This window comes from Ambystoma mexicanum, chromosome 4p, assembly GCF_040938575.1.
Source record: "Ambystoma mexicanum isolate Mex_15411 chromosome 4p, UKY_AmexF1_1, whole genome shotgun sequence".
NCBI lineage: Eukaryota > Metazoa > Chordata > Amphibia > Caudata > Ambystomatidae > Ambystoma > Ambystoma mexicanum.
This window is the reverse complement of record NC_090927.1, coordinates 107,564,751-107,708,929: the sequence shown is the minus strand read 5'-3', so window position 1 is coordinate 107,708,929 and position 144,179 is coordinate 107,564,751. Positions and strand designations below refer to the sequence as shown.

At 46.5% G+C, this 144,179-nt stretch overlaps 1 protein-coding gene across 1 annotated transcript; it reads left to right on the top strand.

Annotated features, from left to right (window-relative positions):
- The first annotated feature begins 53,947 nt into the window (after nt 1-53,947).
- SLC30A3 (solute carrier family 30 member 3) lies at nt 53,948-139,425 on the top strand. The gene is made up of 7 exons (XM_069605128.1): nt 53,948-54,302; nt 81,988-82,134; nt 82,898-83,051; nt 98,100-98,319; nt 101,933-102,038; nt 130,779-130,913; nt 134,720-139,425. Exons 1-7 carry the CDS (start codon nt 53,948-53,950, stop codon nt 134,863-134,865), a joined length of 1,263 nt encoding a protein of 420 aa, XP_069461229.1. The 3' UTR covers nt 134,866-139,425.
- Nucleotides 139,426-144,179: the final 4,754 nt, after the last annotated feature.

Below are 144,179 nucleotides of genomic sequence, written 5' to 3'. Positions count from 1 at the left end.
AGGTGACACCTCTAGTGCCACCTACTACGGCTGTGATGCTAGTTCACTATCCTTCACTTTCACATGGGCTACCAGATTTGGTGCCTGTGTAGTTACATGTTTCTATTACCTTCCCTTTTGTTTACTTTTCTACAGTATTTTTTCCATGTTTATCATTTTTGTATATTCGTTTTTCTTTTATTCATTTTTCCTTTCTATCTCACCCGAGGGTTGATAATTGTATTTTTAGCTCCAAATATGCCCACAAATCTCATACACAGTCTCCTAATAGTACGTGCCGCATCGCGCTACTCTCCTGACGCGATGCGATCACGTGGGTATTTATAGCAGCGTTACCATTAGCAACGCTTGCTTACAGCGATGCAGAACGGCGTTCTGGCCGGCATTGACCCTGTATGTCTTCTAGGTAACCATTGAAGACGCCTCTTTCTAATCACAGCGCCACGGCGCTTCATTGACTCCACCTAAAACACACTTTTGCTTTTTACAGCTTTTTCGAATTGGCTGCATTCTGTACGCTGCTGTTACCGACAACAGTTCACATTTCTGCCTGTGACTGTAGTTTTTGTTTCTACGAGGCCAAACACTTCTCGTGAGTCCATTTACATTGTTTTTCTCTCCATTCACATGGTCTAATTCCCTCGCTACTTGCACTTATTAACTCTCGGTTTTGTCTACTTTATTTTATTACATGTTTTACTTTGACCTGAACCCTCATCTACTTTCTGGTATGTGATTTCTAATTTATTACCTTTTCTATTGTGATTTATGATTGCATATTGCGCTATTTTTTACGTTATTTCATATGTTATGCGATATACATTCTTATTCTATGTTATTAGATTAGACTCACCCTGATGAAGGAGCTATTTGCTCCGAAATGCATTGGTACACAAAGTCTATTTAAAATATGAGAAGTGGCAGCTGTATCCTCACTAAGACAGAATTAGTGACTTTTTCCTTTTCTTCAGTGTTCGAAATATATGTTTTTGATAAACATATTACTCTCACCACTACTTTCAATCAAGTGTCTCTTCTTTGAACTTATGCATAAGAAGAAAAGTACTTACATTTCAATCTAAGTTTAAACTATATCACCCGTACAGGGTATGTACGGAGAGCGGCTGTTTGACTAGATATGTTATCTAGCCTTTTTTGGTTCTTGCATTTACGAGTCAGGGTGTCTCCAGACTTATTGCAGCCAGCTCCTGTAAGCATCTATTTGAGCTTTGGTCCTATTTTTGACTCAATTCTTTTTGAGTGTCTAATATTAATATACAGATTTACTACAAGTGTGGTGCCCACTTTATTTTTTCATTTTTTCATATTAACACATGGAACCATTCGAAGTGAGAGTACTCAGTCTAGATTCTGTGTGATCTCTGGTTCTGTGGAGTCTTTAAAACATTGACTGGTTTCATGTCCCACCCTTGGTGTAAAACGACAGTGTTATTTTAGCAAATTTGCACATTACGATCACCCAGAGTAGAGGACCGTTTTTGAAAGGCTTGTTTAGCTGGTAGAATGATCTCATTCGTGAGAGCAATTGTGGGCTTTGGGAAAAGCGTGCACCTTGAAGATGTCGCTACTCTGGAATGAAAGCCCCTCCTGAATCGAAATTGCAATGAAAGAGAAGTGCAATATGACATGACTAATCGCCTGAAGAATTTTTCTCTTTTCTTTTTCTTTTTTTCTTTTCTTCTTTTTATAATATTGACTAATTATATAATGGTATGGATTAAACTTGCTAAGTTATTAATTGACTTTATGAAGAAAGATTTAAAGTCTTGTTTTAACTGTTTACATAAATTGTATGAATTGAATTGTTTTGTAATTGTATTTTAATGTGTACGAATGTCATTTTGTTAAAAGTTATTTGATTAACCATAAACGATAAAAAAATAACTGAATATGCCAACCCAGACCCAAGCAGGCTGCCTTGTCCAGAGACCTGCATTTGCTGACTTACAAATGGTATGCAGATTCTACATAGTACCAAGATGCTTGCATGTGGCAAGCAAGGACTGCAAGCAGGCGACTACTATCTCACAGGGTTCTCTGGGGTGTGCAGATTGATGGTAGTTTGGAGAAGACTCAGGTTGTGTGAGGTGAACTTAAAAGTCAGGATTGATATGTTGCATTCTTGGTATGGTATTGTTTATTTATATAGCGCCTATACACAGGCAAGTGTTTCAAGGCGCTCTTGTACACGTTGTCCTGCATTCACGTGCTGGCATGCGCATTAGCAGGCAGTACAGTCTCCTTGATGTATAGAAGGATGGACGTGATTATACCACGGTGAGAAATTACACTTACGAATTCGTAATGTGCGCCGCGGTATAATCAAACATTAGTTTACCCACATCCCCTTACCCGCTCCCCCCACGCCTACTTACCTTTTGGCGGGACACTGTGTGCCGCCGACTCCCCTGTCTCCCTGCAGCAACCGTTCCCTTCACTTATGTGGATGGGAACTGGCGCCCCAGGGTCCCGTTTTTTGTAATTTATTTTGAAATTTTAAAAATCTTTTTAATTTATAGAAAGCAGATGGCACCCCCGGAACCCCCAATCCCATTATAGCGAACAAGGAAACAGAGGAAGGAAGGATAGCGCAGGATTAGGATTCGAACATGTGTCGCTCTGCATTGTCTTGCTTCCAAGATCGCTCTGTGTTGTCTTGCTTCCAAGACAAAGCATTTGTCTTGGAAGCAAGACAACGCAGAGCGACACAGGTTCGAATCCTAATCCTGAGCTTAGAAACCACTTGTTGGTATTAAGTGCATTATAAGTGAACAATTATAACAAGGGTGCTGGTGACACCCTTCCTCCCCTTGTTTGCTGTAATGGCAACGTATGGTATAATTCCTAAACATTTTAGTGCAGCCTAAATTGGAACAATTACACCATACTGTTTTTTTTCTCAAAATGTTCTACGGATACTGTATAGGACACGTTTCCAGAGCCAGTATTCGGTTGCTTTCCTTTGGCATGCAGATTTATTCAGCACTGAGAACAACAGAGGTAAGTACACTTACACTTAACCCTAAACTGTTTGGGGCCCACATGAGTCGGCAGCAACCATACCAGGGGGTGTGTTTAAATCAGCATGACCAGTACTCACACCACAAAAAGTACCCCGTGTGTGAAGGTTGTCTGTTGTTGAGGGTAGTGTAACCTTTGTCAGAAATATGTTGGCTGGGCCTATACCACTTCAGTGTTGATGACATAAAACAAATAACTGCCACGGTGCAGCGCGCCTGTGGCTCGCGCTCACCTTGGTGACGATTATGTGTATATCGGCAGTAGATAGACTCCAGTTGCAAAACATTTGCCCCTAGCCCGCCTCCTGAGGAAACCGCCCCCCCAAAAACCGACTAAATCCCTAGATCCCAATCAGACCGCCAGTGCTAGAATGCTGGCGGTAAAAACCCCACCGCCAGCATTCGCTTTCAACCGCCATACAAGAGGGTAGGGGGTCATGCCTTTCAACGGCGGAAGGTGAGAGACGTGCAGAAGAGTGTTCGGGTTGTATCCCCCATTAAAAACAAGTGGGTTGCCCCGACAGCGTTTATACCACCACCTCCATTCTAAGTACGGCATTTTACGGGTAGTATAGCTTGTCCCGGGAGGATAGCTCAGCGGCAACATGCTCGCCTTGGAAACAAGACGACACGAAGCAGCACAAGTTCGATCCCCGGGGTCCGCGCTTAGAAACTTCTGGGTATTAAGCACATTATATATACACAACTAAGACATATTCCTGTAATAGCGCCTGGATACCCCCGGGCTGTGTGAGCACTTTCAAAATATAAATAAATCAAAATAAAATAGCTCAGTGGCAACGTGCTGCAGAGCAACATGGGGCCGAATCCTCTTCGGTATTAAGTGCGTTATAAAAAAAACAATTATAATTATATCCAAATAGAGCCACATTAAGCTGCTCTGGACCAGCGTCACTTACACAAGTTTCCATTGCAGTAATGATGCCTCATTGCAGTGGTCTTCAAACTGTGGGGCTGACCGCCCGGATGGCAAGACTCTCTCTTCAAAAAGGGAGTAAGGTGACTACTTTCAGGATCAGGGAGATCCAGTGTTTGGCCAAATGTTCTTTGATGAGCTGTGTCTTCATTTCTTTCGGAGGTTGCTGAACCTGATGTTGGTAGATGGACATGTATTCATGTATCTGTTTATTTCCAACCACGAGGGCAGCCGCTTTGCAGATGTTCCATAGTGCGGAGGCACAGCTGGAAGATGCTTGTTTTCACTTCTTCGTGTGGCTCTTTTTTGCATAGTGCTTTCGTACCTCCCCAGGGCATCTTGAGGGCACCTGGGAGTATTGTACATAGACAGAGGAGGCACAGCTTTGTTTGGCCATAGTCTGATGATTACATGGCAGTCTTAATGTTACTCTAGCTGACAAAGTCGCCAATGTTATCTCTTTGCTTTAGGGTAAATTATGCAGGCAGAACCGGACGTGGGTTTGATAAATATTTACTGGGTTTAAACTTCAGGTAAGTACATAAGGCAGTTAAGTAAAATACACAGGCAGGGAGAGACATCCACCGGCCCCCTTGTCCATTAATCATCCAGGTCCCAGCGGTTTTTCTCTGGAACACTCATGCACACTCCAGTCCAAACATTCCACACCAGCACTCTAAATATGACCCAAGCATACAAACCATGGACAGGGAGCAGATCCAAACCTAACATATTTCTTAATGCCCCAATCATTAATCGGTAATCCTCAGTACACGGAGCCCTAATCTTACTCGTCCCAGTCCTAGGCAAGGACAGTGATGAGGAAGATGGAGGATTTGTGGGGCTCTGGGCGGCAAAAGATGTGTGGGGGCCCCCCCTTTATTTTATCCAAGAAAAGGATTTCACAAAATGAGTCTTTAATATCCATGGGAATCCAAAAAATGGTTTCAGTATGTGAATTTTAACTGTTAATATTACGTATTTGGCAATATCAGGAGGGAGGCTTATTTTGGAGTAGTCAGCAGAGTGATCTGAATCATTTGTAAACACTTCTAATGTTGGCAGGTAGGCCTCAGTGAGATAAATTGATTTGCCCAGGAGCACACATTTTGTCCAGTGGCTAAGGAATGGATCGCCAGAAGGCAGGAGCGGCAGCACTCAGCAGAGGCAGAACGAGACAGATCTAAGCGCACCCAAATCTGGGTGTCGTCAGCATAAGAGAAACACTGAAAACCAAAAGAGCGAATCAGATGAGCAAGAGGCTGAATGTACAGATTAAAAAGAAGAGGAGAAAGAGTAGAACCTTGGGGGACACCGCATCTGAGAGGCTTAGCAGCAGAAGTGAAAGGAGGGGTGGAAAGAGATTGAGACTGACCAGTGAGAAATGAACCAAACCGGTCCAGGACCTGGCCCGAGAAACCGGCCAACACAAGTCTCTCCTGCAAAATAACATGGTCCACAGTGGAAAGATCCAACAGGATCAGGGCAGCAACACCACCCTGATCCAGAATCTGGGCCAGATCGCCGACCACCGCCATCAAGACCGACTCGGTCCCTTGACCAGTCCGGAATCCGGCCTGGAAAGGGTCAAGACACCAAGAATCCTCTAAGAAAGAACAAAGAAGAGGAGTAACCAAAGCTTCCAAGAGCTACATGTGGAATGTGGGGAGAGAAATAGGAAGGAAATTAGAAAGAGTGGAGGGGTCAAGGTTAGGTTTTTACGAAGAGGGAGAATAAGTGCATGCTTAAGCGGGCTAGGAATGTAAGCAGCTGAAAGAAGGTGCGAGTTTCTCGGGCAGATGACCTTGAGAATACTAAGCGGAATGGGATTGGTCGGGGAGGTAGATTTAAGAGCAAGCACAGCTGAGACCACAGCAGACTCAGTGAAGACCAGAAAGGAGGACCAGCTGTGTAAAGAAAGGCTGGAGGTGCCTGTGTCCACAAAGAGTGGAGGAGGGGGGCAGTATCAGAGATTTTCTGTCTGATGATAGAGATTTTGTCGTCAAAGCAAGTGACCAGGGAAATACACAGCCTTTGAGAGGGAGCTCAGGGCTTCGCTCGGGTGGATAACTTGAGCTGCCGGGCCGTTTAACCCCCGTGCCAGCCCTTGGAACGGGGACTTAATGCCATATTATTATTTTTCTCCTTTGATGGGCAGGCAGGTGTTTTTAAAGGTGGATGGGGTGTTTTCTTCCATAGGGGGACGTGAAGTCTCGGGAGATTGGAAATGGCAGGTGTTCTAGCCCCCATGGGAGAGAACAAAGGAAGCCTTGGAGAATCATTTGTTGATAAACATGGGCAACAGGGACCAGTCAGAGGAAGGTGCCATCAGGTCCCAATGGCCTGAAGTCTCCATCCTGAGCTGTAGTTACTCATCTGCGGGGCAGCCTCTTCCTGTTGCTGTCAGCCCTACATACCTGGACCAGGCTCCATGCATTCCCCAATGGATGTCTCCCAGTGAAAGGACAACTACAAACTTTAAAAAAAAGAGTTCTTTTGGAAACACCACCAACGAATGAGAAAAAACAAGAGTTAAGAGAGATTGCCAAACTGGAGGTATGCTGGGATTCCCTAACTGGGGGGGGGGGGTGACAAAATGATTACTGTTCTGCAGGAGAAAAGGGGTTAGTTGTGAATAAAACTCCTACTCCGTTCCACACTACCACTAAATCAACAGTGATGCCAACCGTAGAGGTGAAAGAGGCACAGCCTGGCGGGTATACCTCATTTGCCTATTCGGGTAGCTCAGGCCGAGGTCAGGCTGTACCCTTCCGGAGGGTTATTAGCTACCACAGAAGCAGCCCAAACTAAAATAGTACTGGCAAACCAAAAGAAAATCCAACAAAGTTCTATACAAGTTGGATGCTTTAAAATAAATATAGAAAGACACTAATCAAAAACACAAAACTGTATCCCACCCTCTAAGGGAAAACAGAGAATGCAGACGCGGTGATAAAAATGGGCACTCAGGGTTTGAAGACAGGGTTGCACAGGCAATATTTTCAGCGGCAATGTCAAAGTCACTGAAGATGTCTTTAAAAAAGGTAAACAGTGGGGTCTTAGTAACCACTATGCCCCTTTAAAGTAGGCATGGAGTGGATAGCCACTATCAGGACCTTTATTGTTGCTTTAAAGTCTTTTCGGTGTCCATTTGGGACACCTGGCACCCCCACACCGAGCCGGGGTTAAGTCAGAGAGTGGCCTTGATGGGACCCAACAATGTGGTGAAGTTCGACAGCTGTGACAGCTTGCAGGTCAAAGACAATGGGGGTACGGCCGGCATGTCGGATCAGCAGCACTAGAAACTCAGCAGTATCGCGTGCAGAGAAGTGAAGACTTGCCTTTGGCACTGAGTGGACTCAACTGGCTCAGCATGGCGTTGTGATACTGCAATGGCGACGCCTTGGGGTGTGGCTTTTACCCAGTGGCTCACGTGAAGCACAGATTTCGGCTGTCTGTAACGCAGGCTTTGGGAAACTCAAAATTCTGAGGAAGAACCTGCCTTTGTTACCCTCGGACAGTCGAACTATGATGGTCAAGTCAACCATAATATGATCGCTCGATAACTGCAATGGGATCTATCTGGCGCAACCTAAGTACCAGATAGAACGGTTGCAGGTACTTCAGAACTCGCAAGCTAGACTGGCACTCAATGCGCTTCGTCATGTCCTCCTCTGTAGTTTTGCTACATCGGCTCCACTGGCTCTCAGTTGCAGCACAGATTGAGTTTAAGATCCTCTGTGTCGCTCACCGGGATCTTCACTATTTAGGACCAGACTATCTGAAAAATAAGATAGAGCGTTACTATCCAACTAGGCAATTGCGCTCCTCTTCCCAGCTACACCTCAAGACACCAAGATATCAGCATGCCCAGTTGGGAGGCCACTCCTTTTCAGTAATGGCTCCTACACTCTGGAATTTACATCCACTATCACTGAGAGTCATTGAGGAGTATCTTCCCTTCTGTAGGACACTTAACGCCCATCTCTTATAACTAGTTAATGTACAAAATTGCAAAGGGCTTTTCTTAACTCTGTGCTGTCAACATTAGAGCCTAGACGCCTTTGGCCCTTAGTCTGCACTTTTGACATTGTTAAATAAATAAATAAATAAAGTAGGGCTCAAAGAGGCTGTTACCCAGACAGGTTATGTGGTGTTGGGAATGTTAGAAAATGTGGCAGGGCTCGAAAATGGAGAAAGTAGAGCGTCTGCGTTGACATCGAGTGGAACTTGGAGATGCGTGTAGCAGTCATGTGTTGATGTTGAAGGTAAACTCTGGCGTTACCCTTGCAACAACTTGGATCGTATTGAAGGTACTGAAGCCAGCGTCAAAGCAGTTCAGTGATGCAGGAAGAGCCACCAATCACTTCCTTGGTTCTTGGGTGATGGAGGCCCTGTCCCGGGTCTGAAAGGGTAACAGTATTTCTTGTGCTGGCCTTTGCACCCAGGAATGTTTCAGAGAGCACTTGTAGTGGCAGCTACCACCAGTGAGCAGGACTCTGGATAACTGTGTTCTAGTTGGAACCAAGCCTTGTCCAACAGCTGGTCACCCCAAATGTTCATCTGGGATAGTTAGTGGGACGAGCTTAGCGCTTGCTTGGAAATCTTGCTATGCACCTCTTTGGGGCAGACTGTGCTCCCAGCCAGATTCCAGGTGATTCCTTCTCCTTCCATAGTCCAGAGATGAATTAACTAACAGGAGGGTTTGCTTTCCCCTTCCCCTTAAATAGGATAAAGGCCACAGTGGATTGGGTCCCATCTAGCCTTCTGTAAGGGGTCCAATCATGACTGCTGTTTCAGAGATTTCTTGCCTGGTAATATCATACCCAGAGTGCTTTGTCTGCAGAAAATGGGAAGTGTGACAGGACATTTAAAAGCCCTTGGAAAGTGCAACTATGGCAGAACTCCTCCATAACTGCAAAGTCCTGTCCTGGGCTACTCTAAATCCGCCTCTTCCTCTGTCTGCCTTCACCAGAGGTTCTTTGTTAATGAAGAACGTAGTGTAGCTTTCTCAACGTTGCTCTCCGTACAGTCTTCAAGCTTCCCCACTTCCCCTCCATTTCCCTAGCCCGTCGTCGGTTAGGCTGGTTATCTAGGAGACAGAGGGCAAAGTTTAAACCAGTTCTCATCATCTTCAAAACAATACATGGACTTGCCCCACCTTACCTATCGGCCCATCTCACTCCCACAATCATCCTCAGCTCACCTCCTTGCCACCTCTCATGCCCTTCGTGCTCCATCTGGTTTATGCTCTCTTCCTCTCCTCACTCCCTTACTCTGGAATTCTCTTCCTCTACCTCTCTCTATTACTTCCACGCTATCTCTATTTACATCCAACCTCCTAGCTCTCCTTCTTTCTGAAGAACCACTTGTATGCCATTCTACACCACCACATCTCCCTGGTCTCCTCTCCCCCTACCTCTCTACGACAACCCCACAGCACTTTTCCCTCACCCCTTCATCCTAAAATGTAGCACTTCCTCCACAATCCTGGTCCTATATCATGCTCTACTGTCCTTTTCCATGGTTCATGTTTCTACCAACCCTGAATCATCTGGTCTTATTTCCACATCCTCTCACCCACTGTTAAGGACACTGGTCCTCCGCTCTGTAAATCAATGTTAACAAGTTGTATGCGCATTTATTTGCCAAAATGCATTGTTTTCCCTGTAATTTTCATTATAAAAAGAAAAAAAACTTGTCTTGGCCCGGCAGAGTCTATCCATACCCCCTGGGTGCAGTTCCTACCTTCCTGAAAGATGACAGCAACAACCCTGTTCCTCAGAGGAAAAAGGCTTTTGCTGGGACCAGGCCCAAATGGTTTTACTTGGGCAAAACTCAGTCCCAGGTGGTGACTACATCAGAGGCCCTGACCCTGAGGGCCACTAGAAAAATCTGAAAAGGTAATAATAAAATTAGATCAATAGGTTTTGGTCAATATAATTGTGCAGCCCCGAGATCACTATGTCATAACCACAAATGGCTTATATTTAGATATGTCAACAGCCACAAGATTCTGAGGCCTGCAATTATATAATTTTATTTAGGCTCAGGATTGACCCACTGAAAGGTAGATCCTGACATGCTAGACATTTGGATTCAACAGTTGCCGGCAGGAATACATATGTCCCTTTGTGTCTGCCATGTTGCCAAACCACAAGGCAGCTGCTGAGAGGTATCAGTAGACCAGCTCAGCAAAGTCTGATGTGTGCACTAAGATTTTCTAGCATAGAACATTATGAAAGAGGTGTCTGATTAGCAGATCCCACATTCAGAGGCAGAACTATCCACATCCGTTTACTACCAAAAATAAAAAAAAACTACAGGTTATGTTCTTTCTCAGGGAGAGTCAGGTAAACGAGGGATGCAATAAGATTATGTAAACAGGAAATACACTGAGTTTGCCAAACTGGGACTGTACTGGGTTTGTCAAACTGGCCATATCAGGAGGTTATCATACTGAGGATATACTCAGATTGTCAAACTGGCAACATACTCTATATGAGGATTTTCAACCTGTCAATATGCTCGTGTTTGAAGAACTAGGTGCGCGGGTTCAAGTCCAAGTTGGTTTCTTTGGCATGGCTGCATACTTTTTGCTTTGTCCTATCTGATTCACTGACCCTTTTTCCTGATGCGCTATCGTCTGAAGCCTTATCTGGGCAGTTCATAGTCTTTACATCGGAAAAAAAGCATCGAAATACCAAAGCATCGAAAACAATGCATCGTCTGCCAAAGCATCGACAGGCTATCTAATACATGTAAAAGTGCTTTTCCATCGAAACCAGTCCATTGAAAATATAAATGGACTGGTTTCAATGTAAATGCACTTTTACATGTAAAAGGTAGCATTTCAATGCATTTTTGGTAACTTTAAAACGTTACATGGAGCTGTCCAGTGCTGAATTTTCGGCACTGGCCAGCTCCTTGTAACGTTTTAATCTGTTTTTGTATGTTAGGGGAGGTTCCCCCAACCCCCATGCCCACCCCCCAACCCTAACCCTAATGTCACCCTTAATTTAACCCTAGTCCCAATCCTAACCCCCAACCCTAACCCTAATATAACCCTTAATCTAATTTTAGCCCTAACCCTAACCCCAACCCTAGCCCTAACGTAACCCTTAATCTAACCCTAACCCTAGCCCCAACCCTAACGCTAACCCTAATGTAACCCATAATCTAACCTTAACCCCTAGCCCCAACCCTAACCCCAGCCCCAACCCTAACCCTAATGTAACCCTTAATCTAACCCTAACCCTAGCCCCAACCCTATCCCTTACCCTAATCTAACCCCTAATCTAACCCTCGCCCCTAACCCTAACCCCAGTTTCGATTATACCATCGAATTATAGTCAAAGGAAAGGCATTTCGATGCCTATAATTCGATGGTATGGCATTCGATGCTATGGTTTTAGATGAATTGACTAGATACTCATCTGGGCATGCCTTTGTGAAGTGGCTCTAGGAGACCATTGGCCTCTCTGAGTTAGGGTGTCCCGAAAGCACCTTCCGTCCCTATGAAAGTCTTTGCGCACAGTAAGTTGAATCGTATTGGCGGCAGAGCAGCCTCGAGGAGGCTACTGTGTGTTCAAAGTTTCACAACTACGCCTTGATCCCTTTTATGTGAAAGTAATCGAATGGAACCATATCTGGTCATGGCTTCTGCATGCCCCAAATGGGCGAGGACAGGACAGCCCAAGACCAGAGCTTGTTGAATGCTTGGTGGTGCCTGGGATACCCGATCACAATACACACGCTAAGCAGCCTGGGCCTGTTTGAATATGATGGCCACTAGTGATTGGACTTCTTGGTTCAATGGATTGACACTCCTGCTTGTAAGATGAGTTTGCCCTCAATACGCAATATTCCTGTATAACCTGCGGTACTGCTGCTTTGCTTTGGCTAGCCCTTGTATGAATTCTGAAGCATGAGAAGTCACCACCAACCAAAAGAATTCTGTGAGGAAGCGTCCTTCCAACACCAGCCTGGCTGTGATGTTCTGCCAGTGTCTGAGGGCATTGAATTTCTCAAGAGACCAGGAGGAACCACCTGATCAGAGCTTTATTACCCAACCATATGATTGCTGGAAGAAGCCTTCATCTGGTAGGACCTAGAAACAGGCCTTTTTCAAAAAGCACATTTGTGCCGTAAATCGGCTCCAACAATTTAACCATTCGTTTTGTTCGATATCTTCTCCATTGGGCTAGTCGTCGTCATGCTTTCCTAATGCACCTTGTTGCCACCACTGTAACCATTGATGAAGAATTGTTGGCCATCACTTCTCCAACTTCCAAAGTTTCGGCTGCCAGTGTTTGGGTACCGTTAGAGCTTGCCTACCGTGAATATTAGACTATGCGATGAGGTCCTCTCGTTAAAATAAGGCCTGGTTTTAGCATTGTGGGAACCACAGCATCAGGGCCAATGCCCCGCTCCTTTGCACGAGTAGCTCCCGGCTGAGCAAATACAGGTCCTGTTGTCCCCCCTGAGGCACCTACAGCCAACCTTGGTACCCAAAGAACATGCCTGACCTTTGGACATTGTCATGACTTTATGCGGTAGGGTAACAACCTTGTAACACTAAAAGACTCTTCCTGTTACAGCTCACTTAATTTTAACCTGCCACCAGGATACTTAACTTCCCAAAAGTTAGATTATATTTTTATAACAGCTTTGCGTGGGCAATCTCCTATTCAATGTCCTAAGTGTGTTGTACTGTACCCTGTCAATGCATTGCTAACCTAAGAGTTCTCACTACCTAGTCGTCCACATTTACCACTAGGTGAGCCAGGGAAAGCTTGCCGGAAGCCCCTGTTGCCTAACGGTCAGTCAGTCTCTCCTACCCTTTAAACCGAGAAGAGAAACTGGGGTAGTATACTTGGAAAACCAACCTTGTTGTTTACTGAGATTATCAAATTGGAGGTTTACCGTGACTATACTGGGTTTGTAAGAAATACAAGTGTCTAGATAGCTGAGAATGCAGAAGGTTCCACCACTCTTAGTCCTACTTTTTTATTTTTTATTTTTTTATTAATCTTGTGTTTAACCATTTAAGATTTTTACAAGTCTCCTTGTGGAGTCACAGTTAGTGTTTTGTACTTCGTCACCACTTATTTAGAAGAAGGATAAAAAAAGAAGAAAGCACTCTTTGTCAATAGTAGTCGAGCCTGGTATAATCAGGCTATGAAAAAGAAGTCGTAATCTAATGACAAAGTAAAGATTACATACCATGTTGAGTCTGGTAGTGCCATTGGGAGTTTGGTCTTTTTAAGAGCTGAATCCAAGAGTTTTGCAGACGCCATAGTCCATCTAGCAGACTCCCCAGCCATTAGCCGGCTCCAGACAATTTCTTCGTCTATAGCAGATGGATATGGTATAAGTGGTGACAAGTACGCCTCTCTCTCCTTGCTCATTTGGGGGCAGGTCATGAGCAGGTGCCATATGGTTCCTGGTTGATCGTGGTTTTGACATAGTCGACAGGCGTTTGAGGGCGCCTTAGTCCTATTAACTGGCGCAGGTGCCTCTGATCGCCCTAAGTAGGCATAGGTGCAATATTCAGACAGGAGATGAAAGGTGTGGGATACCCAGGGGATTGACTGGCATATGTGGCAGTCCGCACTTCTGATAGTTCACCGGTCTGTGACACATGGAACAGGTGTATGAAACTGCAAGCAGGCTGATTGGCAGAAACCTCTCAGACACTCAGATTGTTTGAATCCTTTCCGCCAATGAGATCACTTGCTCTTTCCCTGGACTGTTTTCTTTCTTCCATCTTGTGTTCTGCTACTGGTTGCAGTGGAAAAGCCTGGCGAATGCCCTTGAATTCCACCTCAGAGTAGCTTGGGCAATCTGCCCACTCCCTGTTCCAAAGCAGTAGACGTAGCATCCAACCGTCATGGTGCCCCTTTACAGGACGCCATCTGGGAATTAAGCATTTTCAGTTGACATGGGCCACGGGATTCAGTGGTGGCCACCCAGAAGCTGTGCCCATGACGGCAGTCTTATTTATTTATAATTCTTACAAAGCAAAATACTTTTTTAATTCAGTGCATTAAACGTCGCTTTGCAGCTTGCACGTTACAGGCTGCCTTTGCTGGCTTCCTCGGCAGCACCCCTTCAGGCCTTGCAGTTTGCAGAAATGTTCTTAACACTTTGTTGCCTTGTGTTTCCGGCTTCAATAGCATTAGCACATGGCAAACAAAGAGCAAATAACAGGTTTTGAGTGGACGTTTGGAGGTCATTTTCAAATGAGTGAACTGCAAAATAAAGGCATAAAGGCAAGGTGTATTGCTTTAGCGTGTCCATTGTGTGCTCCAGCTCAATTCCATGCTCTTCCAAGGCGTAGGAGAGGCATAAAACCAAGCCTGCATCTCTGTTTTGCTTTCCTCCTCCGTCTTATACGAGCCTGTGTGACATTTTCCGGCAGGCGTAAAACCGATAGATTCTTATGGAATGCCTCTCGCATTTGCACCTGCTAAATAATCCTTTAATGATGCCACCTCTAGGGCATAATATGCTGCCAGCATTTATTTATTTGCAAAACAGAGCATAAAAGTCAAGAATAAAGCCAATTTCGCCTTCTTTTACTCTTCACAATTACATTCTACCTTGGAAATAATTTAGATTGCTTGCAGGGCAGACAGCAGCATGCAAGCACTAACATTTCCAGTCACACATATGCCATTTGCATTTTAATTAAAATAACCTTAGTGTTTTGAGCTTTTCACTGACTTCCTGTCCCGTGATAATCTGCAGCTATTAACCCCCGTGGTGCATTCCTTTATGTCTCCATTGCACCCCCCATGAGTGCCTCTTACTGCTTTTTCCAGCTGCAGGCCATGTAAACCACAAACCTCATGATGAAAACTTGGCCAACACAAGCCTTGGCACGCCTTCAGCTGGCCCCGCCGCTTAACGTGCACCGGACTCTCGCTTGATTGTGCACATGTCATGCAAAAGAGGCACGGCTGTGGCCTTGACGATAAAAAGGAAACAGAAGAGAAATAGATCCTCCTGTGTGTAAATTACTAGATCGAGTAGCAAGGATCCACTGAGAGCTGAACCACCAGTCCCCCACGTGCACCTTGCCGGTGGATCAAATGTTGCACGGATCCAATTGGGTCAGATATCTTAACTAAGTGACACACCTGCCTCCATTTGCACTCTTACCCACACATCTCTCTGTGCAGCGACTACTGCCCGCCTGACACAGAAGGAGCATCCGGGCGGATCACTGGTCAAGTCATCCCCCATCATCCAGTATCCCCATGGGACCCCAATAGAGATCCGATAACCTGGACGACGTCCATCTACAACCAGGAGTCTACCACCTTTGGCTTTCCAGATGTTATGGACCACAACTCCCATCAGCGCCTCCTCAGCACAGTCAGTGGTGAGGGGTCATGTGATCAGTAGCCCTATGACGTCTGGTGACCCACAGGCGGCAGACGCTTAGGATAGGCCCTCATAGCTAAAGTAGGTACAGAAAGACACTATACATTTGTTGCCAGTATGCCATGATGTAGGTGGCACTGGATCCCAGGTCCAGCCATCCTTGCTCATGGCCCACAGAGATCTGGTGAGAGTATAGACTGTACACACACACACACACACACACACACACACACACAATCCTAGCTCTTCCCAGGCGCCTGGTGTGCATCTGAGCTTGTAACCCTTCCTCGGGACCACAAGAGCCCACCCCCTGCTTTCCATGAAAATAAACATGGCAGAGTGCAGAGGCGTTGCTGGGGGGGGTTTACGGGGCTATAGCCCTGGGTCTTTTGGTTGTGCCGCACGTCCCTGCAGTGGCCCCTTTTATTAACACACATGACGCAGTCGTGACACGCGTCTCATCGCGATTAAACACGCCCACATTTAAAGGGGACACCACATTCCATTCCTCCTTTATTATAACGAAACAAAACAGAACAAACGTTAAGGATGGCTCTAAAGCCGCCGGCAACTTTGGTGCATTCAATTCCACACCGCTACTAACCTACAGTAACTCACAACAAACATTTTGGCACCCCTGACATGAGTGCTTCCTTCCCGGCGGCTGCTTACTGTATTCATGGGGCATACTGTCCAGCCTGGAAGGGTCCGTTCCAGGCAGACATCCTTCACCGGGGCTGTCCTTGGTTGTAAGTCCTGCCACACGATAGGAGGAACACATCCTCTTCATCCTCCTCGTCCTCGAGCATCTATTGCTGCCTCTGATTCTCAGCTATTTGGACCACTTCGCCTCTGGTCGACTTCCTCCCCGACGTTTGTCCTTGTGTCCCTTCCTCCTTGGATACTGGCCTCCCTGCGATGGCCGGTGCCGGTGCGAGGCACACCCTTGCGAAGTGCCCATCTGTTCTGCACCTGCCACACGTGTTCCCTTTTGCCGGACACTCATTGGCATGCAGCAGGTCCCATCCGCACTGGGTACACATGTTGCCCGTCTCCTTCCGTGGCCATTCCCCTCTTCTGGCTGTTTTGCCGCCTTGCCATCTGCCCACGCCACACACCTCCTCCAGCTTCACCCGTTGTAAGGGTTCTTCGAGCTTGATGAACTCCCTCGAGCTGTCCATTACTGAAGCACGCACTTCTGCCAGGTCTTGGGCCCAGCTCCAGGATTCTGTCCAGGCTCAGCCCTGGTTGCCTGAGAACCTGCCTACGCAGTTTGGTGGAGCTGCATCTGTGCATTATTTGTGCTCTCACCTCGTCCTCCTCACACTTTCCCAGGGCACAAGATGCCCCGAAGCCTCTCATGGAACGAGTCCAGGTTCTCCCCTTCTACTTGTCTCGTGCTGCGCATCCTAATCTCTTATAGTCCCTATTTACCATGGGCATGAAGTACGTATTTAGTGCGTCAATGGCTGCTGCATATGTTAGGTCCTTGGGCCACAGTGTTTTAAACAGTCTCTGGACCGCGGGGCCGGCCGAGTACAGGAGGGTTGGTCGTTTTGCTCTTTCCTTTACTTCCACAGCCTCAAAGTACAATTCCAGGTTTTCGACCCACACCATCCAACAAGGCCCCAGACTAGCTGGTGCTCACACCACGTCAAAGATATGCAGGGGTGCTAGCTGCCCACTTTGCCTCTGTGCTCCTTGGGCTCCATCTTCTTCATCGGCCATGATGGATGCAGCCCAGTTTGCTCTTGCCACAGGCGGGTACCCGGCACCGCTTGGCTAGTCTGACAGGGTGCACAAGCACTCCCTGGAGAGCCGCTACCCTTCCGGGACTGTTGGTTTCCCCACCCAATGCTCTGGGTGAAACACAAAGAGGGGGGTGCTCTGCTGCCCAGAACCTTACCGCTGCACACAAGTTTTCTTCCTTCCTCTTGGTAAATGTGCTGGTGTGCTCAGTCCCCCACTGATGATCGAAGGCTACCCGTGCTACCGTGTGGCCTACACGTGTGCACTCACTGTGGGATGCAGGCTCTGCACCCTGCACACCACTGCCATTTATGGATTCCACCCCGGTGCTTCTGGCCACCTCTGCCCCAGCACACAGGTTCCTCAGGGATTAATTATTATTCTGTATTTTTATTTTCTTTCGCGCTCCCCGCCCACTGTTGTGATGTTATTGGGGGGCACTTGACACTGTGACCCCTCCTCGCTACCACCCGTGCCTCACCCGCACTTTCTCGGCAGGCTGGGTTAATGTGGCTCTTCCCCGCACTCGATGCATCCCTCGGTCCAGGGACTTGCTTCACCCCATCTGGGCTGCCGCACACACGTGGCCTCGCCCGCTTCATTCGGCTGCTTGGAGCGGCCGTGCGCCGGCACGCAGCTCCTAGCTGCACCTCCGCTGGTTCTGTAGCCTGCACACCGGCACGCTGCAAGCCCAGCGTAAGCCTGGAAGTGTTTTTGTGCTGGGGAGTGGCATGCGGGTGAGGGGTGTCATGGATGACAAGTGTGACATGACAGGCAATACAGTAATGACAGTTGCAGGAATGAGGAGACTGAAAACCAGGATGTGAGGTGGAAAAAACTTTGGCCACAAGCTTTATTTTAGTACCAGCCATGGTGCAAAAGAAAAACCAGCCATAACATCACATAAGGATAACAATACTATATTTTGGGGACAGAGGGAACAGGTGAGCGGGGGGCCCTAATCCCAATTAGGGGCCGCTCGAGGCTGATTCCCGCCGCCACCCTGAGGGGATGCTGACCGGCGTCTCCCAGGTCCCCCCAAAATAGGAGATTATGAATTAAGTACAGCCTCTGGCTGCCAGGGTCCAGAAAATATTCCTGGTGAAGATGTCCATGCCTTGAATGGACAGGTGAACCCCGTCACTGCAGAACATGGCCTGGTTGTGTACCGAGATCCCATGTTTAATAAATTTGAGGCCTGAGAAAAGGCAGAACTTGGCCACAGCTTTGTTCAGTTTGCGCCTAGAAATCTCCATGGCTTTGTTGCACTCTGCCCCATGCCAATGTTGGCGCGGGATGATTTCTGTCATCATCACTTCTGTTCGAAGTCTTAGCATGTGGGCCAGGGATCTGAGGGAGGTGCAAATTTCAGCCAGCTGAGGTAAGTCATTGCCCCCGAGGTGGATGATGAGATACTCAGGGGGGGGGGAGCAGGCCCCCAGTAGGCCAGCCAATTTGTCGTGTAGGTCTCCCCAGCGCATGCCCGGCTTGCCCCACCAGTAGGTGATGGTGTCCTGGAAATGCATGCCATCCTGGGTTTCCTCCAGCCATCTGCTGTCCCTGGTGATGAAAGAGTGACCCACGATCCACGCCGTCTGAGACGGGGGGTAGCCTGTGGTTAGAAGAAATGGGGGGGGGGGATACTATTAGATCAAGTCTTTCCTGATGTATCTTTTGTAAGCCCCCGATTTCCAACCCCCAATCCCTTTTATGGCTTTCTCTTGCAGCCCCCCCATCCAGGCTGAAGTGGCTGCTCCTATCCTGAAGGAGTGGGATCCAAACTCAGTAGGATACTTTTGTACTTTTCCATGGATGGAGGCGTTTTAGCCTCTTGGTCTACTCTTTGGAGATGAATTTGGCACTTTCTACACACATGATCCACTTGAGTTTTTGAAGCACCCACGCTCCGTTTGTGGGCTATTTGTTTCCTCGGGGGTGGGTTCTAGGAGCCTTACTAGGGTCTTCCCTGCTCTTGATCCACTTGTGCTATGAGACCCCTTCCGCGCATTAGGCTGCTTGATTTTACAGCCGGGGTGGGTTCAAAGAGCCTTACTGGGTTTTTACCCCGCTCCCGATCCACTTGCGTTGTGAGACCCCCTCAGCGCTTAGAGCTGCTTGTTTTTACAGCCGGGGTGGGTTCAAAGAGCCTTACTAGGTTTTTACCCTGCCCCCGATCCACTTGCGTTGTGAGACCCCCTCAGTGCTTAAAGCTGCCTGTTTTTACAGCTGGAGTGGGTTCAAAGCGCCTTACTAGGTTTTTACCCTGCCCCACAATCCACTTGCGTTGTGAGACCCCCTCAGCGCTTAAGGCTGCTTGTTTTTACAGCCGGGGTGGGTTCAAAGAGCCTTACTAGGTTTTTACCCTGCCCCCGATCCACTTGCATTGTGAGACCCCCTCACCACTTAAAGCTGCTTGTTTTTACAGCCGGGGTGAGTTCAAAGAGCCTTACTAGGTTTTTACCCTGCCCCCGATCCACTTGCGTTGTGAGACCCCCTCAGCGCTTAAGGCTGCCTGTTTTTACAGCTGGAATGGGTTCAAAAAGAGAGCCTTACTAGAATTTTTCCTGCTCCCGCTCCACTTGTGTTGTGAAACCCCTTCAGTGCTTGTGTTGTACTATTTCGTTGCTGGGGTGGGTTCTAAGGGCTTAGCTGGGAACTTCCCCTGCCCACGATCCACTTGCGTACCCCAGTGTGCTTATCTTGGATAAAAGATGCAAGGGGGTGGGTTCCGGAGCCTTACTAAGAACTTACCCTGCTCCTGATCGACTTGTGGTGAGACCCCCCCTTCGGCATGCCTGGAGGTGGATACTTGAGGCTTACTAGTATATGTTTCTGCTCAAGTTCCTCTCTCCTTTTCAGCTTTGTAATACCCCTAGAGCTCCCACCTGTATTGATGTTCTCTGGTGGATTCTGAGCGCCTGGGTCTTCTATAACTGTATTTTCCTAGAAGATTAACTAATAGACAAAAGACCACCCGGTATTTTTTAAAGCCCTTCTTGGAGTTGAATTTTTATGTTTATTTTTAAAGTGAGGCGTTTTAGCCTCCCCTAATATTATGATTGTGCTCCATATTGTACCTGGCCCTCGCTATAGCTTTCCTTACAGTTATTTGCAGGGTGGGAGGGATGGCTTTTTAGACCTGCAGCCGTCCTGCTGCTGTTCGTGGCTGACGGGGAGGAAGCATGAGAAGGGCCACCTTGTCCCCGCCAGATAAAGGCAAAATTCGGCCTGGGGGCAAGGCGGCCCTTTCTTTGAACTTCAAAAGGCCCCCGCCCTGCATCCGACAGGATGGGAAGGGGGGGCCTTTGAAGTATGGAGGGCAAGGTGACAGGGGCCGTGACTACCGGTTGTCACCTGCCCCTCTCACCTCACCCTCCTGTGCGGGAGACGCGCTGTCTGGGTTCTCGGCAGCCCGCGCCAGAATTCAGCACGGGAGCCTAGGGCTGTGCACCTCCTCGTCGCCAATGTTGCATCCCACTTCCGGGGCATCAGAGTGGGACGTTAGGTCCAGGATCACCTGGATAGACTGCGCGCACGCAGTCCATTGTAACAGAGGGGGCACCCTCTGTCAGATGGATTACCAGCTGAATCACCAGCACTGGGGGCACCCAGTACACTTGTGCCTCGGCCTTGTGGGCTCACGGACCGAGGCAGGAGTCACGGCCGTGGTCACACGGCACAAGTATGCAGCAAAAGACCACAGTACACAGGAGTTGCTGCTAACTGGGTCGCCACTGCAGTGCCGCACGTGCCTGCAGTGGCCCCCTTTATTAACATACATGACGCGGTCGTGACACGCGTCTCGTCACGATTAAACACGCCCACATTTAAAGGGGGCACCGCATTCAGCCCTGTTTCTTGGCCCAGGCTGAAAGGGCTACGGCCCGGGACGCAGAGCTAAAGAGCTCAGGAGAGGGCGCAGTAAGAGGCCACCCAGAAAGGTGTTTCCAACCTTGCTGGACAACAGATGAAGCACCCTGCTGTGCCGGTGTGTGCTCCTGTGTGATGTGCGGCTGGCTGCTCTCTGCCGTCTGCCATGCGTTGGAATATGCAAACAAAGGAATGCATATTCCAAACGCAGCATGTGAGATTCTCTGGAGTCACACACCCTGTGCCCCTCATTCTTTGTGCTGTTGGGCAATTTATAAGTGATGGCTCACTTAACGAGTCATTGTTTTTACAAAGTGTGCACTCCACATTTAAGTGTTAAGAACTGAATGCGGGCCATTTTTTTTTATTGACCAGGCCTGCACAAGCCTATGCTTTCTTCAAAGAGAATTAAAATGCCACAGGGGAACATTTTAAAACTATTTTCTTTATTTTCATGTCTTTTTATTTGACACACTAACACTTTTTTTTGTATATGACTTTTTAGTTACATATGGCACACGCCTGGGAAGGTTAACTGTCATTCTCTTGCTTAAGTATTCTAGTGGCTGCTTTGGGACATGGACTAAATGCATCCGCTCAGCATCAAAGGTCTTTCCATTGTCTAAACAAGCCACTGCCTAGCGAGCACACCAGATGGCACCGCAATGTCACTTGGTACCTCAATTAGGAAAGCAGGGTTCATTGTATTATTATTTTTTTATTTATTTGCTATTTTATAGCGCTCACACAGCCCGGGGGCATCGAGGCGCTGTTACAGGAATATGTCTTAGTTGCGTATTTATAATGTGCTTAATACCCAAAGGTTTCTAAGCGTGGACCCGGGGATTGAACCTGTGTTGCTTCCTGTCGTTTTGTTTCCAAGGCGAGCATGTTGCCGCTGAGTTATCCTCCTGGGACTTGTGTCACTGTGCAGACCATAGACCGTGGCAAATCAATGCTGTGATACGTTTGCAGCAATGATTTGTGGGCTACACAAGTCGCCACCCTGTTTGTTAACGGTGTCTATGTGGTGCTCTGTTATGTAACAGAACATATACCCGTTGTTGTCTGATGTACCCAATGTCCATACAAGAGCACACTGGGATGTTTTGTGTATGTGGCTCTGGCGAGCATGCCATAATGTGCCCAGACTTAAACACACAAAGCAATCAAAAAAGTTGCCTCAAATTACATCCACGAGGCCAAACGCCCTTTCTACACTGCCACACCATGATGGTCACTAGCTGCAGGCCAGCACTAATGAGAGATGCTTATGCCAGCTCTGTTAGATAAAGCTGGGGCCTGCTCTTGTTTGCAGAAATAACCCCTGAGGCCTGCGTAATAGTGAGGAGGTAGTGGCTGAGGAACTGCGTACCCTTTACCATGCTTTAGAAGCCGGTTTTGTTTAAAACACTTCATCAGCTTATTACTGGTCAGGCTCAAGTTTGTAAAAGGTACAAGCCTTTCTGTGTAGCCTTTCTGTGCATTGTTTATTGGGTCTCTCTTGTGCGGTATATCCTGTCCTGTCTGTAGATATAATCCCCTAAAGCTGTTTCTGTATTGGGGTTGGGCATGCCCACAGTGAGACCCAGCCCTTCCTCACCTAAAATTCTTCAGAAACAAGAAGCAAAAGAGCCATTGTACCCCATTTGAGTGGCTGATGTTGCAGCCATTCAATACTCGCATCCAAAAATGTAAGCTGTCCAAATGAGCTTGCATGGTTCATGATTACAACAATTTTAATGTTCGGGTGAGTATTGTGAACCGTGATGTGAGCACCAAGCCATGCATCGGTTATGCATTTAGAGAGTCACACATACAATCCTTTTATCACAGACTTGTTTATCAAATATAGAGATCTCTGATCGCTATTATACTCCTGAAATGCTCTGTGATTTAATGCAAAACATACAGGAATCCTCATTGGTGCTATTTGTCCCCTTCCCCACTCTCAGGGAGGTATTTTGAAAGAGCACAATAAGAGTGTACCAGACTGTCCATCTTGGAATGATAACCTTCGACCAGAAAATAATTCATATGGTTAGTCTAGTATTGCCCCTTGCCAAATACAAGTGAGGTCGCATGAACAGAACACCTGTAACACAGGGCCAGTGGTCAGTGAGCCTTCAGACCTTGGCAGGCTGTTCACACCGCGGTGTGCCAGTGCGGACAGTTTGAAACAGCATTCAGGCAAGGCCTTCCCTCAGAGCAGGTGACAGAAGTACCATGTACTTGGGCAGCACAGCTCTGTTTTCACATTAGAATTCTTCTGTAAGGCACTTGAATTACAATGTAATGAAACTATCTTCATCTATATAGCACTGATTTATTGATATTGAGGGGGGGTTTTGTCACACGACAGAGGTGTAGTTTGGGTGTGACGTGAGCCAGTTGGGGGGTGGGGTGCGCTTTCTGATGTTTCCCCTGGGCACCAAGTTGGCTAGAAACTCCCCTGACCGCATTACAATGGCGGCAGTAACGAGAGGTGGCGTGGTGACTGACCAGAAAACTCTGTGATCCTTCCCGCTCCTTGGCTTCTTACAAATCATCAGCCTCGGGTGCCTAGTTCAATGTGTTCAACTGAAATTAAGCCAGACTACATCTCCCAGAATGCGCTAGTATATTCAGGGAAGCGAGAACTGGGTTATGGGAGGGTAGGGGTTGCTGGAGAACGCCAGGGAGGAAGGTGGGGAGGTGGGAGGGAGAGAAAGGGCTGCTGGCATGGGAGAGCGGGCGGTGAAAGGGAGGCTAGACTCCTGGCACGTTACACGTTGTATCAGGCCAATATTAGCTTCTCTCTAGAAAACGGAGTCGTTTCAAGGGCAGTGAGCCGTGAAATAAGTAAAAGCCGAGCGGGGAAGAGGGTGTGGGAAGGGGGGAGGGGTGATGGGGGACAAGTGGTGAGAATAAAACAGAGCGGGGAGCTCAGGCCTGGAGTGCACTGCACGAAGACAGCTCAGAGCTTGCTGCATTAGGGTAATTAGGGGCGCTGCAAGCGAAAATCAGAGTCTCACTGCATACATATAGCTCCCGGTGTGCAGGAGGGTGAAGCATGGCGTCCACGTGGGGGGTTTCTTTTAACACACTCTTAATTGAGTGCGTGAGGGGGGTGGGGGGGCGGAGCCTACAATCATTCCTCATGGGAATTCAGGGCGTCAATGACGCACTTAAGGGGGAGACCCCATCCTTGTTTTGGGAAGGGAAATATGTCAGTTGCATCAGTGTAGGATACTGGAAAATAATGCAGTGTTACATGTCAAAGGGCACATCTTCACATTTTTTCATAATTTACCGCTACTTTTATGGTGGAATTTGGAATTCATACTCCTAGCCATTCGCTATTTACCGCTTTCTGTATTTCCCTGGAAATACCATATGCGGTATTTGCAATTCGGCCTGTTTTCAGTGTTACCAGCATACTCAAATGGGGGGCCTGGGGGTTCCTGCTCTGTGTTTGGTTTTACACCATGATTATTTTCAAGCCTTTCTCCCCGAGGTCTTTTCAGATCTGGTTGAGCACCTAAACCAACGCACCCCTTTCAAAATTGAAACAGAGTCCGCCTGCCCTTCCACCCCTCCCATTGGTCACGGCCAAGCCGGTAATGATTAAAGTGCCAAAACCGGACACCCAAGATCCCTTCTGGGACATCTTCAACAAGATTAGCGCCCGTCACCTATACGGGGCACGGACTGGTCCCCACGAGTCTCTAACACCACCAGATCCCTGAGTCCAGAGACAGCCCTCAGACTGAAGAAAGGATGGTCCAAGACCAAAGTGGCAAGTTCATGGCTCATCCGTGACCTAGCAGTAACGGAGAGAACGGTCCAGAGGCTGGAGAACCCGAACCTGTGCCCAAAAAGAACTGCAGAATGTCTCCACGACCATCGAAGCACCCTCCCCCTGGACCATGCCCTACTCTACTTCATCCATGTGAAGACCTCGAAGATCCGCAACCCTATCCAGGCCAACCTAGAATCCTGCCCGTCGTGAGCGCCCTTCCCAGGAGACTGATCTGAAATCGTTCCACCCGATGATCCAAACCCAAGTTCTCCAAAAGTGCAATTTCAAAGGTACGCGGATGACACAAATCTCCACTTCCACTGGTTTTTTACAGGGCCTTGGCCCCTGCCTCACGTGTAATGGGACTCAGATGTGGTAGATGAGATGGGGATTGGCTGCTCGGCCCAGCCCAGTGTGGGACCTGCGTTTGACTCATTCCTCACCCTGGGTGATCCCACTTCTGCCTAACAAAGCCCCGGCACTGCCTTCCAACCTCTCACAGGGTTCAGGGACTTCACATGTGCAGGTTTGCTAGAGGGGACTTGAGAGTCTTAGTTCTGGGGTCCTGGATGTGTCCCTGGTTTCTGCTGAACTTCAGCCTAAGAACCATATCGGCCATCTTGGTGTTCCCAACTCCCCCATCCTTTTTTAGGTCGCTGGCATAGGGTCTGGCTGGTGGGTCTGACCATTGAGCATAGATTCCAGCTTTGAGGTGGAACTTGAGGCTGGCTAGTCCCTCTGATGAGCGGCCCTCTGGCAGGTTGTCACACTCTGGTCCTGCACTTTGGGTGGTCTCGAATGGCCTATCCATTCGCAGATCTAGGAGTGAGCACCAGACTAGTTGACTTCCCCCTAGGATTCTCTGGCCTTGCTCGGGTCCCTCTCTTTCTCAGAGTGGATGAGGGGTTTCTGTGCCCTCACTAGAGGAGTTGAGCAGCAGGCAGCTTCTGCCCCCTGATTCTCTTAAAGGGGGAAAAGCATCTATGATATGATATGATAGGTTATTTATAACACGCTTAATAGCCAGAGGTTTCTAAGCGCGGACCCTGGGATCGAACCTGTGGTGCTCCGTGTCATTTTGCTTCCAAGGCGAGCACGTTGCCCCTGAGCTATCCTCCCGAGACAAATGGTTACACAGTGATGAGCCCCTGCCTGTCGGGCATGGCATGGTGGGAGTAGGCAGGCCATCATGCCCATGCCACTCCCATCCCAGCATCACATTACCTATGGGTCCCTTGTAGACATTCACCATCCACCAACGCGACTAGGCAGCGGACATGGTCCCAACACATAGCGCTCTTACCAACACCTTCATTAAGGAGACGGATCTAGAGCAGGCGAGTCCTAAATGAGCACCCCCTCCTAATTAACCATAAGGTGGACCTCACCAGAGCCTTGATCCTGCCCCGCTTGGATCACTGATTGACTCGCATCCACAAAACGCAAAATAAGAAACTGCAAAAAGTCAAGAATCGGCAACCAGGCTTTGTTTAAATGCGAGAAAAACACAAACACACAATTCCTGCTGGTGGCTCCCAGAGGAGAATAGATACATTTTGTGGCTCCCAGAGGAGAATAGATACATTTTATGTATGTACAAAACCTTAGGGATTAGAGCCTGGAGAGTGGTTTGGGTCTATTGGACCTACAACATTTGACCTAATCACATTTGATCGAATTTATTTGACCTTTTTTTGGTCTAAAATGCGGGTGGAGACCCCTGCACTCCCCCCACTTCCCCTCAACCTAATCTATACCCTTACCCACCCCCATATATATATTTAATTACATTTGAGCGAAAAAAAAGGTCAAAATAATTAAATCAAATGTTTTAAGTCAAATGTTTTTAGGTCAATCATGCTAATACCCGGAGGGCACATCGAAGGGACCCCTCACTAGCCTCCCAGATCGAGCAAACCCCATTCATGTAACTCCTACGTCACCTGCAGCCAAACACTTAAGAGGACCACTCAAGATGGAGAATGTACGGTATTGGGTGATTACTGCGCGTCCGAATTGGTCGTTGGAGAATTGGTCGCAATTTTGATGTGCATTTTGCAGCATATATATGTGGGGGGTGGGTTTAGGGATATCATTAATGTAAGAGGGCTGGTGGGGGGGCATATGTATGCGGCAAAATGTACCTGCAAAAAAGGAAAAATTCAGCCAATTGGATGACGACCAATTGGATTCGATGTGATCAACCCAAACCAGAATGGCCACCTACAGAACCCTCAGGAATCCATCGTTTAAGCAACCTCCATCCCCCCCCCCATCCCCCAACATGCATGAAGCACTTAAAAGCAGCACTGCTCAAGGGGTCCTTTCCTACCTGAGCTGCGCTCACCAGCCCGGCAGACAATTCCATCCCACTCCCTCATTTCTATGGACAAAGGATCCTACACGCCTATGCTGGCTCTCTCCTGGTAGTGTAACATTTCTGTCTCTTTCATGTTTCACCGGAACCCCCAGCAACAACCACCACTATTGCTCCGCTACTCAGCCAACACAACAGCTCTAGGGAGAGCTGTAATGTTAAGGCATTTGGGTCTGCTTAAGGAAAGCTTTAGCTCTCTCACGGAAATGTGGTTGCTAAGAAAATACAGGGGACCCTGTGGAATGCAGTTGGGAGGAGAACGCTGCTCCAGTGCTGTGGCAAACGAGGAGGGTACATGAACCCATGGCCCCTCGCAATGTTTCCCCAGCACAAGAGCCTCCCTTCAGGTGATCTGCGGCGTTGTGGACTCTGCCCCGGAGGAACAGCAACATTTCCCACAGCTGGCTGGCTGCACCTCCCCTGTGTTGCCTGGAAACACAGGTTTCCTCTCTGCCCACGTGAAATGGTCATCTCAGTGGAAGACCTGCTCCTTGCACTAGGCATGGCCTCTGCAGCAGAGGACTGCGAGTAGCAGTTTTTACTTTGCCTTCTGTTAAGAGCTAGAACATTGGCACCGTATGTCCTCAAGAGTAACCTTCTGTACCAAGCAGGTGAAAAATCATCTAATTTGTCATTTGTTTTACATAGCGCTTTTATCACATGAGAAGGCCTCAGGGCACTGTATGAGCTGATAAGCAGTGAAATGTGTTGGAGGGGAATCTCCATTATGTATCAGTTTTTTGAAAAGGCAGGTGCCCAATTTTCTGAAAGTGCATAATGTTAAGCTCACCTCTCAACCAGACCGGCCGAGAGCTCCAATTCCTTGCCGCTGGAGACGAGAATACACAAGCTTCTACCCTGGCCTTCCTAATCCTAGACGCCGTCACCAGTGGCCTGTTAGGCTGGTAGTGAGTTAAATAGTGTGCAACGATGGTTGGTTTCTGACCATGATTGGCTGTGCCTCTGTGCACCAAACACATTCACCCTAATTACAAGTTGGCCGGTGCGGAATTAACGTGCCAGTATTAACGTATACTGGCGCATTTCCACACCGTACAACTACATGTTTGCCGGTGGAGAAGAGCTGTAAGCAATCCCGCCACCCGAACGGCAAAAATCACCGGTATTACATGCGCTGGTAATATCAGCGCCTGTAATATCGGCAAAGTCCCCAATGGAGCCCTATTGGACTCAATAGATTGACAACTAACGCTGCATAACGGCACTTGTAATCCAGTGGTAATACCGACAGACCGAGGGCCAGTAACGGTAATTCCATTTGCCAATATCCTGGCTGATTGCAGTTGTGGTTGTAATGAGCCACACTGTCGTAACTACCACCCTCTGGTTGCCGGGCAACTGGTGTAGTGATAGTAGGCCGCGTGTGATATGCGTATGTTTGATTGTGAGTAAGATTCTAGCTGCAGTGCTTTGAAGTCGCTCTGAGTCCCAGGATTGTCCAACTCCAGGCCTCGAGGGCCAGAAACCTGATGGGTTTTCAAGATATCCCTCATGAATATTCATGCAAAAATATTTGCTTACATTTAGAATCATTGTATGCAAATTTATAGCATGAATATTCATGAGGGGTATCCTGATAATCGAACATGGATCCGGCCCTCAAGGCCTGGAGTTGGACAACCACCGAATGGTAAGTTTCTCTGGATGTCCTAGATCAGGGATCTGCAATCTTTAACGCTCCAGAGGTTTGGCACTACGATTCCCATGATCCCTCACCATTCACTATGCTGGCTAGGGCTGATGGGAGCTGTAGTCCAAACACCAGGAGAGCCAAATGTTGCACAGGGCTCTACTAGATATACGCTGTTTCTTATGTCAAGACATGCTGACACAAAAGGATTCATTGCTGGTACCTTGTCGGGAGAAGATAAGAAAGTGAGTATGCGCTCTGACATGCTTAGCCATCTTTACAACCCGCAAGACCGGAGTCTCAGGAGTAAGACAGGAAGCCAGGAAGCCATTGAATTACCTCAGTTGCTCACAACAGGTGAGGACACCATCATGTACCAAAGTTAGCAGCCAAAGAGCAGAGCACCATGGATGTAGGGTGGGTCGCTAGCAGCCATGACCTTCCTTTTCAGAAAGTGATGAATTGGAGTCCATCCCGCTCTTTATGTCCACCAGACATTCCCCCATAACTCAAGCGATGACATTTCCCTATCGCCAGAGGACTTTACAAGGATTTGCGCGTCGTCAGTGTCATTTCAAAAGTAACAACCGGTTTTGGCCAACTCAAGAAGTGAACATGTATGGGGGTGAAACAAAGGCGCAACCATGACTGCCCCTGGGGAGTCCTGCATGTTTATAGCCTAGTTTCCGATGAGAAAGGCCCCAGCTGAGTGGACTGTACGTAGGAGAGCAGTCATTTGTGAACAGTACCCACTAGTCCCGACAGTGCTTTAAATGGGCCTGTCCGTACCTGCACGTTCTTATTTGTGAGCATTTGAGTACCTGCACTTCTCAACGCCTGAAACAGAGTACCAGTGCTCAACTATATGGTGAGGTGAAAATGCATGCTTTTCAATTCACTTTATCCAGACTTAAAGGAGTAAGCTTCTGCAGCCTTTGCTGGGGAAAGCAGCGCCAGTGGGTGTGCCTAATAGGGACCTGGTTTTTAAGCATTGTGGGATATATACTGGGATATACTGGGATATATAACTCGGAGTATACTACGATTGTGCAAACTAGGGGTGTGGATTTGTATAATTGCGAGTAACCCCCCTTTAGAGCACCAAGAGCAAGAGAGGTGGGAGGTCAGGCAAGAGGAGAGGTGGGGATGCACGGTTACAATAGCATTAACAAAGGATTGGAGGTGAATGGGGCTGGGCGGAGGAAGGAGAGAGGGCACCAATTATAGCTACACCAAGGAGCCCGGGCAAAGGAAGAGGCAGGGGCACCAATTATAGCTACACCAAGAAGGCTAGGCAAATGAAGAGGCAGGGGCACCAATCATACCTACACCAAGGAGGCTGGGCAAAGGAAGGGGCAGGGGCACCAATCATACCTACACCAAGGAGGCCGGGCGAAGGAAGAGGCAGGGGGACCAATCATACCTACACCAAGGAGGCCGGGCAAAGGAAGAGGCAGGGGCACCAATCATACCTACACCAAGGAGGCCGGGCAAAGGAAGAGGCAGGGGCACCATACCTACACCAAGGAGGCCGGGCAAAGGAAGAGGCAGGGGCACCAATCATACCTACACCAAGGAGGCCGGGCAAAGGAAGAGGCAGTGGCACCAATCATACCTACACCAAGGAGGCCGGGCAAAGGAAGAGGCAGTGGCACCAATCATACCTACACCAAGGAGGCCGGGCAAAGGAAGAGGCAGGGGCACCAATCATACCTACACCAAGGAGGCCGGGCAAAGGAGGAGGCAGTGGCACCAATCATACCTACACCAAGGAGGCCGGGCAAAGGAAGAGGCAGTGGCACCAATCATACCTACACCAAGGAGGCCGGGCAAAGGAAGAGGCAGTGGCACCAATCATACCTACACCAAGGAGGATGGGCAAATGAAGAGGCAGTGGCACCAATCACACCTACACCAAGGAGGCCGGGCAAAGGAAGAGGCAGTGGCACCAATCACACCTACACCAAGGAGGCCGGGAAAAGGAAGAGGCAGGGGCACCAATCCGGGGAAAGGAAGAGGCGGTGGCACCAATCATACCTACACCAAGGAGGCTGGGCAAAGGAAGGGGCGGTGGCACCAATCATACTAACACCAAGGAGGCTGGGCAAAGGAAGGGGCGAGGCAGGGGCACCAATCATACCTACACCAAGGAGGCTGGGCAAAGGAAGGGGCAGGGGCACCAATCATACCTACACCAAGGAGGCTGGGCAAAGGAAGAGGCAGGGGCACCAATCATACCTACACCAAGGAGGCTGGGCAAAGGAAGGGGCAGGGGCACCAATCATACCTACACCAAGGAGGCCGGGCAAAGGAAGAGGCAGGGGCACCAATCATACCTACACCAAGGAGGCCGGGCAAAGGAGGAGGCAGTGGCACCAATCATACCTACACCAAGGAGGCTGGGCAAAGGAAGAGGCAGGGGCACCAATCATACCTACACCAAGGAGGCTGGGCAAAGGAAGGGGCAGGGGCACCAATCATACCTACACCAAGGAGGCCGGGCAAAGGAAGAGGCAGGGGCACCAATCATACCTACACCAAGGAGGCCGGGCAAAGGAGGAGGCAGTGGCACCAATCATACCTACACCAAGGAGGCCGGGCAAAGGAAGGAGCAGGGGTACCAATCATACCTACACCAAGGAGGCTGGGCAGAGGAAGAGGGAGGGGGACACCGATTACAGCTGCATCAATGGGGCTGGGGGGAGGAAGGGGAGGGGACACCAATCACAGCTACACCAATGGGGCTGTACAAAGGAAGGAGAGGGTGGTACCAACTGCAGCTACACCAATGGGGCTGGGCAGAGGAAGGAGAGGAGGGGAACCAATCACAGCTGCACAAAAGGGGCTGGGCGGAGGAAGGAGGGGGTGGCACCCATCACCCCTACACCAATAGGGCTGGGTGGAGGAAGGAGAGAGGGGTACCAATCACAGCTGCACAATGGGGCTGTACGGAGGAATGAGTGGGAGACACCAATCACAGCTAAACCAATGGGTCTTAGCGGAGCATTTGGCCAGGTTTTCACAAGACCAAGAACTTTATGGTGGGTTTAAAAAGGTTTGAAAAAAACCCTTTCACCTGAAATGTAAAAATAGGAAAGTCAAGGTTTTTTTTCAAACCTTTTTAAACCCACCATAACTTTCTTGGTGTTATATGTATATATATATATATACTATGAAATTCAATGGAAAAACATTGTTATGGCGACGTTATGGTTACAGGTAAAACTAAAAAACCTCAGAAATTTGCCAGTTATGGCACCATAACTAGCGCCACCCCCGTGCACTGCTAAGACTAACACCCAGGACATCAAAGATTGCATCATAAATGTCATCAATGACATCACTGATGACATCACATGTGAAATTAATGTTGATGAAAAGTCCCTACCTACAAGCCGTTGTTTTTATTATGTTGGTAACAAGATGTCAGGGGTGATTGTGTAATGTTAAACATGCAATAACTAGCTAACAATTCAAGACTTACTACACACTTTTGCTAGTACAAACAATACATATGAAGACCCACAATGCACACAAATCAGAGGCACATACAGGGAAACTAAAGTAAGGAAGAAGGAAACAGCATCATCAGAAAATGTTAATAGCATTAACGTTTATCTTCCTGTATACAAATGAATTGTGAGTTTGAGGCCTGCTAATTTCCCCATGTATGTGCATCATGAGCTGAGACCAAACCCTAAGGAAAGTACTTTAAGAACATACGACAAGGTTAACGTTTTGATATACAGCACCTTTTGAATTTTAATATTCTGATTGTCAGTGAATAAAACCAGCTGGCCTAGATTTTTCAGTGAACCAAAATAAGTGAGCCAGATATGCAATGTCATCAGTGATGCCATCAATGACATTTGTGATGTCATCTTTGATGTCCTGGGTGTTAGTCTTAGCAGTGCACCGCAGTGGCGCGAGTTATGGTTGCTTAGCTTACCATAACTGGCAAATTTCTGAGGTTTTTCGGTTTTACCTGTAACCATAACGTCCCTGTAACAATGTTTTTCCATTGACTTTCATAAGTTTTTATTAGTGCAACTTAACCATAACGTCCCCTTAACTAAGTTTTTTCATTGGATTTCATAGGTTTTTAATAGTGCAACTTAACCATAAAGTCCCTTTAACAACGTTTTTTTCAGTGAATTTCATGGGTTTTTACCAGTTCATGTTATTTTCCTACAACTTACTAATATCATACTCAGCCAATAAGCAATATTCTTGTCCAATTTACAAAGTGTCACCTTAAAACTCTGCAATTTCCCACCATGTAGCATCATTTTTAACACGTCTATACACTTTTTGCAAAAAATTTTTAAAATAATTTTGCATCCGTAGATGTCCGGGAACGACTGACTTCATCGCAGACCTTCTGGACAGTGGCACGTGACCATACGCTTGCACGTGGCATGGTGATGTGTTCACGAAGGCGTCTGCACTTCGTGATCGGATCTTTGTTTCAAAGACAGTTCGGAACTGCATTTTCTACTGATCTAGGAACTTTCAACTTGAAAATTAGCCTTACACACCTCCTAGACCTTTTCGTACTCATTTTCCATTACCAATCTAGTGCACAGTACATACTTGGAAGAATGTTATCAAAACTGCTATTTATCTTAAAAATGGCATCAGTTATTGCCATCCCTCCTCCCCAAGAGCCACCACCAGCTGGAGGAACGTCACAACAAAAAAGCGCACTACTTTCAAAGACAATGAAGAGGACCAAGAAGATGAGGTAGAGGAAGTGCCTACTTCTAGCACCGAGATCGAATCATGGGTGTGCCAGTTCTTTGCTACTGTTGGAAGTGTACCAAAGCCGGTCAAGTGGCACAGCGAGTAGAGCTCTCGCTTAGACATCCGTGCAGAGCCTGCTGATGCAGGTTCGAATCCCGGCAGGGGCAAACTCAGCCTTTCATCCTTCCGAGGTCGATAAATGAGCACCACACACCGTGGGTAATAATAAGCAGCGCTCAGATATCTGAGGGTTTGTAGCGCTATATAAATGCAAAATTATTATTAATTATTATTAAAGCTACCAAAGTGAAATGCACTGAGTGCAATTTTGTACTCAGTCGCAGACTACCTAAATAGTACTCCTACAGGACCACCTCCATGCGCCGCCACACCAAATCCAATGACCGCAATGCTCTCAGAAAGGTTGTTCCTTTCTCAGCAAGTAGTAAACTGTCTTCCTCCACCTCATCTTCCTCAACAAATACTGTAACCACACAGCCTGATGTCTCGGGCTTTGGCGCGTTATAAATAAATAAATAAATATGGAGGGCTACGGACCATTATCGTCCATTGCAGCCCCTGAAATGGGGGATAAAGGCCATTAGCACCTCTGGTTCCCAAAGCGGGAACCCAGGGTGCTAAAACATAGATTTTTCTTCCTGCCTGTGGCGACCCGCTGTAGGAAGGAAAATCCTTTTCCAAGACAGCCAACATGGAAAGAGAAGGCGGGGCTCCATACACAGCCCCTCTTCCCTTACCATGGCAGCCTGTAGGACCCTATGAACATATTACCACAAGCACTTTTTTCCCTTTCAAACCTAACCAACCTTCAAATAACTTTACCACATACCCAGTCCCAGGTAGACATAGCCACTTTAACACCATTTGTCATCCGTAGCGGCCATGGCCAGTAGCCAGATTGTCCACTTCATGACCTTATGCCATGACCCAGACATCTGGCTACTGCCCACGGCCACAGGCTATACCTCAGTCACCAAAGGTATATGACTATTTTTTGTACCTACATTATGATACTTGACAAAAAATAAAACAGGGGCACATTTGCATGCTATCAGGTCCTTGCCAATGCTCCTCACTAGTTTGCTCGAAATACGCCCATGTTTTATTTTTTAAAAAGTGTCAAAATGTATGTACATACAATAGTCATATAACTTAGCCCCCGCTTGACAAAATCCATTCAGTCTTTACACAAACATTGAAGGTTGGCTCTTTAATCTTTCTCAAAACGTTTGTCCACATTAGTCAAATAGCAACAAAGTTATAAGCCATCTAAAAATGTTGAGACCCCCCCTCTAATTTCGCCCCCTCTTGAGAAAAACCCACCAAACTTTAGAAAACCATTTATATCTAGATCCAAAATCGTTTTGTCAAATGTTGTGCAGATTTGTCAAATGACACCACATTTATATGCCTTTACAATATTTTGGGACACCCCCTCTAATTTTGACCCCCTTCTCACTTTCCCCTCTCTCTCCTCCTGATAGCAACAGCCTGCCGAGAGCCACTCTGCTGCTTCCAGTGGTGTGCGGCTTAGTTGCTCAAGTTGCTTGCCAAGTTGCCACCTAAGTTAACTTGAGATTTGAGTTGTGTTTGGGGCCAGCTTGCCCCTAGCCCACCGTCTGCCACGTTGTGCCTCGTCGACGGGTTTGTACTGTCGTGTGTGTGTGTAGTGTGGTGGTCTCAGGACCCCCCTATATTTCCCTCATTACTCCCACACACCTGTGCATCCCTCAGAGGTCACAGCACCCCCTGGCCCCTATATTATGCTACTTAATGTTTTTGGCACTGCTTCAGGAGCAAATTAATCTTTAAAAAAAGGATGACTCGTTTTTAAATTGCATTTGACACAAGGCCTAGTAGTAAGATTGTTTGTTTTGTCCTCTCTGTCTTCCCTCCAGTCCTTTGTCTTGTTGTGCCTAGAAACTAGTCAAAACAACTTTATTCGGCCTATATGATATGATATGACATGATATGATATGATATGGCATTTATAACGCGCCTATACAAAAAGTGTTTCAAGGCGCAACGAGGCATGGGAGGGGAAACAGAGGGAAGACAGAGACAGCGATCCTACTAGGCCAGGTGACATTGAGATTGCGCCAGTGCTGGGGGGAAGGGGAAAAGTGCAGGGGGAAAGGGAAGGGGGAAGCGCTATAAAGGATGACAGTGAAATAAATAGAGAAAAATAAATAGAATAAATAGGAGTGCAGCCAGCTGGTGGCAAGGGTAGGTGCAGACATCAGGTGTCAAGTGCTAGTAGGGGCTGTAGGGATACAGAAACAGTACCAGAGTGCAATGGTTGCCAGGGGGGCAGTGCAGGTGTGCAACTGGCGGGTGGGACCTGAGCCCGAGATCAGAAGGGTAGCCAGGTAAACCAGTGCAGTTTCAGATTCAGCCAGGAGATCAGCAGGGGGGATGAGGAGAGAAAGCAGAAGCAAAGAGGAAGATCTTGAGGTGCTTCCGGAACCAGAGATGGTTCTCCTCAAGTTTCAGAGAGGCAGGGAGGCTGTTCCAGAGGGAGGCCCCAGCAGAGGAAAGAGATTACCACCAACTCGCTGCTTGGAGAAGTGACTAATCCTGAGGGAGTTGGAGGCGTATGAGCAAAGAGCTTGAGAAGGAAGATATTTAGGAAGAGAGAGTTGAAGGTATTGAGGTCCAAGGCCACAGAAGGCCTTGTGGACAATGCAGAGAGTTTTGAATTTAATCCTCGCTGCCATTGGGAGCCAGTGCCGAGATTTCAGTCCTGGGGAGATGCGATCCCTGGGCTTGAGGCCAAGAACATGTCTGGCAGTCCTGTTTTGGATGAGTTGCAGAGGGCGGAGAGAAGAGGCAGGCCGATTTAGAAAGAGGCTGTTTGCAGTAGTCCAGCCTAGAGAGAACCAGAGCTCTGGAGACAGTGAGCTTCTGGGGGAAGGAGAGGAAAGGAAGAATACCTCTGAGGAGGTGCAGCTGGTAGTGTGACTTCTTAGAGACGTCTGAGATGTGAGGAGAGAAGGGAAGTGTGGAGTCGAAGATGATCCCAAGGTTTTTAGCCTCACAGGTGGGAGCAGGAAGAAGGTCAAGAGAGGTTGGCCAGAGAGTGACAGGAAAGGAGGGAGCAGGTGTGCCGATGAGGAGAATCTCGGTCTTACTGGCATTAAGGCAAAGATCATTGGCGGCACACCACTTCTGGATGGCTGACAAACATTCAGAGATGAGAGAAGGAGAAGAGGTGGCTGGAGGGAGCCTGAAAATGAGCTGAGTGTCATCCGCATAGCACTGAATGTTGCGGCAGAGAACGGTTATGCGGTGGGCAAGAAGTGCCAGGTATTGGTTAAACAGCCAGGGAGAGAGGTTAGACCCCTGGGGAACACCACAGGTTGAGAAAGAGATAGAGGACAGGAAGGACACAAGTTGGACCTTAGAGGGTCGATTGGAGAGGAAGGAGGTCAGCCAAGCCAAAGCCTGATCGGTGAAACCCAGGTTATCACGGAGACGGTTGAGCAGGATGGTATGGTTGACTGTGTCAAAGGCAGAAGAGAGATGAGGACACAGGGGGTGTTGGAATTGAAATTGGAGAGCAGGTCTTCACGGATGTTCAGGAGAGCAGTTTCCATGCTTCTGGCAGCTCTGAAGCCAGACTGATGGTCATGAAGACAGCCAATAGATTCAGACCGAAGATTAAGCTGGGAGATGGCCAGCTTTTCCAGGAGTATGCCCAGGAAAGGAGTGATGGAGATTGGATGACAGGTAGGGTCGGCAGAGGGTTTCTTAAGAAGAGGGTGCACAAGGGAGTGCTTCAGGGGGAGGGGAAGTCTCCAGTGGCAAAGGAGTGGTTGCAGAAATCAGCCAGAGCAGGAGCCAGGGTATCAATGTGGTCCTTGATGACCTGTTTTGACAAGACTTTCATACATCGAACTTGTCTAGAGACCTCGTCTGAGGAGAACAGGGGAAAGGCAAAGAAGGAGTGATGAGAGGTGGCTGAAGAAGGGCCAGAGGAAGAGCAGGGTGAAGACGGAGGAGAGGAAGAGAGAGAGGACAGGATGTCCTGAGTTTTAGAGATGAAATGAGAAGCCAGGGCTGTGCAGAGGGCCTGGGAGGGGACAGTAGAGGTAGATACTGCAGCAGGATTGTCCAGCTCCTTGTAGATTTTAAAGAGTTCGGCCGAGTTGTTAGATGCCGCGGCGACTCAGGCTTGGATGTGGGCTCTCTTCTTGGTGCGGACAGAGAGCCGGTATTGCCTTTGGAGCAGGCGGCAGGCCAGTTTGTCAGAGGATGTACCGGAAGCCCGCCATCTTCTCTCAGCCACCCTGCACCTGCGTTTAAGGGTGACGAGGTCTGAGTCGTACTAAGAGTTGCACTTGGCTTTTGGCTTCAAGCGGATCCTCATTGCAGGGGCAAGAACATAAAGAGTATCAGATATAGTAGAGTTGAGCATGGAAAGGGCTGTGTCAGGGTGTGAGTCAGCAAAGAGGATGGGGGTGAGAACATGGCGGCGAAAGCCTCAACTGACATACGCTTCATGGTTCAGATAACCGAGAAGGTAGGTGGCATTGCTGGAGTTGGCTTGGCCTGAGGGGTAGAGAGGGTGAGCTGGGAGGAAAGGAGAAAGTGATCACTCCAGGAGAGAGGAGTGGTCCGAGGGCGAAAGGGGAAGGTCTGGAGAGATCAGAACATCCAGAGTGTGCCCTGCAGAGTGAGTCGGGCCAGAGGGGAGAATAGAGAGTGATGGTGAATCGCAAAGGTCACAAAAGAGTCCAGGTGGATGTTGAAGTCTCCAAGTAGGAGGAGTTGAGTGGTCGAGACCAGGAGGGAAGAGAAGAGGTCCGCCCACTCAAGGCAATCAAAGTACATCCTAGTAATACATTTCTGATACATTATTACAGCAAACACAAAACATGAAGAACAAAACAATGGAAATGGCGGCACCCTCCTTGAGTGTCACCGGGCAGATCTTTAGCCAAAAAATCAAAAACCACCATTCCCATGCCTCTTTTAACTCCCGTAACATCTCGGGTCCAAGGGACTAAGATTCGCCCCAGAAAGTGGTCTGTAACTAATGTGATCACCAAAAAGGGAGCCACGGTCAAAGTAATCCCACTTCTTTGGGTCCGCCTGTGGTGATTATATATTTCCAGGACATCCCTTGCCATGTGATCGTCCCTAAAGACCAGTTTAACAAAGTCAGTTTTGGCAGGCAGTTTAGACAATGTGGTGCACTCCAACATAGAGCCCTTAGACACAAACCCACAGCCCCCTACAGACCGGATCCAGTGAAGGCATTTATTGGAAAGGGCCTACGCGGTACCTTGGTTCTCTTCTATCAGAGGATAATTTTGGGACCACATGGAGGAACACTGTAGAACTTCTACGTCCTTCATGTACATGGTGCCTATGTGGAGACCTCCCATGACAGGGGATTGAGGCATTAACCACCCTCCTCACTGGGTGCATGTTACCCGGGACCCTCAGAGCAAGGTTCCGCAATGGTGGTGGCTCATTGCCTAAGGTTGTGCTCTTAATAGGCTCTCTCAGAAGGATTGGTAATGTGGGTTGGACCGCTCTGGTTGACTCTTCGTAATTGGGGGAATCAGGGCTCCAAAGGCAAGGGGAGACAAGGGCACAGATGTTAAGTCTCCGTGTCAGTAGCTGGACCCAGGCCAGCCCCTGATGAGCCCTCTCCACCCCTCCCCGTACCTCCCTCCCTACCCCCAGACCCCATCACCCCCTTAATCAAAACCAATAGTAGATTTTAATTGTCAGCCAGCTCAGAAAGCAAATGTTGACAGGAACAACTTGACATATTGGTGGGTGCTGTTGGAGATAAAAATGGCGGGCAATGATTTCCTTGGGAGGGGTTTTGGGAACCCAGACTGGGCTAAGACGTAGGAAGGAGCTGGCTCCCAAGAGAACTTCTGACGTGGGCTCGCGCCAAGTACTGCAGGGAGGGCTAAACTGCTTTCCCTCGCCCGATCCATCTAAGCCCAGGTCCATTGGATCCACAGCCGGGGGGGGGGGGGGGGAGAAAACGGAGGATGGGCTTCAGCACCAATGCTGTCTGCGGGTCTAAAGACAGACAGACAGATAGAAGCAGGGCCAGGCTTTGGGCCGGAAGGTAGATAAGGTGGGGCCAGAGATGGAGCCAGTCAGTTTTGCTATACCCATGGAAATCCTCTCACAGCCGTTGCCCAGGATATCAAGAAGGTTAGCAGAAGTCATACAGTCAAGCCCCCCTCCAGGGGTTAACAAGTTAACAGCGGGTATAGGTTCTTCAAGGAAAGAGCTGGCCTGACCAGAAGCAAGGAGTGGGTCCAAAACAGGTCCACGGGTAATCCCACAACCCCCACCTGACGGCTATGGGTGCTGAGTGACTTGGGTGCAGGCTCCCCATTGTCCCCCCGCCCCCAGATCACAAGCAATGTCTGTAGGCAGTTGGGTGGGTGCTCTATCCAGGTTAGAGCACCCAAAGCAGACTCCACTTCCCAGCGTATCCCCCTTGGCACTTTGCATATCAGCGTCCCCCCACCCCCCCACCGTTCTTCGGCCCACAATTAATTTCTGGTACGCCAATGAGACCGGGGGTGGGGGGGAGCCTTCTAGGTTCGATAGGACAGATTTGGTAAGGAAGAGAGGGGGGGGAGGAAGGTTCCATGGCAGCACCCCCAGGGAGGCTAACCATCATGCATACTGAGTCAAATGAGTCAAATGAGGCCGTGGGGTTCAATTCCAGATGTTCGTCTCATCTCACCTCACAAAGGTCGCTCTGTGCACTACTGTCCTCTTGCACCTAGTGGGACCCCCTCTCCACCGGTGGGGCGCGAACACCCGGGCGGGAGCAAACACCTGCGCACGTTATAAATGCCTCATCACGTGACTCTGCAAATGGAGTCACCCCTCATGGCCGGTTTTATGCTGGCCCCACTCAACGTTGCTCCTCATCCCTTTTCTCTGGTTGAAGGTTCGAGCCGCCCGCGCTTGAACACAGTCCATTGAAGTATCGGTGGAGCGCTGAGAGGCGTCGGGGTTGTTAATGAGTAATCATAATACTATTATGTTCTGATATAGTGCTTGTGGCGCGTGACCTCTCCAGCTTCGAAGCACTATATTAGCCGTTCTTATTTTTGCCAAAGCTTTAGCGCCCTTAAAACAGGCCTTATTATGACCGTATTGTGAAGGTTACTTGATGTATCGACCTCACAGGGGTGACAGGGTAAGGCCCTGCAACTAAATTCGACTAGCGAAGGGGTGCAAAGAAGAACGCGTAGCAGAGAATAGCACTTTAGGTGGGGGCTACTGGCTAGCAGGCACTTTTTACTTTTGTATTCTGAATGACATTGACAGATAGGACGACATAGAAATTGCGATACTGGAGAGTAAAACATGGCTGGGGCACAGTGATCGAAGTGAGTAGGAACGGTTGGGAGCGGTGTTCCACTACTTTTATTTTTTTCTGTTTACCATTCTTCTACTTTTTATGACCATGTTCACCATTCTATGTAGAGGATTTGCCCATTCATGTCCCTGTGCAAGTGTAAAGTTGTAATAGGAGCCTTAGTTACTAGTCACTCAGACTGTTGCCATGCCGGCCGCAACACTGAGTCACGTGTTGCACTATGCTTTCGCCTACACCCTCCCCTGCCGAGACCACGGTGCCACTACTTTGTTTGGTACACTTCTACCACTGCTGGGGCAAAAAGGAGAATTTACAGACGAGGTTGCGTAAAAACTGAAAGAAAAAAAAGAGGGAAACGAGGACAAGTTGCACAACCCGACCAAGACAAACAAAAACAGAAAGAAAAACTGAGTGAAAAGGGGGAAAGTAATGGAGAAAGGCAAAGAGCAACGAGAAAGAACAAAACGGTAGTGAAGAAATAGGGACATTTTAAACAGGTGTTCTGAGTGAGATCCAATGATTTATGTTCAGAGAAAAGAGAGGCTGAAAAACGCAAAGCGCGCGTGTGAAAGTGCCACGCAGGGCCCCGCAGGGACAGGGGAAGAGGCGTGGGGGACACACCACGCACAGAAAGAAGCATGCAGCCAGGGACACGTAAAGAGACCTGTAATATGCATGTGCAGCCCGAAGGGGGGAGGAGGGGCACTGTTGTGGGCTGCCTCCGGTCCCCGGGGCAGCCCACCAATACAGTCGGGATCACCCGACAAGACAGACACGCCGGTGGGCAACCGGCAAATCGGAGGTAGGGGTACACCCTACGGCGCCCGGATCACCGGGCGCAGTCTTCACAGTGTGGGGGGGTTCACCCCCAGTTACCCGCAGCTGCGGCTCCGAGGACACTCGGGCCGCGCTGCACACAAGGCCACGACCATGTGGCAATCACCACAGACCAACAGACACAGACACAAGTTGCCACTTCCTGGGGCTCTGCTGCTCTGCCCTCGCAGCGCCAGCAGAGCCCCTTTTATTAAGTGAGCGTCATGACACAGTCATGACGCTCACGTCAGCAAAACACTAGACCGCCACACAACATCCCTCCTTTATTATAAACAAACAAAATCAAAAACCCACCGCAAACATCAACCACTCTATTGGGTTCAACTTGGTGCCTTCTAGTCCATGCACCACCGGTGCCCCTACATCATCACAGCAAACATTGGGTGCATTCCATTCCGCGCACCACATAAGAGCTTCTGAAAACTCAAACATTTTAACACTGCAAAACAAACATTTGTGTTCCAGTCCTCACACCACGGGGCCCGATGACGGGCTCCTCCGACTCAGAAGATCCCGGGATCAAACTGGCCACCGGCGCCGCTGCAGGACAAGAAGAATATATTCTCTTCATATTCCTCCTCCCCCATATCATACAGCACTTCTCGGGTCCCTTCCGCCACCTGGACCGCCGCCACCTTGGGGGTCCTTCTCCCCTTTTCCACGTTCCCCCCGATGTCCCCACCATGCTGGCTGGGGCTGGGGCTAGGCACACCCGTGCGAAGTGGTCTCCTTTCCCACACCTTCCACAGATCTGTCCTATCGCCGGGCAGTCCTGCGGGTGTGGAACATCCCACCCACACTGATTGCATATTGTGGCATTGGGGTCTCTCCTCGGCCAGTCTCCCCTCCTCATCACTCTTCCTCCTGGCCACCTGCCGACAGCGGCCACCTCCTCAACCTTCACTCGCTGCATGGGGACCTCCATCTTGAGGTGGTGCCTAGAGGAGTCCATGACCGAGGCCCGCACCTCCGCCAGTTCCTGGGCGCTGCCAAGCTCTAATATTCAATCGAGGGTCAGTGCTGGGTCCCTCAGAACCTGCTTGCGCAGTTTGGTGGAGCTACAGCCGTAGATGATCTGCGCCTGGATCTCGTCCTCCTCGAAATTCCCCCGGGCACATGACAGTGCAATTTCGCGCAGCTTCCCGTGGAATGCATCAAGGCTTTCCCCTTCCTCCTCCCTCGCACACCTCATCCTGAACCGTTCATAGTCTCTGTTGACCATGGGTCTGAAATTCTCGTTCAGGGCTGCGATGGCTGCATCGTAAGACTGATTTCTGGGCCTTAATGTCTTGAATAGCCTCTGGACGGTCAGCCCGGCCGAGTACAGGAGTGTCAGGCATTTTGCTGCATCTTTGATTTCCATCGCCTCAAAGTACAGCTCCAGGTTTTCCACCCAGGCTGTCCACCGGGGTCCCGGAATGGCAGGCGAGCCCATGGTGTCAAAGTGGGGCAGTGGCGCAAGCTGTCCGCGACATATGCCCTCATTGTCTTCCTCCGTCATGGTGACTGCTGGTCGGGCACCCTCTGCGGCCACAGGAGGTAGGTCTTGGAGTGCCTATCCGTTTATGACTATATTGGAGGGCGCACGAGCGCTCTGTGGGGAGCCGCTACCCTTGTGGTGTTGTTTATGCGGGTGGTGCACCCCTTATTCCTTGGCTTTCATATGCCGGGATCCCAGAGGGCGCACGAGCACTCCGGGTGGAGCCGCTACCCCGGGTCTGGGCAGGTGCTGAACTCAGGAGGGGTTTGATGACACCCCTCTTCCTTATCTGGGCTTCCAATGTTGATGCCAGACCGCTCTTCTTCCCCTACCGGCCCCAAGATCCACTTTTCTTTTCCTTTTTTTTTCCGGCTGGGATATTGATGGGCCTTTCTTCCCTGGTGGCCAGGCTGTTCACCGCTGCGGCCCGGGTGTTGCTGGAGTCTGCCTACCCTCCTCTGCGGGGGAGGCAGAGAGATGGCCCCGCCCCTCTCTTTGTCCTGGGGTTTGCTGAGGCCGCTCCCCCTTCTTTGTCAGCCCGCCGCTGGGGCTACGTCCCTCTTCCACGTCGGCCCGCTGTTGGGACTGCTGGGGCCACGCCCCTTTCCTTCTTGCGGCCTCCGAGCCCCGGCCGTGTCCCTTTGTTGCGCACCGCCGGGGCCGGGCGCCTCAGGTCCCTGATGACACCGGGGTTCGTGCGTGCACACGATGCACTGCCTGCCGCCCCTCCACACACGGCCAATGCAGCAACACGGGCTGCCACCGGACTACTCACGCCACGAGCACCAGGCGCGGAGCACGCCCTGGGCAGTCCCCAGCCAGACATGCCGTCTCACCGGCAGTTCTCTGTTCGGCGGCCTGCGCCGCAGTTAGATACTCCCCTTGAGGGGTGGAGGCGAATGGTATCGGCCCCGGGCGCAGGCTGTTGGATGTGCGTCCAGGGTCCCCGGCCGCCGAGTGCGATCGCACACATGGCCTCTTTGCTCCGCCCCCTTTTCACGAGGACAACGGAGGAGCGTCGTCTCCTGCGGCGCTTCCCTCAGCGGGCCCGCAAGGGGGTGGGTGAAGATCCTCGTCGCCAGTGTTGTGGGCTGCCTCCGGTCCCCGGGATAGCCCTTGGATACAGTCGGGATCACCCGACAAGACAGACACGCCGGTGGGCAACGGGCGAATCGAAGGTAGGGGTAAACCCTATGGCGCACCGGATCACCGGGCGCGGTCTTCACAGTTTGGGGGGGTTCACCCCCAGTTACCCGCAGCCGCGGCTCCGAGGACACTCGGGCTGCGCTGCACACAAGGCCACGACCACGTGGCAATCACCACAGACCCACAGACACGAGTTGCCACGTCCTGGGGCTCTGCTGCTCTGCCCTCGCAGCGCCAGCAGAGCCCCTTTTATTAAGTGAGCGTCATGACACAGTCATGATGCTCATGTCAGCAAAACACTAGACTTCCCCACAACAGGCACCCCCTTCTGCCATGCCTCACCCCTGCGGCTTTCAAAGGAGGGAGAGCAGAGCATGCCAGCCTCAAGCACTCCACCACAGGACCATGAGCGGCCGAGTGCTTAAGACGTGGGTTACTCCTTGTTTCGCCTATTCTGAAGTTGTAGTGCTCCCACGTGACCCGTTTACGCTGCCACGCGTGTACCGTGGTTCTATTAGCACAGTCCAATTCAGCGGCACTCATTGTATTGGAATTCTTGAACCCTCCATCATTTTCACATTTTGGCAGCAGGTGCATAGCCCACTGAGCTATAGTGCTGACGGTCTCTGCGTCAGGACACGAGGAAGGCATAGACAGGGAGGTTGAGTGTTGTGTGTGCTGGGTTGGCACAGGTGTCATCAGCACAGTGTTGGACACGAGCACGCGGACACCGTGGCCAGCAGGGTCCGGGCACAGCTCCATTCCCCTGGCTGCCGCCTCAGACATGCCTTGAGTCTGGCTCTGCAAAATAAGTATTTAGCTATGAAAAAGAACAAAAGGAATGTTTTCACAAAACATAACATGCAACAAACACATGAACCCTCCAAAAGTAGCATTTTCTGTAAAGTGGTGAATTGACGCGATTCACGGATGATGGTTTGAGGGGCACTTTTTTTGAGGAGAGGGACGGGCCCCTAGTTTTTTAGTGTCAGAGCCTATTTCTTGTCCGAGCCCGACCCTGGATGTGACCATGATAGATGAAGTGCTGGAGTGGAGGCAGTAACAATTGAGGGACAGAGGCAGGGTTAGATAGAAGGCAGATCAGAGGTAGGTTAAGAGGATAACTCGAAGGCGAGGACGCAGGCTTTTTGTTTGGTTTTGAACAAATGGGTGTGGACTGGTTCTCAGATGTCCAGGTGAAGAAAATTCTATGCAAGTGGAGCAAGAAGCGAGAACGAGCGGAAGCGAGAGGAAGCACAGGGAGGGTGAGGTGCCACAAGGGTGGTTGATTTGTAAACTAGGAGTAGAAATTGAAATCGGGCACTGTTTTGCATCAACAGCCATCCAGCCTGGTGATGATACGAGGAAGTAAGTGTGAAGTGAGGAAGTTCAAAGAGAGTCCTGGTAGTAAAGTTAATGATCTTGTCGAGAGGACAGAAAGCATTGTTGGGGAGACCAGAGAGGATGCTGGCACAGTAGTCCAGTTTAGAGAATACAAGAGTGGTTGAGAGATGCTTGGCGGTGTTGAAAGGAAGGCCTGATTCTTCTGATATTTAGGAAGTTGTGGGGAACCACCATTGCAGTTTTGGAGATGAAAGTAGAGAAGGTGTGAGAAGGGTCATAGATGACGCTGAGGTTTCTAGCTGAAGAAGAGTAGGAGAGAGTTTTAGGTGGGAACTGCATAGGCAGGTGGTGGAGATATGAGAGAGTATTTGGCAGGGAAGCAGCACACCTCTGTTTTGGTTCAGTTTATCATCAGAGAGTGCAAGGCCATTAAATATTTAATGGCAGAGAGCCAGTTTGAAATTTTGATAGATAGATCAGTGGAGAGTTCAGGAAAAGAGAAGATGATTTGGGTGTCGTCCACGAAGAGTTTGTACCAGCATCCAAAGGAAAAGATTAGATTACATGACATCACTGATTGCGTCACTGATTGCATCACTAATATATATATTATATATAGTGGAGACTTTGTTAATGTTATCAGCAACTATATGTCACACTTCCAAATATAACTCCTGGACACATCACAGTTCGGCTCCTCACCCCATCTGATGGCCATGAAGCGCATGAGAAATACCTACAAAATAACACCCCTGGGCATGCTTCCTCCGAAAAACTGGATAACGCAGTGTGAGGGACGGAGGTTGGCCGGGTCGCAGACAGGAATCAGTGGAAGCATTAGGGCAAGCTGAAGTGAGTCCAGGTGGCTGGGAGGTGGACTTTGTGCATAACACAGCTGGGAAAGGGGCACAGTGGGATCTGCAACCAAACTCTTTTTCTACAGAGCCTGCTCCCTGCCGTGTTGCTGTTGGAGGGTGATTAGAGGTGTTGATGACCGAGAGAGTGGACACTAGCCTGGTGGCACCAGCATGTTAAGACCTACCTTTGAATGTATTTGATCTAAGGCATGGTAGGTGAAAACGTATGCACTCTACTGGAAAGGGGGTGATAACAGGCCCCCCTCAAGAGTGAGAGGTCTGGGGCACTTTGTCCCCCCCTTCCCCACACTCAATTATATGATCTTGCCACAAGCCTGCCTCTTGCAGGTATTACTGGATTATTTGTCCTTTGTCCTTATATGCCTATCAGAACCTCGAGGCAATAATAAGATGGCCGCCGCCGCCTTATTCCATTGACTGTGCAAGCTTGCTGGTTGCAAGCTAAATCCATCATGTGTTTCAATTGGTCTGCTGGGTGATTTTGGGACCAATTGGGGACAGGCAGGCTTTGGCCGGCCCCCCTCACCATGGCCCACAGCTCCCTGTGATTTCATCTATCTCAGCTTCCTCGATCGCGAGGTCTACCATCCCTCCATCCCCTGCCAGCTGTCTTTTTTTGCAACGAGCAGATCTCGTGCAGGGCCATGTTGCTGTATGTCACCGGGGAGGTGCATTTCACAGAATAATTGCACCTCCACAGCAATAATGAAGATGATCGCATGTTGTTTTGCAAAGTTTCGGAAACTGGTTTAAAACACCCTGCATTACCGCTGAATCGCGCATCACCAGCGCGCTTTGTTTTGCAATTATTTGATCTTGCCACAAGCCTGCCTCTTGAAGGTATTACTGGATTAATTGTGCTTTGCCCTTATTTGCCTATCAGAACCTGGAGGCAATAATAAAATGGCCGCTGCCTTATTCCATTGACTGTGGAAGCTTGCTGGTTGCAAGCCAAATCCATCCTGTGTTTCAGTTGGTCTGCTGGGTGTTTTTTTGGGCCAATTGGGGACCGTCAGGCTTTGGCCGGCACCCCTCCCCAAAGTCCCACTTCTAAGGCCCCTGTCCGCTACATGAAGCTACTACCGCAACCTGACCCTCCCTCGGGCTGCCAGCTCACTCAGCTATGAAATTGGACTACTTAGACTCTCTTACTTCTCTCTCCATGGGTTAGTTCCCTCCTTCTGCCTACCCTTTCTTTTTCCCTTCATGGACCTTCACTCTCCTTTCCGCCTGTTCCAACTGGTCTCCCTGTATGCTCTCTAATGCTCTTGTTTCAGCACTCACCTCTAACCCATACCTAATTTCTTCTACCTATGGTGCTTTAGCATTTGACTTTGAAAGTCAAATTTGGGTGTGATTTTGAAAGTCAAATGCGGGTGTGTTTTTGTCAATCAAATTTGGGTGTGTTTTTGAAAGTCAAATTTGGGTGTGTTTTTGTAAATCAAATTTGGGTGTGTTTTTGTTTGGTGTGTTTTTGTAAATCAGATTTGGGTGTGTTTTTGTAAATCAAATTTGGGTGTGTTTTTGTAAATCAAATTTGGGTGTGTTTTTCACTTTACTTTGGTCCTCAATTGTAACCTGCTAGCCCAGTGACTGCTCCATACTGCTGTTCCTGCATTTTTCTCCTACTGCCTCCTCTATCTACCTTTTCATGGTGTTACCTTTTTCTCCTATCACTCCTACTGCTTCTCTATCAACTATCTTTCCCTTCTCACTAAGTCTAGTAAGAAGACATTTAAAAAGGATATCTTGGCTTCCAACACCGGTCTCCCCATCGCTGATACCTATTCCAGCGCCTCTGCCAGACAAACCCTCACTGACATCCTCTTTTTCGTTCCTTCGCCAGATCCTTGGACCCTTCATATGATCTCTGTGCTCTGCCTGTCTCCTTCTCTCCCATTAATGGTGGCACCCGCTGGGAAGTCCTTATGGATTTCTTTGACTCCTCCAGCGTCATCATTAATGTCTACCTAAACGGCACCGTCATGGTGCAAGGCCCTCAGGCTAATCTCCTCTTTGATAGGTGGGTCCCTCGCCTCATCAACTTCCTCTCTTCTCCAGCTGTCCCCTACTCTCCTCCCTTGGCCACCTTGCCCTCCTTTCCTTCCCCCTCTGCCCCATCTGAAGCTCCCTCCACACCTCTGCAGGGTGTACCTCTGATTTGTACCTCTCCCCGGAAGGTCTTTAAGGCTGGCAACCTTCTTCATCTTACCACTCTCAGCTCTCGCTCGGCTGTCAAACACTCCTCTGACATCTGCCACCTCCTCGAAGAACTTGACCTTAATGTCCTCTGTCTTACTGAGACGTGGTTCATGGCCAGCTCTGTCACAAGTTTTGACACTCTCCTCCCTGACGGCTACAAGATCCTCTCCGCCCCCAGATCCAACCAGCCCGGAGGGGGTGCAGCCCTGATCTTGCCCGAGTGGATTCCTGCTTCTATCATCCCCACTCAGACTTTCCATTCTCTCCCCTCAAGCCAAGTCTACCCCAAGATTGCCACCCACCTTCTCGGACATTGGGCCCATGAAGTGCCAACTTCTCACCCCCTTCCCACCCCCTTCTCCACCCCAGGCTGACTCACACCCTGACACAGCCCTGTCCCTGCTCTACTCCTCTATTTCTGCTACTCTTGATGCTCTTGCCACCGTCATGAGGACCCGCTTGAAGTCCAAAGCCAAGTGCAATTCTTGGTATGACTCTGACCTAGCTACACTTAAACGGAAGTGTAGGGCGGCGGAGAGGAAATGGAGGGCTTCTTGCTCATCCTCTGACAAACTGGCCTGCCGCCTGCTCCAAAAGCAATACCGACTCGCTAACCGCACCAAAGAGAGTCCACATTCAAGCCCACGTGTCTGTGGCCTCTAACAACTCGGCTGAACTCTTTCAAATCTGCATGGAGCTGGCCGACCCTGCTGCAGTCTCCACCCCTACTCTCGCCTCCTAGGCTCTTTGCAATGCCTTTGCCTCTCACTTCATTTCTAAAAACGATGACATCTTGTCCCCCCTCTCCTCCGCTCCCCCTCCTCTGCCCTCTCCTTTTTTTGGCCTGTTGACCCTCCCTCAGCTACCCCTCCACCCTCTTTCACCTCCTTTCCTCTTTTTTCCCCTGATGAGGTCGCTAGACAAGTCCGATCTATGAAAGCCTTATCAAAATAGGTCCATCCCTGTTCCTCTAAAACCATTAAGGACCACATCGATATCCTTGCTCCGGCCCATGCCAATTTCTGCAACCTCTCCTTTGCCTATGGATCTTTCCCCTCCCCTCTGAAGCACTCCCTTGTGCATCCTCTCCTCAAGAAACCCACAGCTGATCCCTCTTGTCCGGCTAACTATTGCCTAATTTCCATTACTGCCTTTTTGGGTAAGCTCCTTGAAAAGCTGGCTATCGCTCAGCTTAACCTTCATTCGGACTCTGTTGGCTCCCTCCATGAACACCAATCTGGTTTCAGAGCTGCCAGAAGCATGGAAACTGCTCTCCTGAACATCTGTGAAGACCTGCTCTCCAACCTTGACTCTAACATTCCCTCTGTCCTCATCCTACTTGAACTCTCCTCTGCTTTCGACATGGTCAACCATACCACCCTGCTCAATCATCTCCATGACAACCTGGGTATCACCGATCAGGCTCTGGCCTGGCTGACCTCTTTCCTTTCTGATCGACCCTCCCAGGTACAACTTGGGTCCTTTCTATCTTCCATCTCCCTCTCTAGCTGTGGTGTTCCCCAGGGGTCTAACTTCTCACCCTGGCTTTTCAACCAATACCTGCCAACTCTCACCTACTGCATTTACATTTTCTGCTCACACTTCCAGTGCTATGCTGATGACACCCAACTCATTTTCAGGCTTCCTTCGGCCACCTCCTCTCCTTCCCTCATCTCTGATTGCCTAATCACCATTCAAAATTGGTGTGCCGCCAACGATCTTTGTCTAAATGCCAACAAGACTCAGATCCTACTCATTGGTACACCTTCACCATCCTTTCCCCTCACTCTCTGGCCGGCCTTCCTTGGCCCTACTCCTACCCCTACCTGCGAGGCTAAGAACCTCTGGGTCATCTTTGACTCCACACTTTCCTTCTCCGCACACATCTCTGACATCTCTAAAAAGTCAAACTTTTTACTGTACCTCCTTAGAGATACTCTGCCTTTCCTCTCCTTCCCCCAGAAGCTCACTGTCTCCCAAGCTCTGGTTCTCTCTAGGTTGGACTACTGTAACAGCCTCTTTCTAAATCTACCTGCCTCCACTCTCCACCCTTTACAACTAATCCAGAGCTGGACTTCAAGACTTGTCCTTGGCCTCAAGCCCTGGGATCATATCCCTCCAGCTCCGAAATCCCTTCATTGGCTCCCAGTGGACGCAAGGATTAAATTTAAAACCTGTTGCATTGTCCACAAGGCTTTCTGGGGCCTGGGTCCAAAATACCTTCAACTATCCCACAGTAAATACCTTCCCTCTCGAGCCCTTTGCACCTCTACTTCTATCTCCCTCAGGGTTAGTCAATTTTCAAAGAAACGAGCTGGGGGCAGATCTCTGTCTTCGGTGGGTGCCTCCCTTTGGAACGTGCACCTGGCCACCCTCTGTCTTTCCGGCCCAGGTACCTGCTCACCCTGCCACCCTCCTGCACTGCCTCCGAGTCACCCCTTGCACTGGGGTCTGTATCTGTACCCATAAAGTCCCCCTCCCACTTTTCTTCTGCACTTATCAGATATACCCTATCTGACTATAGCACTTGCCACTTGCTGGCTGCACTGCCACTGTTTATCACCTTTATTTATTTATTTATTTATTTTACTTATTATTTATTCTGTTCTCTCCTCTGTTCCGCATTTTCTACCGCTCACCCCTTCTATGCACTTTACCCCTTCCCTCTCCCATGCACTTGCGCGTTCTCAATGTCACTGGACCTAGTAAGATTGTTGTTTTGGTTCTCCCTTGTTCCCCTCCCTTGCCTTGTCGCGCTCTGAAACTCTTGTGTACGAGTGCGATACAAATAAAATATCATTTCATTTCATGACGGCCCTACAGAGGCAACTATAATTCTTGGATCCATTTATTTCAGACATTGGCAGACCACAAAGCATTGCAAGTAGCCCCATAGTGCCTGCCAAGAAGAGCTGAAAGGGGAAGAATGTTTGAGAGAAGTCATTTCTTCAGGAAAAGAGAACTCAAGGGTGTTAGAGTCCAAATCAATATCAGGAGGCCTGAGTTCGAACTAGCAATACATGGCTAAAGTAAAGATTGGGTACATTGACAAGCCTCGAGTCGTGGTATCCAGTAACTTGAATGATCTTTAAAATCCGATTTTAAGAAAAAGGTTGACCCTCATAAGTCGAGTTGGCATTTTTAGGATCAGATAGCAGACAGTAGGAAAGAAGGTGAATAGCGAGGTTATAGGAAGTTAGAGGGGAGATAAAGGGGTAAAGGGGTAAAGGGGGGTCTGCAAGCCGCAGAAGGGCGAAGGGAGGGTCTATCCGGGGAAAGATAATTGGGGGACTTTTTAAGGTTGGTGAATAAGGTTGGGATTCAGGTTGTCATCACTATGGCTACACGGAAATCTAGTCAGGATTATTCTTTGTCCTCATTTCTCTATGACGAGAAATGGTCTGGTAATGATTATTCAAAATAACACTCTTGAGCTGAAATCTACATATCCGGCATATCGTACGCAGACCTAGCACGCGCTCTTGTTATAAAGTCTGTTGGTGATTAATAAAGCTGGCACTCACACACAGACCTGCTGTGGAGTCAGTAGCTGTTCCAGGTGGCTTTATTTTACAGATGTACAGTATGTACATCAATCCTGTTACTCTTCAGCTATACACAAGACGTGACGTACAGAACAGGGACAAGGGGTATTGGACCAACATACTTAGGAGAGAAACCCACCGGCCATCCATCTATTCCAGCTCAGGCCCCCAAGTGACACTCTCAGAACATTCACTCACAGATCCACACAACATTCTCCTGAACTGCATTCATGCACCAACATTCTAACAGCAAGCACTCCAGGCCAGTGACATCATATGACAAGTCTACATTACAACACCTCTCTTTCTCCCTCTCACTCTCTCTGTTCTACAAGGTCTACAACTGCATTTGTGACTTTCTTGTTTTTGGTTTTTTTTTTTATTTTGCATACTGTAACACATGAACGGTAGCAGCACTACCAAGCAATCAGTGGCCAGCACACAAAGTTAAACATTGATGTGCTGCTCACTAAAGAAAAATCTTATTGGTTTTAGTCTGAGCTCGACTCTTTTAAAAAATGGAGGACATTATGAGAGAGAAAATGGCGTGTATTCTCGTCAAAAGAATCTATTAAAAAAGAGTCAACTATTTAATTGAGCTAGCGTTGTAAACTATCTATTTTTAAAATGTGTATACTTTTCACTGTGAATGATCCCTTTCAGTATATTTTGTAGTCATAAAAAAGAAAGTTACAGATGTCTGAGCCAAGCACAATATTAAAACCTAGAATAACAATATAAATTATTTCTGATAAAAAGTGTATCATTCCAGAATTGACTATCTGTAACATTCCTGTGTACTCTTTTGAAATAGCCCTATGACAAAGGAGAAGGGGACAAATAGCACCAATGAGGAATCCAGGATAATTTGCATAAAATCAAAGGGCATTTTGGGAACATAGGAATGACCACAGATCTATATATTTGCCAAATATGTGTGGTATAAAAGAGCTGTATACTTGAATCACTATGTTCATAATCAACGCTGGGCTTGTGGCACATTTCATTCTTGACAATACTTAGCGTAACATTATGGTGTGTGTAACCATGAAACATACATACTTATTTGGTAAACCTCAGAATTTGGCTGTGAGGATCATTTCTGGAGATAGTTTTCCCTATCGAAGTCGGGCGGCTTGTAGAATTTTAGAAAAATAGGGCCTGAGAGGAGAAGCCAGGTCTCGGGGTAAGGATGGCTGTGTGCATGCCCAGTTGCCAATGCACAGACATCCGTAGCAAATTTATATAAATAGGAATTATATATACAGGATAACATCAAGTTATGGCAACATTTCTTCCATAATTCATTTCAGAAACGTGTTTTTCTTTTTGTGTTCAGTTTGTTAGCCACAGATTCTTTTAGGGCTATACATTGTAACCCTAGTGTAGGAAAATTTGGAGGAAAGTGATGAACACAGAGCTATTGACTTTCTTTTTTAAAATCAGTTTTTAAACTAGAGGTTACATTTATTACCATTCAAAATTATAATTATTTTTTTTTTTTATTTACTTGATTGAATCGGATTAGCAATTTGTACAAGTTTTTGTTATTGGTTTAAATGATTCATATTACGTTATCCCCATGAGGCCGGTACAAGATGGGGAGAAGGATCTAGCACGTTGCACTGCCATTATAATTATCATTGTTATTTCTTTTGTCCTGATTGCCCAGTGCCTCATTTCACCTATGAACCTTGACATTAATCCGCTGTTGCCATTCTGTGCCAGTCTTTTCACAGGTTCAAAGGATTCCTTTCCCAGCATCCCCTTGGAGAACGGCGGCGTCTCCACGCCCATCGAGTTGGAGCGGCACATAGCCCAGCACTGCCACGGCATTTCCTCGCCAACCACGGAGGGCCACAACAAGCTGCTGGCCCGGAACAAGCTCTTCTTCGCCTGCGTGGTGTGCTTCATCTTCATGATCGGCGAGGTCGTAGGTAACGCCAAGCAAACGTTCAAAGTTCAAGCCAAACTGGCATCGAGCCAATGTTATGGGCCTTAGGGCGTATGGGCCTTAGGGCGTGCCGGGGCCTCGCTCGCACACACACACACACGCATACATGCAGGCATGCAGGGAGTGGACGCCGGAGACGTGTGTCTGCTCCGGTCGCCGGCGCGAACTGCCGGCGCACCGCATTTAATAGCCTCCGCGCATGCGCGAGCCTCGATGTGGCTCGCGCATGCGTATACAATTGAAATTGCTACGCAACATCCAATGTAAACAAAGCTGGCACATGACACTGTTAGGAATCAGCCATGTTTTTAAAAGGTTTCCTGAAAAGTTAGATGATGACTAATGACTCTGATTTTGCCAATTACTGTACTTTTAAAATGTTTTATTTATTAGTGCAGTTGGCTAATCATAACCTTAGGCACATACACATCATAACATACACATTGATAAGAACAATCATTTAAAAAAATACATCCTTCTTTAAAAAAAAAACATGAAAGCCCACAATACAAAACATCAATACGAATTCCTCGTACATTTTCTTAAAAATTTCAAAATATCTAACGCTAATAGACTTCATAAAAAAGACATTAAAACTCAATTAGTGCAATGCAAGTAGAGATAAAAACTCACACCATAGATAAAATGCAGCAGCAGTAATGACTAATGACTCTGCAGAATATATAGAGCTCCAAAATTGGTCGGACAAGTCAATATTAACCAACAAGTCTCGATATCCTTTAACATAGTAATTTTGTAAGCAGGGGCATGGCGAGGAGTTGCCGCTGCAGCATTGCATAGCGTACAGCGCCTCTCTTCAGCATGTCTGAAATGGTATCTGTTCATATTTTCAAATGCAATTTTCTCGAAAACATTTTGTTGAAATTTTTCTAGTTGAATGTATTATTTTTAGTTTGATATTTTTTTATATTTTTTGGGGGGGTTTTCGTAAGTAAAAAAAAATGTTTAAAAAAAACAGGGGTTTGGGGGGAACCCCCCCATTTTAAACATAAAATAAAAAAAAAAATCACAATTTTTTTTCCCGGCACTATTGATTCGAGAAAATGGCATTCCAAAAAATTACATTCGAAATAGTCACTATAAACTGTCTGAAATATAAAGGTTGAACAGCAGGGGGCGTCAGAACGCAGCCCTGCTTCAATACTCGATTCATGGCCATCTGCTTAGAAAGGATTCCCTCTTGATTTAAACGGACAGTGACCTTCCTATCACTATATAGTGGCTAAATGAACTACAAAGCATAGGATCCAGTCCCCATATTCTAAGCTGATGCCACAGAAGTGGGCGATCAAATAATGTAGGGCATACAAATTATTAATCGCACTGTGCCCCTTCCTGCCACCAGTTTGATACTTAGTAAGCAAATGGTTTTCTTCAGCCCACTGTGTCAGCTGCTTTAGTGATAGCGATGTGAATATCTTTCTGCTGGAGACGAGCATGGCGAGGAGTCTATAGTTGGAGCGCTCCACCCTGTCGCCCTTCTTGTGGACCGGCACCACTCACCACAACTCGTTGGAATACCTGATTTAAGATACAAGCCCAAAATTCAGGATTCGCCTACAGAACCACATTCACAACAGTGTCAGGACCGGGGTCTGGATGACTTCAGTTTATACATCAATTCTAGAATGTCATCCACGTCCCAGTTAGGCGGGATCTCCTCACAATATTCTTGTGATGACTGATTCGTTTATTGTACAGTATCATCCCAATATCAAGAAGTTTTATGGTCCAACCATGACTCTTCTGGTACTGCATTAATTTCCAGGGCATTATCATTGGAAATGTACGGTCTGTATAGTATGCCCAACATGTCATGGCATCATTAGTATCTTTACTTCTGAAGTTGTCGCTCCTCCCATCCTACTGTTATCTCTCCCCATTCACCTCCCCACTCGTTATCTTCCTTCACCCCTGTTTCTGACCTCAATACATCTGCCCTTCTATCCAACTGCTTCCCCTTCTGACCCTCGCCCCTCTCCACTCATTCCACAAATCTATCCTCATCTTATCCCTTATCTCAGGTCCCTTATCAACTCTTCTCTTGATCATTCCTGCACTTCAACCCTTTTCAAACATGCACTTATTCTTCCCATCTTAGAAACCTCTGGGTATTAAGCGCATAATAAATAACCAATTACAATTACAATCTTGAAAAAACCTTCCCTTAATCCTTCTTTACCGGCCTATATCTCTTCTACCTTTTCTGTCTAAACTCCGAGAGCGTGCTCTATACTCGCACGTCTCTACATAGCTTAACTTTCACTCCCTTCTGCCACCACTTCTATCTGGTTTCCGTCCCTCGCCCTCCACTGAGATTGCCCTTCTGCATGTTTCCAACTCTCGTCTCAGCTCTCAGCCCTCTAAGCGTTCCCTTTTTCTTATTCTCCTTGATATTTCTACAGCATTTGAAACCGTTGATCACTCACTTCTCTTTCCACCCTCCCTTCTCTCCGTCTTTCTGGATCTGTTCTCAAGTGGTTCCACTCCTATCTCTCCAACCGTTTTTACTCTGTTACCTGGGCTGGCCAAACCTCTACATCTTGTCCCCTCCTCTTTGGGTCCCTCAAGGATCTGTTTTAGGTCCTTTACTTTTTTCCCTCTACATCATCCCACTTTCTGCCCTCATTTTTTCTTCTAACCTCCCTTTCCTTCTTTATGACGACGACATGCAATTCTTCTTCTTTTCCTCTTTCTCTAGTACATTACACTCTACTGTCTCTAACTGTCTCTCTGCAGTCAATCTTGGATGCCGTCCCATTTCCTTCATCTTAATCCCACAAAAACAGAGGTTCTTTGGGCTTAGTGCACAAAAATACCCAGAATCACTTGGTGGTAGAAAAGGTCGCTTTAATGTGACAGGCCACAGCTCACAAAGAAACGCTAACCTGGCCGGTGGCCTTACAGACTAACATATCTGTTTTAACAAATTGCCAAACAATTTAATAATTAAACAATTTTCATTCCCCCACAATTAAATAATGAAAGCATTTCAAATTCCTCCCTACCTATCCCTCGCTCCCTTCCGTCTCCTTAAAATATTCTCAAACCTTCCTTCCCGCTTTCTCCCATCTTCTCCCCCGAGGCAACGCCCCTTCTTCTTCACTAACTGTTCCCCCTCTTTGTACCATCGGGGTAGCCCGTTCATGCAAACAGCACCAACCCTTCCTTTACCGCGCGAGTACCCCCCCTCCTCCAAAGGGCCATGTCCCTGGCACCAGAAAAACCCTCCCATGAGGTGTTCTTTCTACCAGCACTTGCACTCCCACCAAAGTACAACATTTCCCCATCTCCCTGTTATTATTCTACCTTGTTCTATCAACTGCCCCTTCATTCACGCCCCCCTCCAGACTCTCCTCGGCAGTAACTTTGTCCAAGCCAAACTTACATTGGGCCATATCTCCCGCAACCATGCAAGGTCCCTTTTCATTTTCCTTAACAGAGCCACACCTGTGTCTCATACCAAGTCATTCTCCCCCGCGTGTACTATTATCCCCCCGGGACCCCTTGCTGCTCCTTCAATCCCGCTAACATGGGCAGCAGTGATCCCACCTATGCCCCCCTATCCCTGGCCATCTCACTAGCACCACGTTGTAACTGCAACCTAGTTGTGTACCAAAAATCCTTTTTTCGCCTCCTTCCCTACCCATTTTACTATTGAATGTCCACAAATACATATCTGCGGCAGCTCACCCCTCCTCCGAGCCGCATCTGCAAAAGAAAAATGAGTTGTGAGTCTCTTCTCAGTGACCTCCAACCCCCCATCCTCACCCCACTCCCAGCGCTAGTCACACCCTTAACCTGACCCTTTTCCAAAATCCCTGACATACCCTTTGTACTTTCCCGACCTCCACCGACACAGGCTTTTAACCTTATTCTCCGGTAGCCCCAACCTGCTCCCTTCCGATGCCACCCCATCCTGAAAGAATGAGTTCCATAGGCCTCTGCTTTTTCTCCCACGGCCACCAAGGCTTCCTCATAATTCCCAGCACCTGTGCTGCCAATACTGCTGCCCCATCCTCATGCTGAAAGACCAACCCTTCTCTTCCCCAGATGTCTCCTTCCACGATAAACCTATCAACGGGCACAGCTCCTTACAACTCAACCTAGAAGCACCAAACATCCCTTTCCTTTCTGATCTGTCTCTGATCTCCTAAGTTTAATATCCACTCCCAACTCCGAGAAATAAATATCCCCGCACTGCAGACCTCCTTCCCCTCTCCCCCCCCCCCCACCAGCTTGGACACCCTAAATGGCCCGAAAAATAACCAAGTGAAACATGTTGAAAACATATTCCCCTCCCAAGCTGACCAGCACACCCCATCTAAAACCTTACATAACCTAACCATCAATGTCACAGAGATCGGCCTCCTGCTATCCTTTTCCCTCTTATTCTGCCTCGCCCAACCTTCTAGCATTCTGCTTGCCATCTCCCGCCACTTGGTTGAAAACCCGAGAAGCATTTCCCATAGAAGGCAATGCCTGCCAGCTTAGCCGATATCGTTGTGTTTGACCATCCCTTGTCCATAAACTCCAGTAGGAAGTTAATCACATCATCCCTGCTCCTCTCCTCCGCATCCTCCCTGCCCTTCCAGCTGCGCGCTCCTCCTGTACAAACTCTGTCCATGCCCTTATGTATGCTGTCCTAGATGCCGGTGCTAGTGAAACCTCCACTAAGGACAGCGCTCTCATTTTCCTATTCTCCACAGCTCCTCCAGGATCCGATACCCGCTCTTATCTGCTCCTGGTGCCATCTCACGGAATCTCTGCCACTGAAAATGAGATAATGCATCAGCGATGCCATTATCCTTCCCTGGCACGTGCGTTGCTCTAAACACCACATTCCATTTCATACAATGCAGTACAAACTCTCTCATCAGTCTCACCACCCTCCGGTCTTTTGCCGACTGCCTGTTAACCACTTTAACCACTGCCTCGTTTTCGATATTGAAATTTACTTTCTTGTTCTTCAATTCTCCTCCCACAACTCCTTTGCTACCAACAAAGGGAAACATTCCAAAAAAGGCTATGCTTCTTCCTCCTCTCTGCCACTGCTCTGGCCACCTTGCCGCGCACCCCCCAACCCCCTTAGAAAACTCCAAATCCGCCTGCGCCTGCTGCATCTGAAAATATTTGCACTTCCGATGAGACTGGGTCATTCTGGAGCCACATGGACACCCCGTTGAACCCCTCCACAAATCGCAGCCAAATCCTGCACTCCTTCCTAACCTCTACCGACAACATTACCCTGTTATGTGGGCACTTAGATCTCGCCATAAACCGCGCCATGCTCCTACAGAAAGTGTGCCCGTGGGCCACTACCCTACATGCAAAATTGAGATGCCCCACTAACCTCTGTATGTCCACCAGTGTCATTGTACGCGCTACTATTGCCTTCTCCAGCAAACCTACCACCCTGCTCACATTGTCGTGCGGCAAGCGTTAGGTCATGGCCACCAAACCCACTTCTATCCCTAAAAATGTCAACACCACTGCCAGTCCCTCAGTTTTGTCCTCCACCAATGGCACTCCCAACTCCTGCATCAGTGTCTGAAAGTTCCCTAACATCCTCCGACATTCTTATTGTTTACCCACTTCGCTAATGAATAAAACTTCATTGAGGTAATGTAACACACCCTCCGATCCTGAACTATATGTAAAAACCCACTGTAGAAAGGAACTAAAATGCTCAAACAAGGCACATGAAATTGCAAGGCAAAGCTTTGTCTATATAAATGTGTTCTTCAAACTGCATCCCCAGCAGCCAAAAATCCTCTGGATGCACCAGTAGCAGTCGAAATGCTGCCTTGATGTCGCACTTGGCCATGAACGCCCTACAACCTGCCTTCCTCACCAGCCCAATCGCCTGGTCCGCACTCTCATATGACATCCCACAATCCTCCGGAGCAATAAAAGCATTGACTGACATGCCCTCGGGCGAAGATAAATAGTGTATTAATCTACATTCCCCAGGCACCTTCTTGGGCAAGGCCCCCAATGGGGACACTAACAAGTCTGAAAAATGGCCCTTCTACTCTCTCTACTGCCACCCCTTCCTCAATTTTGCCATTACCACTTGAACATTCTCCCTCGCTGACTTCAAATTCTCCACCCACCGATGCAAACGTGGACCCTGATAACCCAAACTAAAACCCTCACGAAAGCCCTCCCCCAAAATCTTGGCCCCTTTCCTGTCATGGTAAAATCTGAGCCACTTCTCCAAAACCTCCACTCTAACTGGAGTATATGCCTTTTTCCATAATGCCCCGCCCTGCGTCCTCTCCCCCTGTCCCTTGCTTGGAAACATTGCGTAATCGGGTGCCGTCCCACACATCTGCTCCACTCGTGGTTGAACCTGGATGCTGCCCTTGTGCAGCCTCTTTTGTTGAAGGCCCAACATGCTGCTGAGGGCGGAACCCTGCCTCCTGCCCCCGCCCCCTCCGGGCGACCACGAAAGGGCCGTTAAGGCACAGGCAAACCACTCGCCGTACGCAACGTTGGTGCTGGCTTCATAGGCTCCATCCATTGCAGCCAGAGATCCATATCGATCTCACCCCACACCGCCTTGCTATCCTCTGCCCTCCTCGCCCTAAACTCCTCATCATATCTCACCCATGCGAAGCCCCCAAATACCCGTGAACACCTTCCTTATAACATCCATGTATTTCAACAGCGCTACGCACCTTTCTGGAACCTTCTCACAGTAAACGCTCGCGTAAATAATAAAAGCTGACGTCCAATTTTGACCGGCACCTTTCGACGCAAGGCCAATTCCCTCTCCTCTTCTTTAGACCCCCCCTTCGCTCTCACTTCCCTGTGCAGGAGCTTAAAAACGTCCACAAATTCCCCAGCCCATATCTTATCCTTTGTTGCCCCATCAAATGCGTGCTCAATGGCTTCGTAATGCCCATATAGGGCATATTTTTGTCCTTTCCGGTACCTTCCGCAGCCTTCTCCTTTGGGGCCTGTATTACTTCCGGAGCCACAGGCTCATCCACCTTGTCCGTCTGCACCTCCACAGAGAATATCCTCCTTTCCATTTCCACGGCCCCCGTGGCCCGTAAGCCCTTTTCTCCCCCTGTCCCCTGTGCCCCAACCCCATCCTTTCCTGACCCCACCTCGTGCCCGACCTGTGCCAAGCTGCTGACCACTCCCCTTCCTGCTCACCTCTTTCTGCACTGCCATCACCCAGCCGCAGCCTGGCCTCCCCTCCGATACTCCTCATCTCTTTTCTCACCAGGCTCCTGCTGCAGGGACAAAAAACATCAGCAGTCTCCCCTAACCAATTACCTTGCCTTCCTCTTGCACTCCTGCCCCCCATTCCTGACCTTCCCCTTCCCATCTTAAACCCCCTCTAACCCTTTCCCTCCCCCTTACACCACTGTGCCCCTCGTCCTCCCACTGTCCCACGTACTCCTCCTCCCCTTCATTATCCTGGAAGTAATACCATGGTTGTTGCAAGTGCATGCTCTGGCCGGGCAGCTCCTCCTCCGGTGAGCCCAGGGCATCCGCCCCGCTGCTCCATAAACGTCCTCTCGATGGGGCCGTACAAACCACTGCCTGCTCCTCCCTTCTCCGGCGAGGGATCCTCTCCTCCACCCTTTGGTCCTCCGTGCTAGGGACCGTGCTGCGTCCTCTAGTCTGTCCTCGTACGTCCTCCAGAGGGGCCAGTCTCAAGCCCTCTCCTGCCACCTCCTCAGGAACCGTGGGAGCCATACTATGCCCTCTGCCCGAAGTCCTCCTAGGCGGGGAGGCCGTTCTGCACCTCTCCCTTTCCTCACTACTCGACGGGGACCACTCCCGCCTCCTCCCACCTGCACCCTTTTGCAGGTATTTTCCCTCTCTGCCCCTCCGCACCACCGCCCCCCTCTGTTCCGCGAGGCCTAACCCCTGACCTACTTTGTGCCCACTATTGGCCCCAAACCTTTAGAGACCTCCAACATATCTTTGGCTCTCAACCCGCTACCCAGTCCTTCACCTACCTCCCCCTGCTCCTGGACGCCCTCCTGGGTACCTCCCTCCTGCTCCTTCTGACCCCTTTGTCCAATACACCCCCCCTACCTGCTGCCGGGCTGCAAGCTACCACTGCAGCGAGGGCCCCATCTGCCACCACTCTGCGCTGTGGCCTATTCTCTCCCGCCCCTTTTTTCCCGGCAGCTTCCCCCACTGCCCCCTCTAGTTGTGCTTTCGTTGCCCTACTAATGATACTCAGGGCCTCCCTCAATGCTTGAGCATCCACCAAGCTCTTACTTCCTGTTCCCCTTCCAGCCATCTTTATTGTAAAATGAATTCCACTTAATGCTACCACCTCTTGCCACCTACCCCAGAAGGTGGGACCCCCGAGCCTTTCTGTTAAATCCCTGCGCAGCCTGCCTGGAAATATCTGATAAAGCAATACAAGGCTTCCTCCTTAAACTGCTTTACTCTCCAGGCGCAACGAAAATCCCAGGCCTGTGACACTGGCCCCAAAAGGATACTGATCTTAAGGCAAGGAGAGGCGTAGTAACTTATCCCCCCACACCTTATATAAAAATCCCTGCCCACGGAAATTTAAATAGAAAATATTATTTTTCTTTTTTTATATCTAGCCCCACCCTCCTACAACTAAGACATAAAGGGGTAAAATAAACTGTACCCTAATATGTAACCGTGCGGCCCCTTTAAGGGCTCAGCACTGCCCCCTGGTGGCCACGAGACAGCACCGCGCTAAAGCGCACAGAAACTACCGGCCGCCGGACGAAAAGCAGGCTGCCTGGAGTCCTGCGCAACCCAAACAATACTTCCTCACACAGGGCAGAATTATGCCCAACCCTTCTCCCCAACTCCACATCCGCACAGCGACCACCCAGCCCCCAAAGCCACAGAGCCTGCTGGCACCGCACAGCAAACCGAAGACCCGGCTCCTGCACGAATGCGCGGCAACAAAACGTGAAGCCGCACCTTCAATGCGGTAAGGGGGGAGTACTTTATCTACAGTACTCCCCAAATGTAAATCTGTGAAATGTTGTTGAATCCCTAACTCGAGGTCTACCTGCCCACCACTAATAAAGCCTAAGCACCACAACCCTACCTCACCGTCTCTAACACCTGCTGAAATTGACAGGCCCACTACAGGGAATGCTCGGGAGTAGCGACCTGAGACAAACGCTCTTCCCCAACCGCCGCTTGCTCCTGAACCTTACCTGCCCCCCTTTATGCCCCTAGAGAGGCGCGCTATGCGCAGGTCACCTCACTGGCCTGTGCAGCACCCAAAATCACCCCCATTTCTTCACTGCTACCTCTATTCCCCCCCTCCCTGCTCCCTTTTCCCCATAACCTTGGTGTCATTGTTTACCCCTCCCTCTCGTTTTCCCTTTACATTTCTTCTATTGCTCGCTCCTGCCACTGTGCTCTCTTCAACATCTGACGTGCCCGTCCTTACCTCTGCTTCGACGCTACTGAGCTAATACTCTTCGGTTTGATATTTTCTCGCATTAACTACTATTCTGCTCTTCTTCCTGACCTCCATGCTTCTCACCGTACCTCTCTTCGATCTGTGTATAGCTCATCTGTTCGTCTTCTTTTTCCCTTCCTTGTCATTCTTCTATCGCTGCCTCTCTACGTTCCTTATCTTCTCTTCCATTTTCTCTCTATTCTTTTTAAGTGTATCCATGGTCTCGCCCCTCTCTACCTCTCTTCATTAATCACTCTCTACTCCCCTTCTCTTGCTTTGCGCTCCCAGCACTAATTCCTCCTTTCTGTCCCCAAACCTCTCTGCACTTCTTCACACTTTCGGTCCTTCGCATTTCTTGCCCCTAAGCATTGGAACGCCCTCCCTCTATCTATTTGTTCCTCTACCTCTCTCTGCATCTTTCAAGCTAATCTGAAGATCTACCTCCTATCACAACTTCCCAATTAACTGCTATGTTTTCACAATTTTTTCATGATATGATACATGATATGGCATTTATAAAGCTCCTATACACAAGTGTTTCAAGGCGCGATGCAGCAGGGAGTGGGAACAGAGGGAAGACAGAGACAACGATCCTACTAGGCTGAGTGTCATTCAGATTGCGCAAGTGTAGGGTAAGGGGGAAGAGGAAAAGTGCAGAGTGGGAGGTGGGAAAGGGACAGTGCAGTGCATGGGGAAAAAGAATAAATAACAGTAAGAGAAGGGCCAGCTGGTGGCAAGTGCAAGGGTAAGTGCAGACATCATGAGGTGTCAAGTGCTGGTGGGAGACTGTAGGGATACAGAAAACAGTCCCCAAGTGCGGGAGTTGTCAGGGAGGCAGTGCAGGTGTGTGACTGGTGGAGGAGGGGACCTGGGCCCGAGATCAGAGGGTGGGCAGGTCCCCAGTACAGTTTTGGCCAGAATTTCAGCAGGGTAGAGGAGGAGAGAAAGCAGAAGCAAAGAGGAAGGTTTTGTGGTGCTTCCGGAACCAGAGATGGTTCTCCTCAAGTTTCAGGGAGGCAGGGAGGCTGTTCCAGAGGGAGGCCCCAGCCGAGGAAAGATATCTATCATTAGCTCGTTGCTTAGAGAAGCGACTGACCCTGAGGGAGTTGGAGGCGGATGAGTGAAGAGCTTGAGAGGGAAGATATTTAGGAAGAGTGAATTGAAGGTATTGAGGTCCCAGACCCTGGAAGGCCTTGTGAACAATGCAGGGGATTTTGAACTGAATCCTCGCCGCCACTGGGAGCCAGTGCAGAGATATCAGTCCTGGAGAGCTTCTGGGGGAAGGAGAGGAAGGGAAGAATACCTCTAAGGAGGTGCAGCTGGTAGTGAGACTAATCCTGGAATGTATTACTCATTTCTTTGGTGTAACATTTTTTCTTTTATTCTGTTCAGCACTTTGCCATAAAGCGCTATAGAAATAAATACATAAAAATACAAATACAATGGCTGTCCCTGAATTAAGGGGTTTCAAAAAAATGTTTTTTTTAATTTCATTGTTATTTTGTCACGTACTTTGCGAGCAAGCCGATTCAAAGCGCAAAAGGTTAGGGGTTGGAAATGAAGGCACTCAAACAAAATCACGTTGAACTGTTTTCTTTTTGTAATTTTTTTTATTGATTTCGTAAAACAAAAAATAATGAAACAAACGAAAAAAGGAACCTTTAACATACGATATGGTTCAGTTGGTGACTCTCGCCTCTTGACTACCCTTCACTTCACGGCTGATCGAAAGCTTCTCGTTCCCTCCCCTCCGCCCCCCCTAAGCCACCTGCCCTTAGGGTCCTCAACCCTCCACCATATTTTACACCCTGCCCCGTGAGGCCCAATTCTGTGTGATTTCATACTGTGTCGAGCCAACTTCCCCATATTTTGGGCCTCATTACGACCCAGGTGGTAAGTTACCGCCTGGGCCGTGACTTTACCACCATGGCGTAAACTATGTTTACGCCATGGTGGTTGGCGGACTTACCGCCCCATTCCGACCTTGGCGGGGCGGTAAGTCCCCAATCCCCATTTACCCTTCCCCATTCCCATTTTTGCCCCATAGGGCATAATGGGAGTGGGGAAGGCGTTAACTACGCCACCGTAAATTACGGTGGCGTAATTAACTCCATGGTCCCTTAGCGCCATGGATTTTAACACCTGCTAAAAGCAGGTGTTAAATCCGCCATGGCGCTAAGGGACCTCGTACTCAGGCGGTAAGGGTCGGCGCTGTTTACGCTGCCGTAAACCCCTTACCGCCTGGGTCGTAATGAGGCCCATTGAGATGTTTCTGGGGACAGCCCCTGTCCCTGAGTATTCTTCCTTCCAGTTCTCAACACATGTTGAACTGTTTTGTGTTTCTAAGACAATGCCCTTTTGAGTTAGTCTCTGAAAACAGTACTATTCCTGTGTTATGCTTTGGGAGGCAAAGGAGCAGGGTACATATAAGCAGATGGGAATGAGGAGACAAGTGCCACAGGCAAAAGGTTGGTGAGATGAAGGGCCGGGTGCAATGTTTTTTCATAGCATGATTGCATATAAGGCCTATTAGGTGGACCATAGAATTCAGGATGTAGAAAAGATGGCGTTATTCCAATGCATATGTGATTAATTGGAGTGTGTTACTAGGCAGATGTGAACAATGGGAAAATAGACCTCATTACGAGTTAGGCGATATCCCAGCGGTAATACTGCCGGGATACCGCCGGGGCTACTAGCGTTAGCACCAAAAACCCTGGCACTATTAGCACCTGATCACAGGTTTGAACGGTAATTCCCCATTCCCCATTGGGCCTAATGGGGAATTTTCAGCGCTACTACTGTCGGCGGTATTAGCACATGGTAATAGCACCATAACTCGGCAAAATCGTGGCTTATAGCTGGGGGTAAATCATGCCAAACCAGTGATTTGGCGGACCCTTAAATGCAACGTAATAGCGTTACTGCCACATTTAAGGGTTACCACCAAACTCGTGATGAGGCACATAAGTCTACCACACCACAGGGCTGATTTAGAATTAAAATCCATTGGTTTTGTACAAACCTGCGGTAATGACTCTATTTTAAGTTTGTACTCCACTGGCTTTCCACCAGGAATCTGCTGGCAGAAAGCTGGTGGAAAACTCACCGGTCCCCAGGCATGGTAATGTAGACGAGTGGATTTTTCACCAGTAGATTTGTGGTGTAAAACCAGTCTTTGGGTTGTGGAAAGCACTTCTGTGGAGTGCTTAGGTATCCCCTATAGTCTTCCACCTATAGAATATGTAGTTTACTCCCCACCATCTTGTCCAGGTTTCCCATCTGACCAAGGTGAGTCTTAGTTTCAACATTTCTAAGATGGGTTGGTTAACTTTGCCTGGGGATATGATTTTAGGTAGCACAGCTGCCCTTGAGGACCTGAGGATGTCAATCTCAGGTCCCTATAACGATGACCACAAGGGCCCCTCACCACAATGCACTTCCTCTCCTCAAATGCCTCTTGGCTCTGTCTGGCCCACCTTAATCGATTTGGTTGAGAAGCTCTTTGTAGGTCCGTCAAGGTTCCCACAATACTGGAGATCTGGAGGGTTGGTGCGTGAATGTTAAAATATATCCCTTTTGGAAGGCACATCATTCTTTCTTGTTGGGGAGGAACATTATTTCATTGATCATTGCTAGAGCGTAGGTGTTAAAGCTTGAGATTCTGTGCACCTTCCAAAATTCAGAAAAGAGCAACCAGCTCCTGTCTGGTGTCCCACTAGTACAAACTGTCTTGCCCAATGTCCTTGTGAGAGCTTAATGACCTTCAAGTCTGACATCTTCTGGACTCATCTTACATGATATTTTATCAGGCTTCAGGTAAGCGATATGGCCTGAGGCAAGTTGACTTCCCTTGAGGGGTATGGATATGAAGGAAACATTATTTCATCCTTCGACGCCCACGTGGTCAAGGAAATCACAGAAATCACTGGACTGGTGGGGCTTCCATCACTCATGTACCGGGACCTGATCCATTGGCATAAAGGACTTGGAGGGTATGTTCACTCCTCTATGACCTACCATGACTAGATCACCTGGGTCATTCCATCCTTTCAACTAGTTGGCATGCAAAGCATGGCACGGCTTTCCCCAGTCTGTTTGAAGCACTTAGTATCTGGGATAGCTTAAAGCTTCCATAATAAAAATAGGGTCCACGACTTGTTATCAGATGTCGGCAGCAGTACGAAGACTTGGTCTCCCATCATGAATTTCCACAGATGTCGGTCAGAGAGCTTTTTGTTTGTTTGTCCCTGCCTTCCTTCATGTGTTGGCTCGGCAGCTCTCATACCAGGGCTATCCTCGCTCTGGTCTTTTGTACAACCTGCCTTGAGTTCAAGGTGATGTCTTCTAGATTTGACCAGATCTTCTTCATCTCATCATCATCATGAAATGTTTTTTTGGCAATTGCCATAACTCATCGGCAGTAGCACACAGCTGCTATTGCACAAATGGCAGATTGCATAGACATTTTAAAAGATTGTATCAAGCTTGTAAGTTATCATGTAGTCATAAATGAAATCAACTAATGTCATAATTCAAGATCATAAGTTAAAGTGCATGTGCCTAATAGAGAAAGTATAGGGCAATCCCCTATTTACGTGGTCTCAAAGGTAACCCGTACGAAAGCCAGGAGAAAAAGTGCAATATATTACGTAATCATACAATAAATAATATTCAAATGTCGATTAACAGCACTTTAGGACAAATGGGTTCATTAACATCCCTGAAAATTAGGGCCATGTCCAAAAAACAATGGTTAAAGTGCAAAATAAATGTGGTAAACCCTTCCATAGTAACTACATTGCCAAACGCTGTCGCACCATTTATAGCCAAGATATACCAGGCCCTGTGACAGGGAGCAGACACATCTATTGGCTTTTGGTCTGGTGCTATCTTTTATTATTTACTTCACACTTAATTTAATTTCCACTCCCAAGACTCCCCCCCCCCCCAGTAGCAGTTCCCAGGGGGTTTGATAGAGCTGCGTTTCCCTCTTCCAAAACCTTTTTCATCTTAAGCCTTCAGGCTTTACCTAGATAAGCCATTACCTGAGTAATAGGTTTTAGTTGGTCGATCGATTTGCACAGTCTTTCGGCTTTGGATAGAGTTCTTACTTTGATGTCAGGCCACTCCTATGAATAAGTATATTCACCGGACAAAGGAACATGAAGTGTTGTAGGGATTCAAGCGTGTCCGGACAGAAGCAGCAAAACGGTGATTTGTTATTATCCCATCTGTTTAAATTTGTTCCCAGTGGTAAGATTCCCAGGCTCAATTTCAAAAAGAGAGATTTCTGCATGTTCTATATATATATAAAACACTTAGGTATGTTTCCATACTCAGCTGAGGCAATGTATCAGTGTTAGGTTGCCCTCTGCTGTCCAAATGGCAAAGTGCACCTCTGTGTGCCCTTCTCCTTCAACAACAGCTATCAATTTAACAAACAGAATGAGCACGGTTCTACGTGTTTACCTTCACCTTCCATTATCGCAAACATTCAGAATAATTTCAAGTTATTTTTTTCCACCCCCACTTCTCTTCACACAGGGCATGGCGGTTCCAGTGCCAATGAACAGTTAATTACTGGCTCAACGTTTCAGTCTCTAAAGAGAGACGCGCTGTAGGACGAATGCCTCCTCATGAGCCAAAACTGAAAGTAGGTGCTGTAATTATGCTACCACGCAATCTTATGCCATCACAGGGATTCTGCCATAGACAATTACACGTCTACAAAGACACATCATAAAAACACGTGTAATTGATGGATTCAATTTAGATACTGTTCTTATAACGCGCATACCTCTTTTTCGATCTGATACAAATATGCCTTTCAAATTCAAAAGAAGATAGTTTCCTATACGTTTAGCCTTTTCAATGACCATTAATAAGTCACAGGGACCTAAAAGCGATCCTGGAAGCGATTCCCGGTAATTCCGACATATAAGAAGGGGGACAGAAGTAACCCTATGAAATACTGACCGATATTGACATTTAAGATATGCTACAATGGTGTTTGTTACGCTGGGAACCGCTAGTTGAATGTATTTGATCAAGGTAAGACTTGTAGCCCCCTGTGGAATTTACTGCCAGATATGGTTGACCATTCTCGCTGCTTGAGGCTTTCATTACATACTCCTCACAGCTTTTCAACTTATTGGCCTCCTTAATGAGATCAGTTGCCCCTTTCACAATAGTTTCTGGCTTGCGGCAAAGAATAGGGAGGCCTAAACAGCTGGCTATCTGCTTTTCATGTTTGGCCCATTGAAAAGAGCTGGCAGCTTCGGAGCTAAGAATATCCAACAGCTCCTCTCGATATGGTTGTAATGATGGATTAGTCCACAATCGAATCCAATATAGTAGGGGCGCCATTCTGATCCTCACACCGATGTCTATAAGATTTAACTAAAGCTGTATTATTGGGCTGGACACACTCTTTCGGAGCCCTAGCCATCTCCTTAAGAAAATGTTTTCCACCCTTACTAACTTCTCACTACAGCTACATCACCACCATTCTGCCCTGTATACTACCCCCGGTACATCTTTTTTGCTGTATACCCCAATTGCTGCAGTAGTTGATCTCTTCCCCAAGATGTCACTGAATTTGGCCACTGTTTGCGATGCTCTGGCCACTAATAGAGCACTCTTTTCTTTTTGGCCATTCCATTTGCCGCTCTTTAACAACATCTTTTTTTGTTCCTTTCAGCTAAAGATCTACTTTTTACACATGTTTATTTTTAGGGCGGCATACCGTCAATTTAGTTTCAGCCATTCATTTTCAGCCCCTTTTTCACAGGAACTAGAGAGCAACGCTAGCTACTTTTCAGGCCACAAGGGGTATTAGAGATGAAGCTGGCATTGTCCGCATATAAAAATACGCCAATTTTCTTCTTGTTTAAGCTGGGTGCTTCTGCCTCTAGACTGCTGATTCCAATGGCCAATTCATGAATAAATAATTGGTTGGTGCTAATGTACTCCCTTGCTGGACGCCTCTCTTGGTGGGGAAAGGGTCTGTGCATACCCTGTTTTGATTCATTCTGGCTCTTGCTTTACTGCCATCGTAAAGATGGAGGATACTATCCAGCAGCCAATGGGGGCTACCCAAAGAAAGAAGGCAGTTGCACAATTCATTTCTGGGTACACTGTCGAAAGCTGCCTTCAAATCGATATAAATGATTAACATCAGCTTCTATACCTGCTCAGTGCAGCTGGCCCCGTTTGCGCATGTCCAACACAGCTCTCGGTTCCTGTCCATGCACCATTTCAAATGGGGAAAATCCGGTGGATGCATGCACAGTCTTCCAGGCAACGAAGTGGCTCCACGCAATCAGGCTATCCCGCTTCTTTCAAGCTTCGTAGACCAACTTCCGCAAGGGGTTCTGTAGGGTTGGCTAAGAATGCTTTACTGAGCTATATGCTTGCAGCCTGTAGATGATGTTACGGAGGGTTTGTATGCTAAGAAGGTTCTTGACATCATCTATTAAAAGTGACATGAATGTGGTACCTTGGTCCCTTAGGACCTTTTCATGGAAGGCCTACGCTGGAAAAGAACAATTCTAGGTGCTTAGAATCTTCCGGGTCATGCTTTGAGTGCTGAGTGGCATTATTGCCCAAGAGTAATATATATCTGATGCCTGCCTTTCAAGGGTCTAACTGTCTGTAACAAAACATTACAAATTATGGGTTCACAATACGTTCTGGTTAAGATGTGAGAGGATGGTTGTCGGTCATATTGGGATTGAAGGCTCTTGACCTTCTGAGACAGTTTCTATCGGCCTCTCGTCGTCTCCCTGGGTAACAGCCCAGGTGACTCTTCTGATCCGTCTTCTCACTGAGCGAATGGCAGCCCTGTTCCCTGACCAGCACCCTGCAGGTCAGTTCCTCTTTGCTTTTATCTTCTCTCTGAGTAAGGTTCAGGTCATTCCACTGGTCCTTCTCTGGGCTAGGGCATCGCTCCCTTGTCAGGGTGGTCTTCTGCTCTGGTCAGGTGTTTGGACTCTTCCTTGCTTCCCTCGTCTATGACTGGGGTCTTGGATTCTACTCTTCATTCCATTTCCTTGACCTTATCTTCTTCTCTATTATGTTTCCTCTTCCCCTCTGTCATTGTGAATGCACCTTACGCTCCCTGGTATCTTCTTGACTAGGTCCCCCTTTGCCCTTCAGAGGTCATTCCCTTTGAGCCCCATATCCTCTATGGGCATCATCTGTTCCTTCTCCACCTCCTCTTCTCACCACTTCTCCTTAGTTCTTCCAATTTCCTTTTGTCTTCTCTTCTCCCCTCTTTGTGGTTTTCTCAACCACTTTTTTCTATTTATCGATGTCTCTCTATTTGCCCATTCTCTTATCACTGTGCTGCTCTTTCTACGTTTCAACTCCTTGAATCCTTTCTCCTGATCTTTGTCTACTCTTGCTGTGTTTCTCTCCTCTTTTTCCTTCTCTGGTGTTCACTTTACTAAGTCTTCTCTCCTCTAAATCCCTTGCTTCTCTGTGTTTCTCGCATCTTTCCCCATCTCTGTGGTGCTTTTTAAAATGTCTTCCTCGCTCATCAAGCCCTCTTTCCTCTTCATGTACCCTCTTTGCTGTTCTCTCTATCACCCACTCAATATTCCTCTCGTTCACCTTCTCTCAATCCTCTCCCTTTGCTTTTCTTCCCCTCTTGCCTAAGCATCTTTGTAACTTCCCCATGTTTTTTTTGCTTTGCTTCCTCTTCTTGCAACTTTCCTTCTACTTGGTCTGTGTGACAAAGTCCCCTGCCTGACTTTGGGACCAGTGGGCCTCCCAAGATTGGCCAGGGCCCACCCAAACTAGTGAATGTTGGACCTGGAGGAGAGATGCAGGAGATCCTCAGACTGACCTAACTAGGTACCCACACTCAGTCATGGGATGGTCACAGGAGAATACACTTTATCTGCAACCCTATAGACAGCTGTGATTACCTAGATGGCAGTCAATAAGGGCCTGCACATCCTCTCATACCCTACAGACACCCATGACCTCCTAGGGTGGCAGTGACAGGAATGTTTGCAGCATCGCCATCTCTGCAAACACCAGGGTCACCTGGAAGTTAGTCACCAGGACCTTTAAACCACACACTTTTCACAATGATTACCAGGAACCCCGGCGGATAGTTAGTTCACCTCCCCCCACTTATGCTGATATAGGGGACTACAACGGGGGTAGTTTATTGGAATGCTCTCCCCATACCACGCCTACAGGTATGTAGGATCACCAAGGAGGTAATAACTGGGGCATCTATGCCCTCACTGCTTATACTAATATGCAGGGCCACAAAAGGGGGTAATGATGGGGGTCCCTCACACCCTCACCATCCCTACCCCTATCAGTGCCCACACCAGGGAGGGAGAATAGCCCTAACCTTTAGGGAGACTGCTATAAGGTGAACACACATAGAGAGCCATCCAAGATCCCTAGCCAGACCCAAATAACTGGCGTAGAAATGGAAGCCTATCCCTTTAAGCGAACAACGTTGCCATGTTTCAAAGTCTCCCACGAGCGAGGACATACATTATTTCCTTTGGCAATGATGCCGGAGGAACTATTTCCCAAAGTGATTCACACTCAGGAAATCTGCGCCAGCACCAGTGTTACAAACCTGCACTCAAACAGGGATTAAGTGATTTGTGTAGAACACACAGATAAAGAAACAGACAACCCTGATTCTCCCAGCATCGCAGGGACTCCAAACGTTCACATTCCCTGTGACAAAGGCAGTTTAAGTGTAGCAGACAGGTTCCCAGGCTTAACATCGGGCTTCCTAGCACCGATTCCCAGGCTAGGAGAGTAGAGGGAGCAAGACTAATACCACCAATGACCAAATTCTCTACAGGAAGAATAAAGGATATTTCACATCTGCCCAGGCCCTTTGGAATCCAAGATGGCGGACAGCGTAACCACAGGCCACTCCCTTTCCAAGGCACATGACCATGCGCCCATGGTCCAATCACAAACCAGCAAAGACCTCAGTACACAGGTGCTCTCAATATCATTAAACCCCGCCCAAGGAGAGGTGCAGTCCTGCTATAAATAGCAGCCAGTTCATTGTGGCAGTGTAGGGTGTTCAAGTAGAAGTTGGAGGAAAGAGTTTGGTGTAGAGGGGGTGAAAGAGACGAGTACTGAGAGGGGAGTAAAAGGAGAGAGATGGAGGCTGGGCAGAGGTTGGAGGATGAAAGAGCTACCATCAGAGGAATGGGAAGTGTGGGAGAGTGGAGAAGAAAGGGAGTTGGGATACGGTTGAAGGGTAAGTCCCCAGGTGGACCCCCAAAGAACCACGCAGCACAGCAAGGAAGACTCGGGACACCAAACTGACAGATAAACCATGGTTTCTTATTGGAAATAATAGAACAGCAAATACAGCGTCAGCAGAATTATAGAATGACAAGTGCTAATCAGTTGCCAGACGGAGCGCTCTGAGGGCGTTAGCTCAGAGCACATCTTATATAAAAGGGCATAAGCATTATCAGTAATATGTTCTTGCAATTTAATAATGGAAGGTGTTAGTTTCCATGACGTTTGTAGACATTTTGTAATAACAGAAAGCAGATTGTTGTGATCAAGCCTTGCGGTTACGTGCAGGGTATATTGCGAAGTAACAGCAGTATGCAGCTTTGGCGTAAACAATGCTTATATTCCTTTTAGGGTGATATTGTGCAGAGCTATAGCAAGGCCCTGGCAGCCGATGGCCTGTGTGTCCCTGAGGGCAGCATTGGGACACGGTCTGCTGACTGAAGGGGAAGGTGGGACGTGGGCACATTAGAAGGCTCGAGTGCAGCACGAGTTCTTGGGCTCCGGCATGATGGGGACTCTACGGGCTAAAACATATGTGAGAGCATCAGCGTGTTATGTTTACAGGACAATCCTGCCACATCAAGGTTGTAGGAAGTAAGCCAAAGAAGTTGGGGGAGACACGTACATCACGAGAAGAGGTTGTTCTCATACGTAGAAGAGTTGTGAGGGGGGTGAAAGGGAATTCATGCCATATAGAGAGGGAGTGTAGGGTAGTCTGAGAAGTACCATCAGGAGATTAAATGTCAAGGAGCGGGATGGAGGTTAAAGCCTTTTACATTAGTGGCAGAGAGGAGAGATACCATTACTATACCCGAGTAGGTAGGAGTAGAAGAGGTGCCCAAGATCAGGGACGTTCTGGCGGGCCTGTGCAGTCCAGGGCGGAATCCACAATCTGTGGGAAGAGTTACAAGATGCTGCAATCTCTCCGGGGAGGGTGTGAGCATAAAACAGGCAGGGTCTGAGGGGGTGTGCCTCTGGGACCAAGACCAAACAGCAGGGAACTTCCATGCGGTTGTGGGACTCCCTGAGCCAGTCTCTGAGAGCTGTGTTGAAGAGTTCAGGCTATCTGCTCAACTCCTAGGTGGAGTTCCTTAGGCTTTTTCCAAGACAGATACGTGTTAGCCACGGAGGTCCTGATCCTCTCTCCTAACTGGCAAGGGTTCAGGAAACCTGTGTAACTTGAAAGCACAGTGCATGGTCCTCAAATGGACAATCAAGTGAATCCAGGACAAGGCCAGCCCCTGACATCTTGTAAGACAATCTTGGTGCGTATGGCTTGGCTTTGCAGAAGGAATGTTGTAATGTCATGTCGAGTGTTTATGCCTGAGTGATGGAATGCATGGGTGAATGTTCTAACCTGGTCAGTTGGTGAGCCCTCTGCCTGGGTGATGGGCTGCCAGTGTTTTATGTCCTTTATGTAACTTGAAAGTAACTTAAGAAACCGCTTGTAAGATACCTATGAAGCTGGTAATAAACTTAGCATGTCAACCCAAGAAGGCTGGGAGCCGCTTCGTTACAAATCTGTGCTGTATTTGATCTTTTCCTGAGAGACGATACATGAAGAGTCAAGATTATAAGTGTCTTTTCTGTCATACACAACCCCCTTTGGAATCTTTATTCCTCTTCTCATGAAAAAAAGGCTTTCATAATTGAGGGTTTCAGGTCAGAAGACACGAGAGGCCTCAGAAGTGGATTCATGTCGAAGCAAGCTGTTGTTCTTTAATGTGTTTATTGATCCTCCCCTCACTTTGAGTTATCCTTTGACTGTATTACATCATGTCCTGTAAAACTTTAATACAATCCTTAGTTTGACACTGGCTTTGGGCTTCTCATGTGTCCTCCAGTTGGCACACACTGTGACATTTTTCTCGTTCTCTTGCATCCGGGTTCTCTCCCTCCTTAATTCCTCTGTCTGGTAGATCTTCCTGACTTTCTTCTCTTTGTCTGTTCCACATTTCCCTCTCCTTTTCCACCTGTCCTCCATGATGCTGAGCTTCTCCCCCTTTTCTCATGTTTCAACATCCTTCGGCTTCTTGAATTCTCTTCACCTCCTCAAATCTCTCTTCAAGCTCTTTATTTTCTTGGCTTGTATCTCCTTTTCCTGTTCACCCTTCTCCTCGCTACTCTATCCCACCACCACTCCTGTGCCAGCCTTTCTTTGTGTTCTTCTGTCTGTGGCATGCTTCCTCTTCCCTGAGCTGCCTTCACTCCCACACCTTTCTTCTGTCGGATCTGGACCACCCCTGAGCCACCCTCACCTTCCAGTACCACACTCTTGTCCTGGCTCCAGCTCCCTGGCCCATAGCCAGAGGTGTATGCAGTTTTGGTGGGTTGGACCATTACTCCAATGGCTTCCTTCAGTTTCATTCCCCCAGATACGATGTGCAGGTCCGTGGTTCTGCAGAGTTGGAGCCCCAGATGACGCTGCGTCCATGTCGGTGCAACTTTCATCCCTACGTCTGTCAATCTTCAATTCTATCTAGGATCTACTTGGGAAAAAGCATTGCTGTGGCCTCCCCTTCCTGTGTTGCCCAAGACTGTTTTTGCTCTGCTTCTCCAGCAGCTCATGTGTTTCTGGGGAGGTTCACTCCAGGCCAACCCGCTCTTCTTCCTGCTCTTTACTTCTCTTCCATCCCATCCTCCACTTCACTATTTATCCTCCATCCCCTTTCATGTGTTTCCTCTCCTCTCTCCCTCAATGATCCACAACACAGTAATCTGTCTCTTTCCCTTTCCCTCTTTTCTCCACGTTTCCTTTGCTCCTCCCTTTGCTTCTCCACCACCTCCCTTCTCCTCTGCTCTTCTTTCCCCCTCCTCTTTTCTCAGCACATCATTCACTTCTTCTCCTACCCGTTGATGTTCTCGCCTCCTCCCCCTCTGCTCTTTGAGGGTCGTCGTCCACCTCCGTCTCCTAATATTGATGTTCTCTCCTCCTTCTCCTCCCCTCTTCTCAGTTTTTCTTCCTCTTCCTCCTCCTTCCCTTCTCAGCTCCTCTCTCACTTCCTACTCTCTGCTTCATCTCCTCCACTCCTCTACTCACTCCACGGCGCTCTCTTCCTCTTCTCGAACGCGCTGCTGTGCACTCTCACACGGCTGGTGATTTTCTGCCCCCTTTATAGTTAACCGAGCTGGCCCATTGACTGGATAATTGACTTACTTTCTAAGTAATTGACTAAGCTCACGGTTGGTTGTCCTGAGCCCCTAGCCGCCCCAATCTCTTTTGGTTGTATTGATTAGCACTGGTCCACTGCCGGGGCCTTCATTAAGGACAACATCTTGAAATTGAAAGCTACTCTTCACACCAGTGGAATCTTGTGCTCCTTCGCTCAAGTGGTGAACATCCTGAAGTCCTTAGGATCTAGTTAAACCTTTTTTGTGCCCCTTCCCCCGCTACATGTTCATGGACTGGGGTATGTGAAAGTGGGGTCCGCAAATGTGTTTTCCTTCTTGCCTGGTCATATTGAAGGTCTTTGAGTCACTGCTGTCCTTGGGGTGGACTCATAGTTTGAAGAAACCAGAGAGCCATGTTGAAAAAACAAAAACCATAGTTCTCTATTTACCGCTTTCAGCTACTTTTCCCTTCAACAGCTACTGAACTGGGGGTCACTGCCATACTCAGGGGGTTTCTATCTTTATTACTAGGATCCCGCCCTTCAGGTTGTCCAACTCCAGGCCTCGAGGTCCGAATCCATGCTGGGTTTTCAGGATATCCCTCATTAATATTCATGAGATAAATTTGCATACAATGATTCTAAATGTATGCTCATTTTTCCTCATGAATATTAATGAGGGATATCCTAAAAACCCATCAGGATTCGGGCCCGGAGTTGGACAACTCTGCCCTGTTAGTGGGTAGGAGCCACATGCAAAACTGGCAAAGAGAAGTCTCAAGGCAGATAGAGGTTAGGGTACGTAAGGCTGAGGATGGGCTGAGGAGCCTGAGATTTCACCCTTTACCTCCTCCTGGACCTTCTCCATGGAGTAGATGGTCTCCAGTCATGTCCTCTAGCCTATGACATGGACAATATGCATATTTGGGGAATGTGTGTGTTTTGTATGGCACAATCGACAGGCATGTATTTGTTGACAATGTGTAACCTACCGGGCAGGTCTGAATTATAGATCAATTTCTGTATTTTGAAAAAGAGAATATCTTGAGTTTTGCGCCTGCTGGAAATCCCGAAATTGAATTAGACGATTTTGAGATATCCATCCCGAAATGCACCATTTTTTGAAACCGTGGAAAGCCCAATGCACTTTTTATTCAACATGAAAATAACCATAGATGTTCACCAAATGAGGTATGTGTGTTCGGATGTGGCCACGCCAGGTTTTTCTGCCAAATCCAGTGACCTTACATGGACAAGGCCAAAGGTTACAGAGGAAAACATTGGGCCTCATTACGAGTTTGGTGGTGCAGGAAAAAAAGTGGAGGTCATTTAGTTACCTCCATTTTTTCTGCACCGCCAAATTACAAGTTTTGGGGGAGTTACGACTGGTGGAATTACTGAGAGGTAATTCCGCTGATGTTTGGAGGAAAAGTGGAGGATGTACCTGCAGCATCGAGCTGGGGATAAATCCTCCACTTTCCCTCCAAAACCTGGTGGAATTAGCACTCAGTAATTCCACCAGTGGTAGCTCTGCCAAAAATCCCCAATGGAGTCCTATGGTCTCCAGAAAATGGGGATTTACACTGCCTACCACCACTTGTAATCCTGTGGTAATTCCACAGGGCCAACTGGTGGTAAAGCTCTCACTGCCACTTTCCCGTGCAATGGCAAACCCTAATGAGGTCCAAAATGTGAATGGAACACAAAGGTGCAGCAGTAACTACATGAGACAGTTGGAAAGTGCTGGCTTTGGGGGTGTGCGGAAGTCCGAAAGCGACACATCAAAACTAATTAGAAGTCAAAAGGGGCCATTTTAATTCAAAGTTAGCGTTGAGCGTGAATCACCATGATGGTGAAATTAGCTGCCAGAATAATCAGGTGTGTGTGCCTCATATCTTGGGGAGCAATAGGTTGGTGACCCCCAATTATTTCAGGCAAGGTTCACAAAATGATAGGGGAGGCGAGGGGGCTTTAGCCAAACGGAGAAAAGATTAGCAACATGGAGGGACACCCAACCAATAATTTTTTATTTATTCATGTTTATTAAAGAACAGGGTTTCATTTCAAACAGATATAACTTACAAGTAAGGATCCAGGTTTCATGGTATTTATTTTTGTATACATTGTAGTCTCTATTTATCCATATTTATTTTCTTGTCATTTCATCTGTACTTATCGGCATACATTTTTTCTCTGCAAAGTAAATGCGTTGAACCTAACATTTGTCCACATGTCTTCAAATGAAAAATCGTCATAGCGTTCAATTGCAAGTTATGCGACCGAGAGATGATATGGCATTTGTAACACGCCTATAGACAAGTGTTTCAGGGCGCGAGGCAAAGGGGGAACAGATGTAGGACAGAGACATCGATCTTACTAGGCCACGTGACCATGGGAGGGGGGAGGACAAAAGTGCCAGGGGAAAGGGGAGGGGGCAGTGCTGTACATGGGATCAAAACAATAACAAGAAGTGCGGCCAGCAGGTGGCAGGTACAAGGGATAAGGGGGGCAGCATTCAGCAGATTGGTGCACGTAGTGAAATGAGCAAAAGTGGGAGGTGGCACAGGGGGGGGGCGTAGGAGCTAATAGGTTGTGAAGAGACGAGGAGGGAGAGTTTGAGTGGGAGAATACCGTGAGCTGCGTTCAGTGAGGTAGTGGAGGGCGTGACTATGGACAGATTTATAGACCGGAATTTATATGGCGGGATTTTGCATGGAGAGCCATTCAGCGTGGTGATGGTCGGTAGTGGTGGCGGAGTATCTGGGTGGGTTGATCATTCAGCTCAGGCTTCAACAAAGATGGCCGGCGAGGCATTCTGACTTCCAGAAGTAAACATGGTGCCAGAGGCAGTGCATGTGCTCAATTGGTATGTTTACCGCCGCAGAATATTTGTATTTGTATTTTGTTTATTTGTAACGCGCACCATCCAGCCCAGGGGCATCAGGGCGCAACTTAGGTTTATATACATACAGGTAGTATACATACATAGTTATATACATAATATACATACATGATTATATACAAATAAATGTGCAAACATGAGTATATACAAACTAACAATAGAAGTTAGCAGATAGGCCTAGAGGCAGAGGTGCCTTAGTTCTGATCAAAAAGCCAAAATGTTGTTTTTGCTTGAAGGTGTTAAGAGAGTTTTCAGATCTGATGGTGACAGGGAGGGTGTTCCACAGCTTGGAGGCAAGGACAGGGAAGCTCGTACCCCCGCTTTTTGCAGTTTTAACCTAGGGATAGACAGGCTATGGAGCTGAGCAGTTCTTTGCGGTCGGGTGGAAGAATGGAAGGAGAGCCGGTTGCAGAGGTAAAGGGGGGCGTTGTTGGTTAGGCATTTGTGCGTGAGATGCAAGTGTTTTCAGTGCAATTCTTTGCTCGACAGGTAGCCAGTGTAGGTTGGATCTAGATTCGGAGATGTGGTGGTTTCTGGGAATGTTTAAGGCTGCCCTAATGGCATTGTTCTGGGTGATTTGAAGTTTATTCAGATTCCCTTGGCTGGTGCCTAGATATAGGGCACTACAATAGTCAATCTTAGACATAATGAGCATTCTGGCTAAGGTGACACTGTTCGGGGTGGTCAGGAACAGGTATGCAAGCTGCAATGAGTTTACACGTGTAAGCCAACGCTGATCTGACAGCATTGGTTTGTCGGGTCAGGGAGAGGGTGGCGTCCAAGTAAAAACCTAATGTTTTAGTGTCTTTGGAGACTTTGATGGTATTACCATCTATGATGAATGACTGGTAGGAGGGATCTAGCTTGCCAAGACGTTGCGGTGAGCCCAGGGTGAGGAGCTCCGTCTTGTCGTCATTGAGACATAATTCATGTTGGGCCATCCAGCCCTGGATGACCAGATAAACGTCATTCAGGGCCTTAGTGTCAACTAGGTAGTCGCCAGTGATGGGGATGAGTATCTGGGTGTCGTGAGCATAGTTAGTTTATGAGACACCCAGATAATCAAGTACATCAAAGAGCGGCTTAGTGAAAACATTGTAAAGTGTGGGTGACACACAAGACCCTTGTGGAACGCCACAGTGAATTGGAGCAGGGTCAGCGGCTGCAGATGGTGAGAAGACCCTCATGGATCTGTTACTCAGGAAGGATTTGATCCAAGCCGAGGCGGAGTCCAAGAAATGGGCAGCAGAGTGGAGGTGCAGGCATAGGATTTGGTGATTGACCAAATCAAAAGTGGCAGAGAGGTCTACGAGAAGAAGCATGGCTAGTTTTCCATTATCTTTCAAGATCTCAATTTGGGTTTTTAAATCTATCAAGGCCGTTCGTTTCTGTCCCATGTCTGGGGTGGAATCCAGATTGCCGTAAACCGAGGAGATTATTAGAATATAGAATATAGAATATAGAATATGACCAGTGATGGAGTCGCCAGCCAGCAACGGCCAAAACATTGCTGCAAATTATCCAAACCGACGGCTCGTTGGCACAAAAACACTGCAATATGTACACATTGTGATGACAACTACTCAGCAAATGTTGGTTTGTGGGATTTCGAATTTCAATTATTGCTATCTTCAATGCATTACTTCACATCCACTGCAGGGGTATTCATGTTTGTAGATGTATGGATGACATATGTGACCCGGAATATCACTCTAAAGAACCTAAGAATCTCTGACCTGGAATATCACTCTAAAGAACTTAAGAATCTCTGATGTTTTCTGAACTGGCTAGGACTCTGGGTGAACCTTAACTATATGAAGGCATTTGATAGGCATATTTGAGGTTGGTTCGCTATGTAAATGTAGTGTTGGCATTCATATGGGTTCTCTGTGTTTTACAGGGGGGTACCTGGCTCACAGCTTGGCCATCATGACGGACGCTGCTCATCTGTTGACGGACTTGGGCAGCATGTGTGTCAGTTTGTTTTCGCTCTGGGTCTCCACTCGTCCTCCGACCAAGACAATGAACTTCGGCTGGCATCGATCCGGTAGGAAACTCGATCGAGTTGTCATTGAGATCAGTTCCTATTTAGAAGAAAAAAATCAATGTCAATTTCCAATTAAGGGTGGGAGTTAAGCTACAGAACAGGACCACGCTAGTAGCGAGAAGTCCCGGCCAATTGGTGCTTCCATCTGAAATTCCGCTGGGTTAGCAACAGTAATATGGTTGCCTCTTCTGTTGTGAAGTAGTTGTTGCCTAGCCTTTTTGTGATCTACTGGTGACCTATTCTTTCGGAGAAGCTCCAAGATACTATATTTTACACACTTGTGAAAGCGAAGATATTGGCACAAGAGTTGTCTCTTTCGATAGGTCATTCCTCAGTGGATAGCGCGACATATTGCCCAATTCTCCATATTTTCTTATCCTCAAACATTCTTTCTCTGGCTTCTAGCAATTGCTCACATATCTGCCGCACTTGGTCATCCTCTATAATTTCGATCCGTTTTTGTCCTAGAAATTGGCTACAGTGTGGAAGCTCCACTTAGACAAAGTTTAAGAGTATAAGCCCGATGGGTACATTAAGTAATTAACATGTTCTATAAAGGAGATAACCAATTTTCAACCTTCCTCCCACTTTTTATTTCAACTATATCAATTAGACTGAAATGTAACAAATTAAACTGCTTTTCTAAAATACTAAAAATGTACATAAGGCTTATTACAGTCTGGCCCATTCAAAGAAGCTGAGAAATAAATGGAGGACTTCTCTCACACTTGTACATTTCTCTTTTTTGGGTGATGTCTCGAAGAGATTCTTGGCGCCCTCGCATCGGTGCTTTCTATTTGGATCGTGACTGGCATTCTGGTGTACCTCGCCACGGTACGGATCATCAATAACGACTTTGAGATCGATGGACACGTCATGCTCATCACGTCCGGCTGTGCCGTAGGAGTCAACTTCATGTGAGTCCATTTTTCTTGTAGTTAGAAGAATCGGGAATTGGGTGAGCATTCCTTACCAGCACTGAATTTGTTGAGCCAACACAAATGAGAATCATTTGGGGTTCTCAAAATGACAAAGAAATATGCAAATAATCTCATTTGGAATCTGATATATGTAAATGACTGATACATATTCATGTAGGGAAAATCATATTGGATTTTAATGATCAGTGGGTAGATGATCATCCCATCTCTCAGATAGTGTTTCAAGATTTCAGCATCACATAGGCACCTTCCCCCAAGTCAGCAGGCCTGGCTTGGGATCTGTGCATCGCCTGTGGACGCAGAGAGGGACCACTAGGCACTGAACCGGAACTAACCTGGATCTCGGGACCTGCAGCCAGAGCCTGAAATTCTATCAGTGGAACAGGAGACGGGTCAGAGCTGAGACTGAAAAGCTACACCTGGATCCTTGGGCCTTGTGGTGGGCCTGGTGACCCAGAGCCAAGTCTGAGCTGGTACTCATCCAGGTCTGTCTTATCTAAGCAGCATCTGGGGACCCACAGACACCATACACATGGTCTGATCATTGTCTCGGGGGCACGGGCAAAGATAATTCCTAGTGTGCACATTGGGTGTCTGGGAGGTGCCAGGGACATGGCTGAAGGGGTACTGCAGGAAATGCCCAGTGGGTGCCTTGGAGGTGGCCAGGACATGGCCGCAGGCCATTCACTGGGCTAAATTATCAGAACGCATGGCAGCAGGCCATGTTCAGTGGGCACCCTTGGGTTCCTCGAGAAGTCCACGAGATGGGCACAGTAGGTTTGTTGCAACTCTCTTGGAGGTGCCTTGGGCCTGGCTGAGGACCATGCCTCAGGCGAAGTGGCCACTGGGAATATATCATAAAAAGGTTTAAGCACAGTTATAGTTAAGCTTCTGTAGTAAATCCGTAGAAATTCACTTATAACACCCGAAAGGCTGTAAACATCAACATAATACAAATGTCCCATTCATGGTTCCAAAAGCAGCCATAACTGGGTCACCACCATGCACTGGCCATTACACCGCACATGGCATTGCAAATAGTCTGCATGCACCCACAGTTCCTAAAGGTTCAGGAAGAAAAGGATATGGAAAAACAGCGGCTCCCTGGGCTGCTTATGTGGACCTTGACATTTGTTTCAATGGCCAAAACAAAAGAAAGCGCACATTCTCCCTAACCATTATTTTCAGGAGGCTGTTTTCCTTGTAAATTAAATCAACACGTGCCGTCATGGGGAGTGCATGGCAGTGGCTGAGTTATGGTTGCTTGAGGAACCTTTACTGGTGAATATCGGTCGCTTCGATATTTTGTGCTGCAGCCATAGTGTTTCTCCAACTGCGGTGCTTTTAATAACCATATAATGTACCTCAACATATGCATCTCTCTACCTCTCTATCTATATCTATATTCACTGAAAAAACTTTGTTACAGGGACGTTATGGTTAAGTTGCACTAATAAAAACCTTTTAAAGTTAATGAAAAAACTTTGTTAAAGGGACGTTATGGTTAAGTTGCACTAATAAAAACCTTTTACATTTAATGAAAAAACTTTGTTAAAGGGACGTTATGGTTAAGTTGCACTAATAAAAACCTTTTAAATTTAATGAAAAAACTTTGTTAAAGGTACGTTATGGTTAAGTTGCACTAATAAAAACCTTTTAAATTTAATGAAAAAACTTTGTTAAAGGAACGTTATGGTTAAGTTGCAGTAATAAAAACCTTTTAAATTTAATGAAAAAACTTTGTTAAATGGACGTTATGGTTAAGTTGCACTAATAAAAACCTTTTAAAATTAATGAAAAAACTTTGTTAAAGGGACGTTATGGTTACAAGTAAAACCTCCACATGCCACTGCCAAAATAATTTAAGTAGGGGGTGAGGGTTTAAAAAAAAGAAATGGAACAGAGGGTGGGGGGGCAGATGGGAGTGGGAAACACTGGCCGTCAGGCGGCTTGCAACAGGGGCTTTTACCAGCGGTTCAAGCCCATGTTCCTAGCCACCTGATTGGCTGGCTCCCCCGGCCATGGTGCTAATGGACAATTGGATACTAGAGAACAATATAAAAGGACAGAAACAATTTTCTGTCCCAAATACTTTTCTCTAGCATACAATAAGGACCATAAGTGATGGACCTTTATAACTATCCACAGTCTCCACAGTCCCTTTTCGAGGCCATGGATCATTAAAAGACCTGTATGGCACGTGGGCACAGTCACACAGGGCAGACCTTCTACCCTTTTTAGTTTTATATTTGTAACACTCCCTCAATGCCTGCTTTCAGACAGTCACACATTGTCTCGGGAGGATAGCTGAGGGGCAACATGCTCGCCTTGGAAGCAAGGGGACACGGAGCAACACAGGTATGATCCCCGGATCAGCGCTTAGAAATCTCTGGGTATTAAGTGAATTATAAATAACCAATCATATCATATCATATCCATCCGCCAATCACTTCCAAAAACTGTACATATAACCCTATGACCACATTAAGCTTCCACACAACAACTGTCACTTAATCTTCAAAAAACCTTTTGCATCTACATTTTGGATGCCAAGGTGGGATGCCACTGGCTAACTACCGGAGGAGAGAAGTCCCAATGGTGGGATGCATCTTAACTTTAACATCCCTTTAACAAAGTTTTTTACTGTCAATTTTATAGGTTTTTATAAGTGAAAATGTTTCATGGTGTTACATCACTGTATATAAGTTATTAATAATTTCTCTTTTCATATATATGAAAGAACTATAAACCTCCTTTTAAGAAACATATTTTTTTCAACACCTATTTATATCTGTCGTTATCAGCAGCGCATGCTGGGGATGTAATTCATTGTTCAATTGCCTACGGCATAACGCTCCACCACGATCCCATCCAAAGCAAACCACACCTATTATTCACTGCACCTACCCTGCATCCTAGCTCAGTGTCCACAATACCCTAATAATGTAACCAATGGCCATCGCTCATGGCTTGCAGCCATGGCCAATATCCCAAATCCATGGGGCATGGGCTTCGGCCATGCCTCATTCCCCAATAAGCAAATCATAGTCCACATTTGCGTTTGCCGAGGGCTAAGGTCCACAACCCAGACAAAAAATGTATATCACAAATTTTTATGCTTACATTCTTACACTTTGGAAAAATAAAACACAAAACATATTTCCAAAAACATGCTTTTAGGTCCTTGCTAACGCTCGTCGCGCAAGATTGTTGTAATCTAGTCCACCACTGCAGAAAGTAAACGCAAGCAGAATAGTTTTTCCCATTCAAACCTACCGCTTTGTCCATGCTGCATGCTCCAATAAGCAAATTACAGTACACATTTCTCCTTGCTGACAGCCGGGCCCATTGCCCAGGCACCAATATTATATCACTGTTTTGTGTACTTACATTTTCACACTTTCCAACAAATGAAATACAGGACATATTTGCAAAACCATGCTTTGAAGTTCTTGCTTACCCTCCCCGTGCATATTTGCTGCAGTACCATCCAGCATTTCAACCTGTACCCACAAGCAGAATTTATTTTTCCCATTCAAACCTATCCCAATTTCGAAAGACTTTACCACATAGTCGGTCCCTGGTGGCCATGCCCACTTTAACCCCATTGCTAGTTCCTCGTGGTCATGGGCAGTAGCGAGATTGTCCAGGTCATCGCCTTAGGCCATGACCTGGACAATCTGGCCACTGCCCATGGACACAGGTTATATACCTCAGTCACCAAAGGTATATCACTTTTTTTTTTGTTCCTACATTATGACACTTTAAAAAAAATAACACACGGACACATTTGCAAAACCATGCTTTCAGGCCTTTGGCAATGCTCCTTTCACAAGTTTGCTGCAAATCCATCCATGTTTTATTTTTTGAAAAGTGTTAAAATGTACATACATACAATAGTCATATAACTTAGCCCCCACTTGACAAAATCCATTCAGACTGTGCACAAACATTCAAGGTTGGGTCTATAATCTGTTTCCAAATTTGTCAAACGGCAACAAAGTTATAAGCCATCTAAAAATGTTGAGACCCTCCTCTAATTTAGCCCCCTCTTGACAAATCTCCACCAAACTTTGCATAATCATTTATATCTAGATCAAAAATCTATTTGCAAACCTTTGTGCAGATTCGTCAAATGGCACTACATTTGTAAGCCTTTACAATATTTTGAGATCACCCCTCTAATTTTGCCCCTCTTAACAAAATCCCACCAAACTTTCCAGAACCATTCAGAATCAGGTCTAAAATGACATTCCAAGGTTTCATGCAGTTTCATTGAGTGGCGCTAAAGTTATAAGCCATCCAAGAACTGCTTTTCACCAACGCTGTAATGCACAAACAAGCATAGAGGCCCCCAAACATCTCAGATGTTCGCGAACATCTCAGGACTGCTCCGGACTGTTCGCGGACATCAGAGAAGAAACACGCCATTCTTTGGCTTTTTAAGGCCATATCCCATCGCATCCTCATCACCCCTCACCACCCCAGTGATTGTTTGATAAGTTTGACAAGTGCAATGTTGTGATTGTTAACATGTTTTTACCGCGATGTTCGCGGACAATGGGCGATGTCCACGAATCCAACACGGCTAGCGTTTCCAATCGGACACACCTCACTTTTTTTATTGACCAATCAGCAGGGGCGTCTGATGTCCGCAGACCCCATGCTGCCCTAAGGGCCAATCGGAGGCCCGTCAGTGGACCGAACAGGGAGGTGAGCCTGCGGACCGAACCCAGATAGCACTCTTTTTTTTTACCTACTTTTTGGTCATTTAAAATAAAATGACTGGACGGATTTACACCAAATATACAAAAGTATGCTTTCGGGACCAAGCCGCCTCTCCAGCTGCAAATTTGGTGAAAATCGGTTCAGCGGTTTGGGCTGTAGATGTGAGCAAATGTTTTTCTATTGCGTCTATGGGAAAATCCACACATTTTGGGACCCCCTATAACTCTCCCCCCCGCCTTGACGAAAGCTCACCAAACATTGCAGGATCGATCTGACGGGGACATATACTTTTTTTGCAACATTTCATGAGGTTTTGTCTAGGGGGGAGGGCGAAGTTATGAGCCGCCCAAAAAGTGCTCTTCCTATGGGTTGAGCAATTTAACTATAACGACAGGGCTGCTACTGCAGGCCCCACAATATTATCTGTGATAGAAAGTTGATCCAAAAGAAAACAAGTCAATAACCTTAATTAAGGTAACTAAGTCATTTATTTTGCTTATTTCCCCACGTCCTCAGGCAGGGATGGAATGAAGTTTTTGAAGAACCTTACAGCATTACAGTTTAAATAGCCCCTCCTGGAAGGAGTCAGTTATCTGAGCCTGTCTGCGCACCGGATTTGTAGTTTTGCTCAGTGAGGAGTGCATTAGGCGTTGAACCCCCATGCATTGCAATGTTCATGGTCTAAATGAGGCACTGTGTTACGTGGGGCAGGGGTCAGTGGATGACTAGTTCCCCCTACACAGTTCCCCGCCCGGGACATTTCATGCACTTAATCAAGTGATCAATATTGCTGGATGCACATGTTATAACCCCTCTTCAATTTGTAGTCCTGCCACGTGTGCGGTATGTTGCTTGTGTCCAAAATGTTGGTATGTGGGCAGGTTAGGCATCATTTGTTTCTGCAAGGCACGGTTCCACAATCTGTGCTATTTGTGTGTAGTTTGCTTCTGACCATCATCCCTTCAGATTGGCTGGCAAGGAGTGGCATCTCGGGGAAAACCTTTCTAGGAACTACACCGGTGCTAAGGATGTGTATATCTGATGGAAAAAGGAGAAAGCATACCTTGAGGTGCAGCACTCTGCTCCATTTTTCGGAGTCTGTTTTCTGTGTTGATGACCGTGACGTCATCAACAAGGAAACAGACTCTGAAAATGGAATGCAGCGCCACTCCACGAGGCACGTTTTCCCTTTTGTTTAAAGTTTAACACACCCTTAGCACCCGCATATGAACTACATGGATGATGAGGGGAAACGGGGAAGGGAAGGTGCCGCGGGGAAGGGAAGAGTGTGCTAGCCAGCAGCAGTCAGGCTGCTCAAAACGTGGGTTCATATCAGAGAATTCAGCCAGCACCCCTTTCCAGGGTGCTAATTGTGTGTGAAAATGTTCTATGTAAAGTGCTTTGGCAAAGTGCTATATAAATAACAAATTATTATTGACATCGAAATGGCAGTATAGATGGGTGCTGCATAAAATCCTGCAAAGGCCTTGTGCTGGAGACTGGCATGCAAGCGCTTTTTAGCTTTAGCTGTTAGATTGCGCTGAAGTGCCACCAATAGGCTGAAACTATTGGATTGCATTACAGCGAGGAGAGAGATGTGAGGACGGACACAAAGCTTGTGGGTGGAGTTTGGTTATTTACCCACCCACTGACTGCCCATGGCTATTCCCACCCACTACCTGCCCTTCTCCGTCCAAACCACATCCTCCTGGAATCTCTTTGAGCTAGCTCTATCAAGCAGCAACATCAAACTGTTCTTCTAGTGCTATCTCTGAGGAGTCTGCAATTGCTGCTGCAGATGCACTTCGGATGCAATAAAAATGTCTTAACCAAGTAAGGCATCAACCACTATTTATATCTGTTCCTTGCATTGAATCATGTTTAAAAAATCAATCATTGGCAAAGCCAGCCTTTTTTTTGTATATGTGCCAGTATTAGGTAGGGTTTTACCAGGCGCACGCCCAGATAATCACACCATTTTGCAGCTGTTTTAATCCCATGGCCTGGTAAAACCATTGTGGAAATAGCAGGCAAATATCTATCTCACAAAACACAAGTGTTGGCTCTGCCAATGCTTGTTTTAGACAGCATTTAAACGTAATGTCGTGTTGCTTGCCAGTGGTGTCAAACAGTGAGAGGGAAATAATTGCGTGTAAGACCTTCCCTTCCAATATTTCAAATATGAAAGAAAAGTATATTTTGGTTCAGAAATAAGGACAAACACAATCACCCTGTTGAAATGATCGATTTTTTAAGAAACATATAATTTACTGCTACCAATCTTGGGAAAACTCATATTTTAATTAATTGGAACAATCTTTTTCTAGAAAAAGAAAAGACTGAGAAAATGGGATGTACCGACTTCTTTCAGGGTGGTGATTTTTCTAAAGCATGCATCTGTCATTCCTATAAACATGTTTTTTCTCTAATTGACCGTTGGCAGTGACTTCCTCTTTCTGTAGAAACACATTTCTACATTAACCTGAATTTATTTCCAGAGTCTGTAAACTTGACTTCAAGGAGACCAAGTTCGAAAACGTCGAAAAATACATAATTATTTGAACTCTCAATATTTTCATGTATTTTACCTTTCGGTCACATTGGGGCAAAGTGCTGAACGTGATCAAAAAACGTATTAGAAATGGACGTGCCTCCAAGAAACTCTTTCTGCAAAGTTCCGCCTCCCGCCCAAGCAAAGGCAGTTGATAGAACGTTCCAGAAACGCACCATAGAGCAGTCTTCGTGACGGTGTCGGAATGCCGAGCAGGTAGATGGCCAACAGGCTCCATCTACGACCGAGGGGGTGCAGAAATGGTGAACTAGTCATGCCATGGAGAAAATGACAGCTGCAGTTGAGGAAAGAGAGTCTGATTGCATGGCAGGCTGGCTCCATATCATGCAAAATGCATGAATTTGTTGCAATCCCTGGGCGCTCTGCTTTTCAGGTGGATTTAAGGGTAATCATTGTGGGGATTTTGAGATTACATTTCTGAAATGTTGAACTTGCCCGGGAAGGGAAAAAGGGGGCAGTGTTATAAGGGAATTCACACCAAAAACAGTACCACCAACCAAGTACCTGTCCTTGCCAGGATACTTTCTTTATGGGCTAAAAAACAATGAAGTAGAAGTTGCCTGGCGCAATGCCTGTGGTTATGATTAATTTAAAGCTTTCCATTCATCACTTTTTGTTGTATATTAGAGTTCTGTGACCAAGCCATCGGCCAGACTCTCGGGGTGGGGTGCCTACCGGAGCTGGGGGCAGGGGAGAGGGGTAGAGTACAGGGAGAACCTCCATGCCTTCCCAACTCACAGTACATCTAAATAAAAGGACCAAAGAGGTCTGAACAATCCTCAGGGTTGCTGCTATCACAAAGTAACCATGCATCAGACACACGAGTTAAAAAAAAACGGAAATGCACCAAAATGTCGACCACGAACTGCAAATATGCAGTGGCAACTTGGTGCTTTTCCTTTTACCGACTCCAATTAGAGGTTCTAAGGGTTTCCCCCGGTCTCCTTGGGCGCAGTAACAGGAGTCGGGGGTTGCGGCAGTGTCCCAGCTTACCATTGTGGTAAGCCGGGGACAAGAACATTAAAAAAAAAAAGAAAAATTCCCTGCGGCGTCAGCTTCGACCCACGTAAGTGGGAGAAACTGGCGCCACAGGGATAGCAGAGAGTCGACTGCACACACAGGTACTGTGAGCTCATGTCGGATCCCGAAAAAGGGCGTCCAACTTCTCCTGTGCTGCTGTGGTGCGATGTACTACTGCAGAAAGGAAGTTCCTCCATCCACCTGAATGGTGTGTTTCGTGCGTTGTAGGCAAGCATCTGTCAGTGTTTCTTCTGCTATTTCTTGTAATGTCATCGCTCCTTGCTCTTGCACAGTCTATCACCTGATACACGTGTTCTTCTGTTTCAATGGCGTGTTCTTTCTCTTGTGTGGTGGCCAGGCGGGGGTGGTGAGACAGGTAATCCATGGGGCTGTCCGCACCGGCTCTGTCCGATACCTCGATATTGAAAGATTGCAGCTGCAGCATCCACTTCTCCAAGCATGCTGGGGGGGAGGGACGGGGTGATTGAGGAGCCGAGCCTTTAAAAATGGGTGTTAGGGGCTTATGATCTGTGAATACTTTCACCGGTTGGCCCAGGAGGTAGACTTCTTGGAAATGTCGACATCCCCACAGTATTGCTAAGACATCTTTTCTATGTGTTCATAGGTCTGTTCCATTTTGGTAAAGGCTCGGCTGGCAAAAGTGACTGGGTACACAGTGCCTTCGTGGTCGATTTCAGTCAGCCGGCCCCTAGTCCTACCAGACTGGCATCTAATACTAGCTCTGAGGTACGGTTAGTGTCGAAGAACGCCATCTTGGTGGTGCTGGATGGGGAGACCTTGGTTTGCTGGAAGGCATGTTGGTGGTGTTCGGACCATTCCCTCAGTGTTTCCTTTTGGGTCAGCCTTCTCCGGGGTGTTGCAATGGTTGCTAGGTCTGGGATAAACCTGGCGAAAGTATTCACAGATCACAAGCCCCTTGGCTCGACTCTTCTATAGGTCTTGATTTCTAGAGGACCTCGACCTGAGCAGGATCTTATGTTTGGCTCGATCGGTGCACAAGCCCTCGTTGGCTTTCCCACCACTTTGGATTGATGAAGATTCATTCTAAAATGGCGGCCCATCATGCACGTCCAATTGAATACTCGCTTGGGTGATCATTTACATATGAACATATAGGGCCTCATCAGAGCATTGGCGGTATCCCGGCGGTAAATCTGCCGAGATGTTGCCAAAGCAAATAGTGTTACAGCAACTCAGTCCGGCGCTATAAGCGCCGGATCCCGAGTTGCAGTAAGGCTGTACACTATGTTTTGCTTAACTAATACACTAACCCTTTTAAAGTCGAGAATGAGCTAATAATATGCTTGTAAATCAGTCAATGTATTTCTTTATGTTTCGTTTGTGTTTTTTCCTGTTATACCTTTGAATTATTATCTATTTATCTGGCAGTAACTTTACCAAGTTAATTTTTACACCACCCCTTTGTGTGGAACACCAGGGTGAAGTGTGTTTGAGCATGATTAGTCACATGCCTGACCGGTCCATGTCTACCTCCTTCCTCATGGATTCAAAACTGTAAATAATAATCTAGTGCTATTTAGCCTCGTATATATCATATAATTGAAATACATATTTAGGTGTCTGTTTAGGGCTTACTAGTCCCCATCTACCAAGAGATATACCTATCAAGTAGAGTCCTTTTCTCTCTCACAAGTGGTATCTTTTTTTGAAACAAGGCACGTCACAACAACGAGCATTCGTTCCTATTTACCAAATGAAACACCTATTTTTGTAAAGTTTTTTCTCTAAATACGGCATTTTCTTTTTTGACAATGAGGAGCGCGATCTCATTTTCTGACGCGCACCCACAGGTACTAATTATAAATGATTCCTTGGCTTGGACACGCCTAAATCATATAATTTTGCTTCAAGATATTTTCTATTTGCCTCGCTAAAACAATGAGCACATGAGTTAAACCCATAAGGTTTATCTCATCATATTTGGTCTATGGAAACCCATTCAATCATGGCGTGCACATTAACATCCTTTCTCAATTGCATCCTTGCGGTCACGCTCATGTGACCGCAACGTCACGGCTTTCATTCTCCTTTCTTTCACTTCCGGGTCATTCCCGACAGTGTCCACAGTACGAACGCTCGGTAATTTAACCGGAGATCACATTCAAACTGCTACCATTTATACCAAGGTAAGAAGCCTCACCCCATAGTTTTTGCTAATCGGCACTAACTGTACTGTGTACCTCACAGTGCTCGCATTTCAGAGCCTAATCATGTCTGTTATATACGTGATTAATACTGACACTGCATTCGTATATTGTTTCTATTTAGGGTCTTTCTTACGAACAGCTTTTCTTAACTTCAATATTTGATAACCAGATCTACCCACACTAGTCAAGTGAAACGGGCCACTCAAGTAAGTGCTTTTTTGTATATATCTAGAGATCGTTTTTTTCAAAAATAATAACCCCTACACACCCACCCATTTGTTTAAATATTTCTGAATAAAAAGTGTCACAAACAGGATATATGTAAAACTGGGAATCCACTTTTTCTTTTTAATTAGAGTAATTCTTCTTTTCTTTTTCTTTGATCCTCACTAGGCACCCTTGTAGAACAAAAACACATCCCATCAGTTCAACTGATTCTCTTTCTTTGAATCACTTTCAATTCGATATATTATTTTAAAAAAAACCCTGAAGATCCGCCATACACCAGACGGTGAAACATGTGATGGGTATTTGAATTAGCATTTTTTGAGACCAACTGAATTCTGTGATGCAACAGTGTTTAACAACTATATTGAACTTGGATGGAACTAAAACTAAACCTGTGAAGCAACAGTACTTATATAGTAAACGAATTTGCACTTTTATTTGCCTAGTTAAAACCTGTGATGCAACAGTGTTTGCTTTGTTTGCAATTTATAATTTAAACTATTTCCTGTTTTGAATAAAATCAAGGCTAAGACTATAGAACTAACATGTGGCTTATCTTTATTTCTGCAAAAGATTTTGACATTATCGTTTGAAATACATACATTTTTTTTTGTTAACTGGAAATATAGTCTTTTTCTCTGCAGAGCGCGAAAAACCCTTTACGGTCTAAACATTCAAATACGTTTATTCACTTCCCCTTACAGTCTAGGGGTAATAGACTTTAGTTTCGCTGACCTGCATCTATTTCATATGGACATATTGAGGAGCGCCGGAATCAGCCAAATACTGTCTTTATTAGATGTAAGGCTGTAAGTCCCCATTTTTTAAAGAATCCATAGGACTCTATGGGGCTTGCTGGGCGCTATTACCATGGTGAAATTTGCCCCACGATAATAGCCCAGCAAATGGGCGGAAACTCACCAGATTTACCTCCAGCTCAAAACTCAAGGTTGGGTGGAGCGGTAATACGGTGGTAATAGCGTTACCGCCACACTTTTGCTGCTCTGTCCAGCTTATGACGAGGCCCATAGTCTATTGCATTTCACCAAGGTGCCACTGATGACTACCTAAATATTTTAAAAGAAAATCCATGCTACCTAAGAAAAAGAGCCTAGCTCCTCTTGCTCAAGTCACCTCCACTCAGTGCGCTAAAGGATACTGAGTGCTCTTAAATGACCCTGGGGAACAGATTGGTCCAATAATTCATCGTTCATCCCACACTCTTTTAGAACGAGCAATTTGAAAGGCAAACCCCATAGTACAGCCTAAGTGATTTTGAGTTATTGAACCGCATCCTAACTGAAGCTCTAACAGACCATTAGCAATGAGGATCTGTGAGGATGAGGACCTGTGAGGATGAAAGAAGCAAATACCCTTGAGGACCTATTCCTCAGTTCCAGTCCTCACAGCACTGCAGAGTTTTGAAGGAGCAAGCAGGACACTATTTGACTTTCGCCCACATTACTTCTTCCCTTCTTTCAAGCACTTTCACTGCTGGGCAGCGTAATATTCTCATCCTCAGGCCTCTTTGACCCCTTGTTCTTTCCTAACTAATCCACAACATCTCAAATACCACACCAAAGAAAGATTAACAACTAAAGATATTTACACAACATTGAGTAGACTGTGCTGGGGTGCTATTACAAAAGAGTGTGTTAGGTTTACCATTTTACCAGGGCAATAACTAACCCAAAATCAAGTCTTATGGGTACATCACAGGGTTATCCTAGGTCTGCAACCTGCGGCTATCCAATTTTGGACTACGGCTCCCATAATCCTTTGGCACTGACTATGCTGAGTAGGGCTGATGGGAGTTGTAATCCAAAAAATCTGGAGAGCCAAAACCTTGCTCATTGAAAGAGGACCTTGTTTCCCTATTTTAGACTTGAGGGTACGGCAAGTACCTTTAAGTTTGGCATCTAGTTAATTTATTTGGGAACTGCCCAAATAACAGAACGATTGAACAGTCTCTAATGTTTCTCTGCCTCACCGCCAGCTGGACTGCCAATGGTGACCCTCATCAAAAGTCATAACGTTTGATTTTTAGTGATTAATTCATAACTCATTGGGCATCATTAGAGGTTTGGTGGTACACTTGTATATAGGCACGTTATAAATGTCATATCATATTGCTGGTAAATCCGGCGGGATAGCACCAAACGGAATTACTGTTACCGCCGCCTGATCTGCTGGTATTGGATTACAGGTGCCAGTAAGAGTTGAGAAATCCCCATTCCATGGAGTCCCATGGAACTCCATGGGGGATTGCTGTATTAATACCGGCTGTGTTTTGCCGGTGGGGAGCCTGACATACCTCCAGCTCTTGGCTGGATGTAAGTCGGCCACCCCACCGGCAGATTTATAGCTTGCCGGCCCGAAAACCTGCCGGTAAACGGAATTACTGGCACGTTAATTCCGGACCGGCAAACTAATAAGGAGGCTTATTGACTCTACTGTAATCTGTATAAATTGCACAACAAAGCCCTCTCTTTGTGTCATCGAGACTTTTTATCAGAAAAGGTGATCAGATCCTATTTCAAAGGGAGAGCAGCTCTGTTGTGTAAAGTCCTAAGGTCCTCATTCAAAAAATAAACAGGCATGAACCATTATTGCGTGCCATAGGGGTGTGCTAACGGGAAGGGTCCGCGCGATTCGGAGTCATGCAAACCCTTCAGTTACTCCCCTTTTGCGGGCCCGGAGGATTCCTTGGGGATATGCCATATTATAACATGTAGTGGTATCACATGTTGTACTGCTTCTGTGTGGTGGAAGTGATTTGCAATGGACTGCCACAGCCGTGTGCTGGTGACCTCCTCATGCTTTCATTGAAGGCTGCTCCGGCAGATTCGCCCTTATCCGTCTGAGAAAATGTATGCCACAATTGCTCGAGCCAAATTGGATTATTGCAACAACTTGCTTGTTGGAACTTCTGTCAAAAATCTTCACAAACTGCAAGTTGTACAAAATGACGCGGTTTGAAGTATTGCCTCCAATAACCGCAGGCAACACATTTGAGACCATAGGAAGTAGGAAGGCCTTGCATTGGCTTCCGGTGAAGGCAAGAGCGGAATTTAAAGTGCTGTCTATGGTTGGTAATTGCTTAAATGGTCAGGCTCCTAGTTATTTGCTGAAGCATTCAATCTTATAAACCGGCCAATTCCCGCTGGTCCAGTTCTCAAGCTCTGCTTTTCTGTCCCAGAGTTTGCCGAGCAGGGGGCAAGAGGAAATCTCCATTCCCTTGATCCTAATCTTTGGAATGATCAGCCACTTGATATTCGGCTAACATCTAGCTCACTAGGGTTTAGGAAGCAACTCAAAACTCTGTTGTTCGAGAAGTATTAACAACACTAGAATGTTAATCTGGTTGTGATTTGGCCTGTGTTTCTAGTTTTGTGTGGTTTGTTGGTCTTGTTTTATGTGTGGAGCCCTGAGGGCTGTGGCGCCAGATAAGTAAGTAAATAAATAAATAAATGTAATGCTTCACTAAATCCCCATCATAGTGGTTTCAAAGCACAGTGGCTTGTTCAGAGGTTGGCGTATAGGGATCCTGCCCAGGATCGGCAGTCCATAGTCTGCAGAGAAAAGGAAAAGAGAAGGGATAAAGTGGTTCAGGGGAAACACGGGTACGTATAAAACAAACGGGTTGTTAAACGGGGTTGTGACGGGTAAAAGGAGGAAGGATAGTGTTTGCTATTGCTGTTTTGAGCAACATGCACACAAAAATAGATCAGGATCGCAGACATGAGACGGGTCAATTCTCAAGTGTCTGGAAGTGAATATTTACACGCATTGCAGGGATGAACTGGGAACCAGTAGGGGCCCCATATTACACACTTTCAGCAAGCCCAATCTTTTTCCCATGAGAACATTTTGAAATAAAATAGGTTACCACACAGAGGAGGCCTAGGTGTCAGAGGTCTAACGGGAAATCTCCAGAGTTCCCTATAAGCTAGTCCCCCCCTGCCTGATCAAAACCAAGTGATATAGACAACAAGCATGAAATGGGGAGCCTATGGGGTTACTTGTGACGAACAAGGAGATGGGATATCCTGGTTCTTCAATGCCCTTACTGGTTGTTTATAATTTGGAAGAACCTGGCCTTGAGGTGGATTCCCACGAGATTGGGAGACTATTGGTAATGTCAGTGAGGCCGGTCTTGAACAGGTGACGGAAAGTATGACCTTCATGCTTCTGTTGGTGGTATCTAGTTTAATATCGGTCACATCTGATGCTCTGCACAGTAGTTTTCCTAGGGCCCAAATAAATCTTTGGTTAATTTCTTTGCAGAATGGCCTACATCCTCCACCAGTCCACTGCGTTTCACGGGCACAGCCACGGTCCAGAGTACGAGACAATTGAGGATAGTCCCACTAACGGCGACGGCGGATTTTCACTGCATCTCAATCCCCCGGGCAATACCAGCGTGAGAGCCGCCTTCATCCACGTGATCGGAGATTTACTGCAGAGCATTGGAGTACTCATAGCAGCAATCATCATCTACTTCAAGGTGCAGTAATCCCTTGGTGTAGGAGCGAACGCAATGGAGAGACCGAATTCCCATGACAAACCGAGCCATCCTGCTTATGTGTTCTGCTTCCATCCATCAAAGAAAAGTATTTCTGATCACACTATTCATTGTTACGTGGATTTGGTATTAGCACCGTGGCGGGGAGAGCCAGCCAATCAGGTGATTGGCTGGCTTCCCCCCTGCCATCACCCTCCTATCCCCCACTTACCTTATTTCTGCGGTGGCAAGTGCCACCACTGCAGCCGCTCCTTCTCCCCGGCTCCCTCTAGCCACCATGGAAAGGGAAGAGGGACTTCGTATGGAGCCCCGCTTCCCTGTCCATGGTGGCCATCTTGGAAAAGTATTTTCCTTCATTCAAGGGGGCTTTGGCAACCGGGGGTGCTAATAGCTTTAATCCCCCGTTCCAAGAGCCGGACGGGGGTAATGGCCCAGAGCCCTCGTTATCCACCCTTGCTTCGATCGGGCCAATAACTTGGGCTGCCAGGCCGTTTACCCATTCCAGCCCTTGGAATGGGGGACTAACACCATAATATTTACCCACATTACTGTGATTGATTGAAAAATTATCTGGGTCGTTATACAGAGTCATTGAAATCACAATGGCCCAACTTCTTGTGGAAATTATAAATATTGCCTTCATCAGGATCTAAGTGTAGAGCGGTTGGGATCTTGACATCCAGTAGAGAGGTGGCATCAACATCTGTCTTGTCCTCTATTCAGTAACAGTACATTTCCACGAAGGAGCCGGGTAATATTCCAAGTAATGTGTGAATGGAAACTATAACCAATAAACCATTGAACATGAAAGTACAGTGACAAAAGTTAAGCCAAGAAATATAGCTTTGAATACTTCAACTAAGGGCTTGGTGTCACATCAATGGAGGCTGTGGTGAGGGAAGTTGGGGTCAGAGCAGCGTCACTATCAGAAGTGACTGGAAGGTCCAAGTCAAGGGTCTTCAACCTTTGCCTCTCCCAAGGTATTGGACTACAGCTCCCACGGTCATGGAATATTGACTATGCAGGCTAGAGCTGATGAAAGGTGTAGTCCAAAACATCTGGAGAGCCAAAGGCTGCTAGCCCCTGGTCTAGACAGTGAAAGGGGTCTTGCCATTGTAATCAGGAGTTCGCTAGTTAGTGCATAATAAAAAACCACGTAGTTCAGAGAAACACTTGCAAGTTGGAGGATTTGTTTCTTCTGTCCTTCCCAGGGATTCGATTGGTTTGCAATCTCTTCCACCTCCTCGATAGTTACATTAATTAGTGAAAGCATCATGAGAGCAAACAGTTCAACTGTTTCCCATCACCTCACCTCCCCATGTGGTACCACATTTTATTCACAACCCACCCCAGAACACCTTGTTATTAGTGAAGCAACATTTGTGCTGACCACTGGAACTTTAATACACTGCCATTTGTCAGCACCATTGAGAACAGGACACAAGACTGGTGGGAAAGGGGACATTCACACGATACCCATTAGATAATGACCATCGCAGACTTTGTGGTAGATACTTTGAGGGCAGGCCCACTCGTCGGAGCTTAGGAACTTACCGTCTAATTGGTCCTCCCAGAAACGCCACTCCATCCAGTGTTCATTTCACACTGCTGCCTGCCGATGGGCATCAGTGGGCATGTGACCAGCACACTGGTAGAGAGCCACCCTCCCTGCTACCGTGTAGGGTGGCTTGTATGGCTGAGCCCTGTAGTTACATCACCCAGTTCCAGTTGTCTTAATTCCCCTATTACGAATATATCGAGCCCCCTTTGCACATCCCTGTCATTGTGGTCACATGTTTTGAACTGAAACGTTCTCAGATCCAGCCCGCTCCGAGGGATTTCCCTCTATGCGTATTTGTGATTGGGCTATTTTGGTAACCCCTCTCCTTTAGCTAATCATAGAATAATGTGTTGGACCAAGTTTCCATCCAATGTATCGTTTCCCCCCCCCTACCATTCCTGGTGAAATCCTTTATACAGTGCGTCAGTGGCTCAGAGTATTTCTGTTGTTCCCTGAGTAGCCACCACCACTGAGCATCTTCTGTACTCCCGCAGTTGGTAGGTGTGTCCCACTATCTGGCACAGAATTAGCACCTTTAACACCATAGTGCCGCTTGGCTCTTTCCCTCTTCCAAGCTGCAAGCAAGTTCTGTGTTCAACCGGCTAATGGAACGGAAGTATGGACACTAGCAGCTGCGCTAGTCATGTGGGGGGGTGAGGAGCATGCAAAGTTATTAAGGGAGCGGGCGGATCGGACAGCTAAATCCTCAAACGGCCTCGAATGGAGGAAAAAAAAAACGAGCACGTACCTCCTGAGGCACAGGGTGTACAAGCATCCCGTCGTGTAAGATTACACGAGCCCAACCGGCTCAATCCAGGATAGAGATGCCAACTAACCAATACCACTAACAACTTCCTTCTCTGCATACACCTCTCAAACTCCAAACCAAACACAACCACAAACCTCCAGCACAGCAAACCGCACGAACTTCACTACACTGCAACAACAAAACAAAAACACACATAGACTCGCACATCAGCACACGACGACTACCGGCCGCATACACCCCAGGCCCAGCCGACGGAACCACCGGGCTGAGGCTGCCAACAGCACATCACTGCAATCTTGCACTTTTCCAGCATCCACCCACTAACCCACCCCTCCCTCCCTCTTTCAGAGCCGCCAGAGCGCCAGGGGACCACTCCGGTGGTGATAGTGCGCGGTACAAATGACCTTTAACATTAACATTAACATTAACATTAATGGGTAGAGTGGCTTCAGCAGAGCTGCAGAATATCCTTTTCACTGTTACAGCTGCAGGCTGGTACAACAATTTCTAACATACCTGGCAGTAACTTCTTGGCACAGGTCCACCATCTCTCCCTCACAAAAGGGGACACATTTGGTGTTTTTAGGGCCAAAACGGAACCCATGGGTGCCACTCTGCTTGTGGCATCTTTGTGCGGCTTCATTGGCTCCGGAGAGTTTAGGTGTTTTAGGAAAGCTTCAGAAAAGTTGGCAATTTCTACACTATTTCCAAAGCATTTGAGACTTTGGAATGTCTGGCATATCCCTGCATATTCCACCCACTAGACATAGCTTAGAGCCAGGGGTTGTAAAGTGTGGACTCTTAGATCTACTATATGTTGCTGTGGTTGAGCTGCATGTTGTGTGCGGTAGGACTCGACTGTGGTGCCCCACCTGACAGACTTTGTTGCATTATTTCCATGTAGGGCTGATGATAGGATACATTGGAGGGGCAATGAGAGCTGGTTGAGTAGTGGGAAAGTTATAGACAAGAGGAAATAACTTTAACCTATTTTTGGAAGGTCTGGAAGATGTGTGAAAAGGTGCATGATGAGACGATACCGAGAACGACTTCTATCCATATGCTGGGATATAGACTACCTGGAGGAAATGTACCATACACACAAGATCTGTAGCTCCAAACCTACAGTTCCCACAGCGTATGGCAAGAAAGTGTGTACTCTGGCCTCTTAGCACGGAGCCGCTTCTTTACTTTCCTTCCAGTCATGTTCTGTTTTTTGCTGCATGCCCCTCAGCCTCACTGACATGTCTCCTCTTGCCTTCTAGCCCGAGTGTAAAATTGCAGATCCTATCTGCACTTTCCTCTTCTCTGTCTTTGTCCTGGGGACGACGCTAACAATACTGAGGGATGTCTTCCGAGTCCTCATGGAAGGTAAGGCTCGCTCTTGGGGTACCGTAAGTACCGGCTTAGAAACCCTCATTGAGTCTGTGCAGGCAATCCTGAGGAGGGACGGAAAGGCAAACTGTCCAGAATTGTGGAGTTAAGATGCATGATATGACATATTTATAATGTACCTGTACGAGCCTGGTATTAAGGTGCCACAAGACAAGGGAGGGGAGACAGAGGGAAGACAAGACAAACGATCTTACTAGGCCTTGTGACATTCGGATTGCGCAAATGCAACAACGAACAGTGCAGGAGGAACGGAGAGGGGGGAAGTGCAAGGGTGAGAGTACGGGGCAAGTGCGATCCAGGAACAATGGCTCTGGCTAAGTGCAGGGGGGCCATAGGGGTTACGGTTACAGCCCCTAAGAGCCTGGTATGCCAGGAGGCAGTGCAAGGAAGACTGGTCATGGAGGTTCCTGGTTCTGGGTGAGACTCTGAGGGAACCCAACAACCAATCAGCGGAGCAGACAGGAGTTAGAAAGGAAGCAAGAAAGAGAAGGCAGAGGAGAAAAGGAAGGTCTTGAGCCACTACCGGAACTTCAGGTGGTCCAGCTCTAGTCTGAGAAGGCCCGGGAGGCCATTCCAGAGGGAGGAACCTGCAGAGGAGGGAGATCTACCCCCCACTCTTTGCTTGGAGAAGCCGCTGACCCTCAGAGAGTTAGAGCTGGAGAGAAAGGGGCTTGAGTAGGAAGGTATTTAGGCACAGAGAGAGGGATATAGTAAGGGCCCCGGCCCAAAGAAAGCCTTGTCGGCGATGCAGAGGGTCTTGAACTTGAACAGCCACTGAGAACCAATGGAGAGGTTCCTGGGCTTGAGGCCAAGAATAAGTCTTGCAGTGCTGTTATGGATTAGTTGCAGGGGCGAAGAGCAGAGTTAGGCAGATTGAGAAAGAGGCTGTTGCAGTAGTCCAGCCTGGAGAGAACCAGGGCTCTGGAGACAGTGAGCATCTGTGGAAAGGTTAGAAAAGGTATAATACCTCTGAGGGGGTGCAGCTGGAAGTGGGCCTTCTTGGCAAGGTCTGTGATGTGAGGAGAGAAGGAGAGCATGGAGTTGAAGATGACACAAGGTTTTTTGCGTCACAGGAAGGCGAGAGTAGAGGGCCCAAGAAAGGCGGCCAGAGGGAAAGTGGGAGCAGGGGTCGCAATGAGAAGGATCTCAGTCTTACTGGCATTACGGCAGAGATTGTTGGAGGCGCACCAATCCTGAATCATGGATAGGCAGTCAGGAATGAGCAAGGAAGTAGAAGAGGCTGAGGGAAGCCTGAAAGAGAGCTGAGTGTCATCTGCATAACATTGTATGTTTAATTTATTTATTTGTTTGCTTGTTAGGCGCTTATACAATAAGAATATACTGTTCCAAAGCGCCCACAGGGCAGGGTGGGAGGATGAGTGGGAAATACATTACAACATTGTAATACAATATTTAAGAGAGAAGGGGGAAGTGGGAGGGGGAACAAACCTACTATGCATTATGAGTATTCAGAACTTGCAAGTGCAGAAAGGAAGAGGGAAGGGGGGTAAGTGCTGGGGAGTCCGAGCTCATGGGTGAGGCACAGATGAAGTGCTAGGAATGTAGAGTGCTATACGGGAGGTGTAAGTGTGAGTTTGCAAAGCAGAGGTTGTGCAGATGCAAAGTGCTGTCAAAAGACAGGAGCTGGAAAGAATTGGTGTGGGAGGTCAAGACCCTGAAGATGCATAAGGGCCAAGGATACTGATTCAGCAACTGTGGGATTAGCAGAGGAGAGGAGGAAAGGAGGAGCAAAAGAAGAAAGCTTTAAGGAGCTTCTGGAATTTGAGAAGATCATGCTCAAGGCGCAGGGGGAGAGGGAGGCTATTCCAAAGGAGGGAGCCTGCAGAGGAAAGTGAGCGACCCCCTGCACTCTGTTTAGCAAAACTCTTTACACACAAATAGTTGGTGCCAGAGGAGCTAAGTGGTCTAGAGGGAGAGTATTAAGTGAGATAAAGTTGAAGGTAGTGTGGTGCCCAGGCCCAGACAGCCTTGTGGATGATGCAGAGGGCTTTGAATTTAACCTGTGCAGCAACCGGGAGCCAGTGAAGACTTTTTAGAGCAGGAGAGATATGGTCCCTGGGCATAAGGCCAAGGATACGTCTTGCTGCTCTATTCTGGATAAGCTGCAGCTCTCGCAGAGTGGAAGAAGGAAGATTCAGGAGAAGGCTGTTACAGTGGTCAAGTCTAGAGAGAACCAGGGCTTGAGTTGTTAGTCTCAAATCTGAGTTACTGCAAAGAAATGAAGAACACACCAGTCACGAAACAAATATATAACAAGGATTTATTTGTGCTTAAAGCAGACCCAGATTCATCTATGACTGCGTACAGTCATAGAGAAGGTGAGCAATTTACATGGGGGGCAGCCAGCTTTAAATACATTTCAAATTGGCTTCGGTTCGTCGTATGCTGACAGTTCATGACCCATGAAACGTGGGCATTTGACTGACACATGGTGCTTCGCTCTGTGTCAGTCTTCGTACAATTTACCGCTCTCAGAGCGGAGTTCACCCTGTTCCCAGCCAAAGGTAACATTCCATTTCGCTCCATTATCTATATGTTGACTTTTGCTAAAAGGTCATTTTGCATTTCAGCTCGGTAGTTCATTCTTTCAGAAATAGACATGGCATGAAATGTGCTCCTCTTAATCTTTGGTCACACAAATAGCCTCGGAAAGTCAGGAGCCAAGTAAACCGTAAGGCACGTAAACTACCGATTATCTACGTTCGTGCCTTCTTATTCAAGGCCTGAAGCCAAGTCAAAACAATGTGCTCAGCAGTTCTCACATTTCTGTGCAAAGACACGTTTACCAGCCCTTCAGACTGTGACCATTTTCTGCATGTGAAATGAAAACCTAGCAAGTGAGCAAAATAACAAAGATGGAGTCTGAATGACACAATTCAGTGCGTGCGCTTAGGCTAACACAAAATAACACAGAATGGATGCATTTTCACAGAGTCACATTGTGCCCCTGAGGGAAAGTGAGAAAAGGTAGAATTCCTTTGACAAGGAAGAGCTGATAGTTGGACTTCTTGGCAATGTCCTGAGCGTGAGGGAGGAAGGAAAGAGGAGATGAAAATGACTCCAAGGTTCCTGGTTTCAGTTGAAGGCACAAGGGGAGAACTCAGGGAGGAAGGCCAGAGTGAAGGGAAGAAGGAGGGAGTAGGGGTCCCAATGGGAAGGATCTCAGTTTTACATGCATTGAGGCAGAGATCATTGGAGTCACACCAGGACTGGATGGCAGATAGGCAGTCAGGGAGGATGGAGAGTGCAAGAGGATCAGCAGGCAGTTTGAAGAAGAGATGTGTTTCATCTGCGTGGCAATGGAAGTTGGAGGAGAAAGAGGAGATGTGGCGTGCAAAGAGAGCAAGGTAGATGTTAACAAGCCAGGGTGAAAGTATAAAACCCATGGGGGACACCACAGGTGGAGATGAAAGCAGGAGAGGCCCAGGATGACTTGGAAAGAGCAGTTTGTGAGGAAAGAGGAAAGCCAATCCAGTGCCCGTTCCGAGATACCAAGTGTATCATGGAGCCCTTGTATGAGGATGGAATGGTTAACTGTGCCAAATGCAAAGGTGAGATCGAGAAGAATAAGGGCTGCTGGGGAGTTGGAGTCCAGAGATGCAAGCAGTTCTTAACAAGTGTTCAGAAGAGCAGTTTCTGTGCCACTGAAATATCGGAATCCAGATTGATGGTCGTGGAGGCCACCAACAAGTTCAGTGTGGGAGTTAAGTTGGGGCAAGGTCAGCTTCTCAAGTAGCTTCCCCAGGAAGGGGGTGATGGAGATCAGGCAATATCTGGCAGGGCAGTTAGGGTCAGAGGAGGGGCTTTTCAGGAGTGGGCACACAAGGGAGTGCTTAAGGGGGGAAGGGAAGATCCAGTGATAAAAGAGTGATTGCAGAACTCAGCGAGAGCAGGGGCAAGAGAACCAATGTTATCCTTGACGGTCCCATATTAGCAAGGGGACACCTGTTTCAAAGAGACCGTCATGGAGCGGACAACTCTGGTAACCTCTTCAGGTATGACAGGAGCGAAGGAGGAAAAGGATGAAGGAGGAGGGAGTGGGTGTGTGGTGGGGGTGTGTGGAAAGAGTAATAAGAATGTCCTGAGTTTTGGTGGGAAAGTGTGAGGCCAGTGCATTGCAGAGGGCCTGGGAATGAGAGGGGGAGGAGGAGACCGCAGAGGAGTTGTCTAGTTCCTGTAGAATTTGAAAAGTTCAGCCGTATTATTGGATGTGCCGGATACCCATGCCTGAATGTGGGCTCTTTTCTTTGCACGGATGGCGAGTCTGTATTACCTTTGGAGCAGGCGGCAGGCCCGTTTGTCAGAGGATGAGCCTGAGCTTTGCCACTTCCATTCTGCTGGCCTGCACTTTTGTTTCAGGGCTGCAAGTTCAGTATTGTACCAAGTGTTATGCTTTGAGGCAGGTTTCAGACTGATCCTCATGACTGGGGAAAGAATGTCTAGAGTGTTGGTGATGGAAAGATGGAAGTTGCTGAGGGCAGAGTCAGAGGTAGAGTCAGAGGTGAGGGAGTGAGGGGTGGTGAAGGTGGAGGCGAAGGCTGCCGCAGTCACTCGTTTCATCGGGCAGGTGTTAGTGAACGAGGTTGGTGCAACTTTTTGGGGGTCAGTCAGAGGGCCAATGGTGCCCAGATGGGAGGAGAGAGGGGTCAGACCAAGAGAGAGGGGTGACTAGTGGGGGGGGGGGAGAGAGGCTAGAGTGTATGAGGACATCCAGAGTGTGTCCATCTGTGTGAGTTGGCCCAGTATGGAGAATGGAGAGGGGAAAATGAGGAGCAGTGGTCAGTGAATAGGGTGGATGCAGAGCCAGCAGTGTCCAGATGAATGTTGAAATCACCCAGGAGGAGAAGTTAGAGGTGGAAGAAAGTAAATAAGAGCAGAGGTCAGCCCATTCAGAGAGGAATAGGGAGGTGCCTTCAGGCCGGTAGATGGTAGCAATGGTCAGGGTGGAGGTGGGAGAGGTGACCAACTTGCAAACCAGGCTTTCAAAAGAGGAATAGGCCTGGGTAGGTAAGATGGAAGCAGGAACCTACTCAGGGAAGATTAAGGCAACCTCCCACCAATGCGGTGAGTTCGAGGCTTGGTGATGATCTTGAAGCCATCAGGGAGGAATGAGTCAAAGGCAGTGACTGAGCTGGCATTGAACCAAGTCTCGGTAAGAGCCAAGAGGTCAATGTCTTCAAGAATGAGACAGAGGAGCGTGTGTTGCCTGAGCAGGCGTTAAGAGTCACCAGGTGGAGGTTGTTGGTGCTTTTGAAAGTTTTCTGAGGTGGTGTACAGGGGCGTGGTACACCAGTCAGAGGAGGGAGAGAGTAGAAGGGGGAGATGCAAGCGAAGGAAGGAAGTTAATGAGAGAAGGCAAGATGCGGTCAAAAAGGAGGAGGTTGGGTTGTGGACCGTGAACCAGAATGGTGCCCGTGTGATAGACATTAACGAAGCAACGAGAGGATATGAAGCCAGCCAAGAGGACTTCCCACTTGGTGCCACCGTTAGTAGAGGAGTGTGAGGAGGGAGAGAGAGTGGAGATGAGATGGGGAGTCCAGAGATCAGGAGAGGGGACTAAGAAAAGGATATCAGTGAAAACCTCTCTAGAGGAAGCACTGACATAGGTGTCTGCAATGGGAAGTCCAGGGTTTGCACTCAGGATGTCCTTTTTGTGCCTTTTTCTGCCAGACTTGGGGAGGGATGGGTGATAGGTGATAGTGTAGCAGTTAGAGAGTATAGGAGAGATGCAAGGAGCCATAGGAGGGCATAGGTTTTAGCCAAAGAATGAGGTCGAAGGGGCAGCACTCCACAGTTCTGGCTAAACTCACTAGGGGGCCTAGTAGATTCAGCCGGAGAGAATAAGTGAAACCAGCAGGAATCGAATTACGTTGGACGAGTGGCACAAGATGTTACTATACACACAAATTGATTTAAAAAATCTTTAGGACAGCAAACAATGCAATGCAGATGGTGCACAAGTAATGCAAAACACCCAAATTCAGTTTTACAAGGACACCCCAAAATTAACTTTAAATGAGGGCACCAAACAATGCAGTGTAGATGTTGCACAGGTAATGCAAAATACAAGAGAGAGTAATGAATGCAGTAAAAGGAAAGACGTTAGTTAGGTGAGGATGGAGGAGGTGGTAAACACTGACGATGCCTCAGGAGAGTTTGTTATGGAGGTCAGCCAAGCTCACTTTCATGACTGCATGGATCATGGGTGGCCTTTGAAACCAGTAGCAGTGGAGCAGTCCAGGAATTAGTCCGGAGGATGGAGCATAGTTTGGGCTGACAGTGTGTGGCTCTCCAGGCCCTCTTTGGCTTGGACAGGCCCAGACAGAAGCCTTAGAGAAAGGTCCCTTGGGTGTGGGCCGGCTGACGCCTGCCGGCGCCATCGATTGGGTCTTTCTTTTGTGGGCTACCCAATAGGCAGGCAGCTCTGAAGGCAGTAGGAGTTCACCTCCACAAGAAATGCGTCCACCATCATTGAAAGTACAAACTAGAGGCAATAAATTGCTAAAGCCAACTAGGCCTGCACACATGAAATGAGCCCATAATTTCAGAAAGCCTACACAAGTTAGAAGAGAAGGTGGATATCAGGTGGGCCAAAGGGGCCAGATACACATTGAAGAGCCAGGATGAGAGGATAGAGCCCTAGGGGACACCACATGGGTGTTGAACCTTACAATAACTCACAGGAGGGTGACATGGGCTACAGGTGTAACCAGTGTCTGCTCCTTTTTCTCTTCCTCTTTCCTAGCATTTGTGCAAATGACAGTTGACAGTTCATGGCTGGGCCTTGTGCTGGCAAGTTCTGAGTGTTTTGTTATACTTCACTGAATGTTTACATCCACTGAACTCGATGTCATCCTAGAACAGGATTTGGCTTCAGAGAAGATGATGCCTCTGTCAGGGTCTGCCAGTGGGAACTCATTCTCCCATAAACTCGTGTCTCTCTTAAGGACACCCTGGAGGAATCGGTTTCTTAATATAGCAAAGTGGTGTCCATTAGGAAGGATTCTAACTGCTTTGAATTTAGCGGCTTCTCTAAGAACCCAATTGAGGGCTAAAGATTTAGGCGACGCATTAATTTAATACAAGAAAAGCGAGGGGGCAGAAAGGAAGGGAATGGGTATTATGCATTTGTCAGCGACAGAGGTCTTTACAATTAATTTGAGGTTAAAAGAGGTTGGTGAGGGTTACAGTGTAGATACCCCCATACTACAGGTGTGATATGACCTATGAGTAGCAAGTCCTAAGTGACCCTTACGTACCCCTAAAGAGCATGGTGTTGAATCCTTCCTGAACTGCAGGACTGTTGGAGCGGTCCAGATTGGGACCAGGAAGGTGTTCCAGTAGGTAGGGGTGTAGCAAGAGAAGGCCTGCTTCATGGCTTTCATTTTGCCTGCCAATTTAGTCTCAAGCCTTCTAATGGTCTGGCTCTTCGAGGAGCACATTCTACCCAAGGATGAGTGTTTTGTGACTATGTAGGATGGTGTTCAGGTAACAATTGTCTCATAAGTGATGCACAGAGTTTTGAAGAGTTTCATGGATGGGATGGGTAGCCAGTGTGATTCTGTGAGGATAGTGAGATGTGGTCAAATTTCTTATATTGTGAAGGTGTTGGTTAGTTCGTTTTGGTGTTGCCACATGCATAGAACCAGCAGATGGTGTTACAATTTCAAGGAATGCTTAAAAAGTATTGTTGAAAAGAACAAAAAGTATGAATAATTTGGGTACCTTTGAAAAGATTTGGTGCATTGGTTAGAGTAACACCAATAATGTTCTACAGTAATAGATTACATTAATCGTTAAAATAACCTAACAGTGAGATGTCCTCTGGAGCACTGTTTTATAGTGACTAATTACTGTGGAAAATGAGTTACACATCAACACATGTTTCAGCTAATTACTGATCGGTACAGTCTTTATCAGGGCACTGGTGTGACCCATAACAATACAACTAAATATATCTGTATGAATATATCTTCATAAAACACATGGAGAATGTCACACAAGCCAATGTGTCTACATATACAAAGTAGTCTCGGTTGTATTTTAATATTTAACAACATGAATTATGTGAACTTCTCACTTCTCACTCTGATGTTGAAGTCTTGAAAAGAATACTATTTAGTGGAGAGATAACGTACGGCTGTCAGAACAAGTCTAATGATCTTAGAAGTCTTGTCTTGAAATAGCTGATCAGGTGTAGCAAAACCTACTAACCCACTCGCACTGGAAGAGAGATTTTATGAAGTATGAGTATGGGGATGTTTGACAAATTTATGTGACTTTACTACAAACAAACTTTGGCAAATAAATGTTTTATTGTACATGGCTGGCATTTGGGTCACAGCATTGCACCAAATATGAAGTGCCCTTATGGTGACATGCACCATTTTACAGAATGCACTGGTATATATTTTGTCATCATCATGGGGCAAGTCCATTTCTCTTAGGTCGAGTACATAAACTAAGGAAATCTCCCTGCAGCTCTTTTGGGCCTGCATTTTACCATAATCTCACCCTTTTATCATATGGGTGTCTTGTGCTATAGGTTACACCACTGGTACCACTCATGCCTGCAAGTGTCCTAGAGTGGGGATCAGATCCTTTTCAGATTCCTCATAACTTGAATGCCCCCGGTGACCTGTTATTCTGTTGTTCCCCAGCACTGGGCCCTTGCGTGGGGTAGTCTTTCACCAGTATTACTCTTATCCTCTTCCTAGAAAGAAGTGCCTGAGTGTGCTCAATATTTCAGGTGGGTGCCTGCACATTTATTTATTTTGAAATTTGTATAGCGCACCTAACCCAGAGGCATCTAGGTGCTTTTCTTGACAATAAAAATACAATACTTACATGGTGACGCAGGTACAGAGAGAAATATTTTACATCCTCCATCTTAGTTACATATTTTCTTGACAGTAAAAATACAATGGTTACATCATTACGCAGGTACAGAGAGAAATATCTTACATCCTCCAACTTAGGTTACATTATTCTTTTAGATGTTAGAGCCGTATTGTTTACTGATGGAGATTTATTTTAGAAGTTCCTGTGTGAAGAGCCTTGTTTTCAGGTGTTTGCGGAAGGCCCAGAAGGAGGCTTCTGACCTTAATGCGGCTGCTAATGTGTTCCAGTGTTTGGCAGCTACCACTGGGAAGCTACTGCCTCCGGCTTTCTGAAGCTTGAATCGGGGGTGGGGGGTGGATATCAGGTAAGAGTATGCTGAGCGGGTGGGCCTATTAGATTGGCTGGTGGTACATTTGTCTGCCAAGTATTTGGGGGCTGATTTATGTAGGCATTTGTGAGTCATAGTGAGTGTTTCGAAGAGGTTTCGCTCCATGATGGGTAGCCAGTGGGTGTTCCATCTAGTCATGGAGATGTGAGTGTTTTTAGGGATGTTTAGCGCTGCCCTTAAGGCGTTATTTTGAATCACCGGAAGTTCTTTGATGTGATCGTTCTTGGTACCAGCGTAGAGGGCATTACAATAGTCCAGTCTGGACAAGATGAGGGCTCTGGCTAACGTGATGCAGCTGTCAGGTGTCAGGAAAGGTCTGCAGGCATTAATAAGCTTAGATGTGCAAGCTGCCGCCGAAGCCCTCGCATTAACTTGTCTATTTAGGGAGAGGGTTGAGTCTAGGTAAAAACCAAGGGTTTTTACTTCCTTTGAGAACTTGATAGTGATGCCGTCTTTATTGAAGGATTTAAAGGTGTCTCGAAGTTTGTTAAGACGGTATTTTGAGCCTATGTGAAGGAGTTCCGTTTTTTCATCATTAAGGCATAATCCATGTTGGGCCATCCAAGCTTGCATGGTTCGAATATATTGCGTTGAGTGATTTGGAATCCGTGTCATAAGATCAGGAAATGGGAATTAGGATTTGGGTGTTGTCAGCGTAATTGGTGTAGGTGACACCCACGTCATGAAGATGGCCAAATAGTGGTTTTGTGAAACATTTTGTGAAAATACTTGCAGTGAAGGTCAACTTTCTCCTAGAACTGTACCCACTTTGTGGAGTCTGGGGGGTGTATTTTGTCATATGCAAGAAGGTGTATCGGCTGGACACATTTGACGCAAATAAACAAGCTGGGCACCCAGCAGTGCAGATTTTCCTTTTGATGCTATAGAGTAAAGCCGTATAGTAGTTTGTAAAAAATATTTGACAGACAACAAGGTGCCTTGCAGTCCCAAAATAATCTTAGATCTCTCACATGGTGCATTGCAGCATTGAGATTTCTCAGAAATGAAAAGCTTACATTTGTTTTCCTTGTTTCAAGTCTAGGCTGACTCCTTTTCCATGGTTGCTAGTAATGAACCCCTTGAGAAGCAAATCACACCCTTGATTATCTTAAAACTGCTGTACTCCAGGGTAATTTCGATGATTGATGAAGCCAGGAATACCTATTAATTCAAATGCTTGCAAATGATCAATACACTGGCAGGTGGCTTGATAAGACATTGCAGTATCCGGAGACACTACCCCAGCTAACAAACTCTCATTATTTCTACCCATAGAGATGTGTGGATCATAACATTCAAAGCTCCATTTTCTATCAATTTTTCAAAAAGCCTTCACAGGATTCTGATGGTCATTGCATTAACCCCGCAAATATCTCCAAAGCAATGTTTTATTGCCAGCCTCAATCCAGCCCAGGCCAATTAGCCCTAAAAAAGCCCCAGCATTAAAAGCTTCCCAGGCCGCCCCTGACCCATGTCAGACCCCAACCTTTCCTCATGATTGTTATGAGATGCAAACATGTATTGGTCTTTGAAACAAACTTACCACATCGGTCCCCACAAGTCAAAGGCCTAACACGTGACCGGTTGTTACTCCTCCCGAACAACCTTCTAGAACTACAAACTTGATAGGTGGGTGAATGTTCCACCACTCATCGTGCAAAGGGACTGGCCTGACCTATACAGAGCTTAAACAGGACTTCACCTATCACGTCTGACACGATCCCATCCCCTCCTGCCTTCCTGAGAGCACCCTAATAGGATGGGCTGAGAGTGCTGTGACGACTCCCATGATGTCACTGCTTCCTAAGGGGGAGCACCTTCCCATGAGACTAGGGTGGTGAGGGCGCTACACGATAGACCCCCAGGGGTGGTACTCAGCGGGTGGGTCCCAGGGGAGGGGAGACACCTTTTGGGACCAGTGACAACCACATCAGGACAATGCTGTATTCCCACCAAGCACATGACCCAGGTGCCTCTTTCCAGAGTTACCCCACCTTTCCTTCCTCAACACACCTACCCTCATATCCTATCTACTTTGCAAAGGCAACTCAAATAGAGAGTACTGGGACGAGGAGGATTACGAGTGAGTTATCATCTCAATACTCACTTAGTACGGCGGTGAGGAAGGAATGCGGAGCACTAACGAGTACACAAGGGAATCACTTTCACAAGTCTAGTGGTTCACGAACAGTAATTGGCAGAAGAAAGATAAAAGCTAAGGAAGGACTTGACAGATGGTCAAGCCCTCCCTGGAGGAACCACAAGAGCCAGGACGAGCCCAACGTGCAGACGGGCACTGGCTGGAACACCATGAAGAAGGAAATTGAAGAAGGAAAGAGAGCCCGGGCTCGGTCCAGGACGAGAGGACTACGCAGCCTAGAAGCAGACCAAGACTCCAAGTGTCCCATAGACGAGGGCACCGCGAAAGTGCACCAGCATGCCATCCCCGAGCAGAAGAAACCTGCGGAGCTCGTTGCAGGGCAAAATAAGCTCTGGAAAGTTACCGGAGTGCCGCGAACAAGCCCAGCTGCCTCAAGGGAACCAGCACTTGCATGAGCCATAACACAAGGTATATGGGAAGCCACAGGGGCTTGGAAACCTCAAGGAGGTTGTTGCGCAGCCAGGAAAGGCGAGTCTGGGGGTTGCACCCAAATCGTACATGGACTTGTACTAAGGCTTGGCAGGAGAACAACCCAAACTTACAGCAGGTAGGAATAAAGTCAGAATTGCAGGTCTGTGACTCACACCCGGATAAGGAGAATCGGGAGGTAGTGGGAGGTTCACACAGTACTTAGCAGGTTAGTGAACCAAGTCTGTCTGATCCGATACAGTCTGAAAAGGGCATCCAGGCAACACGTCATCAGTGCAGCATTTGGTGAGAGAGAACCACGTCTGCACCCAAGGGTCAGGGACCCATGCTGCTTGGAGAGTGTATCCAGGCAGCGCTTCTTCAGCATAGCACTTGGTGAGGGGGAACCAGGTCTGCACCCAAGGGTCAGAGACCCATGCAGCTTAGAGAGAGTATCCAGGAAACGCTTCTTCAGCATAGCACTTGGTAAGGGAGAACCAGGTCTGCACCCAAGGGTCAGCGACCCATGCAGCTTGGAGAGTGTATCCAGGGAACGCTTCTTCAGCATAGCACATGGTAAGGGGGAACCAGGTCTGCACCCAAGCTTCAGGAACCCATACAGCTTGGAGAGTGTATCCAGGCAACGCTTCTTCAGAATAGCACTTGGTAAGGGGGAACTAGGTCTGCACCCAAGGGTCAGCGACCCAAGCATTTCAGAGAGAGTATCCAGGCAACGCTTCTTCAGCATAGCACTTGGTAAGGAAGAACCAGGTCTGCACCCAAGCGTCAGGGACCCATGCAGCTTGGAGAGTGTATCCAGGGAACGCTTCTTCAGCATAGCACTTGGTAACGGGGAACCAGGTCGGCACCCAAGGGTCAGGAACCCATACAGCTTGGAGAGTGTATCCAGGCAACGCTTCTTCAGCACAGCACTTGGTAAGGGGGAACCAGGTCTGCACCCAAGGGTCAGGGACCGATACAGGTTGGAGAGAGCATCCAGGCAACGCTTCTTCAGCATAGCACTTGGTAAGGGGGAACCAGGTCTGCACCCAAGGGTCAGGGACCCATACAGCTTGGAGAGTGTATCCAGGCAACGCTTCTTCAGCACAGCACTTGGTAAGGGGGAACCAGGTCTGCACCCAAGGGTCAGGGACCGATACAGGTTGGAGAGAGCATCCAGGCAACGCTTCTTCAGCATAGCACTTGGTAAGGGGGAACCAGGTCTGCACCCAAGGGTCAGGGACCCATACAGCTCGGAGAGAGCATCCAGGCTGTTTTTCTTCTGTGTAGTAGCTGGCAAGAGTAAGCAAAAGCTACTAACCAGGGTATGGGACCCCAAAGAACTGATTTGTAAACCTGAGGAAGGCAGGGGAAAGAAAGACATTTCCCCTACGAGCCAAGTAGTTGCTGTAGTTAGATGAAGAGAATCTGATCAAGACTTGAACTGCCTTTTGCCCAGGGCAAGGGAGTCACCCCTTTGGATGAAGAAGACATCTCCTTTGATTTAGTTGGATTACTGTAAGCACAGAGTTAGGATTTTGACACTGACCAGTGGGACTTTTACTTTGGACATTCAGACATTAGTTATTTCCGATGAGGTAGGGAAACTCCCCTTAGAGTTAGAGCGAGCAGGGTTTCCTTTTCCCATTTCACCTTTGAATAAAAAAAGTGTATAGCCACCACTCTTACCCCTCCATGTCGGAGTCTTACTTCTCCATCCTTACAGTGTTTTTCCCCTTTCTCTTTAGTTCCACTGGCCGATGCCCCACTTAACACAATGTCCTGTTCCAACTTTGTAGATTGCTATGTCATGTGGATTTAACATCTGTAATGCATGCCATTCAGAACAAGCTACAAATCAGGTACACAGACAGGCACGGATCAGGGAATAGGAAAACCCAGGTGGGTTATTTAAGCTGTTATGTTTTTCAAAATCTTCTTTTCATCTCTGCCTTTGAAAGTGATCGATACCACGAAAGCTCCATAATAAATTACTTTCTTGGCCTAATTAAGATAGCGAGTCAGTGTTTTATTTTAGATCAACACTTTATTCTAGATAATGTATATATCATATCAGTGTATAGCCGTACATCAGATCACTGATAGAAGGTATTGAGCAGATGGTGAGACTATCATTAAGTTCTGAGGAGCAGGACTCAATGGCCCAGTTGTAGTATTTGGTCATCAGAAAAGGGAGTATTTGTTCTTATCTCAATCTAATTAATAGGGAATGGCCTGTACTGCAACATTGTTTCTAATATTTATGAGAGAGCCCCGATTAGGTAATTGCAAATGGATTGTCTTCATAGAGACATACTATGCTACTGCAGTACCCACTGTATTTTGCAAGCTGGGTCTTAGTTTTCTGTTATTTTAAATTCGATTCACTGTTTTGAAGAGTACTTTTATCCCTGTAAGAGAGGATTTGCAGAAACTCTTATTTCACTTGACAGACCACAGTCATGTCCAGTTCATACTGTCAAATGCCTTTTTACCACATGACTTTATGGCACTTGCAATAATCCATAAACTGTGGAAACATGAAACAGTGGTGTCCTTCGTGTGTAGCCTCATGCATGGCCTGACTGAAGTTATAAGCCAGAATTTCATCTAAGATTTATAAAATCATAGTTCACCAAAAAGATATGTTGAGAAGAAGCCAGAGAGGTGGATCTTTTCCTTATTCCATATTCTCATTATATGAGTCTAAAAGCATGTTTCTCGATTGCTATGTTGCTATAGGCTATGGAAGATTTGAGTCATGACTGGGCAAGCGGGTTCGAGACAGGAGACAACGTTCGTTTTGAACGTTGGGATAACCTATATGGTTATCTATAAATTTAACAGGGAATTTAGAATTAATATCATTGAATCTGCTATTGTTGAAAGACCTATGGCCTCCATGAAATTTTGCAAGTATGATTATGAAACTTGTCCTATATACATATACATATAATCATGCATGTAACACTTGTCATTTTGTGTAATCGTTGAGTCCTTAATTGCTGTGATCTTGTGTCGTCTTGGAATGTAGCCAATTGATTGCCAAATTTGTAAACTTGGACATGTGCTCTTAAACATGTTACATAATGCATATTTTCATGGACTATTTAAGAGTATGCATTTTGTTCATGCACTTTTGGCCTAAATTGACCAATTACATATACATATATATGGGTATGTGCGAATAAGTTGACAGGGGAATGAGAGGGTAGAAGTATTGGCTGTAGGAGAATGAGGGGAAGACGCCCCCATAACAAAAAAAACAGGTCGGGTACATTATGACCAAAAATATACAAAAAATTGCAGACTTTCAAACACGTCTATGAAAACACATACAACCCCCTTAAAAGGGTTTGCTTTCACTCGTTATCATATGAATACCATGTGTTTCTTTTGTTTGGATTTACTTTAATTTCTAGGAATGTTTCTGATGTCTGGCTTGTACCAACCAATACTATATGAGCCCTTTATAGTTGCCCAATAAGCTGTGCTTTCCAACATGAAGGCTTTTAATGAATTCTAGTGCATCATATCCATTCCTGATTGTGTGAAAATAAATCTTACGCATGTCGTTTTGTTTGTGGATGTATGGTTTTAAAAAGTGCAAACATAGCTGCGTAGCAACAGAGGGTTCATGTCATTTCGCCAACCTCCTTTTTTCTGACGTGTGCTTTGCCGCGGGAGTTTTGCTGAAAAACTTCCACATTTAAAAAAAAATCTTTTTGGGGTGCCTCCCCCCAGATCCTCCTTACCTTAATTTGTTTGTTTATGTTCCCCGCCCAAAAAATATTTTGATGGGAATTTTTGGCAAAACTCCTGCTTCAAAACACCTGTCGGAAAAACGGGTGTCGGCAAAAGAACGCAATACCCAATAGAGCGCTGTGCATAGAAGTGCCGTGGGGGGGTTACCAGTAGGGTGGTGGGGTAGCAGAAGAGCTAAAATGGGCTGGAGGAGGAGAGTGCTGAGGGAGTTCTGGAGGCGTAGAAGTAGGGTTGAGTGGTGTGATCAGCGATTGGTGAGATGTTCTTTGAATAGTATGTTTTTTCGGGACCGTCCTGAAGTGTAGCATGGAGGGGGCCAGTCTTCACTGCATTGGTAACTTGCTCCCAAGACAGGGTACAGAGCATGAAGCATTTATTTGCTTCCAGGCCGGTAATATCCTGGCTTCTAGCGGTGCACTGGCCTCTGAAAATGGTAACTTTCTCTGCCAAGTAGAGTGGTGTTTTGGTTGTGACTACTTTGTTGTGGATAGAGAACGCTGTGAACATGGTGCCCGCTTGAAGGGGTTGCCAGTGTAGCTCCTGGAGGATGGGATTGATGTGGTCGGCTGCCAGAAGGGCCAAGGTGGCATTTGGGAAAAGGCCTTACCACCATCTAAGTGGTAATGGCCAGTGCTTGGATTGCATTTCTGTAGCTCAGGGCAGGGGGGAAAGGCTTGACTTTGCAGAGGAGTGCAATCAGGTCCCATTCTGCTCGGGTATTATCGGCAATGAGAGTTCACAGTTGATGGTAAAGCAGATACCTGTAACAAACTCTTCATTTGTAACCCATAATGGATACACGCTACATCTGCTCCACTTACCTTTTGCCTTCGAAGGTACACCCTGTAATGAGATATTGCAGCATTACTATTGTCAGAATAGAAATAATATTATGCCTCCTATTGTAATAATTGTATGTGTATTGGCCTACGCCAAGTTGTCTAAACATCATGCGCGAACAAACTCTACGACAAGGTCTTGACCTTAGAGAAATCAATGTAAGCCGCCATCTTGGATTAAGCCGCCATTTTAGGTTCTCTTGTTATGTAGAAGTCACCCTGAACATCAAAATGGAGGCCAAATGACATTCTGAATAAGATTCTGGCCGTTGTGACCTCTGTACAACTGAATAATTAATATGCCTGCAGGCCACTTGTCGGGGTCGCGAACAGAGACCTTGTCCTACTGTTGACCTATATGTAAATGTACTACTTATATCAGCGAAACTAATCGAAATGCATATATTAAAGGTTGACCTGGCAAGGAACCCCAAGACCAGAATTGTATTTCGCAGAATAGTTAACCCGCAAGAGGGTTGGCCAAGGGCTGGACAAATTGTATAAAAGGCCCGGGTATTCCAATATGCGGTCTCTCACTAACACATCGAACCCTCGTTGAAGTTCGTTATGTTATACTGAGAGCCGAATAGCTATCCGTTTGTCAATTGACTTGGTTACTGTTGTAGCTTGAAATAAAGCACTTGTATGTTTCTTTGTAACCTGTGTTGGTGTGTTTCTTTTTGGGCTTCCCGCCTCATATTATTTTTCTGTTTTCACTGTTGGCGCCCGAATAGGGACCCTCAAGATTGATGCCTGATCATTGAAGGTTGACGCAGGCTATCGAACCGGGATCGGACGGTGTGATACTGCGGGCCCGACCGGACGAGACGCGATACCTCGGCAGCGCTGCACGATCCGATCCTTGGACGATAGTCGTGTGGTCTGACACGGCATCTTGACGAGGGTCCATTGTTGAGGCGGGCAGATTTGTCGAAACCACCAAACACAAGGTAAAATTCGTTAGGTAAGTTCTTTGGTAAACCGTACGGTCCTCCTTAGGTTTGGTCAGGTGTAGTCGTGACCCGACTCTTAATTTAACCCTGACAATTTGAATTTGGCGTATTGTATCTGCAGACACAATTATTGACCAGGTAACACCAATTTTTTGTGAAATGCCTGGGAAATTGTCTAGCTGCTTTAGGGCACTGTTCCGCAGCGATCGACAATCTTTGGAATTTAGCCACCCGGCACCACAGGAGGAGTCGCCGGCATGTACTATGTACTGTAAGCATGGCATTGGAAGTATAGTATTTAATGATATTTGGCACAGACAAACCAGACATGCCTCCGAATTTCAGTGGTCAATCAATGGTAGTTTCGAGATCCCCCATATTGAATACCTAGAGTCGGTCTTGTTAAAAAAAAAAGGCCAGACCTGCAGCATTTGATGTTTTGCAGAATTGGAAAAAAGAAGTGTTGCAGCAGCTTAAAAGTAGGGATAAACATGCACGCCGTCATAAAACGAATGCCGAAAAGGTGTTGTTATATGATAAGGAAAAACATTCAGAGTCAGTCAAGAGTATGGATAGGGCTTTCTCACTCGGTATCCAGAAAATCTATCCCTCTAGAGATTTTCATGTTTCCGAAGAATTTATTGATAAATTGTTAAACGAACACAGGCCTGGTGCCTCTGTGCCACCTCCGTATGATCCTCTCCCTGGTGTTCTGCCCATTGCTGCTGTTATTCCTGCTGTTATTCCTGTTCCCCCTGTACAACCTATTGTTCCTATTCCTCCAGTTGTTGTTCCTCCACCTACTCTACCACCCCTTCCCCTTGCGCCGTTAGTCGCACCTCCATTGAATTCGCCCGCACCTCCGCTCCCGAGTGGTTCTGTACTGAATGAAGTTGATCAGGGTGCGGGGTCAAAGATTGTTACTCGAAATACTGTCTCTGCAGAAAAGAAACGGGAATTATTTGCATGGGCTAAGCATTGTATGGAGAGAGGTGATCAAGCTGATGCTTTCTCCACATTATCAAATATGGGCAATTTTCCAGAGAAAAATGTTTTTATTGAAGGTTTGGGGACTTATTTATGTGTAATGTGGGGTAGATTACATAATACGGATCTCCCACAAGGGTTGAGGGATCTAAATACATTAGCGCTTTCGAGGGAACTGAGGAGAAAGTACATGGTCATGTTGAGAGGTTATTTGAGTATAGGAGGGAATTTGAAAGATTACGGGATGAGGATGATGAAGACGACTGTATGTTTGTACAGAAACGGTTCCTTCCGTGTCGTAAATCGACATCTGAGGAAGTACGAATTTGTACCAAAGATGCGATTCGATGGATCTCGGATTCATCGATACCGCCAGATGAAGTGTATGACACGTATAGTCAGTATACAGTGGAAATGCAGAGGAAGGTGATTCAGGTAATGGTACAGTACCTGCAGGATGAATGTGTAAGGAAGAAGGTTAGTTGTCCTACAGAGTTATTGGGTATTTGTAAGCGGGCTTTTTCGCCCGACACTTCTTCGACTGCCTTAGCGCTCGACCTGGCTCTGTTGCTTAGTAAGCGATCGGAATTACCTATATCTCAGTTGCCAATGAGAGAGGTTCCTCCGACATTTGCCCCAAAGGTTGAGATTCCCGCTAACGTTGGGACAGGTGCACCCGCTGTGGACATTCCTGCACATTATGTATCGCAATTTGTTCACGTCCCGTTTTCGCGACAGGAAGTGAACACTATTAGACAATCAATTCCCGATATTAGGAAAAATCCGACATGATTTTACAAAGAGATAGAGTCCGTTTTGCAGTCCTCTGTGTTCACCCTAAGTGATACTGACTTGCTATTCCCTGTACTCCTGCCCGTAGATTTATGGAAGCAGGTTCAAACAATAGGCGATGTGCCTGGGTTGGGAGATACGTGGGCTAACATAACTAGGCTTGATGGGGAAAGACCAGCTGGTGAGAAACCACCTCAGGTAATACTCACTTTGCCTGCTAGAATTGTTGCAAAATTGAAAACCATAATTTCTGAGAAAAGAATTATTTGGGACAAGCTTACGGCCTGTGTTCAAGGAAAATCTGAAGGTGCCACCAAATTCTTTAATCGATTCGAACAGGTATTCTCTGACTTCAGTGGACAGGACTTGGGCACAGAGTCTGGGAAAAGGTTGTTCGTGGACAAATTTGTGCGTGGATTGCTGCCGGACATCCAGTCACAGATTATGTCCTCTGAGAGCGCTTGGCAGGCGAAATCCCAATCTGAAGTTTTGCACATGGCTCAGTATTATGAGAACCGTGTTAATAATGAAAAAGAGAGAATAGAGAAGAGGAAAGGAGATTAGAAGACTAAAGTATTGTTACAGCAAATTGTTAGAAATCCCAGAGGAGGTAATTCACAGACCAGAAGTCAGTATGTTCCGAAAGGGAACGTCCCCTTGGGTCCTGTGAATATTAATCAATGTGCCTATTGCCACCAGGAAGGTCATTGGCATGCACAGTGCCCCGTCCTTCGACAGAGGTCAAACAACACATTTGGGAGTATGGGTAGACGACCTAGAGGTCGCCCCGGAGTGGGGGGCCCTGATAGAGGTCAGTTCTCGCAAGATCCTCAGCAACCTTTTTCACGGGATAATCAGACTTCGAGTGTGGACACAAGAAACATATTTGATCACCCTTCTGCTGCCTACCTTTCTGAAGAGCTTCCTTCCGATGACATTTTATTTTGTTAGGATTGCCCGAAGCAGGGTTTGGAACCTTCACCTATTCCCGTTAGTCAAAAACGTCTCTACGTTGAACTGTTAGTGGGGAATAGGAAACATCAGTTCTTGATAGACACTGGAGCACAGAAGTGCTCCATTGATCATTTTCGGGTTCCAAACATTCCACTGTCAGGGCAAACTAATGTTTCTGTAGGGTTTTCTGGCATACCAGTTGCTTGTCCGGTTTCTGCGCCGGTGCCCGTTTCTTTGGGTCCCTTTACGGACCACTGTCCATTCCTTTTGACTTCAAACTGTGGAGAGAATTTGCTGGGATTAAATCTGTTGAAGAAACTAAATGCAGTAATTCAGTGTTCCTCTGACGGAGTGCGACTGACGATTTCACCACAGCAACTTCACAGTTCTCAGTTTTTGACTCGACCATTGCCTCCTGAGTTTAGCGTTGTCCCGGAATGTTTGTGGGCGATTGACGACAATGATGTCGGGGTACTACAGGTTGAACCCGTTAAAATAGTTTTGAAAATGGAGTTAAACTACCACGCATTCCGCAATATAAAATATCAGTTGAGGGCGAGCGTGCTTTGAAGTCCATTGTTTCTGATTTTGTGCATCGAGGAGTGATCGAAGAGATTCCAGGTAGTTTATGTAACAGCCCGATTTTACCCTTGTACAAGAAAGGCGACAATGCAATCCCATTCCGTTTCATAATTGATCTACGCGCTGTTAATAAAGTTGTCGCCCCACAATTTCCAATTGTGCCTGATGTGACAACAATACTAACGATGATTCCTGCTACAGCTACTCACTTTAGTGTTGTGGATCTGAAGAATGCTTTCTTCAGTATTCCTATACACAAGGATAGTAGATATTTGTTCGCGTTCACCTTGGGGGGACGTTCGTTCACATTTACTCGTGCACCTCAAGGTTATACTGAAAGTCCAAGCATTTATAGTAGGGCTTTGAAAGAGCAGCTTGACACCCTTGACTTGCCATCTACTTGGACACTGCTTCAGTATGTCGATGACTTGCTTTTAGCTGCAGATTCTGAAAGCGCTTGCAAAGAAGGCACTGTATTGTTGCTTATTCATTTGGCTGAACATGGTCATAAAGCTTTGCTTAAGAAATTTCAATATTGTTGTCAGGAGGTCGCCTACTTAGGCTATCTCCTGTCAAAGGAGGGGAGAAGATTGACACCTGAAAGAATAAAACACATTACTGGCATGTCTGTTCCAAATACACAGAAGGAAGTCAGAGCCTTAATAGGTATGGCTTCTTACTGTAGGCTGTGGATCCCAAACTTCTCACTAGTGATAAAACCGATGTTGGCCTTGATGAAGAAGGGCATTTCTTCGCCGCTGCCATGGAAGTCGGAACATCAACGATCATTTGAGCTTCTCAAAACCGCGTTATGCTCTGCACCGGTTCTGGGTACTCCAAATTACAATAAGGCCTTTGTGTTGTTTGTGCATGAATGTGATGGATGTGCTTTGGCTGTGTTAACACAGGAACATGGAGGGAAGAATAGACCGTGCGGTTACTACTCTTCCGCCCTTGATCCCATTGCATGCACTTTGCCAAGATGTTTGAGAGCCATCGCTGCTGCTGCCGCGTCTCTTAAACATAGTGAGGGAATGGTCCTAGGCCATGATTTAACCCTGATGGTACCTCACTCTGTAGATGTCCTATTGAATAAAACCCAAACACAGCACCTCACCTCTGCACGGCTGATGAGGTATGAATTGACTTTGTTTGCCCCTCACATTCAAATTAAGAGGTGTTGTGTTCTTAATCCGGCTGAACTCCTACCTTTCCCGCAAAATACTGTTTGCGGTGACGAAGAATCACATGACTGCCTGTATACTACTGAACAGGAAACGAAGGGCAGGATAGACCTTATAGATACTCCTTTGGATAATGCGGAAGGGGAGCTGTTTTGTGATGGCTCCTGCTTCAAACTTCCGGATGGTACATCTACAGCTGCTTATGCAGTCACTTCATTGAGTACGGTTGTTGAAACTAAGAGAATTCCGCATAACTCCGCGCAGGCCGCAGAGATTATAGCGTTGACCCAAGCTTGTGAACTCTCCAAAGGGCGTACAATAAATATATATACTGATAGCCAGTATGCCTTTGGGGTGGCTCACAACTTTGGGAGGCTCTGGTCGGAAAGAGGGTTCCTAACCTCACATGGGACCAAGATTCAGCATGGCCCCCTGATAGTGCAATTGCTCTCGGCACTCGCGCTCCCTAGTCAGTTAGCGATCATGAAATGTGCAGCGCATCGTAAGGTGATGTGGGAAAAGGGAACGCTTTTGCTGACCAGATAGCCAGGCAAACGGCCACAGACCTTAGCGCAGACATGTATGCTCTAAGAGAAACAAGAGATGCCTATGTAATGGATGAGGGTATTGGGTCTGTGCGAGATATCCAAGCTGATGTCACAATAGAAGAGTCTAAAAAGTGGGCCAAAGGGATGGGGAAACTAGATGAAGATGGGTGTTGGGTGGATACATCTGAAGGGAAATGGTTGCTCTCTGATTCACATGTGCTGATGATGGTAACGATGGCACACGGTCCTACGCGTGTGTGTGCTCAGCAGATCACGGAAATTTTAGAACAAGTCTGGGTAAATGATAACATTTTGAAGATCGCGCATCGCTATGTCCAAAATTGCATGATTTGCTTACAGCACAATGTGGGGAAGGGGATAGTAACTCCAAGGGGTAGTTTTGGGCCTCCTTCTGTTCCCTTCGAGGTCATCCACTTTGATTTTATTGAGATGGAACGGTGTAACAATCTAAAATATGTCCTTGTGATCATTTGTGCTTTTAGTAAATGGGTTGAGGCTTTCCCCGTTAAGGATGCTACTGCCATGACCACTGCGAAGACTACGGTAAAGGAATTCTTCCCACGATTTGGGCTGCCAAGAGTAATTTGGTCGGACAACGGTCCGCATTTTGTTGCAACGGTAATTTTGCAGATATGCACAGCATTACACATTGAAAAGCGATTTCATTCGGCTAGACATCCTCAAAGTGCTGGGTTGGTAGAGAGACATAACGGTATCCTAAAGAATAAGCTTGCTAAAACATGCGCCGGCACCAAACTGAAATGGGCGGACGCCTTACCTATTGTATTGTTGGCCATGCGTGCCACACCTCAAACTAAGACTGGTCTCTCTCCATTTGAGGTAGTGATGGGGAGACCTGCTAATATTTGGGGTCTTCCGAAGCCTAAAGCATTGAGAGAGGTTGAAAATGTATTGCTCGTAGACTATTGTAACCAGTTGATTAAAAATCTGTATTTCATTTATCATCAGGTTCAATCAGCTTTACCTGTACGGTTTACGGGCCCAGGACACGATATTCAGCCTGGAAGTTGGGTCCTGGTGAAGACCTACGAAAGGTCTTCCTGCCTCGCTGGCGAGGACCCTACCAGGTGCTGTTGGTCACCCAGACAGCAGTGCGGGTGGCTGGAAAGAAGCATTGGATCCACGCGACGCATGTCAAGAAACTTCCTCACCCGACGCCACACGTTACAGAAGAAGCAGAACCCCTTGCTGATGCTACAATCTCAGATCCTAGAGTAGCAAACAGCGCTGTGAGTGTGTCGGAGAATCCCTCTGAGCCCGTGGAGCTTGGGGAACAGTCCATTTTGTCTCCACACTCTTTGGAAAGGTAACTTCCGGAAAACGTTGTTTCAAGTTCTGCGACTTCCGTCGCCCCTGATACGTTGCTTCCCTCAGGAAGTGGCGTTACCTTATTTCCGGATCAAACAGTACAGGGAACCACCAGGTACGACCTTCGACTAAGAAAATAGAACTACGGCATGGGTTTTGCCTGTGCATCTGGAAAAAAAAAGAGTCATTAAGAGTTTTGTTCTTGTAAAAGGAAGCTTTGAAAAAAAAAAGGGATTCTGCTGGCTAGGGTTGGGGAAGGACTAAGAAGTCGCGCGACCGTAGTGTCGCCAGCAACGAACATTGGGGTCATCAATTGAGAAACTACGATGTCTGCCACCTCCACCGCTGCTGCTCGCATTGGACTTGTAAATAAGGGGGTGACCAACTCGGACAATGAACAATGTGCCTGGGCCCCGAAAACTTATTGCTGTGTTGTGATAATAGTAATTGGAATTTGTATACTTACTGCTGTGGGACTCTGGTACTTTGAAGAAATGTATCCTCTAGAGCCTCTTTTGCCAATCAAAATTGTACCTACTGCTCTGACTCCCTCTGTATACCTTCATACTTTGTCACCTAGGGACTCCCAGCATAGACGAAAGTATCATCATAACACTTTAATGATAATAATGAATTCAACGCATGCCATTTTTAATAAGAGTAATTGCTGGATCTGCACCCATTTACCGCAACATGGGAACAAGGGGCTAGGATGGTATATTCACCCTTTACCTTTAACAACTGCTTGCTATGCCTCTCTTAGAGCACTATTCTTTGGCCGTTGGAATGACAGCATCTCAGGGAACTTTGATGGAACTAATTTAAATGATTTTGAGAAACATGAATTGACTCCCCTGGGATGCTCGCTTTTTGCAAATAGAAGTAAGCCTAATGTTGCTTCTATTAGGCCATCTGATAAACTGTCTCTTCCTTTCCAAACTCTAATTTCCTTTAAAATGGCTCCGATAGGCAATAAGGACGCCATGCCTCCTTCCTACTCCATTAACCATAGCCCCGATTCAGTCCCCTTCTGTGTACAAAGGAATGGCACTCGGTCAATGGGAGATTTTGAAGGTTGTGTGAACATTGTAAATTTGACCGGAGAGAACAGGCCTCTGTATGTAGGGGGGCCTGTCTATTTCGTTTGCGGTAGTACAGCATTTCCCTGGTTGCCCAAGGATTGGCAGGGAACCTGTTATTTAGGAATCCTGTTACCTGGGGTATTCACAGCTAGCACATTGGAAGTTTCTAAGGCTCGCCCACGGCGGGCCGAGAATGGAGATACCCCTGGGCAAATATTGGGAGATATAACAAAATCAGTTGTGCCATTTTGGGGACAGATAGCAAATTCTGAAAATGTTAGGGGGCTAGCAAGAGTAATGGAGAGAACCATCAACCGGACCACGGATATACTCTATAATGTGTCACTGGAACAGAAAGCAATAAGATTGGTTGCGCTCCAAAACCGGATGGCATTAGATGTCATTCTGGCAGAACGTGGTGGAGTATGTAAATTAGTGGGGACCGCTTGTTGTTTTTTTCGTACCAGATTCCTCACCGGCAATTTTCAAAGCAATACAGAACTTGCACATCCATAGTTCAGAAGTGCATGTTCCTGTGGGAGATTGGAGTATTAGTGCTTGGTTCTGGGATTCCCTACGATCCTGGGGTTGGAAGGTGCTTTCTGTCATATTGGTTATTTTGGGAATTCTGCTATTCCTCTGTTGCTGTATCCAATGTCTAGTATATGTGCAATGCTAGGGGGATGTTGCGCTCAGGCGGTGAGCACGATAGGACATAAAGTGTATGCCCCAGATACAGCATCTAAAGAGTTTGTGTTGCAAGAGGTTCTGGTGAACAACCTAATGGCTATAGAATTACAGATAACGATTCAGGATGTATGGACGACAATGCATGGAGTTATTTACAAAGACATTAGAAATGGTATTAGCACTTGGCATAGGCCAAAAGGAGGGTTTGTCGGAATAGAAATAATATTATGCCTCCTATTGTAATAATTGTATGTGTATTGGCCTACGCCAAGTTGTCTAAACATCATGCGCAAACAAACTCCAAGACAAGGTCTTGACCTTAGAGAAATCAATGTAAGCCGCCATCTTGGATTAAGCCGCCATTTTAGGTTCTCTTGTTATGTAGAAGTCACCCTGAGCATCAAAATGGAGGCCAAATGACATTCTGAATAAGATTCTGGCCGTTGTGACCTCCGTACAACTGAATAATTAATATGCCTGCAGGCCACTTGTCGGGGTCGCGAACAGAGACCTTGTCCTACTGTTGACCTATATGTTAATGTACTACTTATATCAGCGAAACTAATCGAAATACATATATTAAAGGTTGACCTGGCAAGGAACCCCAAGACCAGAATTGTATTTTGCAGAATGGTTAACCCACAAGAGGGTTGGCCAAGGGCTGGACAAATTGTATAAAAGGCCCGGGTATTCCAATATGCGGTCTCTCACTAATACATCGAACCCTTGTTGAAGTTCGATATGTTATACTGAGAGCCGAATAGCTATCCGTTTGTCAATTGACTTGGTAACTGTTGTAGCTTGAAATAAAGCACTTGTATGTTTCTTTGTAACCTTTGTTGGTGTGTTTCTTTTTGGGCTTCCCGGCCTCATATTATTTTTCTGTTTTCACACTATCAGGGATGCATGAAGCATCTATTCTATAAAGCATTTCAGGAAAGTACAGTTCACGAGATAGAAGAAATCTATTGTTGAGTATTGCCGGTGTTTAATAGAATATAAGCCAATATCTGGATCCAAGGGATAGAGTTGCTCTTATGGGCTGCTGGCTCACGTCTCACCATCCACCAATTAGTGGACGACCGCAAATGATATCTTAGGGGACGTCCATGGCTAACATTATCCAATGGAGGGAGTATTTCAGTGGTGCCGTGTTTTGGGTGCCCGCACTATCATTAATACTTTATCCCACAAAAACAGAATTTCGTTTGTTTTCTTCTTCCTCACTGGGACTGAATTTGCAAGATTTTGTAAGTTCTCTTTCTTCTTTAGGCATCACTCTAACCCTGGCGTCCTCCCACAAAATGTCTGGGTCCATTTCCTGATTCCAATCATAACTTTAAAGGTCACATTGTATAACTGCCAACATATTTTTGTAGCCATCTCCATTAAAAAAGGCATTATTTTTATATCTCCATCAGACTTCTGCTTGGCTCACCAGGACCAAATGCAGTCTCGGCTTGATGCCAGCCGTGCCATCTTGCTGCGACTTCCTACCTCTTCTCCTCCTTTCAAAATGTCTTACACATTATAAAGTCCGTCTGATTACCTATTTAATTTCCCGTCACTGGTTACCCCAGTGCAGTGTCCAGAGGCACCAGGCACCTGGTTACCCTCGGATTTCGAGGCCAGATCCCTGCACACACCTGCACTGCCTCTTGGCAACCCCTGCACTTGGGTCTGTATCTGCAACTCTACAGTCTCCTTCCAGCACTTATCAGACACCCGTTGGCTAAACCTTATTCTCGCACTTACCACCTGCTGTCCGCACTACCTTCTTGCAGTTCTATCAAATGTTCAGCACTCTCCACCCCCCCACTTACCCCTTTCCCTCTACCCTGCACGTGCACGTTCTCAATGTCACTGGGCCCAGTAAGATCGTTGTTTTGTTCCCCCTTGTTTTCCCCTCCCTTGCCTCGTCGCGCTCTGAAACAGTTGTGTATGGGCGCAATACAAATAAAATATCATATCATTTAAGGCCCTTATATATGCGGTTTCAAAAATTATTTGAAACTTAGATGCTATTTTCCCAAAATGCCACTAAATGTTGCTGGGCCTAATTTTCTGCCTGAGCAGAATTGGAGTTCCCTTCTCCCCTCTACCCATCTTCTCCAATGCTTCATTTTACCTCATAGACCCTTAACACTCATTGTAGTCATCCTTGATGTAGTACCCTACCCAGCTTTGCCTCATGTATTGCATTGCTGTTATCTTTACAGTCTTGTTGCTGGTATAGCTGCTTTCATACTTTATTGATGTGCACATTTGTGCAGCACCCCAATACCCTTGGGTCATGAATGTACTTAATAGGTTTTTAAATTAAAATAGAAGTCAATAAATGGGTTGTTCAGAATTACTTTGGGACAGTCCCATATTACTTATCTCATCCATTAAATACATTATATAGCAAGAGCTAAAAGTTAAGTGTTGCACTACCTCTTTTGGAAGATCCAGGTTATGTAAGATCACAAGCAGTTTAGTAAACGGGTTTGAATGTTCTTAAGACCTCCGGAGGGTGTGCCTGCTTTTTTCATGCTAGCGCTCAAGAGTCAGCCCAAAGATGGGCGTCGCCTTGAATTGAAGACCCTGAACTGAAGCTCTTCACTCTTATGTATCAATGTCCTTTTTTAATATGTTTTTGTAAAGTACTTTCAGTAACTGGCCACTGAGCTTTAAATCTGGAGATGTATGTAGAATGTACACTATTTGATAGTTATATCTTTTGTAATTTATTATTATATGTGCACTGTATATTTACTTGTTTGTTTTCATATTTGTATTATCAGGATAACCTTATTGACTTTATGGTTTATGGATAGAAGTTTTACAAATTAATAACTATTGTCGAAGAGGGTGAGAATTAACTATTTTTCTAGGAAGCATGAATTATGGTATTTTAATGTACTAAATGATATTTGTATCTATTGTATGATCTCTGATCCGAAATGAACAAGTACCAAAATAGGACTTGTACGAAAGATGGGAATTCAGGCTAGATTTCAACAAGACAATGAAAGAACTGAATTTCAGTGTTTAAATTATTGAGTATTTACAGATGTTCCGTTCACTGCACATGCTAGCTAGCGAATAGTTATTCTGAATGCCCAACCACAGATTGTGTTGTAAACAATGTCACTTTTGCCTTTCTTTGTGTGTCCTTTGTCTGTCCAGGCGTTCCCAGAGAAATCTCTTTTAATTCTGTGAAGGAAGTCCTGTTATCCGTGAAAGGAGTCCGAGCCACACATGGTCTCCGGCTCTGGGCGTTGACTCTGAGTCAAAACGTGGTGTCAGTCCATATTGCCATTGGTAAGTTTGCCTCCATCAGCAATATTCCACCGTAATGTGGTTGTGGTGTCCTCCGGCCTTCCCCTAACAATCTTTATCCTACACTAGTGGTAAATACATTGATTGCACCGTGGTAATCATTCCTACAGATACGTGGTGTACCAGGCACTTTTACTTCCTTAAATAAAAGGTCAACTACTCTCAAAATAAACAATAGGGATTTCAAATATTTCTAGCCAAAGTGTTGGAAACAGCTCCGGGGCAACGTGCTCACCTTGGATGCAAGACGACACGGAGCAACACAGATTCGATCCCCGGGTCCGCGCTTAGAAACCTATGGGTATAAAGCGCGTTATAAATAACCTATCATATCACCTGCAGATATGCTGCATCAGTGGCAGTAGCAGGTCAGAGTCATAGGAAGAACTGATATGACTTACGGATGTGAAAAGGAACTTTAAAGTAAAAATGCATTTTTTAATTTACATGAACCATTTTTGTACAAATAAGCATGGATTACGATTTTTTTTTTTATAAAGGTTCATCTATATTATCAAAAATACCCCCACTTTGAATGAATGAATACTTTATTGAATCGGATTTCTCTATTAATAAATATAAAATGTACCAAAATGTATAAAAATCAGGAACATTAGACAAGTTGATGTAAAAACATCACCCCTTTAACAGTTTTAAAATCAACCAACCCCATCAATCAAATCTCAGCCCGCCTGCCCCCCGCCCATATAGCAGTGTCAAAACACCGAAACCAGATTTAACTAGGTTGTCAAATGTCTTGCGCAGCGAAGCAAGGCTGCTCTCATATAGTTACAGAATTTAAAAATAAAACCTGTGTCAAAGCAATTCATAATAAAAAGCAAACCCCCCTCACTGTGAATTGGGATTACTTTTGTATCCCCCAAAACATACTTTTAATCTCAATTTAATAAAAAGTAGTAACATACTCACAATTAAAATCTAATCTGGAGCCCTAATGGTAACAATCCCTGTGTCCAAGTTTCAGGTTAGGGCTCCACAGAGACGTCCACCTCTCCACTGGGCAAGAGAGAATATTTACCCTGGTGTGACTTTTACATTAGTCAATGCAAGTTGCCCCCAAAGTTAGCGTAATAGTAGTAGTCCCAGGCCAGGTTCAACAGTCTTATCAACACCTGAATGTAGTACGAATCCAAGCTGATTAGCAATCTCTGACATGTGTTTTAAGAACCATCCATCTAGGCTTGTGTTAACAAGCCAGACTGACATAAAAGAGGTACAATTAAACCACTTTTTTTGTTGAAAGTAATGTAAACTTAAAAAAGGCATTTTAGATGAAGAAAAGAAATATATCTAAATGTATAGACCTGTATTTTTTTTTTCTTTTTTTTTAAAGGCTCTTCCCTCCACCTGTATGTATTTTCTTTTAATGTGTTTTGGGTGCCCTATCTACTAGCCTGAGAGGAAACCCCTGTACTGCAAACACTGCCTCCCCACCCCACACCTTTCAGTTCAACTCAGATCCCATTCCTTTGCACTTCCCCATCTCCATCTTTGAAGGTTACCTTTCTATACAGGAGGGGACCCCCCTGCAAGCAACATTCCCACCCTGCGCCCACGTCACCTACTGTGGACCACACTGCTTCTCACAAGAAGCATGTTCTTGTTTTCATGTTTTGTACATACTGTTAATTACATTTTAAAAGCTGTGTTAATGTTCATTTCTTCCTTTTTGGCTTAGTTGTTTTCACTAAACCTTATTTTTAGCTCCACACTTTCAGTGTTTTTCATGTTGGTAGTTATATTTTACTTGTTACTGAATAAGCCTGCGCCACCCTGTGGCTGTGTTTTCTTATTTGCATTGCATTTATAGAAGGGAAAGGGTGGCACTTCTATCAGAAACACTGAACATAAGCAATGACACCAGCAGGTGGGGCATTTCTTTAATAGGGTCCATTACAATCCTAGAGAGAGATTACTGATTAAGATCCAGACTGTGGAAAAGGCAGATGCAAGTGGCAACATGAACTGTGTCCATCATTGGCTAACAATACAATATACTTGTTATTCAATATCAGATGCCATGGTGAGAAAGGGGGCGGTTTAAGTGGGAGGGATTCTGTCATTCTATGCCCCAGGTGCCACCCCCTTTCATAGGAAATGCTTCCAGGAGAGCAGTCCTGAAGGTGTGTACAGTGGCCATTGTCCAGGGGTCAGGGGTCAGTGAGTTCCAGTGGTTGCAGGCAAGAAGGGCGGGTGGGTAAGAGAGAGAAGTGGGTGAATGGTGAGAATGAGCAGTGCATGTGGGTACAGGAGCAGGAGAGAGCGTGGGGTGAGTGCTGACTCAATGAATGGATTTGAGGGCAAGGACTAGGAAGCTGAAGAGAGATCGGTGTTGAATAGAGAGATATTCCGTGGTTAGTCCGCAAGCAGAGGCGAGAGAGGATTGAGGGATGTGCGCGTCCCAAAGTTCACTATTTTGTTGGGAGGGGCAAAAGAAAAGTGAGGGGGGGGGGGAGTCCTCTGAGAAGTGATAATCAGAGTTGGGTGGAGTGGTAGCTTTAGAAAGATGGGGCATATTTTGGTGGATTTTCTGGGGGTTAGTCCTAGTCGTTGTGGCAATGTTCGTAATGGTTTATAGTGAAAATTTCGAAAACAAAAATTTCGAAAGTCAAAATATCGAAAAAAAAATATCGAAAAAAAAGTCAATTTTTTTTTTAATTACATTTTTTATTCGAAATGGGGGGGTTCCCTCCCAACCCCCCTTTTGTTACTTATTTTTTTGCTTTACCCACTTTTTTTTATTCCCGGACCCCAAAATAAATATATAATAAAAAAAATTTAAAAATCGATATTTTTTTTTCGACATTATTGTCTTTCGATTTTTTTTTTCTTCGAAATTATGACTGACCACCGTTCGGGTTTATAGTGAAAATTTCGAAAACAAAAATTTCGAAAGTCAAAATATCGAAAAAAAAATATCGAAAAAAAAGTCAATTTTTTTTTTAATTACATTTTTTATTCGAAATGGGGGGGTTCCCTCCCAACCCCCCTTTTGTTACTTATTTTTTTGCTTTACCCACTTTTTTTTATTCCCGGACCCCAAAATAAATATATAATAAAAAAAATTTAAAAATCGATATTTTTTTTTCGACATTATTGTCTTTCGATTTTTTTTTTCTTCGAAATTATGACTGACCACCGTTCGTAATACACATTTGAACTTTGCATTCGAGGCGGGCCACAAGGTGGCAATCCTTGCGGGCAGTAGTGCAGCAATCATGGGTTGAGGACACATATAGTTGAGGTGAGGCTTAAGCAACAGGCGCTAAAATAAGGTACAAGGAGGAGCGGTACCATCCAGTGAGGGATGGCAGCAAGACCGCGGAAGCTGCGAGAGGAACGCTCCATTATGAATGACGGAGGCGAAGACTTGGGAATAAACTCCAAATATGTCGTAGGAGAAGTCAAAGGGGGAGATGAGTTTGCCAAGTGAAGAGGTGCATAGAGTTAAGGGAAGGGTACCAAGGACAGACCATTGGAGGGCCCCAACTGGTATGGAGGTGGCAGAGGTGGCGCCAGTTCCGCCAAGGGATGGAGAAGCAAATCCAGACTGGGCTTGTGCCCTGGAAGCTTGGATTCTTGATTAGAAAGAGGAGAATAGAAAGCTGCTCCACTGTGTCAAAGGCAGGAGTAGGATGGTGAAGAGCTTTGTGTGGGGAGCCTTGGTGGGCACATTGGAGATGTGGGTGTGTGCACTTTCTGTGGAGTGATGCATTGCCTTTTAAACCGGCTTGATTCCTAAAGCATTTCTCCTTTTTTGCCTTTAGATGACAGTGCAGATGCAGAGACTGTGTTAAAGGAAGCCACCGACCTACTGCAAAGCAAGTTTGGTTTCCTGAGCACTACTATTCAGGTGGAGAAGTACCTGGAAGATATGGCCCACTGCTTAAAGTGTAAGGATCCCAGGGACTAACCCTCAGCCCACTGACATGATCATCTCCAGGAGGCAGCTCTTGAGCAGGAACTCACAGCTGCCAAGCCGCATCATGCCCTTATTACCTTCCAGGACCTGGCAGGAGGACGCCAGCCAACCTAGAGGAAACATGTTCATCATTACGGCCTCTGCCAACTGGATCGTTCCTATTGGAGATCTGTCCTGGCTGTTGGAAACCATACATGGTCTGGACTTTTGAATATCACACCTCATGTTCTCCAGCCGTTTCTTTTAAGAAGGGTTTTGAAATGGAAGTATCGTGCTTCTGCCAAGTGCATCTCATCATTGAAGACGAAATGGTTGGCTTAGGCCCACGAGCAGTTGACACGGACATACCGAAAAGCAGGGCTCAAGAGCTTTGTTGAGGTTTCAATGAAGCATTTGCCCTACACTGCCAATGTTCTCCACCACCCTTACCAATGGGTTCTTTTTCCGTCTGTTCCGTCCCTTGGGGAGGGATCCTGTGCACAGCCAGAATCAGTATTGGTGGATTGGAAGGAATCCACCTTGTGACTAAATGACTGCCATTTTCCCTGACTTCCTGAATCAAGTAGGACAAGCAGGTATACAGGCCTTGAGCCCTGGAGCGGGATTCACTGGCAAATCCCCTTGAATTTCTCTCCATGGATCAATTTTCTCACTTGGGCCACTGCCTAAAATGTGAAAAATACAAACTGGTAACTCGGTACGTTCAGCCGCTTCCAACATTCCGAAACGAAGTCAAAAAGCAAAAACAAAATGGCGCCTCCACAGTACCGCAAAAGAACTGTAGGAGTCTCACGTGCAGCAATGTGCAATGATATTTCTGTGCAGTTGAAAAAACAATATCCTAAAATGGCATTTTTCTTCAGAGTGATCCTTGGTAAGTAATGATGATGATCTTCAGCTTCAGAGAGCCATCTGGACACCAATCTCCACTGTATATATTGTCTCACCCTTCCTTCGCTGCAGAGAGATCCGTGCAAGAGATCTGGATGCACATTAATGTGCCTGGTGTCTCCATAGCTCACCAATGTTAGTATTTCTGGCTAGCCCAGTCCAGTTTCCGTGATTTGCATTTCCTGTATTTATTTATTTATTTGTTTTGACTTCCATATCTGTTGACATACCAACACTAAGACGACATGCGAGTTGTCACCAAGTAGATTCTTGGAAATAGAATGAATGATGTTGGAAAGATTAAGAAGTCGGTGTGCCAAGGCACAGTGATTGAGTCCCGCCTCATGACACGTGCTTAAGGGAATTTGATGCTGTTATGTTTTGCCACTTTATTTGTCCACTGGACCGTATCTTAACTAGTCATAGACTACAGCTGAGGAACTTGAAAAGTGAACATTGTTTTAATGTGACTGAACCAGGCACCATCAGTGACCCTCCACAAATTTGACGGCACAAGCAAACACTTCACTGTGGATGATAAAAGCTGTTGTCCAACCTTGCGGATCCTCATTGCTGCCAACGACAACATTCCAAAGTGAAGCAGTTTTTGCAGAGAAGGTTTTCAAGGCTGGGAACTTTACTGATAGCTAGCTTCATGTTACCTCGGTAAACATTGCGCTATAAATGCTTTCAATGTCTTGCATAATTCCAAAAGGATATTACTTGGGGGAAAAAGAGAAGAGAACATTTAGGACTATTTTATGTTAATATATCCTATCCCCATGTTCTCTTCATTATAGACCCCTCTGAGCCATGACTAAGACGCTCAGAACCACACTTGGGGAACAGCTACGATTTCCAAAATCTACAGAACAGGTGGCTCGTGGTGGCTTGTATAGCCAGAGCGGGCGATTGGCACAGTTTTGCTGTCTACACTAAAAATGCTTATCCTCTAGTTCCAGTCTTATCAAATATCGACCCTTGAAGAAGTTTACCATCAACTTACTTTTGAGTTTAAAAAGGAATAGACGATTGAAACATGTTGGTTAGGAAAGATGGATCTGTGGTAACAGTGGAATACTGGGCAACACAGAGCACTTTGTCTATGTGGCATTTAGTCAATATAGTTTGGAAAGTGCTGGAGAAATGTAATCCTGGTGAATCTTGTATTAATCGTTAGTGGGGTAGGCTGGCACACCCACATAGCACCTACTGCATTCTCCAGTTTAAAGGTCATAATAGCTGTGCCAACCAAAACCTGGCCAGGTGGAACAATGGATCGAAGAACATCCTTTTGAAATTAGAAAAACAAGACTTACTCACTCCATTGATTAGATAAAGGATAACCGATTATCCACCAGAAATCCCATATAACTTACAGTTTAGACGGTAGCGGACTGAGCCAAGAATCACACTTAAAATTTAAATACTTCAAACATTTATCCAGTAAGGAGTTGGCTTAATGTACAGCCCATATATATATCGTCTGTTTCCGGTGTCCTGTATATAAAACCAGTGTTGGAAGTAATGATTGTGATGAATCCAAGCAAGTACACTCAGACCGTTACTACATCAAGGTTGTAATAAGCAGTTAGTTTAAAAAAGGTGTTATTCACCAAAACATGAAAGCAATCAAATTTGATAAATGTGCCGCAAGAACTAAAGCTGTGACTTTCCATATCCCTCCCAGCACCAATTAATGTTCTACATCTGGACAGACCATTATTTTAGAGCTATGTCATATTATAAAAGACCCCATCCCATAGGATATTGAGCCACACATGTCCTTAACATAGAACGTAAAATGTGTGTAGGATGTACGCCATGTATTCAATCTTTGTGCCATTATTTAAACACAATCCTCTAGCAAACCCTGAAACATGGAGGTGGTTGCCTCATCCGCACTATTGCGGTGAACGATTGGCAACACTTCAATTAGAATGCCTTCCTATATTGAACCTATTTCAATTAACCGCTTCCTATATTAACTCTATTCCTCTCCCGGCAGAGCTTGACTCCTTAGTCCATAGCGTCATATCAAACAAATTGACTCCTAGTGTCAGAAGCACCCTCTGTACAGAGCTTTCCTTTGGACTGAAAACATGAAATTGACAAATGGCCTTGATAGCTACTGGTCTAATTTTCCTTTTCCATTTTTGTAACATTAATTGACTTTTTTCAAAGTAGCTGTTGGTGTTATACACAAGAAAATAGGCACCAATTACGAGCACAGATCAGCCCATTAACCTCAGTCTATAACTTGGCGATCAGATGTGGGAGAAGCGGTGACCCTAGTGGTAGAGAGTTGATTTGACTTCACATATAAAACACTTACTGCAAGCAAAGAAGAGCAGTGTTGATGTTCTTATGCTTAAGGAGCATTAGACCCTACATTCCAGGCAGAGGTGATTTCCATAACAAACCCTACTGATTTGGATTGAATGACATTTTTGATAGTTCCTTACTCAGAGCATGTAAGGATGTGTTGTGGGAATCATGTTACACTCAGACCTTCCTTGTCTTGTAAGACCTGTATATGAACTCGTATAAGAAGTAGCCATTGGGACAATGAAACCACCAAACGCTACACCACTCGGGAACGATCTTTAAGGGGTGGGGGGAAATCATTTGTAAAGGGAGACTTGCCATTCTAAGAGAAAAGCAACACACACTACTAGAAATATACAGGTCCACTTCAGCAGTAGCTAAGGGTGAAGATTTGTAGAAAATGTGATTAAGAGTTTATCGAGTATATAATCCACAAACAGGGAACAGAAGGTGTCCAGAAAATGGGCAGGCCGAAACCTTCAAATAAATCAAGCATCTGGAAAGTTACAAAGTCTGGGCCCCAGAATCCTCTCGAATGAGATTTGTAAGCAGGAATGAGAGCAGATGAACTGAATAGGAGGGTATCCAGTTTATTATTTCTATGTTTAAATAGAGCTCAAATTTGCATTGTACGGGATATGTTTTCAGTGTTCATTGATCACATTTCTGAAAATGTCAGGGACCTTCCCAAAGATTTTCCTGAAGGTGTTTCAAGAAAGCAAAATGTTTTAAAGTTAATTTGTAAAAAAAATAATGTTTCCTGTAAAAAACGAATAATAGAGTCTTTAAAACCTTGAATCATTTAGGAATTGAAATAAGTAATGTAGGAACACAATTAATCAAGAAGGTTGTGGGAGGCCCCAACCAAACCCCATTTATGAGAATGCCCCACTTTATGTTCCAATTGAATAATCTCTTGTGATCCTACGTTTACTAGCACCAGTTGGATCAACGATGGAACTCCAACACAACTTTCTTTTTGGATGGAAGCATTCCCTGCATCTCCGAACCAGGTGTCTCTGATCTGGGAGACATTGTCCCAGTGGAATGCTTTGATTAGAGGACATAGCCTTGGTGAACAACATTCGACGGCACCCTGGAAGCATCTTCAATGACCTAAGATCAGGCCTCACCGATATCATTCTCTGTATGACTGATAAGCCAGAGGGATGTGTGACTGATCTCTAAGGCTCACCAAGATGGTAGCAGTGAGGTCTAGAACAATTTAGAAACTGAATTCAGGATTGAAACCACCATTCTGATGCCTGGGGGCAGCGCGTAAGGAAGCGGGCCTGTGTCAAGGCACAGAAGTAAGGCTCTAGTACTTAAGAGTGCTTGGGGGGGAGGGGGAATGCAGATTCTGGGGGGTCAATTTAGGTAACATCTTTAATTTATTTATTTTGTATGATATGGTTAACAATCAAACCTTTCTGTACAATATTAAAAAAAACAGGACAAATGAAAACAACAATAATATATGAATAAAAATACACACATAATTACAAAACAATTCCTTGTGCTACATCACATCTTTAGAAAGACATAGGTGATTTTAGACAAAAAGTTCACAATAGCTAGGCACAATGATATGTCGGATCCACTTGGGAATCTAATCCATTGGCCTCAGAATCTTTAACAGGGAATACAGCCATACATGTCTCTTGGTCCTCTCAGCTCATGCATTAAACGCCTCCATAGAAACCATCTTTTGGCACAGGTCCTTTTATACCAATAGAACTCCATGGCGATCATCCCTTTCTGGTTGTTCCTAAACATGGATGTAAGAGTGACACAGAACTGCGGAGGTCATGCACACACATGTAGAAAGAGCACGCCATGCACTTTTAATCCATCCAGCTTTCAGTTTAGCCATGGTCAGGAATTTGTGTGAAGGAAAGAAAAATAAACCAACTAGTAAGATATTTGCAACACTTGCCTGCTGGAAGTCTCAAAGTCTATTGTTCTGGTGGTCTTGAAAGGATGTATGTGGGAAAGAGGGGGCACCAGATGTAGCCGGAGTGCTAGCAATCCCGGTGAGTCAGGCAGTGCCGGGGCTCCTTCAGGTATCTTTGGCACGACTGGCACCGAGATCCAACTATCTGGCACCTGGACCTTCTGAATTTGTAAGGACTCTACAAGGGAAAAGTAGCAAGGTCGTTCTTCTGTTCCGATGAACGCTGGCCTTAATTCAGGAGATATGAAGTGACACTTGACTTGTAAGTCCTGTGCCTACAACATGCTCTTAAAAGTGTGCAGCTCTCACGGGGCTCTGGCCATCAGGAGCGGTGTGAATAACGCAATAGGCCAGATGTTGACCAGCGATCCCTCTCGGGTCCCGGAACTGAAGGATGGCAGCTGGTGTCCAAGCCTCCTCTAGGCTCTCAGTAGTTGAGCGTTGTTCCTGCTGTCTTCAGATGGGCTTCCGGCCCGTAAGATCTTGGCACAGAGCAGCAAGCCAAGGGGGGTAAGACGCAAACTAAGTGTCCAACATAAATTGTATGTGTAAGATAAGCATGCGTCTTTGTGCAACAACCACCATTCAGATGGGGGTGCAGCTTAGGGAGATATTTTCAAAAGAATTATTGTTGATGGTCGTGAAATATATATATTTTTGGTGGATGTTTCTCTGTTTCTGTCACTCTGCCAATGCAGCCTTCTTTCTACATTCCAAAGTGAGCTGTGAACACAAGGATCGCTGGCAAAGAACCGCTGTACAGCTTAATGTGTACACGCAAGTCCTCCCCGTAGGGGGCCCTGTGCAATTACTGTCGTGTGACGTACTCTGTAAGCAATGTGTCCTAAGTGTTCTTTATACTGTAAACCTGAAAGTGTTCATGTTTCAGCAACATCTCCTTAATGTAGCAGGGCTTGGTTTAACAAGGTGATGTCATAGGCAGAAACATGCACAGATCAATGTGCATGTTCAATGGTTTTATCTATATTATTAAGGGTTCGGGTGTAGCCTTCTTGCTGTACTTCAAGGGCCTCTGAACAGAAGGCAGATATCTAAAATTATCCATCCTTTGACAAGGAATGGGGAAAAAAGAAATGGGAAAAGTTTATAAATATGAACATAAATAATCAAACATTTGGGAGAGTGGACATTTGAAGTGAAATATAAAATGTATCATAAAAAGTATGATGGGATGAAAACATAGGATTGCCACTTCTTCCTTCTATGAATCTGTCTGGAAAACATACCCCTGTCGTCGCATGCTCAGAATTGCACTAAGGTATATACTAAGAGACGCGATTTGGACCAACATTGCAAAATAGGTGAACATCTGGGATTGGTGAATGGACAAGACACTATTCCCTCCCACTGAGAAATGACCTGAGTGTCCTATTTGTGCATCACCATCCCCTCATCTATGGTCCTTGTGCTGTAGGACATTTGAGTGCTACTCCACCTTGTCAAGCACCTTTTCTATGTATACGGTCATTTGGGGTGTCTGACCTTGACCCATTACTGTGAGTCAAGGTTGAAGTACGTTTTAGCAAAACTGAATCTTTAATGCATCCTGAGCATTCTTAATGCAACTGCAAACTTAGAAATGTTGTATTAACTCTTAGTGTTTCGTTTTCACCAAATGGCAGAGTCCATCACTGCAATAGAAGACAAGGAGCAGATCATTTACATTTAAAAGACTTTAATGTGCCCATGGAAGGCATAAAAATATGACGGTCACCTTGTTATCTAGCTTATATTCCTGCTCCTTCAGACGCTCAGATATTTACGAAAAGGTTGGCAAGAAAAGGTGGATGGGTCAAACATGACCAACCAAGCCAGCCAACACACAAGCGATCGATGTGGGGATTGGATCCGGAACCTATAGAACGTTGCCAGGCAATTCGCTGTCTGCCTATGTCGGCTCTGCGGATTTCCCTGCCACACCTACCAAGGACACTACACATCCTTATAACGTTAGGGCAGAGTTATCACTGATCACAAAACAAAGGACCTTTTTGAAGACAGTCGAGCAAACCTTTGGGCATTTAGTAATCTTTCGAACGGGAAAAAACATCACAGGAGAGGAAAAACCTCCTCCTTTGTATCTTTAGACTGCAAACACAAAGAAACATTTGTCAGATCATGAATGATCTACTGAACCAGATCCAGAACAACAATCCCTTTACTGAGTGTTGATCAGGGAACATTTCTAGGAAGAAGGATGAATGTGTTTAAAGCCACTATATCCTTTTATAAAAGAATCATACTCCTTACATTTATGGACCGACTCACACAGATTACAACAATAAAAATACACTCTTTTGGTGAAGTATCAATCAGCACCCTCAAAAGACCAACGCAAAGGACCCATTGAGAAGGGCCACGATTGACAAGTGGATGCAGACAAGTTTCAAAGAGGGGTTCATGGGAAGTAATGGCCAAACACTGCTGTTGGACTCAACGGTGTAGGCTCAGGGCTACCAAGCAAGCCAACCCAAACCATCACTCGATGTCTGACCCATGTTACAGTGATCACAATTCTTTAGCCTTGACCAGTTTCTTTGTGGGATTTGGGGGAACTGGGTTGGCCATGTGTGTCCCTTTGCCACTGGGCTGGTTTGTTCTGCATTGCAAGCAATCCTGTGTAGAATGAATTTGCACTCTTGTGGCAATCTCAGTATTCTTGATTCTCGAACGCTGTAGTAGAGGAACAGGCAGGAGACTCAGAAGGTGGGATGTCACATAATCATGCAGTTGTGGCAACACCTATCCCTTGAACGATCTATTATTTGTCCTCATCGACAGATAATGGAATACAGATGTATTTTTTCCAAAGTAACCACGCATTTCATGTAGACTTGCCCCCTTCCACACTTAGCTCTCTGGTGGACCCACACTCACCTCCTACTTCTTCAGGCTGGTGAGCAAGAATGGACCCACTCCCAAGCCCCTCTCATGTCATGGTGCCCTTTTTGACAGGAGATGAACTTCCCTTTCAAGGATGGGTGTGCCACCGGACGTGCCCATGCATTAAAGGTAATATCAGGAACTGAAAAAACTCTTAGCACCCAGTGCGATGAGCCCGGGCAAAAATAGCATTAAGCCTGGCATTCTGGGTCGGGCTTGTGAGGAAAAAGCTCCAAGACCTAATCGAGGCCTTCACTTTGATGCGGCCTACCAGGCTGTTACCGCCCAAGCCCACACCAGAATCGGGGGATTAGTGCTATAGTAAAATATGAGCTTAAGAAGACAGGGTGGGACAGAGGCCCGACAGGGCAAAACCAGTCAGGCTTACAAAAGGATCCTGACATAGTTTTGTGTGAGTCTAAGATTTGGCAAGCTGAAAACCAAAATGACAAAATGTAGGCGGTCAGAAGAATGGTGATCAGTCCCTGTAAGCAAGGGGAAGAGTCACAGCGCAGACACCAACATGGAAAGAAACGCAACGTTCTTGGCCTAGATAGGAAAGGAAAGAGGTGAACGACAGATTAATTAAAAATGTAGTAATTGAAGGACATGGGATATTGGATACAAAGGGGGAACTTGAAGTTTAAAAAAAGTTTCCTACAATTGTTCTTCTGAGATGATAAAACATCTTTCTTGGGATTTTATTTGCCCCAGATGATGTCAGATTTCACAGTACTGGTCTACAGATGAAGGCAAAAAGTGACCATGAACGAAATCCCTATATGTTTACTTCTGCTCATCCATATTCAAGGCAAATATTCTGAAAACCAGACTAGTATTACTATCCACGGATTGGCCGAGCCCGGCCATAGAAAAGAAAGCCGGACCTTGAGGTGACAGGATAGGGAGTTTTGGCCGCAGAAGTTTTTGTCGAAAAATAATTAATTGAATTTTTTACATCCGATTTTTTCCCCGAAATATATGTGGGCAGTGGCGCCCAGTACGCGTGTTTCGGGGCCCGGGAAACACTATTTTCATGAAAGTCCCTATTCTTAGAATGGCATTCTTTTTTTGGTTGCTTCCGGCACCCAGGAAAACCAAAAGTCGGCACCGTGTATGTGGGGGTGGGTTTAGGCAACTAATGTAGGGGTGTTAAGGGAGGCTGTTGTGGGGGTCTCTTTTTTACGAAAACGTTTCACTCAAAACATATACAACCCAGCCAATAATT

Coding starts and splice junctions, on each gene's coding strand:
- SLC30A3 (XM_069605128.1), top strand. CDS start 53,948: ATGAGGCCGGTACAAGATGGGGAGAAGGATCTAGCACGTTGCACTGCC. Junction 82,135..82,897: donor CTTCGGCTGGCATCGATCCG/GTAGGAAACTCG, acceptor GATGTCTCGAAG/AGATTCTTGGCGCCCTCGCA. Junction 83,052..98,099: donor GCCGTAGGAGTCAACTTCAT/GTGAGTCCATTT, acceptor ATTTCTTTGCAG/AATGGCCTACATCCTCCACC.